The following is a 144,179-nucleotide window of genomic DNA, read 5'->3' as shown; positions in this document are numbered from 1 at the left end:
GACATACTGGAGGGATCTACAATTCTGGAATTTAATTAAAAAGAGAGAATTTCTTTGGCTTTCAAGAGAGAAAATGTTGTTTGTCTTTAATGGTTTGTTATTAAAGATGTGGTTTGGAAAGGGTGTGCATGTTGAATGGGGGGACAGGAAAAGCCAGTTATTGAAATTAGATATTGGAGAAAGGAGAAGAATGAAAAATATCTCTAGAGGCATGAAGCATTCATACAATCATTTTTTAGGGATTATCATCTTACTCAAACAGGGAATTGTATTTGATTAGATTTCTTATATTTGGTGATAAATTACATGGATATTTTTTAAAAAAAAGATTTTGCTTTTCCTGTTCTCTTGATAATATTCCTCACCCCATTGTTGTCTCTTCTTCTACCCTTTTCAACAGGGCAATTGTACTGATGTATTCTTTATTTTATCTTTTTTTCTTAGAAAATAAAAAGAGCTTGATAGAGAAACAATAAAATTAACTATTTTAGATTCAGAATTGAATATGATCATGTCATACCCTTGTTCTAAAACCTTCTGTAGCTCTCTATACAAAATATTAAAATATACTAAAATACAAATGGTTCAGAATGGCATTGAAGATTCTTATCTACCTGGGTAAATCATCGTGCAAGAATCCTTCCTTTAATTCTATAGACTTCAAAAGGTCTCTTCCTCCTCAGATTTTCTTAAGGATCCTCTATCTGAATTTTTCCTTAGTCCTTGTCTCATTCACATTTTTTTTCTATATTGGTGTTACATCCATCATTATATTGCAATCAAGAATGGTGGTATCAAATTCATGTAGAAAGAAGGTCACTAACCTGGTAGACCAGAATCCCTGCAGGCAGCATATTTATTTAGTTTTAAAATGTGATATCTATATTTTATTGTATTTTCACTTATTTTGTTAAATATTTCCTCTTTCTATTTTTTATTTGGTTTGGCCACACATGAGGAGCATTTTGTTAGTCATATGTTTTACTCCTGAGGGATATCAAAGATAGGAATTTATGCTTCCCTTTTTATGTCCTGAGTGCCTGGCACAGGACCTTACATTCAGGAGGCATTTAATAAATGATACGTGAAATTTGAATTTGAAGGATGGGACTGAAACTTACCTTGGGGAGAAGCCAGAGTAAGAGCTTAAAGGAGTAATCATGTCAGAAGAACTGAAAAGATTCCTCAGTAGAATAGCTGGTGATCTGATGAGATCCTGGTTCATAGAACTCTTCTACTCAAGGGCTGGTTTGTCTTGTTGATCAGTTTTACTTCTATTTTAGATCTTACAAACGTAAGTATTAGCTATTTGTAGATAGGACTGAGAAATCAGTTTCATAGATCAAGAGCTGGAAAGGATCTGAGAGCTCATTGAGTCCAACACATTTATTTTACAGATAAGAAAATGTAGGCTGAGAAGACATATTACTTTCTTGCTGTCTTCTTCATTCATTCCTTGAGGGCAAGAATTGTCTTCCTTTTTTGTGTCCCCAGTATTTAACTATATCAGTATCATAACTATATCATACTGACACACAGTAGGTACTTACAAAAACTTATTGAAACTTGATTGACTGATGTCCCATAATCCCACAAATAGTCAATATCAGACCATAGTACAGCTGACATGGTGTTTGCCTCCCCACAACTCCAGGAGAAAAGCCAGAAGCAGAACTTTTGTATTCACTGTTTGTTGATCTAATCAAGACCTTTATCAATCATGAAGGATTGTAGAACATCATAGTGAAATCAGCTCACCTAAAAAAGATTGTCAGTGTGCTACTCACATGTGTTCTGGATGAAGGAAAATGATACTGTGTTTTTCTACTTAACAATGGCATGAAGCAATGCTGGGTGCTTCTGAATGCTTCTGAATGCTGCAGGTAAGTTTGCTTTCCTTGACAATACACACTCCAAGGCTGTTTGTATAGATGATGAGGTTGATTCATATTGCCAGAGCTAGTTTAGGATTTGGGAGGCTCCAAAAGAAAGTGTGGTGGTGACGAGATATCAGGCTTTATAGTAAATTCTACAGAGCTTTTGTGTTGACTTCATTGTTGTATGCCTAGGAAGCCTGAACAGTCTATCTGTGCCATGCCAGGAAACTGAACTACTTGATTTATCTCAGGAAGATCTTGAAGATTCCCCGGCAAGGTAAGATACCAAACACTGAGTTCCTTCCTAGGATTCAAGCTCTGATGCAGAGAGAATAATAACTTTGATGGGATGATCACATAGCCCAAATTCTAAATGCTCACTTATCTAATAATAGATTATTTTATGGAAAATTCATGCAAGATAGGTGCTCACATAGTGATCAAAAGAAGCTGTAGCAGGATATTCTAAAAGAATTCTGAAGAATCTTAATATTGACTATGAGATATGGGAAATGCTGCCATCAAACCATCCATCATGGTTTACCCACATCAAATAAGGTGCTATGTTTTATGAGCAAAACAGAATCATAAAAAATGACCTGTGCAAAACCAAAGCTATTTCCATCATAAATGTCCTAAACAGACCATTTGTTCCCAATATGTGGTAGTATTTTCAGAACTTGCCAAACACATGGCACCCTGACTCCAAAACTGGGGTGTGATAGGTCTTTGAAAATGAAGGATGACCAAAACAAAAATATCAGAGATGAGGTTTGATGTGACAACCTTTGACTCCAAAGCCATTGCTTTCTTTATGTTGCAGTGTCATACAAGTTCTCTATCATTCATTTGTTATTTCTTTCATTATCTTTTTTAATAACTCAGCTCCAACCTCAGACTTCAGCTAAGCATCAGCTGCTCTCCAACCCTGAAAAAATGTCCATCCTACTTCTCAATCTGATTGATGAATCACTGTCCCTGTCTCAGCCATGCTCACCTGCACAGGGAACATAGGGAACAATTCTATTAAGTGTTCTAATTATCTATCATCTCTCTATCTGTCTTTCTGTCCCCCTGCCTGTTTGTCTGCTCAGCTGCATATATAGATGTCTTAACCTATCTGGGAGTTGTCTTTGAATTCTGGAAGACTAAGCCAGTAGTACACAAACTCTGACAAAATAATAGAACAATGAGCTTTGAGTTAAAAGTCCTAACATAAACTTAAAAGTTTCTAAAACAAAAAGAAAAGAAAAAGGATTTTTAAAGTACTTTTTAAATTCCTAGAAGAGAATTGAAGAAATTTCAGAAGAAATCCTCAAGTAGGAAGATAGCTTTAAAAATTAAACTGAATTTGGTAAATGTTTAAAAACAAAGGCAAATTCAACATAACAGAGATTCATAATTTCATGTGGAAACTACTTTTTCTGTTCTACTGCATCTATGGAAGTGCTTACTTAATACTTATTAACAGCAATTTAAAAAAAATAAAAAAGTAGATTACTGCCCAGTAAGTTACCTGTTTCTTTCTTCCCATGTTTTCACTTAGTTCTTTTCAGATCCTTTTGTAGGGGATCCAAAAATGTGGATTGCATTTATTCCATCAAATAAATTTCATATATGTTCAGTCAGAAATAAAATAAGGAGAAAATGTTGGATCTAGAACCAGAGGATTTTCTTTCAAATGTTTCCTTTTTCAATTACCACTGTAAGTCTTTGGGTACATTTCTTAATTTCTCTTGAATTTAGCTTTCTCATCTACAAAATAAAAGAGGTAGACTAGAGTTCTAGACTAGAGTTCCTCTAGTGCAGGGTTTCTCAAAAGCGAATTGTACTTATTCCATCAAATAAATTTCATACAAGTTCAGTCAGAAATAAAATAAAATAAGAAGGAGAAAGAGTCAGATTTTTGCTTGAGAAATTTTGACATCACTCTAAGTATTTAAGTATACAAACCTAACATTTACTGATAATAAATCATAAAATTGCAATCCTTACTTTCAGTTATGAGACCTTGTATTAGATAATAAACCACAGTTTAAAAAGTTGGCCCTAAATCTACTATAGTGTGATTTAGAAAGCTGCTAGAATTTTCTCTTTGAAAATAAAAAGCACAGAAGCTAAAGTTTCTTAGGGTTGTCATTAATGATTTTATCCTTCAAAAAGTGGATAATTGTGAGGAAAATATGGTAAAATTAATTGCTGAACATTTTTAAAATGGGAATTGTAGACAGATAAAAATATGAAATACAAAAATGGAAATTACCTGATAGCCAATCTAGATTTAGGAAGAATATAGTTTAAAAGCTTCAGAGAAGGGAATGGTAAAACCACTGGTGCTTTAAAGTTCTACAGAGGAATTTAGGCCAAGAAGGATGAGACACACAAGAAGGAAATTAGGAAAATACAAAGAGAAAAAATTCCAACAAAGTGGAATGAAAAGAGTTGTCTAATGAAAGCACTGTGAATATCTCAGCGCCTTACCAATCAACCTAGATATTTAAAATATGTAGACAAAAGATAGAAGCAAAGGCACTTAACAAAGAATGAATATATTAGCATGGTGCAGTTCTATGAAAATAATATAGGAAGAGCTAAAGCTCACAATAAGCTAAGGGTGCAGAGAAAGCAAAAAACAGCAAAGTAGTTTTGCTTGTTTTGGTTTTTGGTTTTTGGGGTTTTTTTGTTGTTTTGTTTTTTTATCATATGCCCAACCCTGACTTCCAAAATGTTATAAAGAGAGCATTTCAATCATATTTCAATAAAACCTCAGCAATACTAAATTAATTATTTATTTAATTTTTAAAAACTAAATTAGTCAGATATTTTGATATCATAGAGACAATCTAAAATCATCTGGTAGGAAGAAATATTTATTAAGTAGCTACTATTAATGACATTGCCTTTGGTAGGGATTTTTTTAGGCAGAGGGGCTTACTTCCCTGTTTCCATCTAGAAACCATTTTAAGCATTGTAGGTAAGATCTTATGGAGGATGGATATATTTTTGGACTTTGAATCAGGAAGAAGTGTTCAAATGCTGCCTTGTTTAAATGCTAGCTGCAAGATATTGGACAAATAAATTAATTTTTCTTAGCCTTAATTTCTTTACCTGTAAAATGAGAATGATAATAGCATCTACCTTAAAGGGTTATTGTGAGAATCAAATGAGATTATCATTTTAAAGAGCTTCACAAAATTTTAAAAGTACTAAAAAAATTATTTCCAAAGTTTTAGTGCAAACTTGCAATATAAATATGAATAAAAGCTAGCTAGTATTAGTAATGGTTCAAAGCCACTCAAAAAATAGACCATTTCAAAAACACAGAGAGAGACACACAGAAAGGAAGAAGAAAGAAGAAGGAGGAAGGAAGAAAGAGAAGGAGGAGAAAGAGGAGGAGAAGGAAAAGGAAGAGGAAGAAAAGTAGGAAAAGGAGGAGAAAGAAGAGGAGGAGGAGGAAAAGGAAGAGGAGAAGGAAAAGGAGGAGAAAGAGGAGGAGGAGGAGGAAAAGGAGGAGGAGAAGGGAAGAAGGGGAAGGGAGAAGAGGAGAGGGAGGAGATGAGAGAAGAAGAAAATTTATTATGACCATAAATTTTATGGAACATTCTGGATCTATGTGAGCATGACAATCTGTCAAAATTGAACACTTCAATCTGTCAAAATTGAACACTTACCAGGAATATTACATAAGCAATTCCTCCTGTTCAGATGTCTTCTTCTAACTGGGAAATTGTGCAATTCTGTTTCACCTATAAATTGAGAATACAAAATTTTATCAATAATCTTAAAGTACTGATACATGAGCATTCCTGCAGATAGAATAGAATTATATAGTGCTGCAGCTCTTAGAATTGCCTAAGCCCTGAAAGGCTCAGAGGGAAGATTTCTTAAAGCACCTGCTGTAAATGAGATTGCCTCTGACATGTTCATGACAAGTGGCTGTGGGACAGCAAAATCCCCCTCTGACTTTCTTTTTTATGAGCTCTGGGTGTGTGTTCTTGGCAGCTTTTCCCATCTGTATAGAAGATCTGGGGAAAAGTAGGCATGAAAGGGAAAAAGATTGTTAGCAATGATTTTCTCTACATGGGTGGAGGTGAGTTTTGCCTGTTTGGGATTCATTTTACTTCCATGCACAATAAAACTGTCAGGATCACATACTGAATGACTAAAACTATGGGCACCTGGGGAAGAGACTGAAAGTATAAACTATATCAAGAGTGGGGGCTGGGCCAAATGGTAATTTCCATAACCTAGTATTTCATTTCATCCCTAGCATTGGGACCCCAATGTGAGGGAACAGTGTCATGAGTGAGACCATTTGGCAAGCAAAGAGGTTTGCTCAGGCTGAAGGTTTATTAGATTGGGAAACTAACTAAGGCTTTGAACATTCCGTGGCAGCCGATGAATAACTGAGATATCCTCCGAGTTCAGACAAACCCCTTTGTTGCTTTTTGCTAATGTGAAGTCCCACATAAGTCAAGATGCTACAATGCACTGAAATTTTTTTGGTACTCCCTGTGAAGCAGCTAGATGACATAATGAATAGACTAGTGGACCTGCAATCAGGAAAACCTGAGTTCCATATGACCTCGTACACTAAATAGTTGTATGACTGAGTAAATCACTTAATCTCTATTTGCTTCAGTTCTTTCAACTGTAAAATTGGGATAATGATAGTGTTTACCTCACATCAATTGAGACAATGCTTGTAAAGCACTTAGGATAGTGCTTTAACATATACTGGTTTCTTAATAGTTTGTTTCCTCACATGTTAGCCAGAGGAACTGATAGCTTCACTCTTCCAAGCCTTGGTTTTGTCACTCAGTGCTGGTCAGCTTATTCACACCAAGCTCTAGTTAGAACTGGCTGCTCAAATTATTCCACAAGATTGTTAATATTCCAATTGCCATGTCTAGTCCATGGCCCAGTTAGAATATGCGTTCCTGGTTCCTTATTAAGTGATTTTCAAAGAACTTCTGTTCCTTGAGCACAAGACACTTCCAGCAAAATGGCAGTTGCTACATGCTACATCAAGCCTTTGTCTGAAAACTATATATATATATATATATATATATATATATATATATATATATCAGAGTGAAATCTCAGAGATTTGGGTATAGATATAGATATAAATATAGATATTTATATCTATACCGAAATCTCTGAGATTTCACTGGAAGTACATGCTCCACTTCAGGTCTGGGCAACCATCCTGTATGTAGTCTCCTGGGTTTTATCAAATGACAGACCAAAGAAGACATTTTTGCCTTCTGTTACTTACTACCACAGGGGTATTTTTTTTCTCTTCTTAATCTTATTTTTGGAAAGATAAACTCTGGAGAAACACACACACACACGCACACACACACATGCACACATACACACACACACATATACAGTGGCATGGGGAAGGGGCAGGGAGGCTTGAGCTGGTGTTGATCTGAGGAATACCAGGAAGAGCTCAGATAAAGACCTTTCTACTCTATGATCTTGGCTCTGCCCCTCCCCTCCTAATCTCATATTCTCAAGAAAAATTGAGGATGTTCCCTGGAACATCAAATGAATCCCTATAGTGAAATATCAGGAAGGAAGGAAGGAAGGAAGGAAGGAAGGAAGGAAGGAAGGAAGGAAGGAAGGAAGGAAAAAAGAAAGAAAGAAAGAAAGAAAGAAAGAAAGAAAGAAAGAAAGAAAGAAAGAAAGAAAGAAAGAAAGAAAGAAAGAAAGAAAGAAAGAAAGAAAAAAGAAATGACAAGAAGGCCACAGGATAATGAGACATAATGGCTCACAATCTTCATGCTTGGAGAGAACATCCATATTTATAACATCACAGATCCACTTGAGTATTTAGTATTTATTGAATACACTTAATTACTTGCTGTCTATTTGATATATGGCTCTTCCAGTGAGATTCAGGCTCTATAAAGTTGTATTCTCTACCTGAAATGGACTTTTGAAAGTCTCCTTGTGGGAGCTGAAGAGAAAGATGATGATATTATCTGGTACTTTCAGTCTTTAAAAACTAAAGAAAAACAAAGTTAAAAAAAAAAAAAACTCAGTCCCTAAAGAGTCACAGCTTAGAGGTAGCTAGGCGGAAGATGAATAGAGTATAACTTTGGAGATAAGATGATTTGAGTTAAATAAACATATAGTCCCAGTTATTTACTAGTTGTGTGGCCCTGGACAAGGCACTTAACCTCTGTCAGTCTGTTTCCTCAGCTGTAAAAATGGTGCTAATAAGAGAATTACTTCCCAAGGATATTGGGAATATCAAATGAGATAATATTTTTAAAACACTTAGTACAGTGCCTGACAAAAAATAGGAGCCTCATAAATGCTTGTTTCCTTTCTTACTTATATGTTGTAAAGAATGTAGAGATTTAGGGAATGTGGTTTTACTGCCTTCTAGATATTTCTACCATTATAATATGGTAGTGCAAATTCACTAAAGACAATTAATTTCAGACTTCATCAAGTAATTTATATGTCCGAGTCATAATTCACTTTGAGGAATCTCCATGAAAATAGCTATACTTGCCATGAGCAAATGCATGCTATTATTTTCAAAGAGACTGAATCTAATACTATAACTGTTGTTCAGGTCCTTAAATACCTTACAGTGAGGCTTTTGTCTCAAAGGAGCAGGGATCTGAATATTGGGGTTTTATTGAATAATTTTCTACATTCTTGAAATGCTGAAGATGTGTAATTAGTGTAGTTTGACAAAGAACTTTTTGACAGTCATGGAGATTAAATCTTTTACTTGCTCCACATCTTCATTGTTAATTTATTTGAATATTATATAATATCATTCAGAAATGCAACTGGGTAAAATTCTCCTAAATTGGCAAAGATCAAACATAGATGAATTACTAGACTCAGACATGAAAAAATGGTTTTAAAACACCCTAAATAGGTAAGCATATGCCCATGCAAAAGCCAGTTTTCTCCAGGTTGCTAGATCAGATCCCTGAAAAAAGTATCAAAATTTTCATGCATACACACATAAAAAAGCTGAGGTTTCTGGTTCCTAATCTAATTCTTAACATTATCATCATTATTATCACCATCACCATCATCATCAAAGCATTTACACAAGGCTTTTAGATTTGCAAAATGTTTTAGAAATGTTATTTCACATAATTATTGCAACTATAGGTAACCTAAAGAAATATAAAGATCAAAATCCCACCAAAAATTTTTACTCATGATATCCATTCTCATCTGCTTTTGCTGCTGACTTCAGTAAAGCTACTGGCCCATTTTTCTTACCAAGCATACAAGAAGAGCATCAGTTGTCAACAATGCAATTTCTTTTTGTTTGTGTGTGGAACCTTTTCAAAGTGTCTAGGATCATCATTTTAACTTCCTTTAAGATTGTTCTTTTTTTTTTCCTGAAGAGTCAAGTCTAATAATTCTTGTCACACTGAGATCAACAGATGTCACTGTGACAAGTATCAGTTAAATATAGTGTGTCATTGAAATCTAGGCTTTTATCTATATTGAGACTAAGAAACCTGGAAGAAAGCATACTATTCTGATGTTTTCTGAGATATCTGATGCTATTGACACGATTAAATAAAATAGAGAGCATTTTCTTCACCTAATTTTTAAGCTTATTTTTATCAAGAAGTGAAGTTGGGCAGGGTTTTGTCTTAAAACATTCTTAAAATGAATTTGATTAATTTGATTTTGTATGTGTAATTTTGTGAAATGTGTGATTTTTTTGGCTTGTTTGAATACATAAATAAATTACAGAGTGAATGAATATAAAAGTATGTATTATGTATGTACTATGAGCCAAGCATTGTACTGACCACCAGTTACAAATAAAAAAGCAAGACAGTTCTTGTTCTCAAGGAGATCTTCTTGTATTTAGAGAGTTGAGACAGAAAGGCAAATTCAGCTGCAATGCAAAGATTCAGGAGTTTCTCTCTCCTTGGTCTGGCTTCATTCATCCTGTGTTTTATTAAATACCTTTATGCTACTTTGATGCATTTCATCTTATTACTTTTGCATATTCTTGTTCCCCAAGCTCCATATTTTACAGTTGTTCTTTTTTCAGCTTGAGTCTCAAATCTGGTCTGATTCATGGGCCTCAACTTGTTCTGGAATTGGAATTCCCATGGTATAATGCCCAAGGATTAACTCTGAAAAGCCCAGAGTCTAAAAGGAAAGCTGCCACAAGGGTTGAGTGACTGGTTAGGCCAACATGTGACCTATGGAAAAAGAGAAAGACCAAGCACAAGACTTGTATGGCAGTTTCCAGTTTAGGCTAGTGAATTGGTTATCACTTATTTTTCTGAATGAATATCTTGTGACAAATTCTTTCACTTCTTTTCTTCTTGTAATTGCTGAGTTTTGAAGTAATGTCTATCCATAGTATCCTTCTTCCTCTACCACCTTCCTAGGACTTTCTTCTCCCTTCCTTTTCATTGCCACTACTACCGCCAGAATCCAAGCCAGCATCACATCAAGTCTGACCATCAAACACTCTCTAATTTTCTATCTCCCATGTTCTAATTCATTCTGCATACTATCACCTCCAAAAACCTTTTAGTGATTATCTAAATCCCAGAATTTTAATTATCCCTTAGCATTTGCTTCCTCCTATCCTTGGTTGTCTTCTGTGACATATAAAAAGCTCAAGAGATATAATTTCTGGTTAATTAATCATTTTATTAATCATGCTAGCATATAATTGCCAAAATACCCATCATGGAACCCATTGAACACTCATCTGTCCTTGAAAAGGTAGGTCTTCTTAAGAGTAGCAGGACAAGATCTGCTTGGGTCTTGAGACCTCCCTAAAGATTGACATGAACATTAGTGACTTTTTTAGGTCTGCTTATTCATCCAAGTCTACTCAGAATCATCTAATCCACACCTCTCTATCTTATCTATCAGTGTATTATCAAAGATTTTGTCAAAATGGCTTGCCAAAATCTAATATACTAACTTTATTGTATTCCCCTTGTCTAGCAATAAACATGCCCTTGACGATGATGATGACAACGACAAAGATGAAGAAGAATGAAAAAATAAAAAGAAAAAATTAATTAATTTAGTCTGGCCCAAACTTCTTGAGATAATAATAATTTAGTTGAACCTTGTCATTACATAGCAGAGAAAACTAGGCCAAGGAATTTAAATAATCTTTCCAAAGTCACACACAGATGAAGGCTGAACCAAGATGGCAGAGTTAAAGCAGAAACTCACCCAACTTCTCTCCCAAACCGCTCCAAACTCATTTAAATAATGACTCTAAACAAATTTTATTGCATTAGAATATCCCAAAATATGGACTAGAACAGCCCCAGTCCAAGCCCACCGTCTGAATCAGTAGCAGTGCTTGCAGCTTCCAGACCCCTTAACCCAGAAACACCCAAGAGGACTTGGAAGGTCAGGAGAAATGGTCTGTGGAACCAGGGTGGGAGTCTAGCATGGAATACCAGCATAGGCTATGCTAGCCCCTGGCCCCAGCCTCAGCCTCAGCTGGATCCCAGCATCAGCCAGACAGAACCTGTCAATCAGCAGTACTTGAGGAGACTTCTGGACTTCTCATCCTGAAAACACCAGGGAGAACTCAGAAGATCAGTGGAAAGAGTCTGTGGCAATAGGGTGGTCCAGTGTGCAATCCCAGTACAGGCTGCTCTAGCACAGCCCTGCCCTCACCCAGTGACCTCAGTATCAGCAAAGAAAAAGTTTGTTGATTTAACACCTTAGCTCTTATTCAGTGGAGCTGGAACACTCCTAACAGCTCCAGGGAAGAAAAGAGTACTTGTGGTTAGGTCTCTAGAAGGATCTCTAAAACAGCTGCACAAAACCCCTGAAACTTGAATCAGTACATCCTCCACCCTGGAAATAGAGTTTTATTTTAACAAACAGTTAAAAGCAGAATAATGAGCAGACAACAGAAAAAGTTTCTAACCACTGAAAGTTATGATGACAAGGAAGATCAAAACACACATTCGGAAGATGATAAAATTAAAGCTCCTACATCTGAAGCCTCCAAGAAAAATAAGAATTGGGCTCAGGCCATGAAAGAGCTCAAAAGGGATTTTGATGTCCTTTGACCTAACAGCATCACTATTTGGCATTAATACCAAAAAGATTTAAAAAAAAAAAAAAAAAAAGGAAAATGACCTTTATGTACAAAACATAGAAATCTATCTTACCCTGTAGGAAAATAAGAAGGGGGTGGGATATGTGAAAGGGGAAATGGTGATAAAAGAGAGGGGATTTTGGGGGAGGGAGTGGTCATTAACCAAAATACTTTTGAGAAGGGACAAGGTGAAAGGAAAGATAGAATAAATGGAGGGAAATTCAGTTAGCCATAGTAATTGTAAAAAGAATTTCAAATCAAGTTTCTCTGATAAGGCCTCATTTCTCAAACACTGAGAGAATTGAGTCAAATTTATAAAAAATAAGAGCCATATCCTGATTGATAAAAGATCAAATGATTTGATCTATGCCCAAAGGCCTATGCATATCCTTTGAACTAACAACATCACTATTTGGCATGAATACTAAAAGAGATTCGGAAAAAAAAAAAAAAAAAAAAAAAAGGAAAATGGCCTACATATACCAAAAATATTCACAGTAACTCTCTTCTCAGGCCAAAAAAAAAAGTTAGAAATTGAGGGGATGTCCATCAATTGGAAAATAGCCCAATAAACCGTACTGTGTTTATGACAGAATATTATTGTGCTATGGGAAATGATGAGCAGGATGCTCTCAGGAGGGGAAAAAAATTGGAAAGTCCTCCATGAATTCAAGCAAAGTGAATACTAAAAGTGAAAGTGTAAACAAAGCAACAGCAATCTTTCAGGATGACCAGCTATGAATTATGTTTCTATTCTCAGTAATACAATTATCCACATCTACTCTGAAGGACTTATGATGAAAAATCTTATCCATACCCAGAAAAAGAACTGATTATGTCTGAATACATATTAAGCATCTCTCTCTCTCTCTCTCTCTCTCTCTCTCTCTCTCTCTCTCTCTGTCTCCACTTAATTTTTCTTGAGGGTTTTTATTTTCATTAGGGTGAGAGGTTTTTTTTTTTAAACGACTTTTATGAAAATGTTTTACATAATTTCACAGGTGGTTTCTTAATTGTGGATGGGAATAAAGGAGAGAACCTAGAACTCAAAAATAGAATCAATTGTAAAAATTGTTTTGAATGTAACTGGGGGAAATATGAAATAAATAAAACAAAAAAAAAGAAAAGAAAATGTAGGAAAATATTTTTAAAGTCACACAGATAGTAAAAACAGCAAGATTTTAACCCAGGTTCTCTGACTTCAAAGCAAACATTCTTCCCTCTGTGATCAAGGTACCTAACTTAAAATCCCTGCTTTTGGGGGAGATCCCTAAACTGGAGCAAATTTTATGAGCCATCACAAAAAATCAGAAGATGTGGAATACTTATTTTAAAAAATCGTCATTCATTGTTTAATTAATTTGCCAGTATTATAAGAAGATGGATACTCTTCCAAGTGATCCCAAGATTTATCCTCCCTTTCACCAGTCTCTTTTATTCTGAATAAGTGCTTGTTCCTAGGATGCCCAGGAATCTTTGGTGGGAAGGTGGGGGGGCGGGGAGGAAAATAAACAGAGACAGAAGTAGACAGAAAAATACTCAAAGTGTAGAAATAGATAAAAGCCCTGGGGAAATGAAAGATGTAAGATTAGGTGTGTATGAGAAAGATAAAGAATTCTAGTCTCAACAACCACAGGTTTCAGTCAGGCAAGCAGGGAGGAGTGTTCTTAACCCATTGTTCATATTTTCATTGGTTTTTGTGCTATAAGAAAGCTAGTATTTATAATGTTTTTTTTTTCTCCTCCTAGTCCTTTCCTTCTCCTTTGATAGGCAAAGGATGGAATCAATAAGCAAGGAGACAATTCAATTTAATTAAATTCAATGTTTAGTGCTTCTTGTCTCCAGAGTATTATATCAGGAAATGGGAAAGATAAAAAGTTCAAAGAAGTTATATTACCAGCCTTCATGAAACTTATAGACTTACACAGCATTTTGTCCTTGTAAAGGAACCACTCCAAGATTGTAGGCTTCACTAAACATAGTCCATCAGTCTTATGGGATTTAGGCCCATAGAAGGCCATTCAAGATTTAGGGTTCAAGAATTTTGCTCCAGAGTTTTGTCCTGTAATTGTTTTCTAAAACTTCCCTGTTCATTAAAATCCAATTAGAGATACTAAATCCTCTGACATTATGGGGTCCTTCTACTAGTTGGGGTCATAAGGTATTATCTATCTTGCTCATAATTATTTGTCCCCATTCTTCAACCTCTCTAACCATAATTGATCTGCTTTCTGTAGGCTATTAACATTTTCACTACATGAAGCAATCTGGTATGGTGTATTTTTCAGCATTGATTTATAAGGGGGAAGAAAGAATCTAGGAAATCATTCAATATGATAAAGTGATCCAAAAAGTACATAAAAAGTATTCTGTCCAGACCAAGATCTATTGGCATCTAAGTTTTATAACTAAGGTTCCTCATTTTTTTTTTTTATGAATGCTAAAAATTTACTTTATGTGTAATTGGGAAGAAGTGAAATCTTATATAAACAAACAAAAATTTAAGTATACCTTGGTCTGGCTTAACCTATTATGATTCCCTTCAGAATTCCAAAATCTTCATGAAATCCATAAATTAAAAGGGAGTTGAGTAGTTATTCCCTTAGAACACCTACTGAGATTATTTTTGAATTTACCCACCTAGCTCCATTAAATATCTAAAACCTTCTAATTCATCTATTTTATAATCCTAAATTTTACCATATGAGAAACTTCTAAATTACCAGGGTTGAAATTACCCATAATTTTCTACCTATATTACTAATAAGGCTCTTCTTTCTTTGATATTTGTTAGACAATAGTTTTCATTTATGAATTAATTTCAATTCAATAAATATTAATTAAGTATATACTGGGTACTGAGGATGGTGCTAAGTGCTGGGGATGAAAATAAGAAAAAGAAAAAGTTTTCATCTTGAGAATTGAAATCTAATGAGAGAAGACAATGAATGAAAAAAGTATTTTACTTTATGTCAATCATTAAGTAGTAAGAATATAATTACAAAAATAAAAATAGTCTCTGCCCCCCCAAATTAATCCCTTGAGTAGAATAGGGGAACAACATAGAACTATGGGAAGGAAATATATTTGTGCCACCTCCCAGAAGAGAAGCACATTATCTTATTTCCAAAGTCAGCACTTGAATCAAATCCCAATAACCCCATCATAGATCTTTTTCTTTTTTGTATATCATATTATTTTTCTCTCAAGATGTCTAATACATTACAATTTAACCAGCATTTCTAAGTGACCAGGAGTGTCCATCTATATCCATAGTATTTTAGGTCCCTAATAAACAACAATATTATTTATATTCCTCAAAAAAATACCTTAGGTAATTCAAATTACACTTTAAAAAATGTAACACAATCATTTAAATAACATCACTATGACGTTCTTAAGAGTCAAAAGTTCATCACAAATGTGAGACTGCAGTCTAAATGCATCACAATGATGTCAGTAAACAACGTTAAAGTAAAATCTGCCTTCAATATTGTAATGCTGGAGAAACTGAGACAAGATAGAGATTAGAGAGTTTTTAATATTTTATTTGAGAGAGAGAAATTGTCTGGGGTCAAAGCAGGATCCATATTGCCCCCAGAACTGAATTGGACTCTTATCTCAAAGTATTCAACAAGGAATAAAGAATTCCAAGGATTTTATAGGACTCCAGCTATCAGGGAAACAAAGGCAGGGGTGGAGTGAGCACTAGTGAGTAGGAATTTCCAGGAACCGACCATAAATACAGTTCTAACAGGTTAGGAATATAGAAGGACTATAAATTCTTGATAAGAAGGAGCGAAAAAGGTAGTCAAGCTAGAGACAGGAAGTCTAGAAAAAGAAAGATAGAGGATGTCAGCATATAGCTGAAATGAGCCATCTGCTCTTATGGAATGCTAAAGATCAGGACTCCCAGCCCTAATTTATATCAGTCCTAACAGTCAGGAAGGGGGCATTGAAACCAGGGGGATTGAGGCAGGACAATTCAGGAAAATTGAAGTAGAGCAATTCAGGGAAACTGAGGTAGAACAATTAAAGGAAATTGTGATATAACAATACTATCACCACCATCTCCAGGAGAAATCAAATAGGACTAACCTGAATTCAGAAGAATATGATAATTTCCATGTGTGTGGAAACAAAAACCCTAAACCCCTCTATTGAAATGATATCACTGACTGTCGTAAAATACCCCATTCTTTCACTTTTTAAGTCCATTAGAGTTTATCTATGCAGTGTGGCTTTCAAGATGTGATTCATAGAGACAATGCATAGATAAAATGCTCTGTCTTCAGCCTTAGTTACATTTAACAGCTGAATTCATCTTTATATTGAGCTATTTGGTTGTTGTTTTCTAAATGAGAAAGAAGGTAAGCCTCAGCTGGATAACAATTGCCACTTAGAGATGTAAATAGCTAGCTGAAGCTTAATAGCTCTATTTTGAATAGGATTTCTTTACATCATTTGCCTTTTTTTCTCCATTTTTGTTCTTCCCCATCTGTGAGTTTCATGCTTTTTAATCTTTTAAAAGTGTTCATATAACTAGTGTCTTCAAGCATCTCAAAACACTTTACTAACTCATTTTCCACAGATTGTTTGAATATCACAACACATTTGAAATTTGCTTTGGTAGTTATGTAAAATGGAAATAAAAAACCTGGCTTTCTAGATGAAAAAGGTAAAATAAAAATAAAAAATAAAGAAATGGATCCTCTGAGCTGATGCCTAAATAGTAGCTGGATTCCAAATAGATTCTACTCTGGGAGAAGTCAGTATTTGTAGAGAGAGTTAAGATATAAAGAGTCAAGATGAAACTAGAAGTCTGGGAATCCCTAGTCTGATACCTTATTAGAAAAACTATAATTAACAATAGCAGTCGGTAAGGACAAGACAATCTGTTAATAAAATATTTATAGTAGCCAGAGAATGTTGTGATTAGAATGACCAGAGGTACCACATAACAGCCAAACTCATTGACTGAGAATGGATTAAATGGGATTGAAAAATACAAGTTAGTGAGAGAAAAAATTACATACACACACACACACACACACACATACAGATAGATATACAATTCATACATATATATTCAATTTTTATATATATGCACAATTTATATGTATAAATTATATGTGTGTGTGAATGGATAGATATACACATATACATATTAAATATTTGATACACACACACATACACACACATACACACACATAAAATCACATCATTCCGGAACATATACCCATATGCATAGATCTTTCCTCTAAAGATCTGAATAACTGGAAAACACCCATGATGAGAAATTATAAAAGGAAAGCTAGGAGATTCCATGTTATGTCAAGTACAGAAACTATGAGTCTTCTGAATTTTATTATTTGTATTTATCTTTGGTTTATACTGTGACCAGTTCACTTACAAATGATAATTTCTACATTGAGCAATCCAGAAAAAAAGTGTATAAATGTGGTGGTGAAATTTGGAGCCAAAAGAAGCATGATCCCACCCCACTCCTTCCTTGAAAATTTATCTAATATGGTCTCATGAAACTGTTTGTTCTGGAATATTAAAGATAACAGAACTTTTATGTCCTCAAATTATTCCTCATGCTTCTTTCCTATCACTCATCTACTCTCAATTATTTCTTAGCCAGCAATTTTTATAATCTTCAAAGCAAGTTTCTCTCTTTGCCAAAGCATTTCCATCATTCCATGCTTTGATTTTTAGAATCTTTCATCCCCTCCCTCCATTACTGCCAGTTTTGATAAATAACATAAGTATCTTTAAATACTTCTTTTTTTATTATCTCAAATCAGAGTCTACAGAAAGAATATATTTTTCAAACATTTGGTTCCAAAATTGCCACTATCTCTCCCCACATCCCTATCATACCCCAATTGTTGTCTATGTATTTAGGTACTAGGTGGCCCAAATAGCTAATACTGGGGAATTCTACAAACACTCTCGTAATTTATCAATGACATCTCCAATGATGGCTGAAATGTCTTCTAGGCCTAATTCAGACTCTATAGAGTCTTATCATTCATTGTCTAGGAGTGTGTGCATTTCTGGATTTGCTGATCAGAAATTAACTCTGTGCCACCAACCATGAGCTTATTGCTCACTCTTTTTAATCACATTGTTTTGGGATGGGGCTTTTTTGCTTTTAATTTTCATGATATGACCCAATGTTTCTTGAAAAGAAAGTGAAGAATAACTGGTGATCTGATAGTTCCTGGATAGGTTTAGGTACCTTTGAGAAAAAAAGCATCTCTAAATACCTAATGTATGTGTGTGTGGGGGGGGGGGGGTGAGACAACACGTGATATTGGAAAAAGAGATGACAGAGGAAGAGAAGAACAGATAGTGTCATAGAAATAAGAAACATGAGCTTGGACAGACTTTGAGAGATAATGGAGGATAGAAGAGCCTGGTGTGCCACAGGCCATGGGATTATAAAGACACAGAAATGAGTAATGATTGAACAACAGCAAAATATGACAGACACTAAATTAATTATAGGGAATATATAAATAAATGGGAAAAATAGAGAAAAAAGAAATCCTATAAAATTCTTTTTATGACACAAACATGGTTCTGATATCTAAACTAGGTATGGTCAAAGCTGTAATGTTCTCGGTTCAGTTTTCTGGAAGTTGGGAGCAGCCTTCTTTTCAGTTCAGGAATCACCACAAGAATAGCCAGGTGTTAAAGTCCAAATCCTTTATTGCCACCTCACCTGGGGCTGGGCAGCTTTCTAGAGAGCCTTTCAAGAGTCTTGATTTCAGTGGAGAAGTGATGGAGGCCAGGCCAGCCACCAAGAGCCTGACCAAAGATGGAACTGAATCTCTCTTAGTGTCGCCGATCTGTTTCCATTCCTTTGTCTTCTCTGCCCTCTGAATCTGGCTGAGACTCCCAGCTTATATGCTCTACACTGAGTATAAACCAATCATTATAACATTAAGAAACCATTATTTGTTGTAAGTTAAATCAATCATACTGAGTTTAGAGAACTATTAATCACCATGCTAAAATAGATAACCATTGTCTCATCAATTCCACTGAATTAGCACCTTATAAGAATCCTTGTTTCAAGTTCAGAGTTCTGGCCCATAACACAAAACAAATAAAAAAAAAAACTATAGACCAATTTCCTAATGAATATTGATGCAAAAATCTTAACTAAAATATTAGCAAAGAGATTACAGAAAGTTATCCCCAGGATAATACATCATGACTAAGTAGGATTTATACCAGAAATGCAGGGCTAATTCAACATTAGGAAAACTATTAGCATAATTGACTATATCAATAACCAAACTAATAAAAATCATGTGATTATCTCAATAGATACAGAAAAAGCATTTGATAAAATCCAACACCCATGCCTATTAAAAACACTAGAGAGTATAGGAATAAAGATAGTATTTTTTTATTCTATTTAATCTATTTAAAGCCATCAGCAAACATCAGATGTAATGAGGATATACTAGAACCATTCCCAATAAGATCATCATTACTATTCAATATTGTATTAGAAATGCTAGCTTTGGCAATAAGAGAAGTTAAAGAGATTAAAGAAATTAGTGTAGGTAATGAGGAAACCAAATTATCACTCTTTGCAGATGATACGATGGTATCCTTAGAAAATCTGAGAAAATTGGTTAAAAAACTATTAGAAAGCATTCACAACTTTAGCAAAGTTGCATGATACAAAATAAATCCACAGAAATCATCAGCATTTTTATATATTACCAACAAAGTCCAGCAGCAAGAGATTCAAAAAGAAATTCCATTTAAAATAACAGTAGATAATGTAACATATTTAGGAGTCTACTTGCCAAAACAAAGTCAGGAACTATATGAACACAATTACAAAACACTTTCCACACAGATAAAATCAGATCTAATCGATTGGGAAAAATAACAAATGCTCATAGTTAGACCAAGCTAATATAATAATAATGACAATACTACCTAAATTAATCTATTTATTTAGTGTCATACCAATCGACCTCCCAAGAAATTACTTCACGGAGCTAGAAAAAATAATAACAAAACTTGTCTAGAAGAACAAATGAATGAAAAAATGCAATGAAATGTAAAAATAATAAAAAAAAGCAAATGAAAGTGGCCTAGCTATACTAGACCTAAAACTATATTATAAAGCAGCAGTCATCAAAACCATTTGGTACTGGCTAAGAAACAGAGTCATTGGAATGGGTTAGGTTCACAGGACAAAATAATCAATAATGATAGTAATCTAATGTTTAACAAACTCAAAAGACCCCAGCTTTTGGGATAAGAACTCATTATTTGACAAAAACTTCTGGGAAAATTGGAAATTAGTATGGCAGAAACTAGGCATTAACCCCACACCTAACACCCTATACCAAGATAAGATTGAAGTGAATTCATGGTTTAAACATAAAGAATGTTATACACAAATTAGAAAAACATAAGATAGTTTACCTCTCAGATCTGTGGAGATGAAGCAAATTTGTGGCCAAAGAAGAACTCAAGTATATTATTGAATGCAGAACAGATAATTTTGATTATATTAAATTGAAAAGGTTGTGTACAAAAAAAATTGAAAATAAAAAGCTTTATAAATGGTCAAAGGATATGAACAGACAATTCTCAGATGAAGAAATTGAAACTATGTCTAGCCATATGAAAAGATGCTCCAAGTCATTATTAATCAGAGAAATGCAAATTAAGACAACTTTGAGATACTACCACACTCCTGTCAGACTGCCTAGAATGACAGGGAAAGATAATGCGGAATGTTGGAGGGGATGTGGGAAAACAGGGACACTAATACATTGTTGGTGGAATTGTGAATACATCCAACCATTCTGGAGAACAATCTGGAACTATGCTCAAAAAATTATCAAACTGTGCATACCCTTTGATCCAGCAGTGTTACTACTGGGCTTATATCCCAAAGAGATCTTAAAGAAGGGAAAGGGACCTGTATGTGCACGAATGTTTGTGGCAGCCCTCTTTGTAGTGACTAGAAACTGGAAACTGAGTGGATGTCCATCAATTGGAGAATGGCTGAATAAATTGTGGTATATGAATATTATGGAATATTATTGACATATAAGAAATGACCAACAGGATGATTTCAGAAAGGCCTGGAGAGACTTACACGAACTGATACTGAGTGAAACAAGCAGGGCCAGCAGATCATTATATACTTCAACAACAATACTATATGATGACCAATTCTGATGGACCTGGCCATCCTCAGCAATGAGATGAACCAAATCAGTTCCAATGGAGCAGTAATGAACTGAACCAGCTACGCCCAGAGAAAGAACTCTGGGAGATGACTAAGAGTCATTACATTGAATTCCCAATTCCTATATTTTTGCCCACCTGCATTTTTGATTTCCTTCACAGGCTAATTGTACAATATTTTGGAGTCCAATTCTTTTTGTACAGCAAAATAACGGTTTGGTCATGTATACTTATTGTGTATCTAATTTATATTTTAATATATTTAACATCTACTGGTCATCCTGCTATCTGGGGGAGGGAGTGGGGGGAAGGAGGGGAAAAATTGGAACAAGAGGTTTGACAAATGTCAATGCTGTAAAGTTACCCATACATATAACTTGTAAATAAAAGGCTATTAAAATAAAAATAAATAAATAAATTAAAAGAAAATAAAAAGCTTTAATTAACAAAAAAGAGACTATATAGATAAATAGAAAATAATCTCTGTTCTCATAGAACTTACTTTCTAAAAGGGGAGAGAACATGCACCAATATAGATATATAAAAAACATGTAAAGTAGATACAAAGTAACCTTTAGGGAAAAGCACCTGCAGCAGGTTAGGTTATCCCCAATACATATTACAGACCACTTCATACCTATCAGATTAGCTAACAAAATAGAAAAGGGAAATTATTAATGCTGGATGAACATGTAAAAGCAGGGACATTACTACAGTGTTGGGAGAGTTGTGAGTTGTTTCAACCATTATGGAGAATAATTTGGAACTAGGCCCAAAGGGCTATAAAATTGTATATGCCCTTTGACCCAACAATACCACTCCTGGGTTTCTATCCTAAAGAGAACAGAGAAAAAGGAAATGGATCTATATGTACAAAAAATATTGATAATAGCTCTTTTTGTATGATGAAGAATTAGAAATTGAACTGATACCCACCAATTAGAGAATGATTGAACAAGTAGAGAATGACTGAACAAGTGGTAGTATATGACTGCAATGGAATATTATTGTGCTATAAGACATAATGAGCAAGATAATTTTATAAAAAATCTGAGAAAATTTATATGAACTGATACAAAGTAAAGTGATTGAGCCAACGAGAACATTGTATGCAATAACAGAATATTGCAATGATAATCAGTTGGGAATGATTTTACTACTCTTATCAAAACAATGATCTAGGACAATTCCAAAGAATCCAGTATAAAAATGTATCTCTATATCTAGAGAGCAAACTGATGAACCTAGTACAGATTAAAGCACATTTTTTTTCACTTTTTTTATTGTCATTATTTATTTTGTTTCTGTGTGTGTGTGTGTGTGTGTGTGTGTGTGTGTCTGTGTGTGTGTGTGTGTGTGTATGTGCAACATGGCTAATGTGGAAATGTTTTACATAACTTACTACATATAATTTTATATTGCTTTCCTTCTCAATGGGATGGAGAACAGCAGGACAGAAAGAAAGAATTCGGATTTTCTCTTTTAAAAAACTAAATAGTAAAAATAAATAGAAGAAAATTTTATGGAATCTAGAATTTCAAGAGGTAGAAAGGAAGGAGAACATTTGAGATATGAGAAACAATCAGTGGAAAAGTATAGAGATAGAATGGTGTGTGCAAAAAATAGCAAGAAGGCAAAAAGCAAATGTGGCAGGAATGTAGAGTGTATGGAGTATAATATTTTATATAAAGGTTTAACATATAGATTGATTTGAGATTCAACTAACTGAAAAAACATGAATTTATATTTTATCCTAGAGTCAATTTGGAGTTACTAGGGTAGGTTAAGGTGACATGGTCTGATCTGCACTTTAGGAAAATCCCATTGGTTGTTTGTAAAGGATCAGTTATACGTAACTGATATAGTGTTTTGAAGCACTAGGCCTGGAGTTAGGAAGGTCCTTTCAAATCCAGCCTTAGACATACTCTATGTTTGTGGACAAATCATTTTACTTCTGTCATTCCATTTTCCTCATCTGTAAAACAAGGATAGTACCTACTTCTGAAGGAGATAATGAGGATCAACTGAGATAATATTTATAAAGTGCTTAGCATAGTGTCTGCACATAGTAACTGCTTAATAATTTATTGTTTCCCTTATAGGGGAGTAAGTCATGTTGCAGGAAGAATAATAGAGGTAATGAGACACTAGACTAGAATGACAGCTATGTAAATTAAGAAAAGATAACATCAAAGACATGCTATAGAGGTTTTAAAAATCACAAGATTTGGTGCTTGCTGTGATATTTGGGCTATGAAAAAGTGAGGAGTCAAGCATGAGCTAGATTTCAAACCTGAGTGACACAAAGAATGTGGTACTCTCTATTAGAAGTAGAGAAAATGGGAAGAGAAAATGGGTTCAGGGGGAATAATAATAAGTACTATTTTGAACATAAATCTGGGTTCTTGATAGGGCATCAAATTCAAAATGTTTAAAGTCAATTGGTGATTCAACATCAGAATTCAATTGACAGAGTAGAATTGGAAATATAGATTAGAAAACATCTGCTTCAAGATGATCACTGAACCTGTGAGAACAAATGAGATCACCAAGTGAAAGAATCTGGAGAGAAAAGAGATGAATGCCAAGAACACAAATGAGAGTTACATCTATAATTAAGTCCCACAACATATATGACATCCTAGCAAAGAAGATTGACAAGTAGGAGTCAAGTAGTTTGAAGAAGAACAAAGATATCATAATATTCTGAGCTAAAGTGTTTACAGTGTCAAGAATTCAGAAGTGATAGGAATTAAGATAAGACCATTCATTACAGTTGTCAATTAAGAGATGAGTGGTAACTTTGGACAGAACAAATCAGGTTGAAATAGGATATAGAAAGCTAGATTATGGAATTTAGAAAAACATGAGAGGAGAGAAGCTGACAAATGAATATAAATGGTTTTTGCAAAGAGCAAAGGATTGAGGTAGAAGGTTTTACCTCATCAGGTCTCTCCTTTAGGTTTTTGGTTCTTATTTTTCCCATCTTTCTTTTTTTATATAGAACACTAAATGATTTTGTGATAGCTTAAAAAATGCTACTTGGCACTTGTTGAAATGCATCTTGTTGTCTTTTACTTTCAAAGAGGATTAATGACATCACAGGTAATTTCTTGATTTGACATAAATTGGATTTAAGTAAAGCAGAGTTGCACAGTCACCAGTCTCACTTTCTCTTCCAGAGTCATCAAAATCTAGTGGCAAGATAAGTCAAGACAACTGGCAATGATCCAGAATGCAGTGGATGACCTTGCATCTTCACTGTTTGACCAACCTTTAAATGCTCCTGTTTCAGTCACCTTCATGGTCATTGGAACAAATTATTCACCTCTATCCATTTCACCAAATGAAGTCTTTACATGTATGATAGACATTCCCCTAACTCACCTACAAATTTGGAGCTTGTTTAGTCTGGTTTAGCCCATTGCAAATTGTGTGACAGTATGACCACTGTTCATGCTATAGTTTTATGGAGCCACAGATGAGAGTTTGGTAAAAGGTGGACACCAAAGATAAATGAGAAGCACTGGAAAAGGCTAAAGCTCACACCAAGGGTGTTAGTACTTCCTTATAGTATGATTTTGAAGACATGTAAGGTTGGCAACCCAGAATTTGTTAAAGGGAATTTTCCAACCCAGTATTAGTAGATGTTTGGGACACAAGCATTTCTATTGGTAAGTATGAGATAGTAATCAAAGAAAAATCAAATGCCTACAAGCTTTACTTATCTGGCTGACTTCTTTGTACCAGAAAAACTTAATCTCTAATTAGAAGATAAATCCATACAACCAAGACTCTTGGAAATGATATCTTCTTCTTCCCAATCCTATGACTACATGTGAAAGGACTTTCACTACATGTGAAAGAGCTCAAGTTTAAGCCTTTGAGCAGAATAAAAGAGAAAATCAAAAAGTTCACTCCTCCTTTTGTGGGAGAGAGATAGCACTAGATAACAAATAAAAAGGAGTTGAAATGTAGGAGAAGGAAGGAAAACATAGGAGAAAGGTCAGAGAAAAGGCATTTACCCAAAACCATCATGGAGAAAGTCTGTAAAGCAGCACAGGGAAGAAAGAAGGTATGACTGGTCTGGGCACCTTCCTCAAAAATGAAAGTTCTGAGCAAAAGTGTCTAATCAGAAGAAACTACATAAGTGTGATGTGAGCAGGCCAGACAAAAATAAACTTCTAGACTGAGGAGGCTGCTGTGGCAAAGTGGAAGAAGTCTGGAGAATTGAAGGGACACTATAGAAGCAAGCAAAAACTTACAAAAACTAGGACCAAATGAAATAAGGGGAACTAGTATCATGAATGATTAAAACCATAGAAAAAGTACAACATAAGATAAAGTGAACAAATCAAATATCACATAACTAAATGATCAAGGTTGGTACCAAAGGAAAAAAAAATGATACAATGTGCCTCCTTCATTTCTCTGGAGAATATGGCATTTATTAATTGCCTACTATGTGTCAAGAACTCTGCTAAACACTGAGGATACAAAGACAAAAGTTGCAAATCCAGTCTCAGACACTTACTGTGTAACCTTGGGCAAATAAGTCACTTAATAACTGTTTGCTTTAGTTCCCTCATTAATAAAGAAAATGATAATAATAGCATCTGCTTCCCAGAGTTATTGTAAGGATGAAAAGAGATATTTGTAAAATCCTTAGCATTGGCATAAAGTAGGAACATAGTAGGAGTTCCAAAAATGCTAGTCATTATTGCTATTATTGACTGTATCTGCTTTTAAGGAGCTCATAGTCTGAAGACAAAATTCAAGGAACTATATACAAAAATAAAATAGATAAAAGAAGATAGATAGATGATAAATTAATAAATATGAGATAGATAATTAAATTGGACTCATTTTATCCTAACACTATTAATCAGTTTGATATGATTCCATAAGAGTGGTGATTATAAATTCTGTATATGAGTTCCTGGAATTATGAACTGCAGACAATAAATTCACTAGCTTTATCATTAGAAGGTTATGATGACCAACAGCATGGCAGGTGACTCAATTACATGAAAAGCTCCATAGCTATTTTTGCTGTTCTTCTGTCCCTTATCATCCCTTTATTGCTCAACTTGGGGAAATGACTGTGAACATGTAGCCAATGAGTAACCCTGGTTGCTGATCATTAGCCTGCCTTTCTACCAGCTCATGGGTGTACTCATTCACTTGGTAGGATCTCTGAAAGGTCAAGATAGGTCTAAGATCTGCTCACTAGCCTGTTTATCAATCAATGGAATTCTGTATTTTGTATAAACCCTCCTGGAGGGTCAAAGTCAAAGTCTAATTACCAATCATATTCTATATTTTTGGTCTTTGTTATCTATATTGTCCAGTTATTAAGCACTATTAAATAAAGAGAGAAAGAAAGAAAGAAATATTTACAGGATAAATCTGGGGGAATTAGGTATAAAAATTAGGAAGTAAGGAAGGAGCCAGGTTGTGAATGGGGGAATAAGGGGTTAGCCGTTTTTGTGAATCATAGAGCCTATTTGGTAGTCCAATGAAGTCTATGGGCCCTTAAGAATAATTTTCTCCAATAAATGAAAAAACTGATAGTTTTCAGTTAGAGCTTAGTGAAAAAAATTTCTCTTCATTCAAGTTCACAGATCCCCTAAAATCTATCTGTAGATCCTTTAGCTCCCAATCTAAAGGAATTCTTTAGAAGCTTTGCTCCAAATGAAGTCAAAAACTGTTAATAAAAAGAAGCTCTTAAACCATGAAACTAATATACTAATACCTAAGACTAAGAATACCAGAACACTTCTTGTTAGAATGTGGATGAAAATAGCAGGAAGGAGGCCCAACAATAGCATACATATAAAGAAAATTTTGCCCATCTAGGAATTTTGGAGGTGAGTAGCCCCTTCATTTATGTACACTGGCCAGATGTATTCCCTATAAATGGTCCTTTCACAAGTGTTTCTTGGGTGTATCTACTCTTCCCTCCAATTGTATAGGTATTTTGTTATAGATTTGCTGGAATTTTATGAGGGAAAATCTTTTACTGTTACTTTTTGTTTCTGTGCCATTTCATTAAATTCCTTTCCTTTAAATTAAGTATGTATTCTGACTAACTAACAAAAGAAAACATATTGCTGGAAGCTCATGAGCTAGGCCTATTGAGTAAATAAAGATCTGCAGAATGCCTTGAAAATGGAACAATTTTTTTCTGGGGACCCCACAAGAGAAAGAGGCTAATGCCTTATGTACTACATTTTATACATTAAAATGATCTAGAGAGAGAGCTTTGCATGGGAAAAACAGCACTGAATCTGTAAGGTTTGAATTCAAACTCTGCTTAAGAAATTACTAACTCTGTAAAAAAAAAAATAAGTCCTCAAAATTATCTGTTAAAGTGTTATGGAATATTAAATTCTTTTTGAATCTTTCATCCATTTATTTTTTTCATTCAACTTGTGTTAAAAATATATTGTATTAAAGCAAATCATATCTTGAATTTTACAAACACTGGAAAACTAATCTTTTCTCTCCCTTCTTTTAACATATAGTCAGAATTATGTCTGCCTTTTTTTAAAAGGCCTTTATTTTACACCAATTATTACCTAAAAATGTTTCACACTACAGAATTGCTGTTACTTTGCATTGAAATTTCCAATGGAAGATTACTAAATTTCAAAAGTCTATCACTTTCAGAAATGATTCAAAACTACTATAGAGAAGGATAAATGAAAAAATAAGATAATGCTTCTTCAAGAGTCTTCCTTCTTCTTGTGTTCTTCATTCACATTCTCCTTATCTCAGAATTCCCTTGTCTTCTTTATGGAACTACAAGCTCTACCTTTTAGAGAAAAGTAATTTGAGTATATAATAAAATACATGAATATGTATGAACATTTTCCAGCTGCTAGAAATGTAATTAGATTAACCAAGTAAAATCTTCTGAAAAGAAGGATTCAGACAAGTTCTAAAATGTTACCATGTATACAAAGGCCTTAATTCCAAATGCCTAATTCTCAAACTGCAGGTGGGGATTCATTTTCTTCCACTGAAAAGTGTTAATGCCAACTTTATGATGAATTAATAATCCTTCAAAAAATTATAGTGAAAATAGAACTGAACTGTAAAAAAAATAACCACAGCTGAAAATGATAAAATTTGAATTGGAACAGAGCTACTTTCTTTGAGATAGAGGTCAAGAATTACCACCACAATGACATGGCCACCAAAAATTGTAGAGCTAGACAAGTTTGATTGCTCTGATCTAGGATTCTTAACCCTGTGGAGTCAGAGAAGAGGGAAGAGAGAGAGGATATAAAGTATAGATAACTTTGTTTCTACGCTGGTCTCTGTAGAAAATTTTGGAGCATAACCTTTGCCCTATCTATTAGTAATACCAAGCAAAAGATCTTAATGCAACTTACAGAAGACCATTACAATCAGTTCTTGGTTCTCCTACTGGTACAGGTCCTTTAAATGTCAAAAATTGGGCTCTTTCCATGAAAAGTAAACAATGCTGTCTACTGGAAGTACTACCACTAAATAATGGTGGCCGGAAAAAAAATTATAAATCTAAATACACATCAGGGTTCCCATTACCTCAAAAGCATGGCCTCCAGATAAGTATATCTCAGAGACTTTTCGCTGGAATGAAGAATGAGCCATTTATTTACATCATAAGCATTCCTTTTAGGTGGACACATGCCTGCTAGCTAGTATGCACATAATATTTTAAGAATGAAAATTACTTTTTAATCTTATCTTATCATCTTATCTTCTCTGCACAACAATCCTGGAAGTTAGTTGCTATTATTAATTCCAGGATGAGGAAATAGGAAAAATAGAAGTTAAATGATTTGTTTAGAATCACACACAGGTGAAGTATCTGAAGATCAATCTGAACACAGATCTTCTGACTTGTGGTTCAGTTGCAGTGACTCTATCCACTGCATCACTTTGTAAGCTTCCTTATCTTCTATGTTGTTCAAGACATTTTAGTTAGTCATGGAATGAATTTTTTTAAATTACCTTTTAATTCAGTCATTCTGTGAAGATGGAAAGCAAACTAGAAAGAAAGAATGGGTCTCATAGAATCATAGACCTGGAAGGGACATCAGAAACCATATTGCTCAACCACTCATTTTATAGATGAGGAAACTTAGGCCCAAAAATGTTAAATAGCTTGCCCAAGATTACAACTTTAGCTAATAATTACCAGAGGACAAATTTGAACTCAAATTCTCTGATTCCATAGTCAATGTTCTTTCCATTGGTAGTACAATAACACTACAATATAAAGAGTGCATTAGAGAAGTCCAAACAACAATCTGAGCAGGGAAAAGACTTAGCTCAAAAGATCATGAGAAGTTTCACAGAGGAGGAACCACAAGACCTGAATGTGAATGAAGAAACAGATTTTGCTAAGCCCAAATAAAATAAATTCCAAGGATTCATCAGAACTGAAAGGTATGATTATTAAAACATTATCAGTAATTTTTATAAGTTCACAAAGAATTGAGAAGTACCACAAAAGTGTAATGAGCCAGCATGGTACCATTCCTTCCATTCTAAAAACACCTAATTAGCTTTTTTGCACCTATATGTCAAAGGAAAAATTGGAGTTCGTAATTGCCTTAACTTCTTTATTTGTCCTTTGGAATTTATCCTGAGGACCAAATGGGATTAGAAGGGAGGAAAGTAATATATCTCTGTTTAGTGATAGGAAGGTTCTTTTTCCCAGTGTGCCTATTACAGACAATTTAAGTCTGTAATATGACCACTAGGTGGCAGAGTGATTCTAAAACCAGCCAATATCTCAAAATTAGCAAAGAAAAAATTACTACTTAGGAGATATTAATTTGGGTTTTATTTTTGAAGTTGTTTCTTCATTTTATTATTTGTCCTGAACTTAACCAAAAAAAGAAACAACAATTCCATATACACAGCAGAACCCAAAATAAGAATTGCGTATAAGAATATGAATCTGTTTCATTCATTGATACAAATAAAAATGTCATAATTTCACATTCTTTTCAAAACTGTGTTGCTTTTCTGTACTACTATCTGAAATCCTTTATACTTATTCCTATGATTTTTTAAATGTTTAAATGGTGCTCTTGATTTTCTCTGTCTGTATCATTCTTGCTAAACCATCTCTCTCCCACCAATTCCCCTCAATTAAAAACTGAAAGAAAGAAAAAGATAATCCTTGTAAGAGATAAGCATGGTCAAACAAAACAAATCCAAAAAGTGGTCATGACCAAAAATATGTCTTTTGTTCCATGAGTCCATCATGTCTTTGATAGGATATGTGTAATGTGCTTCATCATTGTTCATTTGGTGACATAGTTACCTCAATGATCAGATTTCTTAATCTTTTAAAATTATTAGTTTTTTCAATATCTTTTTCCTTGTTAAACAGGTACTGCTCATTTCACTCTAGAACTCATGTTCTTCAAAATCTCTTTCCTTATTTTTGTGACATAATAATATTCTATTACATTAATTCATCAAAATTTATTGTTATAACCTCAATTGATGAGAGTTTCCTAATATTCTGTCTTTTTTATTTCCTTTGTCCCTTTTAGTCTTTTAAGAATTAGAAATTTTGCTTTCCTTGTGCTACTCCTTCATCATTATCCATCCACTTAATGCCCCTACTTCCAAACCTACTGGTCTTTCTGATGAATCTAACTATATATTTCTACACCAAACTATGCACACCTAACTCTTTTTTTATCTTTTCAGATAAGAGTAAAGTTTATCTGATGCCTTCTATGATCTCTTTGGCATTTAGACCTAATAGTGTGTATATTGCTGGATCAAAGGGTATGCGCAATTTGGTTGCCCTAGACATAGTTCCAAATTGCTCTCCAGAATGGCTGGATTAGTTTACAATTCCATCAACAATGTATTAATTCCCCAATTTTCCTATTTATCATTTCCCTTTTTGTCATATTAGCCAACTTGATAGATGTAAGAGGTACCTCAAAGTTGTTTTCATTTGTATTTCTCAAATCAATAGTGATTTAGAGCACTTCCTAATGTGAATATAGATAGCTTTGATTTCTTTACTTCAAAATTGCCTGTTCCTATCCTTTGACTATTTATCAATCGAGAAATGGCTTCTATTCTTATAAATTTGACTCAATTCTCTATGTATTTGAGAAATGAGGTCTTTATCACTGACATTTGGTGTAAAGATTGCTTCACAATTTCCATTTTCCTTCTAATTTTGGTTGCATTGGTTTTGTTTGTACAAAAGTTTCTAATTTAATATAATCAAAATTACTTAGTTTACATTTCATAATGATTTCAATCTCTTGTTTGGTCATGAATCCTTATTTTTTTTCATAGATCTGACATGTAGACTATTCCTTCTAATTTGTTTATGGTATTCCCTTTTAAATCATGTATCCATTTTGACTTTATCTTGGTATACAGTGTGATATGTTAGTCCATACTTAGTTTATGCCCTGTTATTTTCCAATTTTCTCTGGAGGTTTTGTCAAATAATGAATTCTGATCCCAAAGGCAATCTTTGGATTTATCAGACACTAGGTTCCTGTGGTCATTTACTACTGTATCTTGTGTACATAAACAATTCCACTGATCCATCGCTCTATTTCTTAGCCAGTAGCAAATAGTTTTGATGATTGTTATTTTATAATGTAGTGTGAGATTTGGTATTGCTAGGTCACATTTTTTGTATTTTTCATAAATTCCCTTAATAATAATTAACAATAATTAATTAACAATTAATAATAATAATTAATTCCCTTTTTTTCTTCACAAAATTCTTGATGAATTTTGCTGTTATTTTTTCTAGCACTATAAATTTGGCAAGTTGATCAATATGTCACTAAATCAGTAAATTAACTTGGGTGGAATTGTCTTTTTTGTTATATTGACTCAACCAACCAGCAATTGAATTTTTTCCAACTGTTTAGATCTGACTTTATTTGTGTGAAGCATTTTGTGATTGTCTTCATATTGTTCCTATAAATTTCTAAATACATTATGTAATTTACAGGTATTTTAAATAGAAATTTTCTATCTCTTGCTGGTGGACTTTGTTGGTCATAAAAAGAAATGGTGATAGTTTATGTGGGTTTATCTTACATGCTGCAATTTATTGCTAATTATTTGCTAATAAATGTGAGAATTATTTCATTCAGTTTTTTAGCTGATTCTCTAGGCTTCTCTAATATTGGAATACACAGGAGAGCTGCTGAAATACATGGGAGCCATCTGACAGTGGTTGCTTGGAGGTCCAACCCAGAATGGATCTCCTCTTGTGAGAAAATGATACAAGGAGACTGAGAAGCAGTGGCTGTTCTTTGACCTCTCTGACTGAGAGGTGGTTGGGTTGTCTGACCTCTCTCCTCTTCCCTCTGCCTCCAATTTATCTCATTCCATAACACCTGTGTCAGCAAAGGCTGCCTTTGCAAACCCTTCCAATGTTATGATCCACAGTTATGGAGGCTCTCGGAGAATTGTCCTGTCCCTTAACACTCTAAGCATGTCATCATATCTTCTGCAAAGAGTGATAGTTTTGCTTGCATATTACCTATTCTCATTTCTTCCATTTCTTTTTCTTCCCTTCTTGCTATAGCTAATTTCTAATACTATATTGAACATTAATGGTGATAATAGGTAAGTATCCTTGCTTCACTCCTGATCTTACTTAGAGGGCTTCTAGCTTATCCCCACTACAAATAATGCTTACTGATGTTTTTAGATGTATTCTGTTTATCATTTTAAGCAATGTTCCCTTTTACTCTTTTGCTTTCATCTGTTTTTAATAGGAATGGGTACTGTATTCTGTCAAAAGTTTTTCAGTATTTATTGAGATTATATGATTCCAGTTGGTTTTGTTATTAATATGGTCAATTATGTCAGTAGTTTTCCTGATATTGAACCAATATTCCTGGTATTAATGCTACCTGATCATAACATATAGTCCTTGTGATATATTACTATAATCACCTTGCTAATTTTTTTGTTAAAAAAATTTTGGCATTGTTATTCATAAGGAAGTAGGTCTATAAAGTTCTTCTAGTTTAGTTTTTTGTGTTTTAGGTATCATCACCCTATCTGTGTCATAAAAGTAGTTTGGTAGGACTCCTTCTCTGCCTATTTTTATACAGTTTGGGAATTAATTATTCTTTAACTATTTGATAGAATTCATTTGTGATCCCATCTAACCCTTGGAATTTATTCTTATGGAGTTCATTATTCAATTTCTTTTTTTAAAAGATGGGATTATTGAGGTACTCTATTTCCTGATCTGCTAATCTAGGTAACTTATATTTTCAAAAATATTCATTGATTTCACTCAGATTGTCAGATTTATTGGTATATAATTGGGTAAAATATTTCCTAATGATTATTTTACTTTCTTTTCCATTGGTAGTGATTTCACCTTTTTCATTTTAATATTAGATATTTGGTTTTCTTTCTTTTTTATTGATTGATGATGATTTATCTATTTTGTTATTGTTAGGTTTTTTCCATAAAACCAACTTCTAGTTTCATTATCTCTTTTTTTTAATTTTCATCTTTTATTAATCTCACCTTTGAATTTCAACATTTTCAATTGAGAGTAAATCCGATCTTTTTTTAGTTGCATGCCCAATTTATTGATCTGCTTTCCCTTTGTTTTCTTGATATAAGAATTTAAAGGAATAAAATTCACTCTAAGTACTAGTTGACAATTTTGGTATGTTGTCTCATTGCTGTCATTCTCCTTAAATGAAAGTATTGGTTGTTCTTTGTTCTTTGACCCACTTAGTCTTTAGGATTAGGTTATTTAGTTTTCAATTACTTTTTAATCTATCTTTCCACTGTGCATTGTTGGATCTGATTTTTATTGATATGATGATATGAAAAGAATACATTTAATATTTTGCCTTTCTACATTTAATTTTGAAGTTTTTATACCCAAATACATGGTTAATTTTTGTATAAGGGCATGTGCTATGTTCCTTTTGATTCCCCTTCATTTTTCTTCAAAGGTTTTCATAACTAACTTTTCTAATAGTCTATTCACATCCTTAGTTTCTGTTTTATTTTTTGGTTGGATTTAATGCATTCTTAGAGCAGACAGTTGAGATTCCTCCACTAAAATTTTCTTTTTTTCCCCATTTTTTCCCATAACTATTTCTTCCCATAACTCACAACTTCTTATCTAAGTATACTACTTGGTGCATATATGTTTAGTGTTGATATTACTTCATTGTCTTGACACCTTTTAACAACACATATTGTCTTTCCTCATCTCTTTTAATTAGGTTTATTTTTGCTTTTGTTTTGTCTGAGATCAGGACCACTACTGCTGCTTTTTTAAAAAACTTCAGGAGAAGCATAATAGATTCTACTCCAGCCCCTCATCTTTACTCTGTATGGGTCTCTCTGCTTCAAGTGTGTTTCTTGTAAACAATATATTGTAGTATTCTGATTTTTTAACCATTCTGCTATTCATTTCCATTTTATAGGAGAGTTCATCACATTCATATTCACAGTTATGATTGCTAATTATATATTTCCATCCATCTTATTTTTCCTCTTGTTTGTCCTCTTTTCTTTCACCCTTTTCCTCTTCAACTATGTTTTGCTTCTGTCTAATACCTTCTCTGATCTATTCTCTCTCCTGTCTCCCCCATCTCCTTACTTAACTTCCTCCTTTCTTCCTTCCTTGTTGGGCAAGATAAATTTCTATATTCAACTAATTGTGTGTATTATTCCCTCACTGAGCCAATACTGATGAGAGTAAGGTTCAAGTACTGCTCATTACCCTCCTTCCCCTCTTTTTCTCCATTGTAATAAACTTTTGTGCTTCTTCATGTAAAATAATTTATTTCATTCTACCTCTCCCTTTATTTTTCACCCAATGTACTCTTCTTTCTCATTTCAATTATTTTAACAATGTTCCTTTAAATTCACCTTATACCTATATTCTCTATGTATATTCCTTCTAGCTATACTATCAGTGGTAAAATTTTTGAGAATTACAAATATCATCTTTTCATATAGGGATGTAAATAGTCCAGATCCATTGAATCCCTTATGTTTTTTTAATCCTTTTTTATGCTTGGGTCTTGAAATTTGATCTTCTCCTTATGAAACTCTAAAAAGTTTATACTAATATTTACAAAAACATGAACACACTGTGATAAAATTGAATTCACACCAAGCATATAAGCATTTTTTCAATATAAGCACCAGAATAAACTAAACATATAAAAAAGTATCATGAACTATATTATTTTATAAATAGATGAAGGAAAAAGAACTTTTCAAAGAACATTTATTTATTTGAGAAACTTAAAATCTTGGCATAGAAAGAAAACTTTAAAATTAAAGCTAGAACTCTCTGTAATGGGAGAACACTAGAAGCTTTCCCAATAAATAAAGGAATAAATTGAGAATGGTCTTTTTTCTTACTCTTATTTGATGTGATTATCAATATGCCTAAGAATAAGACAATATAGGTAACATAATGAAATTTAAAAGTATAAATACTGACAAAAATGAAATAAGCATCACTATTTTTTGATGACAAGAAATTTTTCTTATAAAAGCCCAAAGAATCAGCAAAGAAACTAAGTGAAGCAATTTATAGTTTTTATAAATTAACAGAATACACAGAACCGATCATATTTCAAAAAATAAAAACAAAATTCAGGAGAAAATAATAGAAAGATGATAGATATTCAAAATAAATATTAAAATGTATAAAATACTTTGAAATCACTATACCAAGAATATTTAATATAAATAAACTAACAATACATTTTTTCAAGAAATAGGGAATGATTTAAATAAATGGAAAAATGTTTATTGTTTAGTATTGGGCTATGCTAATAAAATATAAAACAGACTATCTAAATTGGTTATATATTTGGTACTATAAAAGGCTCACCTTAAATACCTACAAAATATAATAAAATCTATTTAATGAAACATTCACATTTTAAATTTTAAAGAGAGATAGAAAATGAGAAATAGGATTTGCAGATCTTAATTTATATTAAAAAGCAGTAATAATCAAAACTATGAAACATTGGGTTTTTAAAAAGGAAAAAAAAAGTAGGTTCATAGAACAAACTTGATAGCTAAAGGTTTAATAAATAAAAAAAAGTTACTTGGAGAATTTCTTAATTGACAAAACTTCTGGGAAAACTGGAAAGCAGTTGAAGAAATTAGGTTTAGAACAAAAATTTACAGCAGTAAAGTAAAAAAGAATAATAAAGAAAAACAGCAAGGGAAAATCTAGTAAGTTTGCTGTCTTGAAACAGAAAAAAAAAAAAGAAAGGAAAAAACTCTTCAGAGTTTTCAGGACCTGCCCTTAAATCTCATCAGATATTTGTATCTATGCTCCTTCACCAAGGTCTCCTATTGCATTATAATGAACATGGATATTACCTCAGGGTTTGAAGGCTAAACATAGAAGTAAACGCTAGCAAATCCAACAAAACTAGAAAGATTTGAAGTGTGGGCTTCGTAATATGACATATGTCTATAATCTGAAAAGTGCCCTAGTTAAATTTAGAGTTTATCATTAGGTAGAATGCTGAAGAATAAGTCTGAGTTAAGCATCATAAATTGAAAGTGTCAAGAATTAGAGACAATATCAATAAAAATTATAATAGATTATGTATTTGTAGTTTTCAATATATTAATTTTCTTTATTCTAGTAAGATCTTTTAGGAGGAGAAATTAATAAAATTGAAAGTAAAAAAACTATTGAATGAATATTTTTATGAAAAAAACCAACAAAATGGATAAACTTTTGGTAAATTTGATTGGAAAAAGGAAAGAGGAAAATCAAATGGTTAATCTTAAAAATGAAAAGGGAGAACTCTCCACTAATGAAGAGGAAACTAGAGAAATAATTAGGAATTACTTTGCCCAACTTTATGCCAATAAATTTGATAACTCAAGTGAAAAGGAGGAATACCTACAAAAATATAGATTGCCCAGATTAACAAAGGAGGAAGTAGATTGCTTAAATAGTCCCATTTTAGAAAAAGAAATAGAACAAGCTATTTTAATCAACTATCTAAGAAAAAATCCCCAGGACCAGATGGATTTACATGTGAATTCTATCAAACATTCAAAGAGCAATTAACTCCAATACTATATAAATTATTTGAAAAAATAGGAATTGAAGGACTCCTACCAAATTCCTTTTATGACACAGACATGGTACTGATACCTAAACCAGGTAGAATGAAAACAGAGAAAGAACATTATAGACCAATCTCCCTAATGAATATTGATGCAAAAATCTTAAATAAATACTAGCAAAGACATTACAGAAAGTTATCCCCTAGATAATACACCATGACCAAGTAGGATTTATACCAGGAATGCAGAGCTGATTCAATATTAGGAAAACTGTTAGCATAATTGAATATATCAATAACCAAATGAACAAAAAAAAATATGATCATCTCAATAGATGCAGAAAAGGCATTTGATAAAATCCAACATCCATTCGTATTAAAAACACTAGAGAGTATAGGAATAAATGGACTTTTCCTTAAAATAGTCAGTAGCATCTATTTAAAAGTATCAACAAGCATCATATGTAATGGGGATAAACTGGAACCATTCCCAATAAGATCAGGAGTGAAACAAGATTGTCCACTATCACCATTACTATTCAATATTGTATTACAAATACTAGTTTTGGAAATAAGAGGTGAAAAAGAGATTAAAAGAATTAAAATAGATATATAAGGAAACCAAACTATCACTCTTTGCAAATGATATGATGCTATACTTAGAGAATCCCAGAGAATCTACTAAAAAGTTATTCAAAATAATCCATCTTTAACAAAGTTGCAGGATACAAAATAAACCCACATAAATCATCAGCATTTTTATACATTACTAACAAAATCCAACAGCAATAGATACAAAGAGAAATTCCATTTAAAATAACTGTCAATACTAAAAATATTAGCGAATCTATCTGCCAAGGGAAAATCAGGAACTATATGAGGAAAACTACAAAACATTTTCCACACAAATAAAGTCAGATCTAAACAACTGGAAAAATATCAAGTACTTTTAAATAGGACGAGCAAATATAATAAAGATAGCAATACTACCTAAACTATTTTATTTATTTAGTGCTATACCAATCAAACTCCCAAGAAACTGTTTTACTGACCTAGAAAAAATAATAGCAAAATTCATCTGGAAGAACAAATAGTCAAGAATTTCAAGGGAACTAATGGAAAAAATCAAATTAAGATGGCCTAGCTGTACCAGATCTAAATATTATTATATTATATTAAAACTATATCATATATTTCATATGTAATATATTATACAGCAATCATCAAAAACATTTGGTACTAGTTAAGAAAAAGAGTAGTTGATCATTGGAATAGGTTAGGTTCACAGGAGAAAATAGTCACTAACTATAGCAATCTAGTATTTGACAAACCCAAAGACCCCAGATTTGGGGATAAGAATTCACTATTTAACAAAAACTGCTGGGCAAATTGGAAACTAGTATGGCAGAAACTAGGCATTGACCCACACTTAACACCATATACCAAGATAAGGTCAAAAAATAAATAAATTAGAAGAACATAAGATAGTTTACCTCTCAGACCTGTGGAGGAGGAAGGAATTTGTGACCAAAGAAGAACTAGAGATCATTATTGATCACAAAATAGATAATTTTGATTATATTAAGTTAAAAAGTCTTATACAAACAAAACTAATGCAGACAAGATTAGAAAGGAAGCAATAAACTGGGAAAACATTTTTACATTCAAAAGTTCTGATAAAGGTCTCATTTCCAAAATATATAGAGAAAAGTCGCATTTCATGTCTTGGAAAATGTTACAGGCCATAGATATGTAAGACTTTGTTAGATCTAACATTTCAGACTTCATCATTGCCTAGCTAATGCTCCTACTTCCAATAAAAAGGCATATTTTAATTTAAATATGTAGTCATGTATTCAAATGCACTATTTAACATATTAACCATAAATGTGCCTGAAAAAATGTAACTATTTCATTCTTTGGCAATGACTATATGTTTAATAAAATATTTATTACCTATACGACCAAACCAAGAGGAACTTATTTTGGTAGAATTTTACCTAGTAAAATCGGCTAAGCTATATCTTCAAGTTAGACTATACCATGGATTTTACTGTTAAACTGATATAGATTTTCAATGGATAACCATAGGCTATTTTAGTCACAGGATGAAAGAATTAAAGTTCAGAGCTGGAAAGGACCTGAGAAGTCATCTAGTCATTCTCCCTCATTTTAAAGACACAGAAAAAGAGGTCCAAAGAGGTTGTTACTTTGCTATGTTCACACAAGTTGTATATATAGAGAGCTGATATTTAATTTAATTCCAGAAATCTTCTCTCTATACAAAAAGCATTATTAAAAGTATTTCTAAGGCAACAATGATTAAAATTTAACAATTAATAAGCACTTATTAACTCATTACTTTGTGTTTAGATTGTGATAATAAAATTCATCATTTTATTAAGTTTGGAGGCAGAAAACTTGAGTTAAAATAATAATTCCATAACCTATTGCCTGAGTAACTTTGGACAAATCACTTAAACCTACTAAAATCTCAAATATGTAAAATGAGGAAATAAGGTTATATAATTCTGTCTTTTTCTCTGTCTTTCCCTCTTTGTTTATGTCTATCTCTTTGTCTTCCTTCCCACCTCTTCTTTTTTTTTTCCATCAAACCTGGAAGAAAATCTGGAATTTGGATCTGGAGTGATAACACAAAAGTGTTATCACTCTTTGTGATGCATTCATTTCAAGAAATCAAATAAATAGATACAGTGATATAGAATTATGAGTACCCTATTCAAAATTATTATCATGATCCAATTGACTGAGAGAAAAGAGAATAGCAGGAGCAGTGGAGCACTATAATGTACTTGCAACACAAAAAAATATAAATGCCAGAATGACCCCATTGACTGGAACATGTGACTTAAGGCAAATGGCACTATCCACTAAGAAAATATTAAATGGCCTAAATATAAGAACATTGCCATTTCATTGTCAGTCCTTGAACAATAATAATAATAATAATAATAATAATAATAATAGCCAATATTTATATAGTACTTACTGTGTGCAGGCACTATGTTAAACACTTTGCAATTATTACCTTATAACATCTCTGAGAAGTATATGTTGTTGTTTTTTTTTTTTTTTTTTTTACTGAAATTAAAAAAGATTAAGTAACTTGCCAGCAGTCATGGTGAATAAGTGTGAGAGTGGATTTAAATTTAGATTCTCCTGACTCCACCCACTGCACTAACTAGATACTAGTTAAGGACTTGCTTCCTACCCATTGTACTGAAGACCAATAGAGATCAATTGTAAGACCTGATTATATCCCTAAACCCAAATTGGATTAAATAAGAGCTACAATAAAATAACTAATAAATGTTAAAAAGAAAAGGTTGAAGAACCTAAAGTAGCTGAAAGTATTTACTTGAAGCAAAATCTAAACTCTCTACCTAATGACAAAATAGATGGCAACACAATAATAATGCCACAAATTATTCTGAAGAAAAGATAGGGATACTTAGATTGGAATTTCCATAAATCCTTGCTGAGTTTGATAACATGAGCTCAAGAGTAGAGTAACTGTACCAAAACATAATAGTTTTTAAAAGCTGGTAATTGTCATGACCAGAATGAATGGATATTCTTCCACAATGTCTTTTTTCCAAAAAAAGTTTTTTATTTTAAAAATATATGCAAAGATAATTTTCAATATTCACTCTTGCAAAATTTTGTGTATCAATTTTTTCCTCCCTTCTTCCCACCATTCCCTTAGACAGGATGTAATTCAATATAGTTGAATATGTGTAATTCTTTTATACATATTTCCACAATTATCACACTGCACAAGAAAAATCAGATCAAAAAGGGAAAAAATTAGAATGAAAACAAAAAGCAATCAAATAACAAAAAGGTGAAAGGTACACATAGTCCTCTTTATGGAGGCAGATAGTTTTTTCCATTACAAATCTATTGGAACTATCGTGAATTATTTCATTGTTGAAAAGAACCACATCCATCAGAATTTAATCATGCTGCTGTGTGCAATGATCTCTTAGCTCTACTAACTTCACTTAATATCAATTCATGTAAGTCTCTCCAGTCCTTTCTGAAATCATCCTACTGGTCATTTTCTTTTTTTTTTTTTCTTTTTTTGTTTTTATGGTAGTCTTTAAGAGATGATAGTATATTAGACAAACATCCAGGCTTAGAGTGAAGAAATCGTTGTTACTGAGTAATTTAAGTCGTCTGATTCTTCATGACCTCCTTTTGGGGGGGGGGGCTTTCTTTTTTATTGAATTTTTTTTTATTTTCAAAACATATTCAAGGATAAGTTTTAAACATCGAGCCTGGAAAAACCTTGTGTTTGAATTTTCCCCTCCTTCCCCAACCCCCTTCCCTAAATGACATGTAATTCAATATATTTTAAACGTGGTAAAAAAAAAATGTCAAATCCAATATAGGTATATATATTGATACAATTATCTTGCTGTACAAGAAAAATCAGATCCAAAAGTAAAAAAGAAAAAAGAAAACAAAATTCAAGCAAACCAAAACAAAAAAAAAAGTGAAAATGCTAGGTTGTGATCTACCCTTAGGTCCAATATTACTCTCTTTGGGTATAAATGGCTCTCATCACTATGAGATCATTGGAACTGGCCTGAATCATCTCATTGTTGGAAAGAGCCACATCTATCAGAATTGATCATCATATAATTGTGTTATTGCCATGTATAATGGTCTCCTGATTCTGCTCATTTTACTTAGCATCAGTTCATGTAAGTCTGTCCAGGCCTCTCCAAATTCATCTTGCTGTTCATTTCTTATAGAACAATAATATTCCATAATATTCATATGCCATAACTTATTCAGCCATTCTCCAATTAATAGACATCCACTCACTGTCCAGTTTCTTGCCACTACAAAAAGGGCTACTACAAAATATTTTTGCATATGTGGGTCCCTTTCCCTCCTTTAAGGTCTTTTTGGGCTGAATTAAAGGCTATGTACAATTAGATAACCCTTTGGGTATGGTTTCAAATTGCTCTTCAGAATGGTTGGATCTGTTCACAATTCCACCAACAATGTATCAGCATCCCACTTTTCCTACATTGCCTTCAACTAAGATGACATTTCCTGTCATCTTAGTCAATCTGAGAAGTATGTAGTGGTATCTCAGAGTTATCTTAATTTGCATTTCTCTGATCAATAATGATTTGGGACTTTTCATATGACTAGAAATAGTTTCAATTTCTTCATCTGAAAATTGTCTGTTCATATACTTTGACCATTTATCAATTGCAGAATGGCTTAAATTCTTATAAATTTGAGTCAATTCTCTGTTTTAAAAATGAGGCCTTTATTAGAACCCTTGAATGTAAAAATGATTTACCAATTTATTGCTTTCCTTCTAATCTTATCTGCTTGTAGTGGAATGCATAATCTGTGAAAATGCCAGAAATCAGACTAACTGCTCTGGCTCTCACAGAGATCATGAAAAAGCAAAAGAAAGACCAATAGACACTGGCATTTTTCCAAGTGAAGAAAAAATAAAGAAAAAAGAAGATTTTTATTATCATTAACTCTATCCTTAATTGCTTTCTAACTACAATGTTGCTAAGGAAACACAAATGAAAAAAAAAAAAAAGTAGATAAATCAGTCAGTGTATGAAGGGACTATATGAAAGTTGGGTTCAAGGAGAAATGTTAGCATTCTCAGACAAACTGTCTCTCCTTCTATCCAGGCAGGTGGCTTATCACTCCTGTAGATCTGTTCCCATCTGTTTCAAGCATATCTGCTCCCAAAGTTTCCTTGCTTCCATCGGTCAATGAGCATACTGAAATGGGGGTTTAGTATCAGGTCAGAATGACATGAATTATTATGAGTACACATTAAGCAGATAAGAATGCCTGGGAAAGTACAGCATGGAATATAGTAAGCTAGTCAGGCTAGGCAGCTATGATTATATTACCAAGCATGTGTGATTACTGGCCACATTTGTACAACAAATTTATTTACATTATTGTACAACAAATTTTTATTTAATATAACTAAAATTATCTATTTTGTGTTCAGTAATGATCTCCAGTTCTTCTTTGGTCACAAATTCCTTCCTTTCTTCTCCATAGATCTGAGAAGTAAACTATCTTATGTTCTTTTAATTTGCTTATAATCTCATTATTTGTGTCTAAATCATGAATCCATTTCGACCTTATCTTGGTATAGGGTCAATGACTAGTTTCTGCCATACTAGTTTCCAAATTTTTTAGTTTTTGTCAAATAGTGAATTCTTATCCCAAAAGCTGGGGTCTTTGGGTTTGTCAAACACTAGATTATTATAGTCATTGACTATTTTGTCCTGTAAACCTAACCTATTCCACTGATCAACTACTCTATTTCTTAGCCAGTACCAAATGATTTTGATATATCCAAAATCATTATAATATAGTTTTAGGTCTGGCACAGCTAGGCTATCTTCACTGGCAATTTTTTTTTTCATTGATTCCCTTGAAATTATTGACCTGTTGTTCTTCCATATGAACTTTGCTAATTTTTTTTAGATCTGTAAAATAATTTCTTGGGAATTTGACTGATATGGCACCAAATAAGTAGATTAATTTAGATTTAAGTTGTATTGTCATTTTTATTATATTCTCTCAGCCTACCCATAAGCACCTACCCATAAGCACTTGATATTTTTCCAATTGATTAGATCTGACTTTATTTGTGTGGTTAAGTGTTTTGTAATTGTGTTCATATAGTTCCTGACTTTGCCTTAGAATATAGACTCCCAAATATTTTATATTATCAACAGTTATTTTAAATGGAATTTCTCTTTGTATCTCTTGTTGCTAGATTTTGTTGGTAATATATAAAAATGCTTATGATTTCTGTGAATTTATTTTGTATCCTGCAACTTTGCTAAAGTTGTGAATTGTTTCTAATAGTTTTTAGTTGATTCTCTAGAGTTCTCTAAATATGCCATCATATCATCTGCAAAGAGTAATAATTTGGCTTCCTTGTGACCTACTCTAATTCTTTTAATCTCTTTTTCTTCTCTTATTGCCAAAGATAACATTTCTAAAACAATATTGAATAGGAATGGCGATAGTGGACAACCATGTTTCATCACTGATCTTATTGAGAATTATTCTAAGTTTGTCCCCATTACAGATGATGCTTGCTGATGGTTTTAAATAGATATTAAAGATCATTTTAAGGAAAACTCCATTTATTCCTCTCAAGAATTTTTAATAGGAATGGGTGTTGGATTTTATCAAATGCTTTTTCTGTATCTATTGAGAGAATCATATGATTTTTGTTAGTTTGTTTATTGTTATAGTCGATTATGTGAACAGTTTCCTAATATTGAACCATCCATGCATTCCAGACATAAATCCTACTTGGCATGGTGTGTTATTCTGAGGATGACTTTATGTAATCTATTTGTTAATTTTTTATGATTTTTTTCATCGATATTCATTAGGGAAATTCATTAGGTCCATAACTTTTTTCTCTATTTTCATACTACCTACTTTAGGTATCATCAATATTTCTATGTCATAAAAGGAATTTGGTAGATCTCCTTCTTTCCCCTTTTTAAAAAGTTTGCATAGTATTGGAATTAATTGTACTTTAAATATTTGGTAGAATTCACATGTAAATCCACCTGCCCTTGGGGATTTTTCCTTGGGGAGTTGATTAATAGTTTGTTCTATTTCTTTTTCTAAAATGGGACTATTTAAATAATTTATTTTTTCTTCTGTTAATCTGGGCAATCTATATTTATGTAGGAATTCTTCCCTTTCACTTAGATTATCAAATTTATTGATATAAAGTTGGGCAAAATGACTTAATTATGGCTCTAATTTTCTTTTTATTGGTGGAAAGTTCTCCCTTTTCATTTTTGAGACTAACAATTTGATTTTCTTTCCTTTTTCTAATCAAATTAATTAAAGGTTTATCTATGTTGTTTTTTTCTGAAAACCAACTCTAAGTTTTATTTATTAATTCAATAGTTTTCTTACTTTCAATTTTATTAATCTCCCCTTTTCAGAATTTCAAGTTTGATATGTTAATGGGGGGGGGCTTAATTTGTTCTTTTTCTAGCTTTTTTAGTTGCAAGCCCAGTTTACTAATCTTCCCTTTCTCTATTTTATGCAAGTAAGTCTTTAGAGATATAAAATTTCCCTAATAACCACTTTGGCTGCATCCCAGAAGTTTTAGTATGTTGCCTCATTATTGTCATTCCCTTGGATGAAATTATTGATTGTGTCCATGCTTTGTTGTTTTACCCGTTTATTCTTTAGAATTATATTATTTAGTTTTCAATTAATTTTTGGTCTATTTTCCCCTAGCCTTTTTATTACATGTAATTTTTTTGTATCATGATCTGAAAAAATACATTTACTATTTCTGCCTTTCTGCATTTAATTTTGAGGTTTTTATTCCCCAATATATGGTCAATTTTTGTATAGGTTCCAGCAACTGCTGAGAAAAAGGTATACTCCTTTTGGTTTCCATTCAAGTTTCTCCAAAGATCTGTCATACCTAACTTTTCTAAAATTCTATTTACCTCCTTAACTTCTTTCTTATCTATTTTGTGGTTTGATTTATCTAGTTCTAAGAGAGCAAGGTTGAGATCCCCTACTAGTATAATTGTGCTGTCTATTTCTTCTTGCAGCTCTCTTAACTTCTCCTCTAGGAACTGGAAAGCTATATCAGTTGGTGCATATATGTTTAGTATTGATATTCCTTCATTACTTACGGTACCCTTTAGCAAGATATAGGTTCCTTCCTTATCTCTTTTAATTAAATCTATTTTTACTTTTATTTGAACTGAGATCAGGATCACTACCCCTGTTTTGTTTTGTTTTGTTTTTTACTTCACAAGAAGCCTAATAGATTCTGCTCCAGCCTTTTACTTTTACTTTGTATGTATCACTCTGCTTTAAATGAACTTCTTGTAAACAACATATTGTAGGATTCTGCCTTTTTATCCAGTCTAATATATGCTTCTGTTTTATGGGAGTGTTCATCCCATTGATATTCACAGTTAAAGTAATTAATTCTGTATTTCCTGCCAAGTTTATCCTAAGTTTATCCAAGTTTACCCAAGTTATGCTTTTCTCTTTCCTTTCTGCCTTTTCCTCCTCCTCAGTATTTTGCTTCTGATCACCACCTCCCTCAAACAGTCCTCCTCCTTTACAGCCCCTCCTCCTTTTTTATACCTTTCCCCTATTACTTATGTTTTCCCTTCTATTAGCCTCTGCCTTTCTTTCTGCCTTTCCTCTTCCACTTCCCTATAAGGTGAGAAAAGTTTCTCTGTGAAACCAAATATGTCTGATATTTTTGTTTGAGCCAAATCTGATGAAAGTAAGATTCACACAATGTTCATCCCCTCCCTTCTTTCCCTCAATTATAATAGGTCTTCTGTGCCTCTTCATAACATGTAATTTCCCTCATTTTATCTCCATTTTCCTCTTTTTCCAGTACAATCCCCTTTCCACCTCTTGTTTCTTTTTCATATTATTACAATAAAATCAAATTATACTTGCATTCTCTAAGTATACCATAACAGAAATATAGTTCACAAGAGTTCTTTCCTTTTTTACTTTTTTATCCTTTTCTTAAGTTCTGTATTCAAAGATCATTTTTTTTTTGTTCAGCTTGATCTTTTCATCAGAAAAAATGAAATATCACCTGTATCACTATATCCATCTTCTTCCCTGAAAGATAATGCTCAATTTAACTGGACAGTTGATTCTTGGCTACAATCCAAGTTTCTTTGCCTTTTGGAATATCAGATTCCAGGCCTTTCCATTCTTTAAAATGGAAGCTGCTAAGTCCTGGGTAATCCTGATTGTGGTTCCCGATATTTGAATTGTTTCTTTCTGACTGCTTGCAATATTTTTTCTTTGATCTGATAATTCTGAAATTTAGCTAAGATATTTCTTTGAGTTTTCATTTTGGGAATTCAGTCAGGAGGTGATTGGTGAATTCTTTCAATGTCTATTTTACCTTCTGTTTTTAGGACATCATGGCAGTTTTCCTTGAAGATTTCCTGAAAGATGATGTCTGGGCTTCACCATGATGTTCAGGAAGTTCAAAAATCCTTAGATTGTCTCATCTAGATCTATTTTGCAGGTCAATTGTTTTTCTGATGAGGTATTTTACATTTTCTTCTATTTTTTTTTCATTTTTTTGGTTTTGTTTGACTAATTCTTGATGACTCATTGAGTTATTCATTTCCATTTTGTTCAATTCTAATTTTTTTATTGTAGTTTTTTTATTGGCAGAACATATGCATGGGTAATTTTTCAACATTCTCCCTTTTCCCTTGCAATCACTTCTGTTCCAGCTTTTCCCTTCCCTCCCTCCATCCCCTCCACTAGATGGCAGGCAGTGTCATACATGTGAAACATGTTAAAGTATATCTTAAATACAATATATGTATATACATCCGTACAGTTCTCTTTTTGCACAAGAAAAATCAGATTCAGAAAGGTAAAAATAACCTGGGAAGAAAAACAAAAATGCAAGTAGTACACATTTGTAATGGGCTGAGGTTTGAGCTGATGCACTGAGGTCCCAAGTACGTGAGGCTAGATAGTAATTGGGCTATACTCTATTAATATACATGATTGGATAAAGAATGGTCCCTGCCCACTCTCTGTGAAAGTCCTGATGTGTTGTATAGGAAATGACGATTTTGGTGGGTGGAGGCAAAGAGAGGGAGAGGAAAAGAAGCTGGGGGAGATTGGGCCTGGGTTCGAGACTCCGAGCTGCTGGTTGTGTGGCTGCTGGTCGAGGCTAGCTTTGACTCAGCTGCACACATTGCTATCGCCGATTCTCTTCACCTCGATCTTTCTTCACTGAAATAAGACTGCGATTTTCCCTAACCTGAATTCCTGACTTGTGCTGATTTTAAAATACGTGATCTTCACATTTGGAGCCAGTGGGGAACCAAGGACGAAGAAGTCTCCGGTGACCAGGAACTTGGGTAAGTATTGTTAATAGACAAATAAGGAACTTATTTTCTTAAAAACTAAACCAGTAATCCTTTTTTTGGCTAAAATGGGACAAATGCTAGCTAAAGACTCTCCATCCCCGCCCCCAACCCCACCCAAGAGTGGTGCTATGGAAAGCATGATTAAGCTGATAGAAATACATGGGTTACTTATAACTTGGGAACAGATAGCGAGATTTGTGGGTATATTAAACTGCATCTCCCCTTGGTTCCTAGAGGAGGAGCAGATCTCTCGAGATAACTGGTCCCGGGTTGGACAAGAGATGTCCATGCATTTCAGAGAATGTGGTCCTCATTCAATTTCCATGGAGGCATTTTATTTATACAATGTATTTCAGTTAGCACTAAGAATCCCTAGAAGAAAGAAAAAACCCATGGTTCCTTCCACTCCTCCTCAAATTAGCCATGATATTAAGGAGGAAGACAATGAAGAGATTAATGACCATATCCCCACAGGGCATGGAGACATGGGGGGTGATAGTCACCCATATTCCGATTCCAGATCACAAAATCCAGCAATTTACTGGACAGCAGCTGTAACGACTGACCGACCTATGCTCACGATCTATATAAATGGCCTTCCATTGGAAGGATTGGTAGACACTGGTGCAGATTGGACGGTCATTAGAGGTCCAACTGGCCCAGTCACTAGCCAAAAGATTAAAGCAGACACCTACATGTCTGGTGTAGGAGGATCAATAGTAGCTGAAGTTAGTGCTGCCCCTATGAGATGGACTTTTGAAGGCAAAACAGGAGTTTTTACTCCTTTTATAGTTGAAAAAATCCCCATCAATCTGTGGGGAAGAGATGTTTTACAGCAATTAGGGTTAAAAATGGGTACTTCGGTTTTTTAAGCAGGGCTGCTGTTGAAGGCCTGCCAACACTTTCACCTGTTCCTATCCAATGGAAAACTGATACACCAGTGTGGATAGAACAGTGGCCCTTAAGGAAAGATGAAATTCAGGCCTAATTAGATATAGTACAGGAGCAGCTTGACCAAGGACACTTAAAACCTTCTCTAAGTCCTTGGAATTCCCCAGTGTTTGTTGTGAAAAAGAAATCTGGAAAATGGAGGATGTTAACGGATTTAAGAAAAGTGAATGAACAGATGGAAACTATGGGAACTCTTCAGCCTGGACTTCCATCTCCTACTCAGTTGCCTAGAGAATGGCCTCTTTGGGTCATAGATATTAAGGATTGTTTCTATTCTATCCCTCTGGATAAGAAGGATATGAAAAGATTTGCCTTTTCAGTGCCCAGCGTTAACTTAGCTGAGCCTTATAAAAGATATGAATGGACAGTTTTGCCATAGGGAATGAAAAACAGCCCTACTATGTGTCAAATGTATGTTGCTGCTGCTCTTGCTCCAGTAAGAAAAGCATTCCAGAAAGTTATGCTATTACATTACATGGATGACATTTTGGGATGTGCACCTGAGGAACAAATGTTAGAGGCATGTCTACAAAAGACCATAGAAACACTAAGGAATTACAAATTATACATAGCACCAGAAAAAATTCAAAGACATGCTCCTTTTCAATATTTAAGATATGAAGTATACCCTAAAGTGCTTACAGTTCAAAAACTCTCCTTAAGAACAGAAAAGCTAAACACATTGAATGATTTTCAGAAATTGATAGGAGATATCCAATGGATGCGACCAGTGTTAGGTTTGACTAACGGTTGTAACCGTTATATGACATTTTAAGGGGAGGCAGTGCTTTAAATTCACCACGCCAGCTTACAAAAGAAGCTCAAGAGGCTTTGAGAGAAGTTGAACTGGCTTTATCCAATGTGGTTGAAAGAGTCACTCAAAACCCTTGGAGATATCAGTTTTTGCCACACAAGAGGCACCACAGCAGTCCTTCATCAAGGAGACAGTGTGATAGAGTGGGTGAACCTCCCGGCACAACCAGAACAAAGCCTTACACCCTACCCAGTGCTTGTGGCTAGAATTTTATTAAAGGCCACTAAGCAAGCAGTACAATTATCTGGGACAAGACCTGACAAGATATACACCTTTTATACCAATACACAAATTAATGTGTGTTGTGAGACCATCCCAGAGTGGCAAATTTTATTAGCCATGGCTCCAAATTTTTTACATGGGTCTCCATTAAAGATAACTAGACTATTACATAATTGGCGATGGACTCTTGAAGAAAAAGTTTCTAAAGTTCCTCTTCAAGGACCAACTATCTTCACGGATGCATCCAAACATAATATTTGTGCTGTGTACTCTCATGATCTAACTATAAAGAGAGTAGTCAGAACTCCTTTTCAGTCCACTCAGCAGAATGAATTGTACGTGATCATTCTAGCTCTTACTTATTATTCAGGAGACATAAATATAATATCTGATTTGGCCTATTCAGTAGATGTGGTACAAAGAATTGCCACAGCCAAATAAAATTTGCAGCCTCTAATATATCAGCTCTTAAGAAACTTCAAGAGCAAGTGAAAAAGCATCCAGGTAAGATCTATATATTACATGTCCATTCTCATAGTGGACTTCCAGGTCCCATATTTGATGGCAATTCAAAGGCAGATAGCCTTCTAACTATGTTGGTCAATACCCCTTTGTTCCAAGAATCTCAGGCATCTCATTCTAAATATCATCAGGCTGCTTGAGCTTTACGTTTACAATTTGGAATAACAGGAGAGGAAGCTAGGAGCATAGTAAAAGCCTGTACGGCTTGCCTTCCTTTCCACACTCCTACACTGCCTCCAGGGAAGAACCCTCGTGGTTTGAGACCCAGTGAAATCTGGCAAATGGATGTGACCCATTATAAATCTTTTGGTCATCTGTCTTTCATCCATGTTGTGGTAGACACCTTTTTGGGATTCACTTTTGCAATGCCAGCAGCAAAAGAGACAGCCCGAGTGGTCACTGAATTCCTCATACAAGCATTTGCCATTATGGGTGTGCCACAAGCAATAAAAACAGACAATGGTCCTGCTTATACTTCAAAACATTTTGCACACTTTTGTGCACAGTATAGAATTTTACACACCCGGGCATACCTTTTAATCCTCAAGGACAGGCAATAGTGGAGGAGGAAACAGAGATATTAAGGCGCTCCTCAAAAACAAAAGAAAGGGAGCCACAGGTAATCCTAGAGAATTTCTAAATCTAGCTCTTTATACTATTAACTTCTTGATTTTTGACAAAGATGCACTGGCTCTGGCAGACAGGTTTTATAACCCACCGGAAGGTCAGTGTCCAGTGTGAGCAGCTCCACTATCTTTAGACCCAGAAAGTGGTGAATGGAAAGGACCAGATAGGCTAACTGCTTTGGGGAGAGGGTTTGCTTGTATCTCTACAGGTGGAGAAGGAATCAGATGGGTGCCAACGAGCCATATTCGCCTTGTCCATGCAGAGGAGGCAGCAGACCTTTGAAACAAAGGAAGACCAAGAAATATTGGGTGGTGCTGTTGCTGATTGTGCTCACCATTGAAAGAGCGTGGCAGTTATGGCGTTTGACTCATGGACATCAAAAATTGTTGGACTTCAAAACCCTCAGGAATCATTGAATTCTCTGAGCCATAGGACTCAAAAACCCTCAGGAATCATTGGATTCTCTGAGACATAGGACTCGAAAACTCTCAGGAATCATTGGATTCTCTGAGAAATGATAAGACTGTTACAGGACTTCAAAATCTGCTGGAATCATTGGATTCCCTAACACATAAAAAGACTTTTGCAGGACTTCAAAAACTCAGGGGGATCATTGGATTCCCTGACATGTGAAACAATGGACAATAGATTGGTTTTGGACTATCTCTTGGCTGCTGAAGAAGGTGTATGTGTGACTGTTGTTTACATACCCACCTTCTAGGACTTCTGGTGATCTTTTCCAACACCATGTTGATTTATATTGTTTGCTATTCTGCTCTTGTGTACAATTCATGTTTGTTACACCACATCGAGCCTGCACTGACTGAGGGAGGGTCATCCCTAATAACCTCTGCGTTATTGCTATGTGCTTGTGTAATACCTCCCATGCTGATGGGTTTGTGCATAATAAGACCCTTCAGCCCAGAAACCTCTAGCAACCCCATTTCCCTTTGGTGCTTTTCATCTCCCTTCCTGAGATGTCAGGTAGGGCGTGATCATCTCCTTTTTAGTGCTTTCACCGCCTTTTCTGAGAAGTCAGGGAGGCTGTGATCACCTCCTTTTCGGTGCTTTCACCTCCTTCCCTGAGAAGTTAGGGAGGCTGTGATCACCTCCCCTTGGGGGCTCTGACCTCCCTGAGGAGTCAGGGATGGCATGACCACCTGTGTTCTAAAATAAAAGAAAGCGGGAGATGTAATGGGCTGAGGTTTGAGCTGATGCACTGAGGTCCCAAGTACGTGAGGCTAGATAGTAAGTGGGCTATACTCTATTAATATACATGATTGGATAAAGAATGGTCCCTGCCCACTCTCTGTGCAAGTCCTGATGTGTTGTATAGGAAATGACGATTTTGGTGGGTGGAGGCAGAGAGAGGGAGAGGAAGAGAAGCTGGGGGAGATTGGGCCTGGGTTCGAGACTCCGAGCTGCTGGTTGTGTGGCTGCTAGTCGAGCTAGCTTCTTGACTCAGCTGCACACATTGCTATCGCCGATTCTCTTCCACCTCCGATCTTTCTTCACTGAGAATAAAGACTGACGATTTTCCCCTAACCTGAATTCCTGACTTGTGCTGATTTTAAAATACGCGATCTTCACACACATTCACTTCCTAGTATTCTTTCTTTGGGTGTAGCTGATTCTGCCTATCTCAGTTCTAATTTTTAGTGAATTATTTTCTTCAGTTACCTTTTTTAGCTCCTTTTGTATTTGGCCAATTTAATTTTTAAATGAGTTGTTTTGTCCATTGCATTGTTTTTCCATTTCATAAATTCTATTTTTGAACAAATTGGTTTCTTTTTCACATCTATTTTGTAAGAAGTTATATGCTTTTTCCATTTCATCAAATCTATTTTATAGGGAGCTACATGCTTTCTCCATTTCATCATATCTATTTTTAAGGAGTTTTCTTCAGATAATTTCTGTTTTTCTTTTCCCATACCCTCTTGCAAAGATCTCATTTCCTTTGTCCATTTTCTTCTAACTCTCTTTTAAGATCTGTTTTGCATTCTTCCAAGGTGAATGGGGCCCAACTCATATCATTCTTTCAAGCTTCATCTGGAGCTGATTTGCCTTTAAGAACCTTAGGATTTGAGGTCTGTTTTTCTCTCTCTCTCTCTATAAAAGCCATCAATGGTCAGAGTTTGTTTTGCTTTTTTGTTCATTTTTTAAAAACTCTTGAAGTCTGCTCTTAAGGCAAAGGAGTGACAGCCTCTTTAGTTTGCTGTGAGGCTGATGTTTTTATTGACTTCCAGTGGTAGGTAAGTGTGGCCAAGTCCCACATTCTGAGGTTCAGGAGCTCACAATTTGCCTTTTGTATTTGCTTTGGAGATCTCACAGCAAATTTGCTGAACTACTGACTTCTAACCAGGATAGAGTAGCCTAAGAACTTTGCAGTAGATTCCCCAGTACATAGATGCCCCAATATCCTGGCTCCCTGCCCCACCCTTCCTCCCTTGCCCCAGGCTCTCTTCACTGAGGTCTGGACTCAGAAGCCTCTCTCCCTCCCTGATAGAAACAGACCTTTTCTAAAGTTCTTCCAAAGTGTAATGTTCTTCTCTAAAATATATTGTTCTCTGGGAGCAGGTTTCTTGGGGGACTTCTGGAGGCAGCCTTAGTTTCAATTCAGAGTAATCACCCCAAATGCAACCAGGGATTAAAGTCCAAATCCTTTATTGTCTCCTCTGTAGTCTTGTCTCTTTTCCTGGGGCCCGGTTGGCTTTCTTAGAGTTCTATCTCTCTCCTTGGTTCTGAGAGCTTCTGCTGCTAGTCCTTTGCCTCTCCCAGCCTCCAGTCAGCACAAAAGGTGGAAGATGGAATGAATCTGTCTCCTCTTCTGAGACCTTCTACTGGGCTTGTGTTCTAGTGGGCTTGTTTTTTGGTGGGCTTGTCTTCTAGTGTGCTTGTCCTCCTTGTACTTGTACTCCGAATATTTGTGAGTTCTATCACTTGAAAATCAGTTCAGAGGCTTAATCTGCTTTTGATTTGAGTAAAGTTTGGAGGAGGTCACATAGAAATGCTTGTACTCTCTTCCATCTTGGCTCTGCCTCCCTGGTCATTTTTTTAGAATAATAATATTCCATCACGTTCATATACCATAACTTATTCAACCATTCTCAAACTGACAGGCATCCACTCAGTTTTCAATTCCTTGTCACTACAAAAAAGGCTGCTACAACCATTTTTGCAAATTTAGGTGATTTCTTTCTTTTTTATGATCTCTTTGGGATAGAGGTCCAGTACAGACATTGCTAGATTAAAAAACATGCAGTTTGATAGTTTTTTGGATAGTTTCACATTGTTCTTCAGAATGACTGGATCACTTCACAACTTCACCAACAATGTATTATATGTCCCAGTTTTCCCACATCCTCTCCAACATTTACCGTTATCTTTTCCTGTCATCTTAGCCAATCTTACAGGTGTGTAATGGTAGCTCAGAGATGTCCTGATTTGCATTTCTCTGATCAATAGTGACTTAGAGTATCTTTTCATTTACTAGAAATTTTAATTTCTTTATCTGAAAATTGTCTGTTCATGTCCTATGACTATATATAAATTGAAGAATAGCTTGATTCTTATAAATTTGAGTCAATTCTCTATATATTTTAGAAATGAGGCCCTTATAAGAAACCCTGGATGTAAAATTTGCCCCCAGTTTTCTGCTTCCCTTCTAATCTTTTCTGCATTTGGTTTTGCTTTTACAAAAACTTTTTTAACTTTATATAATTGAAATTATCAGTTTTATATTTCATAATATATTCTAATTCCTTTTTATCTAAAAAGTCCTTCCTCTTCCCAGATCTGAGAGGTAGACTATCCTTTGTTTTTTTTTAATTTGCTTATAGTATCACTCTTTATGTCTAAATCATGAACCCATTTCAACCTTATTTTGATACAGGTGTTAGGTGATGGTCAATGCCTAGTTTCTGCCATACAATTTTTCAATTTTTCCAGTAATTTATGTCAAATAGTGAGTTCTTATCCCAGAAGCTGGAGTCTTTGGGTTTATCAAACACTAGATTACTGTCTATAGTCATTGACTATTATTTCTCTCTATTTCTCAGGCAGTACAAAATAATTTTGATGACTGTTGCTTTATAATATATCTTTAAGTCTGGTACAGCTAGACCAACTGTACTTGCATTTTTTCCCTTCATTCCCTTGAAATTTTTGACTGGCATAAAACAGAACATGCCACATCTGATCCTGGTAAATAAACTATAGAAAGAAATGCAGTTCTATTAAGAAATTCTTCTAAAGACAGAAGTCAAATAATATCATGCATAAACAATTTGTAAAAGCTAATGGAAACTTGTATTACAAGGTTATGCAAATATCTAGTTGGTATATATTAAAAAATTGAATGTCATATTACCAAATTATAAACAGTCAAAAAAAGGAAAATGGGTGGATTAGAATCTAGAAAATAAACATATGGACTTCTCTTAATCGGTAATTGAAAGAGAAAGTGAAAAAGTTGATCTTTTCAAGGAATCAAAGCAGTGTAAAGAATGAAATAATTCAACGTCAAGGAAAAAAAAACATTACAGAGGCTTGAGAAGAAAAAATAATGAGAACTGTTCAAAAAGAAAATATTAAAAATTATTAGATATCTCTACCTGAATTCAGCAAGTTTGAAGGTGGTAGCCCTTTGCAAGTCTATATCATGGCCCTCTGGATACCCAGAGGGTAAAAAGATAACTAATTGTGGAGCTTCTCTCCAAGAGAATATTTCATAGCTTTCAGGCACTTGGGCCCCAAATTCCCCATTCCATAAACTAAGATGATCCAGGTGAGTGCTATACCACAAAGACAAGAACATATTGAGGATAACATGACTTGGGGCCCTAATTGTGGCTTAAGAGAAGAGTCCCTGAGGTTGCAGCCCCCCAGAGAGAATTCAGAAAATAACCATAAGAAGGACCTGAAGCCACAATTGAGGATTAAAACTTTATTGTAATAATAAACTTCTAAAAACAAAACAAAAAAATGTGAGCAAGCCAAGGAAAAAGAACTTGACCATAGATAACACTTTGGTATAAAAAATAAGGGTTCATACTGAAAGAAAGGTAGGTTGAAAAAAAACTACCCCTACCCCAAAGAGTAAGATCAAACACAAAAAGAGCTCTTGAAAGAATTTAAAAAGAAATTTAAAAGTCAAATAAGAGAGATTGAAAAAAATTAGGGGAGGGAAACAATCTTTTAAAAATGTAAAAAAAGTTAACCAATTATTTAAAAAGATCCAAAATCTTAAGAAAATAACTACTTGAAAACTAGAATTGGGCAAGAGGAATTGAATGATAATTTAAGACTAGAAGAAATAATAAAATTAGAAAAAAGAGAGTATAAGCTAATACAAAAAGTTTTAACCTGCCTCCTTTTCTAGGTTTTGGCCTTACAGGGAAGTTCATTGGTTGCACAGGTGCCAATGGGGAAAATTTTTCCCTCTTTCCCAGTATCTAAAATCATACCAGAGATGTTGCAGGTGCCTCTAAAAAAAACAAGCTCTGACATCTGGGGATTGGTGGTGTATAACAACTTCTGCACTCCCCTTTCCTTTTAATGGTACATAAGTAACATAGAATAAGTAGGCATAGATGGATGTCATCTTCACTGCTTGTCTCATTACATTATCTTCCCTCCAAAACCAAATATGTAAAATAGACCTAAGTATAGTGAGAATGATGGAATTTGTGATGTCCACATTGAAATCTAAACTTTATTTTAAAAGATGCTACCCATCCCAGTGAAACACATGATCAAATAGAAACCCTTTGTGATTCAGAATAATCTCAAATCCATTATTATCTCTGCTAAGTTGTTCAGAGTATGGCTTCTAAGTTAAAGAATCTTATAGAAAAATATCCTATTAATCATTGAGTGCAAAAATATTCTATTTCCTGCCTGACTTTCCCCAGTGCTGTTGAACTTATAATAAACCACAAAAATGCTAATATGTCACTATTAAAAATATTAATAAGTCAACATAAACCTATAGGAATACTTGTGTCCTGTTTAGTGGTCCTCATTTTTATTTTAGTTCAACATCACTGACAATATGTATGTATATGACTTCAGTGAGAAACAAATTCAAAAGTTTTTCTGATGGATCTTTCTCCAATGTCATTCAAACTCAGTAAGTGTAAGATTCTGTGTGTGTGTGTGTGTGTGTGTGTGTGTGTGTGTGGCAAAGACAGGCTTTGAATTTGAATTTAGAGGTCAAATTGAAAAAATGAATAAAGGTAACTGTAATGTTCTGGTTAGCTTTCTGGAGGTCTTTGGACCAGCCTTCGTTTCAGCTGAGTAATTACCATGAGAATAGCCAGAGATAAAGTCCAAAAGTCTTTATTGTCTCCTTCACAGTCTGTCTCCTTGCCTGGGGCTCGACTAGCTTTCTGGAGGCCAAGGCCTGGGTGGGGGAAGCAGGAAGACAGGCCAGCCACCGTGAAGCTGATGAAGATGAAATGTCTCTCTGAGTCCAAGAACTTGAGTTCCAGCCTCCAGTTCTCTGTCTTCTCTGAGTTTGACTCTGGTTGAGTTTGTCCTAGTTTATATGTTCTATTACAATTACATCATTTAAACAAATTTAAAGCATTTAGTAGCCACATAGTACCAGTCTTTACAGTTTTGAAACAATAAAATGAACCATAACAGATCTAAAAGTTTTCCTTATAAAAATACATATAACATCATTATAACAGCCCTGATCACTCAAAGACAACTGGAAGAAGATTAAATGTCCTCATCAAAAATGGAGACATAGAATGAATAATATTCTTAAAAACATTATTATGAGATTTAAAAATTAGAGAAATACTTTTTTAAAGTTTATTTATTTTTTTCTGGTTATATATGTATGCTAACTTTTTAAATCCACATTTCTTTATGAATCATGTTGGGAGAGAAAAATCAAAACAAAAAGGAAAAACCACAAGAAAGGAAAAAAAAAACAGAAAAAAGAAGTGAACATAGCATGCATTGATTTACATTCAATTTCCATACTTCTCTTTCTGGATGCAGATGGCATCCAGAACTTCTGTTCAATAAACTTCTATACAAAGTTTATTGAGATTGCCTTGATCACTGAACCACTGACAAAAACCAAGTCTTTCATAGTTGATCATTGCACCATCTTGTCATTACTGTGTACAGTGTATTCCTGGTTCTGCTTGTTTCACTCAGCATCAGTTCAAGCCTTTTTGAGGCTTTTCTAAAATCAGCTTATTTATCATTTTTATACAACAATAATATTTCATTACCTTCATATACCAAAACTTTTTCAGCCATTCCCCAATTGATGGGCATCTACTCATTTTCTAATTCTTTGCTACCACAAAAAGAGCTGATATAAACACTTTTGCACATGGGAATTATTTTACTTCCTTTATGATTTCCTTGGGATACAGATCCAGCAGGGGCACTACTGGGTCAAAGGGTATGCACAATTTGATAGCCATTTGAGCATAGTTCCAAATTGTTCTCCAGAATAGTTGGATCAGTTCACCACTCCACCAACAATGCATTAGTTTTCCCACATTCCTTACAACATTTATCATTATCTTTTCCTGTAGTCTTAGCCAATCTAAAAAGTGTAAGGTGGTACTCAGAGTTGTTTTAATGTGCATTTCTATAATCAATAGTGATTTAGAGCATATTATATGACTATACATGGCTTTAATTTTGCATCTGAAAATTGTCTATTCATATCTTTTGACCATTTATCAATTGGGGAAAGACTTGTATTCTTATAAATTTATTAACATTCTTTATATATTTTAGAAATGTGACCTTTATCAGAAACACTGGCTGTAAAAATCTTTTCCCAACTTTATATTTCTCTTTTAATCTTGTTTTTGTTTTGTTAGTGCAAAAACTTTTTAATTTAATGTAATCAAAATTGTCCATTTTGCATCTCATAATGTTCCTTACTTCTTTGGTCTTATATTCCTCCCTTCTCCAAAGATTTGATAGGAAAATTATCCCTTGCTCTCCTAATTTGTTCATAATATCATCCTATATGCCCCAATTATGTACACATTTTGACCTTATTTTAGTACGGGGTGTGAGATGTAAGTCTATACTGAGTTTTTTTCCAGTTTTTCTAAAAATTTTGTGAAATAGTGAGTTCTTATCTGGAGGAGAAATACTTTTCAATAAGTATACATCACTTCAGCAATGTAAAGGTATGTGCCATTGAATTTGTCAAATATAACTGGAAACAATTTACTTTAAAGCCCTGATAAATTCTGAGCATTATATTTATTCAATAAAGATTTTTTAATGACTGATGTGTACTTTCTCATAATATGCTTGGGGATATATTTGTGACTTTGGGTTTTTGAAACTTCAATATTCTCCTTTTCCTTTAAATATAAATCAGTACTTCATGTGTGATATATGTATACTTGCATACATGTATATCTGTGTAGTCCTATGAACACCAGCTTAGTTCTTTGCTGCCTTGGTGTTCTTTCATTTAGATCTAGGAGGTTAATCCTCAAGCTACAATCTTGTGTACTTATGAAAGTCTGAAAAATAGGTCTTCTGGCTGTCTAGGAGTATGGAAAGCACTGGGAGTATAGATGCCTAGTACATGTCGGATTTTACATCTGCCCTACACTGATGCTTTGTGAAGTGACCTGGGAACCCTGCCCAGGGTTATCAGAATGAAGGACTCATTCAGTATTATTGCCACATATAGACATAAAAATGATGGGAACAGTGCTATGTAGAAAGTGTGCTAAGTCTGAACCCATTCTCCCCAGAAAATGAGATGGTATAGAAGAAGTTTTAGGGAAATAGTGTTTAAATTTATGTTCCTGATATAGAAAGAAACATCCCTTCATGAAAGTTTTTAAAAATATGATTTCATCAGCCAAAAGTATTGCCATTGAGAAGCCACATGAAATAGTGGGTAAGAGCTGGATTTAGAATTAGAAAGAGCTGGATTCAACAATATACTATCAAGAGAAGTCACTTAATATCTTAATATCACCAGGAAATCCCCCAAAAGCCTAAATTGTGGAGGAGATATTGATATATATATATATATATTACATAAATTTCTTACCTGGAGCTCACTAAACAAATAAAATCCAGTCTAGCAAAAAAAAAGAAGATTGCTACTCAAACATTTCAACCACAACTATGGATTTATTCTTAAACTGGCTGTGCATGAAACTACAACTAAGGGCCACAAAGGCACAATCATGAGCCACAATTAGAGCCAATCATGGCCCAAAGAATAAGGTGTGATGAAATGATTTGGCATTAATTCCAGAAAAGAGGTTTTTAAAATACTATGGACCTTTCTTCATCAGAAAAAAAAAAAGGCTGATAGAGTTGGATACTTAGAAAGCCCTCCCTTCTCCCAAAGAACAGTGTGGATTTATTTAATTTGAGAAACAAATGATCTATTGGGCTTGTTGAGTCTAGCCAATAACAAAACCGTGAAAACACACAGGATAAATGAGCAAAACTCCAAAGAGGAGGATGTTGAATTTAACCTTCTGTTCCTTGTTTTGCCATTTAATTCTTGTACTGAGTTCCTGAGCTCAGGGCAGGAATTTAGCTGGACTCTTTGAGACCTGAACAACCTTTTTAGGTGAATGTCTGCTCCTCAGATGAGGTTCATGGAAAGCCACGAGTAATTACAGGATATGTCTCTAGACAGTCAACAGGATAAAAAAGTGAAATCTTCCATTGGCACAAGATGAAACAGGAGCCAAAGCCTCACATGACTAATATATTTTGACTCTTGCTTCTATGGAATGGTGATTTACTGAAGCTGACTCCAGGAGCTGAGGGAGACGGGCCAACCCAGAGAGGCAAAGGCAAATGTATCTTGCTGGTGAATCACCCTTTGCAGAGTTCTCTCAAATAATAAAAGTGAACATCAATCAAGCTTTAGGGTGTGTGAACCAAAGCCAAAGTCCCTTAGTTTTTCGATGTGGACATCTCCCCCCATCTAGAAGGAAAGGGCAGCAAAGGTGGCAGCTGTTTGCATTTCCTTCAGACATGAACCTTGGAGTCAGTGTGTCACATCTTAGAGCAGCACTGTCTAAATAGCCTAGACAGCTGTGGATCTGCATATAACTGAGCTGGTGCACTTGGGGTGGGAGCAATGACTGATCTTGATATTTTCCAGAAAACAAAATTGGAGCTCCCTTCTACTCCTAGCTATGTCACTAGGAGGCTGGAACATTTAGTGTTTTTTATTGATAATAATAGTGATTTATAACCTCCTCTCACCCCTCTGTTCAAAAGAAAAGAAAGGATCTCTTTCCATTCGGGTTATATTTCTTATTTATAGGTCAATAGAAAAGCTTTCCTCTCTCACTTTCTTTTTCTCCTGTTTGTTTTCAAAATCTTCCTCTATCTCAGGATCAGATACTATTTATTAAGTACAACAATTACCACCTCTATGGATGAGTGGTATTGGATAATTAGGGGCATAGAAAAGGAGAAAGTGATGGGAGTTTAGTGGACATACAAATGGGGAAGCAGTCCCTATTTCAGAAACATAAGGAAATTAAACTTGCACAATAGAACTTTCCCATATAAATAGCCCAAAGATATTTTGTCCCTGAATAAATCACTTAAATTTTTGGCCTTAGTGTTCCAATTTGTAAAATAACTGAAATCTAAGATCCCTTTTAGTTCAAAATCTATGATTCTATGAAATTAAAAGAATAACCGATAAAACATTTGCGTGCAACAAAAGAATATGAACTATTCTTATTCCATGTCTTGAAATCTGTTTAATGGCATTTGACCTGTATCACCCTCTTAAGAGGAATTTCTATTATCTTTTCCATAACTATTCAAAAATAAATCTTTAATTGTCTTACAAATCCTAGGAATGCGAAACAAAAGGAGACAAACAATGAAAACATAGCATTTCATACAAAGAAACCTTCATTTTTTTCATTCACTTATTCAACAAAAGTTTTATTAACTATTTTATACATCCAAAGCATTGCTTTCACAGCTTCAAGAGGCCCAAAGTACCATAAAATATAGTCTCTGTTCTCAGGGAATTTAAAACATATTAAGGATACAAAACATGTACACATAGGAACTCAGCGGTAGTAACTCTCTGTTATTCTGAATGTCTCAAAAATATCATTTTTTTATACCAGACCTACAATTTTATTGGTATTAGAAATTCTTAGTGAGAAAACTCCCTCTACCAAAGCAGGTTTCTATCTTCTCTGCAACTTATAATCAAATATCTGCTGATGTTAGGTATTCTTTCTAGGCAAAGGCCAGATCTGAATCAATGTTTTCTAACTTTCAGACCAGCACTATAGTAACAGGCCATGCTGCCTTTATTATACAATAATACTATAAGATAACATATATATACAGTGCTTTGCAAACTCCAAAGTACTGTATAAATGCTAACAATTTTTTTAATTTTGTTTTCAGTTCCAAATTTTCTCTCCCTTTTTCCATCCCCACACTAATTTATTATTTTTTTCTTGGTAATGATGCGGGAAAGATTCCAATCTTTGATTCCCAACCCCCCTAGCTAATGTAAATTACCCTTTGACTCACAAATCCTGGTCCCTTTGAATTCCAATAGAAGGTCCGGACCTGTCCCAGCCCCACCCGGATCTGAGCCAACTTTGGGGCTACACTCCAAAGCCCCTCGAGCTAAGTCTCTGACTTAAAAGGAGCACACTGGGAACCCCTCTTTGCAGAGATTCCAAACATGGTCACCATGTGAGGACCCTCTGTCCACTGGACCCTCTGTCCAGTGCCCTCCTTATCTCTACCTTCACCTATCTCCTACTTCTAAACTCAATAATAAACCTCTTTTATTAATCTAGCTCTCTGGGCCAATAAATGCTTTTATTGGGAATCCGCGCCGCTACTAGACCTCATATACTGCCGTATCCTTGTGCCGAATCTAAGGGGGTTGCAGGGGAACTCTGTTTGACTCCCTGTACCCCAAACCTGCCACCAGACCTTAACTAAACCCTAATTTCATTTAGGTACCCCAAATGTAGACCTCAACACGTGGTCTATACCTCAACAGTAATGTACAAAATAAGACAAATAGCATTTTCCAAAAGAGAATGTTCTTCCACTAAAGTGAAAGCAATTATATTTTCACAATTAAGAAGGTAAACCAAAAATAGCAATAGAAAGATTGTCTTTATTGAAGCTTCAGAGACCTTTATCCAATGAAATAAGTGGTAGATGGGGGGCAGGGAGGATACAATGTATGAAGTTGAAGACAAAAGAAAAAGTGGTCCATGTGGATTAAACAGCTCTGGACTTCATCTTGTACTGTCTAGGAGTTGAACCAAAAACTTATGTCCTCAACTAAAGGGCATCATGGTACTACAAAAGGCCTTTCAACTTTAGTGTAATATTACCCTTAAAGTATTGTAATTAGTATTTATTTAAGAAAAAGCAACATTAACTGAGAGATTAAGCTGATAGAAAATAAGAAGCAAAGATGATCTGAATTTACACCACATCTGAAAGATCTGTTTTCCAAGGGGAAGTTTCATGTAGCATTAGAAACAGAGCAGAGGCATGAATGTGTGGGTGCAATCAAGAGTGAAATATAGAGTGAATGACTAAGTACAGCCTAAGGGGAAAATTTGTTGTGGGCAGAATGTCAGCCATTGTGAGTAACTCAGAAAGCAGCCACTGAGTAAAGAGAAATTTAACTAGTTTAATTCCTTTCAATCCATCCATGAGAAACAACACACATTGTCACAAACATATACTTTTAAAACTATTTTATATTTATTTATTTTTAACATTCTTTTTAAATTTTGAGTTCCAGATTTTTCTCCTTCCCTTACATCCTCTCCCAACCCACAGAGAGTAATATGATATTAGTTATACACATGAAATCATGCAAAACTTATTTCAGTATTAGCCATATAATAAAACAAGGCAGAAAAGAAAAAATAATACTTTGATTTGCACTCAGAGTTCACTAATTCTCTCTTTCAAGATAGATAGCATTTGTGTTGGATCATTGCATTGATCAGAATAGCCAAGTCTTTCACAACTGATCAACATTACAACATTGCTGTTACTATGTATAATGATCTCCCAGGCCTTCTCATTTCACTTTGCACTAGTTCATATAGGTCCTGTCATATTTTTTTTTTGTTTTTGTTGTATGTTTTTCTGAAATCACCCCCATTATCGTTTCTTTTAGCACAATAGTTTTTCATCACAATCATATGCCACAACTTGTTTAGCCATTCCCCAATTGATGAATTCTCAATTTCCAATTTTTTGCCACCACAAAAAGAGCTACTATAAAATTTTTGGACATGTGGGTCCATTTAGTTTTTCTTTGATCTCTTTGGGGTACAAATATATATTTGGACCTTAGAGATTAAAGATTGATGAAACATCATGAGAATCATTCATTGGTCTCCCAAAAAAAGTAAGATGAAACAAAAAATCCTGACTATCAAATTTCAGTGAATCATATTAGGGCATTGCCCAGAAGAAGAGAGGTGAAGTGCATCAGGGGAAACAAAGTACAAAAAGCTCTCTTTTGCATACTCCCAATTCCCAAGGCATGGTGGGAGAAAATAATAATAAAAACAGAGATGCAAATCCTTTTCAAAAAGGCAATTGAAACAAGGTCAAGTAAGAAGTTGGGGAAAACAAGATATTTCTGAAAACCTCAAGGAGCAACTTGGAAAATGTAAAGTGAGTGATTCAGCAATATGTTTTAGAAAATGTATACAAAATCCCTTTTGGAGACACAAGGGAGATTACAAATAAAAGTGAAATGTCAAAACTGGAGATAGATTTATTTCATATCTCCTTTGCTTTATAAAATAAGCTAGCTCTCCAGGCTCTAGAATGAAATACCACACATTTTAAATAATGATGGTGATTATTCCTCAGCTCTCTCAGCCAAGTCCCACAATAGTTTTTTAATGGTGTAGATGAATAGGCTGTCCTTTATATTCAGCTTGAAGAATAAATCCTAGGCTCAAGGCCAAAAAACAAGTTCAAAGACACATTTTGAGGGCGGAGGAAATTCTCCATTCTCCTCAGCAAAATAGGAATTAGAAAGCAGGTTGAAGAAGTTGAGAGTATACAGAGAGAACATACAGAAAATATGCAAAGTCCAACTCTGCTTTCTAATGTTGATTGACTAATGCTTAGAAACCCATTTTTCAGACTTTACCTAGCAACTGAGAAGAAGAGGAAGGGATGATAAAAGCAAAAGCATCATTCTAAGGAGAGAATGGCAAAGTTTGATGATAAAATGTGAAGCATAAAATCACTTTCTCAAAAATAGTATATCATCTCTTGACAGATAAAGATTTTCTAAATAGTATACAATTCTGCTAATTTACCACGTGTTTCAAAAGCTGATTGAAAATTTGCAGTGTTTGGTTTTTTTTTTTCTTTTGTGTGTGTGTGTTTTCTGTGGGTTTAAAGAACTGCATGAAACTTGGACTCATTTTCTTAAATGCTAAGTGATTCCACTTAATGATTGGAAAACTCCCACAGCTGGCCATTTCAATTTACAGGGCACTTCAATGAGGACTTGAGAAGAACATATATTACTTACATACCACATTTTGTAGAATCAGTATATAGCACTGGATTAAAAGCTGAAGGATCAAGTCCCAACCTATGACTTACTACCTGTGGTGATCTTACTTCAATTTTCTCTGGCCTCTGTTTCCTCATTTGTAAAATGGAGGAGTTGGATCAAATATTGGATCAGAAGATATGGTTTAGAAAATGTATACAAAATCCATTTGTATAGGAAATTACAAATAAAGGTGAAATGTCAAAACTAGAGATAGATTTATTTCATACCTGCTTTATAAAATAATCTTCTGAAGTATCTCCTAATTCTTTTTGAATGCAATTGATCTTGCCTGATTCTAGACACATATTATGATTATCAAAACTAATTAAAAGAGAACTATCAAAACCATCCCCTAGTCTTCATTAAGGATTTTTGACTGTTAATGCAAAATAACTTGCATAACAGCTTTTTGAGGCTGTGCCTCCCATGATACATCTTTCCCCCACTGAAATGTATTTAATTCTGCCCCCCTCTGTCTCTCTTGTGCACTCCTATACTTTGGTGCCATATGGTAACACCAAATTGCAATTCTTTTGCCTCATTTAAAGATCCTAATGCTTACTAGTTTGGTAATCTTCTTTATTTCAAGTTAACAGTATAAATCCTATAAATCTATGTTCAAAACAGATGAAGGAAACACAAAATCCTTACCATAATATTGTATATCTTGACTATGTATGTCCTGTTGAGTTTATTGGTTCAGTCATCAACTCAAAATGGATATTGGATGGATAAAGGAGAATAGATGGTTGTCTTTCATGCTTGAAGAGAGTTAAAATAGCATCACTACATGACAGATCAGACCAATATGAGCTCAGCAAGCTCTACGACTGATCAAGTACAAAAAATACATAGGCACATTTGGAGTGAAGACGTCACTAAATATGTGCATCTCAAAATTTTTTGAGTCACTACAATTCTCTTTGCTTATAAAGTACAACACCTCTCTTTTATGTGAGCACTTTATGCTGGATGTCCAGAGCAGTGTTTCCCATGTCTCACAATTGATTTCAATATTCTTAAAAGAGACCTTTAAAGTGTCCTTGCATCTCTTCATCTAACCACCATGTCAGTGCTTGCCTTTTTTGAGTTCTCCATAAAATAGTCCTTTAAACAAACATCCTTCGGGCATTTGAACAACATGACCAGCCCACCAGAGTTGCACTCTTTGGAATAGAGCTTGAATGTTCAGTAGTTCGGCTTGAGAAAGACCTCATTGTTTGATAACTTATCTTGCCAGGTGATCTTCAGAACCTTCCTAAGACAATTCAGTTTCCTTGCAAGTCACTGATATACTATCCAGGTTTCACAGGCAACAATAAGTCTGTGCTTCAGATCTTCAATTTTGTAGGAAGTCTAATACCTCTTTTCTCTCATACTTTCCTTTGGAACCTCCCAAAGACTGAATTAGCTCTAGCAATTTGTATGTCAACTTCATCATCAATGATGACATACCATGAACATATACTGCCAAAGTATACTTGCCAATCAATAGTGAAATATAGAGTGAATGACAGCCTTAGGGGAAAATTTGTTGTAGGCAGAATGTCAGCCATTGTGAGTAACTCAGAAAGCAACCACTGAGTAAAGAGAAATTTAACTAGTTTCATTCCTTTCAATTCATCCATGAAAAATAACACACAGATTATCAAAACATACACTTTTAAAACTTTTTGTACTTATATTTATTTATTTTTAACATTCTTTTTAAATTTTGAGTTCCAGATTTTTCTCCTTCCCTTATGTCCTTCCTCCCACCCACAGAGAAAGAGAATGATATGAAATATAAACAATACATATGAAATCATGCAAAATTTATTTTAATATTAGCCATGTCATAAGTGAACTTTTCCACAGCATTCAAAATTTCTCCATTTGCTGTAAGCAATGATTCCACATAAGGATGGCTTGGTGGAGGACTGTGTTTCCTTAATATCAATTGTTAGGTCAAAATTATCATAAGCAGCAAAAAAGTCAATTCTGTTGCATCTCAGCCTTAGAGGCTACACTGAGTGCACAGTCATTTGCACACAAAAAAAGTCATATACTAATACTACCTCCACTTTAATCTTGGCTTGAGTCCTTTTCAAGTCAAATAATTTACTTTAAGTGTATAGTTGATCTTGATGCTGTTTTTGTCCTTAATGAATGTGTCTAACAACATCACAGAAAATATCATACTAAAAAGTGTGGGTGGAAGTATGCAACCCTGCTTCACTCCATTAGTCACTGGGAAAGCTCAAGAGCAATTTCCATCATCCAGAACCTGTGCAAGCATGTGATCATGAACTGACATTAACAATGATGAACTTCTGTGGACAGCCAATTTTTGCAATATTTTTTATAAGCCCTCACAATTAACAGTATCAAAAGAGAATAGGAATGAATGAGGCAGAGCCCAGAGAAGTACAACTGGTTGTACCAGGAAGAATATAACAGGATTAGAAAAGGACACCCAGGAAAGGAAGAAGACTTGCAGAGATCCTTAGGGGAAGAAGACATATGGTTGAGGATAGAAGAAAAAGAGATGTCATTGAAATAACATTTAAAGATTTTAACAAGTATACACATATGGATTATATTATCAAAATCTTGATTATTAACTTTCTGAGGATGACTCTGGAGACATTTTAGGAGTAATTTAAGTTGGGCAACTAAAATATACCAGGATATAAAGAGAAAGTTGTCAAAAGCTATATTTATTATAATGCTAAAACACCAATTTGAACTTTTTAAAAAGGCTATTTAATCCAAACCAGTTGTTGCTTTTATATCAGGGATCCCCTACATTTTTCAAAGAGGAATATAATTTTTGTTTCCCCAAAGTAGTAGAGGAAAAAGAAAAGAGAAAGTGAACTAATCATGTATCAATAAAGTAATTAAAAGGCAATGTTTATGAATAGTCTGAGTACTATATTACATTAAGTTAAAGGAACTGGAATGAATGGCCACTTTTAAGCATTTACTTTGTGACAAACACTATATAAGTTCTGAGGATATAAATGCGAATATAAAATAGTCCTTCCCCTCAAGAAACTTATGTTCTACTGGGGGAGACAATACATATGAGAAAATAGTAACCAGGAGAAAGTTATAGTCTGGGAAATCACAGACATATTATGTGAAATAATATTCTTTAACACTCCTGCTCTAGAACACAGTCAATATCAAAAGGACTTAATTCCTAAAGTCCCTTTCAACTACCACCAAGTCTCTTATTCAGATTCTGTGATTAATGGGAAGACATGTTCAAGAATAGTATAAGATGAGATAATGTATAGGAGCTACCATCAATAGGAGTAGAGATAGCACCCTTACTGATAAACCATAATGGGGATAGAAAAAAAGAAGTTTGAGAATTCAAGCTCCTGAGCGGGGAAGAGAATAAGGAAAAGGGAGGTAGTATTGGAAATAGTGGTTATTAGCAAGGTCTTCATGTACTAAGAGGAGTTATGACAGATGGGAATGATTTTAGACTATTCCTGTCTTCTTGTTGAAAATGGCAAAAACTCCCCAGGAGATATTACCATAAAAGCTGCCTAAAAAATTAGGAGCTTCAATATCAACTGGTCCTTCATAATCAACCTGTTGGAAATGTCTGGTTTATACAATACCCAATAATCACTAATGTTATTTTTTCCTACTAAAATGACTAAACTAGTAGTTTTTGAACAATATATAACCATAGAGATAACATTTGGAGATTTTTACTTATTTGCTTTTTTGGTTCAAAGCTGATACAATTAGATAGGGAAACTCTCTACTTCTACCTAGATCAGCAATTCATCTGTAATTTATAGCCTTAACAAGACTCCTGGGACACTGATCAGCCCATAGTTACATAGGCAGTATGCTTCAGAAGGAAAAACTTGAACATATAACACACTGTCTCTCTGTCTATAGTGTAAAGAAAAGAAAAATTATAGCAAAAATCCTGTAAAGTTGGAGGCAGAAATGATATTAAGCAATTGATTGGACCCTGAGTTATTGAGGCAGTCACTTTTGACTTGGGCCTTTTCTCCAGAGGACAAAGAGACACATAAAAAGAAATAACTAGAGTAAATGATGAATTCATAGGTTCAGCCACCAAGCAGAAAAGGAATTATACCATCCATCCCCTCTGTGCAGTCTTGTCTGCCTTAGTTATGATTGGTGTATTCAAAATTGCCTGGAGTTTGCTTATTTTGTTTTTAACTCAGAGTTGTTTCATTCATAAAGGGCCCTAGGTCCCTTTGTTTATTCCAGAGTATTAAAGTCAGTGTAAATCCCATTGTTTAGGGGCCATTCATAGTCAATCTAATGTCAAGGTATACCTGGTATACTCAGGCAAAAAGATCCAGGTGGTTATTTCACAAGATACCCTATGTCCTTGTTTTACCTTATTTATTTTTTCCTATCAACACATTAAACTAGATAAATTCCCTATTTTAAAAAAAGTTTGTCTCTTTCCCTTAAATATGAAATAGAGTTGTATAGATATTTAAAAGCAATAATAGCTGCTCAAGAGCCAGGAAGCAAAATAAACCACATGGGAAGAGTTCCCCATAACAGATGGGCTCAATTCTGAATTTTATAAATAATACGCAACTACATAAAATCCTTTATCAGAGATTTTAATGCAATTCAACAGAAAAGAGAAAACATTCAAGAAGCATGACTTTATTTAAGATAAGGGAGGAAGCAAGACGTTTTCAGCAGGTGGTAAGGAAGAGTATTTAGGTTGGAAACAAATTTTAATTGGATACTCTCAAATCAAATAGACTCCAAAGTCAAAAGATATCATCTTATAACATATAATTGTCTTTCTAATCAATAGTTAGTTACCTCTAATTAGGAAGCCTTGCTTTGTTATCATAGTAAGAAGGTACCTTTTATTCTTGGAGTTTCTATCAGCATGGCACAATCTATGGCTGCTTCTCCTAAGCTAGGACAACTCTGTTCATGGACTTGCTCAGAGCCTAGCTAAGGATGGAGAAACTTCTTACCAAAACCTCCAGCTGATGAATGACTTTTTTGCTACAACGGTGTATAAAGGCAGCCTATTAAAATAACATAAATAAATAAAAATGAAGAGTTGTGATGTGATCTATGCTGTGGAGTTCTTCACCAAAAAATGGCAGGCACCAAAAGTTGGGGTTCGATCATGTGAAGAATTCACAATGGCCATTCTCTTTGGTAAAAGGTAGGTTTCTTTAGGGGAATAGGTTACAGAAAAAATAAGGAGATACAATACACACTGGGAATGATAAATATGAAACAGAGTGGGAGAGCATATGAAAGACAAGTTCCTTAGTGAAACTCACAATTACCAAGTAGAAAGGAAATATCCCATGAAACTGGGGCATGCCCTTAACATGTAGGCTAAATTTTGAAAGGGACTTAGCACCCTAAAAGAGTTATTTAGCTGTAGGGAGGAGAAGAGGGGTTGAGAAGCTTGGTGGAATTAGGGGAGATACCATGTGACATGGGGAAAGGGAAAAGATACCACAAGGCAGAATGCCATGGTGGACCAACCCAAAGGAAGGTAACAGCCATGGGATGGCCCACAAGTAGGTTTTATAGGGAAAATTTAACCTCAGGAACTTGACTGGGATTTCTACAGAGATCTCAGGGGTTTGACATAACTTGGATTTCAGACTGGACCACCTCCCCAAAGGATGGGACCGTGGAGCTAAACTGATCTCTTTCAGAGCCTTCTGCCTGCTGCTTGCTGCAGGGATCAATTCTTTTAGTTTTTCTTGGTCCAAAACAATATTCAGGGTCTCATTAGTTGTAATCTGCACTAATAGAGGAAATATATCTACTGATGAAATCACAGGTCACTAAAACATAATAGTACCAAAGGGTAATAGAAAAACACATGGTGGGTAAAAGGAGATCATAGAAAGTTGATAATTTGTAAGGACCTCAAGGATAGAAATTCTCATTTTGTATTTGCATCCATAATGTCTCCCTCAATGCCTTCCATGTACTAGGCATTTAAGTACCTATTGACTGACCAATTGATTGTGAGAAGCTGTGTCATAGGCATTGAGGACATGAATGATCAAAATGAGAGAAAATAGATGGATGACCACAATGATATATTTGCACTCTTGGTATATAAGAAGAACAAGCAAGTGATCTCTGGCAAGTGAAGTAGAATTCCTCTGGAGAATGTACAGGAAACCATGCATAAGAATCTTCTGACTGAGGAGGCTTGGAGGAGTTGCAATCTAAACCAGTGGAACATGTACTCACGTAAATGAAATCCTGGATGCACCGAAATGCCAGAATCAAACTTGTTTCTTGGAGTTGCAACTAAGTGCTTCTATTTGCCAGCCCAAAAGCATTCATCTCTTTTAGTCTTGTAGAAACCCTGGCAAGCACATAGCTTCCACAGAGAATTGATGGTAAAATTCAGTCTCAAGCCACAAGTAGTTAATCAGCTTAACAGAAGCTATCTCTCTTCTTTCTTGCATGGTAGGATACTTCCAATTTAGTTGCATTCATATTGATCTTACTCTTCAAATAAGCAGCATACAATATTCTTAACTGCATTTAACATCTTTACAATTTCCCCAAAGACACTATTCAAGTGAGTTATTCCAGACAAAAGTTTATTTAATCATGCTTTAAGGAAGATTAGAATGAAAAGAGGGGAGGGCAGGGAATACCCAATCTTTTAAATGATTAAATTTCCATTGCTCAGTGAAAATATGTATTGTATATATGCAAACCCAAAAGACATTTGTTTTGACAGGATTTTTTTTAATAAAACCAAACTTTAAATTATATATTTTGATAAATGACAGTTTCATTTATCAGATTTCATTCTTATGAATGAAAAAACTATTGTGAGTACTTACTATAGATTTTTTAAAAGTACTTTAAGAAGAAAAAAATCCTTGAAGAAGATCTGCTTAGAATGTTTGGCAAATATTCAATCAAACCAATTCATGTTGTGTAGATATTTGTCACATTCAGAATATCCTGAATGTCCATTTTTTAAAACATGCTTATGATCCAATAAAAAAGGAGTCTACCATTGTTTTTTGAAACACTTTATCACTTTCAAAGTCAAGACTCATGATATTTGTTGAAGAATGAACAATGCTAGCCATGGTTATTTTATTTATTGTTTTAAATGGAGGGAAATAATCACTTATTTCTAAGTGTGATATATTAGAGAGAACAGAAGACTTAGATTAAAAAGACTTGTGTACCCACTCAACCATTTACCAGCTGGGTAACTGTATCCATAGCACCACCTCTCTATTCATTTTCCTCATCTATAAAATGTTGATTATATAATATTTGATAAGGGGCATGGCTCAAAGCCTGAGGCATCAAAGTAACTATATCTACATGTTGGAAAAAAGCCAGGAATTAAACTGAAGGAACAATTATCTTACTCTGTAGGCTTATTTTGCCTCCATATCTTGTTCTCACCCCACTCATCCATTACTTTGGATTAAAAACTGTAGAACAGTGGTTCCCAAAGTATGGTCTAGAGAATCCTGGAGATCTCTGAAATCCTTTTAGAGGGTCTACAAATTCAAAAATAGTTTTTATTTCCAATATGGTAAATGTCTATAAATATAACCCAGATAAACAAAAACGCTTTGGAGAGATCCTCAATAATTTTTAATAGGATAAAGATACTGAAAACAAAAGTTTGAGAACCACTGCTGTAGAATTTCAATTACAGAGAAGTTTGAGAAATACCATTATCTCTTTGATAGTCACTTCAGTGATTAAAATGGAGAAGCAGATGGAATGCTTACCATAAACTAATTGCAAAATGCTAGGTAGTATTAACTGAATCTAAGGCCCTTAACCAATAAGAGGTACCCAAAGAAAAGGCTAAGCCTAAAGCTATTAGCTTTCTGAGAAGACATTGCTTTTTGTTCTAATAACTTGGTGTTGGAGACTGAGAACCACCTTCAGGACAGGTGAGAGACTTCAATTCCCAAGGTTCTGTGAGGCTTTTTGTTATCTCCCAGACAAGGGTTTTTGCCTTTCCTAGAACAATTCAGAAAAGTCAATAAAGTTTAAAATAACAACAAATAAGACAAAAAAACATGACAAAACCTGTTCTTCCCTTAGAAAGAGATTGTCAAGAACTTCTAAGCTAGAAGCTAGAATTGGCAGAGACTATAGCTGCACAGCATTCAACAGAGCTGTCTTAAACAGGTCCATGTCCACAGGAATTTTAAGCAAAACACCATCTGAGTGAACAATATCTAACTGTTCTGAAAACTGCATGAAATGACTGAGGAAACAAAGGTTTGAGCTTCTGAACATACCAATTTATTAAGCAACACATGACAATTGTTCAATCAACCAAGACCATACTTTCTCAGCTTTGGCATTGGATTCTGAATCCAGAGGGAGACAGATTTTTATGCATTCAAAACAATCAATCAAATGAGGCAAATTAATTAAAAGAAAAAGATTAACCAATTTACAAAATTAGGTATTTTTATTTCTAATTGGATGAAAGATTGGTGACTTTCCAAGTTGGGCATGAGAGAGATAACAGGTGCAATTCCCTAAAATAAAAAAAAAAAGTGTCCCACTGTCCCCCAAGTGTCTGTATTCAATAAAGGGAACATGGAAAAATAAATGATTGACTAGTATGGGACCAATTTTCAGATAAGACATATGGATTTCTTGAGATGTATAACTGTGAGAAAAGTATATCAATCATATTGTGTTTCTGTTCAGTATAACCACTGGTGTAGGAATTAAGGGAACCCTACTGATTCCATCTTTTGATTCTTCTCTTGATCTAACTCCGTGCCCTTTCTATTGAACTATTGGTCTAGTCTAATTTCTGTCTTATCAGAAATCTTTACTCAGCTGTGGGAATTATTTAAACCTAGCTGGAAAGTTGAACCACTTCTTCCTGCTACATAGAGACCCTTAATTGACTAGCTAAAACATTCAGTGAGAATTTGTTGTAAAGTGATATTATGAGCTACAGGTGAATAAAATAGTCTTTTAATCTAATTGGATTGTAAAAGGGGTACACACAAACTTTGAAATATCAATTGTCAAATTTGATAGTTACCTCAGGACAAAGGCTATCACATTCTGAACCATCTTACCACTGAACTACTTAACCAAGCTCAAAATCAGCTTATTTTCTTGAGTATAGCTACAGTTGTTATATATGTACCTATAATTTGTGCATATTTGTAATAAATTCAGAAAAGCACTCCTTTTACCCAACAAATTGGCAACATATCTGGTTCCTTTCACAAATAATATTTAAAAATAAAATAAATAAGACAAAAATTTAGAAATGACTTTCATTTAATTAGTATCATATCTTATGAGCATGAAAGCATTTTTTAAATGTGAGATCAACAGTCATAGTTTACTGCCTCATTTTTTCTATTTTGCAATATAAACTTAATTCTTCTTTCTCAAAGGAAGTCTCTGAACATACAATGAATAAGTCTTGCAAATACAAGCTTTGTTTTTAATTTAAAGGAACCTTCTTGGCTTGCACATTTCTAATAGTTTATAGGTCATTGTGAATTTACATATTTTAAATTAAATATTATTACATCATAGTTTTTTTTTTCCAGTATACACATTTGAATGCATTGATAGAGACATGGAAAAAGAGAGAGAGAGAAAATTGAGAATGGATTATCAAACAATGTGAGGGGGAAATTTTGTTTTTTTAAGCAATCAAAGAAATGTATATGAGATTGAAACTATCAATCAACCACAATAAGAAAAACTAAACAACCCATAACTGGTATCAAAACTAAAGTAAGCTATTTGGTTATCATATTTGAACTTGATTTTAAATCAAGATCAAAGACCATCCTTCAACTATAGGAAGAGGTCTTTCTTTACGCTATTCTTCCAGTGAAAACACAGAGTATTCATGATGGTTTCAAAGACTAATAGAAAATATGTGTCTTTTTTTTTCTTTTATGGAAATTGAAATCCTTTCATATTAGGTTATCCTGTAGACCAAGTAACCTTCCTACTTAGGATAAAAACCTTCCTCCTCAGGCCTTCACAGCATGAAGGAAAGGGAATTAAATTAGAACACTAGAGGGCAACATTGTCACTCAAATGAATGAATGTTAAGAGACCCTGGGGATGTAAAAAATTCCTCCAGACTCTTTCATTTAGGAAAACTGACATTCTGTGAGATAATTAACATTTTATTAACATTTTCCTTCATTTCTCCAATGTCTTGAAGAGGAACCATGTACATGAATATATAAAACATCTATGACATTATGTCTTTATTTTGTATCCTCCTTTGCTGGACTTAAAAAAAAAAAAAAGACCTTAATAACAAAAATGAAAAGTTTCATTTCAAAACTAGATAAATCTTTTTGTAAGGCAATTGTAGAGGAAAGGTAAAACTCACCAGATATAGTGACTTAATTTTTAAATATTTTACTAGATGAAGCATTGCCCTGATTTCTTTCCATGGTTGAAAGTTTGACTCATTTTCTATTTTTTTTTTTTTTTTTTTGGCAGTGAAGTGGCAGGGTCATAGTTAACACCAGGACTTAGAAGCCTGGTAAATAGTGTGTTCTCTTCCAAGGAAATTTCCATCAGGTACCCCAAAAAAATGCCACCTGAGCTCTTATGTCATAGTGGAAAGAGTTCTAGATTGGGAATTAGAAAATGTCAGTTATAGTCTTTCCTCTGTCTTTAACTATATAACTTTGAGTGAGTCACAAATTCTCTCATTCTCAATTTTCAAGTCTGCAAAATGAGGGGAATTAGACCAGATGATATTCTAATTTAGAAATTCTGTGATTTTCCAGATACTTATTTTTTTCTTAGAATTTGCAGAAGTCCATGATTATTCTACATGAAGTATATAAGACTGGAGTAATCAAAGAATTCCTGTAAAATTGAATTTAATAAATTTTCTATATGTTACTAATTGTACAGGCTGATCCATAAGTTATAGTGGAGTTTTAAGTTTAGTAAAGTTTCAAAGTACACTAAGACTTGAAATATCTGGAACTGATACTGGTTACTTTGTTCATTTTAATTGAAACCTAGTTATTTTACCTAATATGTGACTTCCTTAAAAAGCAAAAATTACATTCAGACAAAAATATATAGTGATATTCTAGCTTCTTAATATGTTTCAATCTTTTTTAAATACATGTGGGTGCACATGAGAAATATCTTATTAAAAGGTAATAATAAATTTTAAAATGTTGTTTTCCCCCTTCTTACATTCTTTAATTACAAATGAATCAAAATATAAAATCCAGGTGAAGATAAAGGTTTATGGATCCTGTTATTTATTATTCATTCAACAAATATTTATTTGAAATCTATTCATAACCTAGTTAGCTTAGAATAGTCTCATGGAGGATGTTTTATTTGATCTGGGTCTTTACCGATGTAAGGATTTGAGCAGTCAAAAATGAAAAGTATTCCAATGATAGTAATATAAGCAAAGGCAGAGACAAGAATATTGAATTGTGTAATTGGGTTAAAAGTAAAGTGAGATAATATTGGAAAGGTAGATAAAGGAGGGGTGGATTTTTGTGCCAAATTGAGTATTTGGGGCTTTGTTTCATAGATAATGAATAGTTATTGCTTCTCAGAAACTGAACTACAAGATATTTATAAGAAAGTTTAATAGAGTGAATTTGAAAATGAAAAGACGAGAGAGGATTCTGGAAAGATGGCAGAGTAGGTCTGTAAATCTCAAACTCTCCAGATTTTCCCACAAACAAAGCAAATTTGAGCCTCGTGGCAAACATAGACTAGTGAAAGATCAAGAAAACTTGGGTCAGAACAGAGGTTCTCCTAATACAGCCCAGGAAAATAAGATGAAAGACCTCAGAGGAGAGATCAACTCGTGTGAAGTGCAAACACCTTTAGGCTAGCTCCATAGAAACATCAAGCGGGGACCCCAGAGGTTAGCTGGGTTTAACTGGACCCTCAGTAGGAACTCCTGGACTGCAAGTGGAATCAGGGGTCTGAGACCTAGGAGACTGAGTGAACCTTGATGATTAGGAAAACCAGCTGTGCTGCAGATCCAGCCCTGGGCGAGAAGGAATCAGAATACATATTGAGTACAGAACCTGTGGGATAGAGACTCTGCTATCTATGGTCACTTGCTTAAGCTTTTCATTTTGGGGTTCCTAGTCAAAAGGGAGAGCTGAAATAAAGCTAGAGACATCGTCCCCCCACCTCATGATTAGAAGTATTTACACTAATATTTCTTTTTTTTTTTAATGAACTGGCAAAGAAGAAAGAATACAACCCAAGAAACTTACTATGGGAAAAGGGAAGATCAGGATTCTTCTTCACAGGACACTTCTATCCCAAAGAGTAACAGTATATGGCTCCCTACCTAGAGAGAGTTTATAGAAGAACTCAAAAAAGAATTTAAAAATCAAATGAGAGACATTGAGGAAAAACTAAAAAATAAAAGCCATCCATGAAATACAAAAAGATTATTTTTTTAAGTTAACCAACTAGAAAAAGAAGTATAGAGACTTAAAGATGAAACTAACTCCTTGGAAATTAGAGATGGGCAAAGGGAAGCCAATGAATCTATAAGATATAAAGAAATAATAGAATATAAAGAATAATAAAATAGAACAAAATGTGAAATATCTTACAAGAAAAATAACATATCTGGAAAACAGATTGAGAGGAAAATATAAGAATAATTAGACTACCATAAAGTTGTGACCAAAAAAGGATCCTTAAGATAATAATTCAAGAAATAATCTAAGAAAATTGTGGATCGATAGAACATGAAGAAAAAGTAGAAACAGAAAAAAACCACTGATCACCACCTCAAAGAAATCCTTTGTAGAAGTCACATAGGAATATTATTGCTAAATTTCAAAAACCCCAGATCAAAGAGAAATCTTTGTAAGAAACAAGATAAAAACAATTCAAATATGCTAGAGCTACAATCAGAATTGAACAGGACTTATCAGCAGCCACAATAAAAAATGACAGGTTCTGGAATCCTATACACCAACAACATTATCCATAATACTGAATGGAAAAAAATGACATTCAACCAATTTGCAGATTTTCAGGACTTTCTTTCAACCAAACCCTAACTCAATAAAAAATGTAACCTATAAGATCCAATATAAAAGATCAATTTCAAGGAACTTAACATGGACAAATTGTTTGTCTTTTACATGGAAATGTATACCATATATTTAAGACTGACATCGGCAACTGGGTAGCTTCAAAAGAAAGACTGAGGCAGAATTGAATGGACGCTAAACAAAACCAAACCACCTAGAAAAAAAAATAGTAATTATGTGATACAAAGAGGCGCAGAGGAAGAATAGACACAGATGCTAATAGACATAGAGGGAGAGAAGGACTTACAGTTCTGAAAATCTACTCACATTGGGAAGGGATTAAATAGGCAAGAGTACTACATGCTATGAAAGGTATAGTATCCTCCAAAATCTATAGAGAAATAAGGGGAGAGGAATGGGTGAAGGGAGAAGCAAAGGTTGAGGAAAGAAGATAAGGGAGGGATCTGTGAGTAGGAGTGGAGGGTGGGGATGGGGAAGTTGGGGAGGGGGGGCTTAAGTAATAGCAAGGCAAGGTAAGGAGCAGATTTATAGCAGAAAGTTAGCAGGGATAGGAAAGAAGAGATAAGTCAAACTTAAAGATTCAATTAACAGAAAAATCTACATTATATGACAGCTATATTGATATTATTTTGGTTGCATGTAGGTGGATGCATGTGTGTATATATATACACACAATTATGTGTCTAAGAATATATAGATATATATGCATGTTGCTCTATGTATATGTGTGTATAGATGTAAGTATGAATGGGTTTGTAAGTGGGTGTAAATATATATGTATGCATGTATGTATGTATCTGTGATACATACATATGTATGCGGGGAGTGTGAATGAGTGTATGGGTGGAGTGTGTGTATGTATATATGTGTATCTATATCTATGTATACATAGATATAGATATATATATGTATATATGGTGTGTACATATATGGTATGTATATGTGTGTGTGTGTGTGTATAACATATCTGTGCTTAATTATAGCCTGCTTGGAGGAGGTGAGGGGGATGAAAGAGGAAAAAAGAATAAAGCAAAAAATATGAACAGCAGAGAACAAAAGAATAACCTACAAGGAAGTAAAAAAAAAAAAGATGAGACACTCGTGAATATAATTTTTCTGCTATTATATATCCTTTCTTGAATTGGTAATTTATTATTCTATATTTTGAATTCTCCCTGATGTTTTGCTGAGTACATAACAATGTTCTATTTTGTTTTGTTTTGTTTTGTTTTTTTGTTTTTTCTTTTTTCTATTCTGTTTTTTTAAAAGCAAAAAACAAAAAACATAAAATAAAAAATTTTAAAGAAATTAAAAATATATATAAAAAAAAAGAAAGTGAAGAGACTAGATATTGGGAGCCAGTTACAAATTTTTTGTAATAGTTTAGATAAGAAGTAACAAGGATCTAGAGTCATGGCAGGGAAAATGGAAAGAAAACAACTGATGAAAGAGACATCATGGAAAGTAAATAAACAGGATTTGGCAACTGATTGGATAAAGGAGATGGAGGACACAAAAAATTCAAAGATGGCAGATTTCAAGCCTCATTGAGCAGAGAATGGTGACATTACTGATGGCAATGAATAGAAGTAATGTAGAAGGCAGAATGCTAGGTGGCACAGTGAACAGAGCTCAGGGCTTAGAATCAAAATGACCTAAGTACAGATCCAGCTTTAGATACCATCTATATGACTCTGAGCAAGTCACTTAACTCTGTTAATGAACAGTTTCCTCATCTGTAAGAGAAGGAAATGTCACACCACTCCAGGATCTTTGCTAAGAAAACTCCAGATGGAGACACAATTGAGGATTAATCAAATGACAAGACAACATAACAGAGTACATAGTGGACAAATAGCTGGCTTGGAGTCAGAAACTTTTGTGTGTGACTTTGGACCAGGTACTTAAGCTTCCATTCCCTGAGATAAATATCTAAAACAAATAATTTGCAGAGGAGGTGTCAATCTGCATTGACAGAGTTTCTTTCTTGGGAACTCCTTATTCCAATGAAATCAAAGCTCCAACTCAAAAATTCCAAAAGATAGTTGTAGGTTGAGCTGCAGGTGACAGGGAGAAGTAGAGATCACTCAGTTTCAGACATGCTAAATTGAAGTTGTCTAGTGTCACCGCAAGCTGTTATTCTGTTTAAAACAAATTTTGATCATAAATAATTAAGAGAAAAATTAAATTCCTGGATCATAAAATATTAAATAAAGAAAGGTTTTGGATATCAATTAATTCATAGGAATGCCTACTTATTGAAGAGCTCTTTAGTCAGGAGATTTGGTACAATGGTATAATAAATACCAGTGAAAATGGATGATGGGAATTTCAAATAGCAATATCTAGGCCACTTTCTGCTTTCACTAAAAAAAAAAAAAAAAAAAAAAAAGGAAATTGAATATTTATCATGAGTGATTCAATGCAACTTAACATGACCATATTTTTATATTTTATTCCAACCTTAAATAAAATAAGCACTTTCATAACATAGTAGAATAGGGGAAAAAAGATTGTATGTAAAAATGCAAATCTATTATGTACAACTTGCTATTCTTTTAAAATATATAATAAAGTTAGGATGTAAATTTTTTTTTCCTTTTTTTCCCTCCCCTCCTCTAAAAATGGCTCCCATTAGATACAAATATGTAAATATGTATGGGTCTAAACACACACACATATATACAAATATATGTAAAATCATTCTCTATAAGGTTTTTTATTGCCTCAAAATCAGTGGTAAACTAGAATAAAAGATAAAATTACATTTAACAAGTATATATTGAGCACTTACTCTATGTTCAACATTGTCAAGGTAGGTAATTATCAGCCTTATTTTAAAGATAAGAAAATAGTCACAGAGAGGTCATGACTTGCCTAATATTTTGCAGTTGATACTCAAATTTGAACTCAAATCAGGTCTTCTGACTCTCAAAAATTTATCTTCTATATTTTGCTACTTCTGATAGCATTATCTAGAATAATCTGCAACTTCAATTATAGAGAATATCCAGAAGAAAACTTCCTTTATCGATATAGAGTTTTTCCACAGTAATTTTAGAAAATTGCCTGGGGTACGGAAAAACTCTAGGTGAGTTATCCAGGTCACACAAATTGCCTAAGAGGAAGAAGGTGAATCATATTTCCCATAGACTAGTTCTCTCCATTCATGATCTAGTAATATCAGTCACAAATTGAAATGTGTGCCTGATATAGACTTAGTGACTTAGAAAACCATAAATAAACATTATATATATTTTATTGTATATTTGTTTATTTTGTTAAACACTTCCAATTGCATTTTAATCTGGTTCCCACGGTGCTAGGCAGTTAGCATGTTGACTCTCTGGAAAGTTATTTGTCAGGAAACTCTAAAATGAAAGACTTGGATCTTTTCAGTTGTCCCTTGTTTACATATCATGAATACAAGTCCTAGTGGACAGAAGTATATGACTTATTGAGAATAAATTTTTCTGTCTTTAGGGAACAACAGATATAGCAGTAACAATGTAAATGAATTAGAGAAAGAAAAATTAAAAATTATTTTCATTATATATTCATATGTGTTAGCAAATCAATAGGTCCAATTCCCATTATCTATCACATCCATATATCAGACAATTCTTAGGAAAAATATTAACCTGTAAAAGTGACTATCTAAAGGGGCTTATGATCTATAAAAAGCACATTATCAGATCTTAGCATCTTTATAGAGACTCTTCTTACTAGGAGTTCTTAACCAGAGGTCATAGATTTCAGAAGGTCATCGAACATGAATGGGAAAATATTTACAGTTTTTAATATAATTGGTTTCTTTTGCAATGCTAGATATTTTATGTTAAACATTGTTCTAAGAAGAGGGTCATAAGTTTCATCTGACTGTTTAAGTGATGTATGACACAAAAAAAAGATTAAGAATATCTGCTTTGGCATGATAAATGTAGAAATAAATATAGAAGAATTGTGCATATTTAATATATATTGGATTACTTGCTGTCTAGTGGAAAGAGTGGGAGAAGGGAGACAGTGAGGGAAAGAATGGGAGAAAAAATTGAACACAAGGTTTTTCAAGGGTGAATGTTGAAAATATTTTTGCACATATTTTGAAAATAAAATGTTATTTTAAAAAGAATATCTGCTTTAAGTTATCAAATGAGTATGACTATTTGGCTACTGACAATATCTCTATAGTTCTCCCATCAAACATCAAGAATAGTTTATAGAAATGCTTAATGGGCATTGAAATAAAAACATCATATTAGATCTCCCTAGCTGGTTTCCCTGGTCTTAAGAGAAATGTGGACCTGGTTTCCAAAGGGTAATTATAAGTCAATCTTGGCAGGAACATTTCAGTTCATCAGAAGAATCCTGGGACTAACCAAAAGAGGCTTTAAATATTATCAGGCTATAGTTTAAGCTCAGATAATAAGACCACTTATGGGAGGCAGGAACTACATCAAGATAACTACTTGGAAGAAATATTTATTTTTTTCTTTCCTGATTTTGTTGTGTGATTGCTGTTTTTAAGCAACTCTTAAAAGCTAAGTCAAGAGACTAACGTGATGTAACAAATGGAACCCAGCTTTGAAGTATGAAATACCCACATTTAAATTCTATCTTGATATATGAAAACTGTGTAACTATGGGCAAGTCCTATAACTTTCTATTAAAAAGAAGACTTTCTAAGACTCCTATGCAGGAGAGTTTCTATTTGCATTGATAAAGGGAATTTCCTCACTGGGGTTTCCCTAAATTGATCAAATCCCTGGTCTTAATAATAAAAAACAAAAAGACCTCACCAAATCCAATTATTTCATTATCTTTTGTGTATATCCCTAGAAACCAAGAACATATTTTGTCCTCATAGACATCAGTCCCTAAGCAGAGCTAATTAACTCACTTTTCTTGGGTTTGTTCTCTGCCAAGTATGATGATCTGGAAAGGATACAATAAAAATCTGCTAATAGGGAATTGATAGCCAAGATAAGTAAGGAGGTAATAATAGGGAACTGAGTCTTTGATGAGACCAAGTACCTGACCCAGATAAACTACAGTCTACTGTACTCAAAGGACTCACAGGGATGATTGTTTAGCCATTTGTTGTCAGTAGTACACAGTTCATGCTAGCCTTGATGTCAGAAAGACGATTTTAAATCTTGCTCCAGACTAGAAGTGTGACTCTAGACAAGTCACCTAACCTCTCTCAGCCTCAGTTTCTTCATCTGTAAAATGGAAATAATTGTAATACTTACTTTACAAGGATCAAATTTTTAAAAAGGATAAAAAGCATTTTCCAAATCTTAAATATTAATTGCCATTATTATTACAGGGAAAAGGTAATACTATCAATTTTCATAAAAAGAGAATTAAGTCTAAGACCAGTACAAGACACTATAGGCCAATAAGATCGATTTTAATGCTTGGTAAAATTTATAAATATATAATTCCTAAAGGATGCACTCCTATGACACAACTATATGGTGAAGTAAAGAGAGCACTGGCCTGGAATCAAAAAGGATCTTAATTTTCAATCTACCCTAAGACACTGTTTTTTTCCTTTGTTTTCCTCAATAGTATTTTATTTTTCCAATTATATGTAAAGATAGTTTTTAATATTCACTTTTGTAAGACTTGGAGTTCCAAAATGTTTCTCCTTCCCTCTGTTACCTCTCCCTTTCCCAAGATAGTAAGATATCTGATGTAGATCATAAATATACAATCATTTAAAACATATTCACATATTTGTTATGTTGTGAAAGAAAAATCAGTACAGAAGGGAAAAAACACAAGAAAGAAAAAAAAGTGAAAACAATATATTTTGATCTGTATTCAGTTTCCATAGCTGTCCCTCAGATTGCAGAAGGTATTTTCCATTCCAAGGCTATTGAAATTAAACACTAGGTTGTGATCTTGAGTAAGTCACTTAACTCTATTTGTCCAGTTCTTCATCTATAAAATGATCTGAAGAATGGTATAGTAAACCATTCCAGTATCTTTGCCAAGAAAACCCACAAATGGGGACATGACTGAAACAAGTGAACAATAAAAGACACACTCCTTGTGTGGAAGGCAATCAAAAAAGAAAGAAATGATCCCCCAAAGCCAGAATGGTTTCATCAAAAAAAAAAGGTCATGACAAACTAACTGAATTTTCTGACAAGCTAATGAGACTGGTGCATAAGGAAAGCAATATATATATATATATATATATATATATATATATATATATATGTAGTATAGAAGTTTAAAATTGCAGCAAGGTATGTGACAAATGTTCCCTTTTTTTGTAAAACATATAGAGTGATGATGGCTAGGTAATGGTAATACAATAACATATTCAGGCCTAAAAAAATAGTTAAGAGTACAATAACAGCTTTGTGGAGAATGCCTTTGGAGTACTCCAGGGGTCCAGGCTTAGACCTTGCTGCTTGTCATTGTCAAGCAGCTACTATAGACAACAAAATACTGGGAGGGATAGCTAACATATTGGAAGGCAGAGTTAGGATCTAAAGACAACTGGAGTTTAATAGAGCTAATTATGAATGTGTATATTTGAGTTAAAAATAATTTACTTCAGAAGTGTGAAATGAGATATGACCTAATTAGCTAGCAGTTGATCTGAAAAAAAAAATCTAGTGGTTTTCATGGATTAAAAGGTCAATATGAGTCAACAATGTGATATGGACTTTTAAAAAATCAATATGATCTTGGGCTTTGTTAAGAGATCATGTCTAGGGAAGTGATAGTTATGCTAAATTCTTCTCGGGTCAGGTCACATTTTAATTAAATTGTAAGCATCTATGAGATGATTCAGGGAAGTTCCAATGATCATGTGATGAAAAGAGCCATCTACACCCAGACTGTGGGAACTGAGTGTGGTTCATAACATAGTATTTTCATTCTTTTTATTGTTTGCTTGCATTTTATTTTCTCTCACATTTTTTCCTGTCTGATTTGATTTTTCTTGTGCAGCAAGAAATTGCATAAATATGTATGCATATATTGGATTTAACATATATTTCTGCCATGTTTAACATATATTGGACTACCTGCCATCTAGAGAAGGGGTTGGGAGAAAGGACAGTAAAATTGGAACACAAGATTTTTCAAGGGTTAATACTGAAAAATTATCCATGTATATGTTTTGAAAATAAAAAGCTTTAATAAAAAAAAAAAGAATTGTAAGCATCTTATGTCAGGAAGGAAGGGAGGGAGGGAGAAAGAAAGGGGGAGGTTTGGAGAGAGAGAAGAAAAAACTTTCAATCAATTATAACTACCCAAAAGTATTGCCTCCAAGGGTGATAGGAAGCCCTTTTTTATATGTTTTGAAGTTAAAACTGCATAACAACTTGTCAGGTACATTGGTGAGGGGATTCTTACTCCCATAGAAGTTGTACTAAATAGTCGCTTTCAACTCAGAGTTTGTGTGATTTTATTAAGCCTCTACCTCCAACATATGGCACAGTTGACTACAGGAATATTAAAGATTCATTTTAAAATAATATGGAAGTCAAAATGACACATGTTTAGAAGTTTAAAAGATAAAGAAAATGTGGAGCAGGTAGACTGAAACAATGGGAAGAATCTGAGATTGTAATTCAGAGACATTCCAGCTTCTAATCAAAGTCCTGTCAGAAACTACCTGTGTTACTTTGAACAGATACCTTAAAATAGGTATATAGATATCAAATACATATTAAGGTCTCCTTATGTGCCAGAACCTGTCCTAAGTTTTGGGAATACAAAAGCAAGCCCTTCCCACCCCAGCCCCCCAAAAAAGAAAAAGAAAAAAAGAGAGAGAGAGATAGGCATTTTGGAGAGCAATTTGGAACTGCCTCAAGAGCTATAAAACCAAATATACTTTGATCCAGCAGTATCACTACGGGGTCTGTATCCCAAAGAGATCATAAAGGAGGGAAAAGGACCCATATGTACAAAAATGTTTGTAGCAGCCCTTTTAGTAGTGGCAAGAAACTGGAAATGAGTGGATGCCCATCGATTGGGGAAGGCTAAATAAGTTACAGTATAAAGCCTGGAAAGACATACCAACTGATGCCTGAGTGAAATGAGCAGAATCAAGAGAACATTATACACAAGCAACAAGATTATGTGATTATCAATTGTGATAGAGTTGGCTCTTCTCAACAATGTGGTATTCCACAATTCCATTACTCTTGGGAGGGAAAATGCCATCCACATCCAGGGAGAGAACCATGGAGATTAAATACAGATTGAAGCATAATATTTTCTTTTTTTTTGCTTCTTTTTTTCCTTTTGTTTTGATTTTTCTTTTACAAAATGACTAACATGGAAATATGTTTAAAATGATTGTCCATGTACAACCTATTTCAGATAGCATGTTGTCTTGGAAAGAAAAGAGGTAAGGAAGAGAGGGAGGAAAATTGGAACTCAAAATTTTAGAAAAATGAATGTTAAAAATTATCTTTACATGTAATTGGAAAAATAAAATGCTATTGAATTAAAAAAAAAACAAAGAATGACAAAGTCTAGATGGGATGAGTTGTGATCTCTACTAATGAAGGGATTATACAAACAAAGGAGACCATGATGCCTTAGAAGGGCAGGCAGCTGGGAGCACAGTAGACAGAGTGCAAGACCTGGAATATGGAAGTTTCATCTTCCTTAAGTTCAAATCTGACCCAGACATTTATTATGTGTGTGACCCTGAGCAAGTCACTTCCTGTTTAGCTCAGTTTTTTCATCTATAAAATGAGTTCAAGAAGGAAATTATTCCTTCTTGAATGGATGGGCAAACCATCCAATATCTTTGTCAAGAGTGCCCCAAATGGAGTCAAGAAGAGTTAGACATAACTGAAAAACATCTGAACAACAACTTCTTGACTCCAGATCTAGCTTTCTATCCATTGGTTCCCCAAGCTGCCTTTCCTAAGTCAGGATATGAACCAGAATTTCCTAATTCCAATTCCAGTGTTCTCTTAATATATCAGGATATCCTTGTAAACATTGAGTCCTATTTGTTCTGTGAGGAATTAGTCTCCCCTTCTTAAGAATGATAGAGAGAGCAGTAGCACTGGGAGAAAAAGGGAAGATTCCACCTTATCAGTCATTTTCCTCTCTCTAGGGCTACAGATTCTCATGCTTGCCTGGCCTGAAATAGCCTCAGCAGTCTCACACATGCATGCCAGAAGCTTACCAGTCCAAATAATGGTTACAAGAAGTTGAAAAACTTGAAGGGATTTGAGTGTTACATAAGGGGCATGTTATAAGATCTTAATGTCTCCCTCTGGGAGATTATCCTGATTATAAAATTTTGACCAGCAAAGATTGCAGACAGGGCTACTGCAAACATGGCCTCGGGGCAAACAGACCTTTGCTGGTGGCAAGGACCCAGGCAGGGCAACTGCTCAAAAACAACGAAACTCTTAAGCAATCCAGCCCAGCTGTCTCAATAGCTATGTCATTCCTGGGAATCAAGAGTGGTTAAGGGAAAAAAAATGGAATTGGCTGGTGTGAGTGCAGGAGTGTGCTGTTCTTTTCTTCCTTTTCTTTTCCCCCTCCTAATTAATAGTCTTTTTTTTCTCTTCATTTTACCTCTCTCCCATTGAAAAAAAGAAAAGAAAACTCTTGTAATAAATAAGTATAGCCAAGAGAAACAAATTCCCACATTGGACATATCTAAAAATGTATGTCACACTCTCTGACCTAAGTCTGCCATCTCTCTGTCAGAAATGGGTCGAGTTCCTCATCATTAGTTCTCGTCATGTTTGGTGAAGTCAGAAGTATTGATATTTTTCCTTCCTCCCATTATTTCCTATACAGAAAACAAGAGATTTAACTATGTACTTTCCTACCTTAATATCATATTTCTCAGTTACCAACTAATGAGAAAGACATTATATATAACAATCCTGTGCCAGGAATGGATTAAAAAGCCCAAAAATAGATTCTAAAAGAAATCTAATTGCTTTCTTATGAGCCTATCTTTCCCATATTTGTCACAGGCAAATTTATTTCCAACATTTATTAAGTGGCAACTATCTGCCAGGCAATGTGAATGTGGATGGGAAGAAAATAGTAAAGCATTTTCTGTCCTCAAGAAACTTATATTCTATCAAAGGAGACAAAACACACATGTGTAGATTATTTATATAGAGATAACTGGTGATTGGAGGTAGGGAGGCTGTCCTAGTAACTAGAAGGACCAAGAAGAGCTTCCCATGGTATTTAAGCTGAATCTTGAAGGGAAGTAGGAGTTGTATGAGGCAAAGATGAAGAAAGAACACTCCAGGCACATGGGATTACCAGTATGAGACATAGAATGGAAAACAAAGTATATAAGGAAAAGTAAGAAGGCAAGTTAACTAGATTATAAACACTGTGAAGGGGAGCAATATGTCATCAGATTGCAAAGTAAATTTAGGACCAGGTTGTGAAAGACTTCATATGACAAAACAGCATTTTATTTACCCCTAGAAAAAATGGGTAGCCCCTTAAGTTTATTTATAGGATAATGACATGACTCAAGGAAAATCAGTTAAATTGCTCTATAGAGGCTACCTTAGAAATATGTGAGTCTTGTGGCAAGGTGTTCAATTAAAAGGCTATGGTAATAATTAAGGGCCCCCCAAAAATGATGAGCATTTGAACTAGGTTTGTGACCGAGTCATAATTCCAGGATGGGTTTGGTTTTAAATAAACCTATTGCCTAATTTCTGCAACTGAGAGGGGTGTACTTTAGTGTGGATGAAAAGCTCCATGAGCTTTTATTTTCCTCACCACTTACCAAAATCAGTTACGCTAAGGACTAATTTTTCAATCCCCATGACCCAAAAGATTCAATAGATTCAAAAAATGCAGAAAGATGACCACTTGAGGGATCTAAATAGTCCAATTCTTTGCCAAAATCAGTGGGCTATTCAAATTAATGGGTAGCTTTGCTTTACACTCAGTATTAATGGCTTATGTTAGTTGAGACATAAAGCAATTTGGTTGACCAGTCAAAGGCCTTAGAGGTCATTTGAAATGACCATGAATTCATGAATACTAAATCAAAGTGATTTTAATTGGCAGCCTCAGATTGTGAGTCAAAGTAATATGTTCCAGTATCAGCTTCTTAGCCTAGTATATTGTATTTGTCCTCCTTAAGTAGCAGAAATCCCATGTCCCTATGCTGCTTCAAAGTGATCTGGGTAAAGTGTCATTTCCATGGTTAATGGTGTCTCTTTTGGTGAGAGGAGAGGTGGTTAGGATAATGTAAGTGTCAGAGATCACATTTGAATGTAGGTTCTCCTGAATCAGGAGAACTCCAGGGCCCATGCTCTGCACCACTGCACCACTTAGTTACACCAAATGATGTCTCTTTTGACAGGCTTTTCTCACTATTTACAAGGTTTTCTCACTATTTACAGATTATCTTCCCAGTATTGTGTGAGGTATCACATAATCTTTTTCCCTATATTTAGGAACTGGAAGAATAGAACCACCATTGTTTAGTAAATTCTTTCCTTTCTGGTAGGTCTGCTATTCAAATAGTCTCTAGATATTGCCCCAGACTACAGAGAGGGAGGGGAGGGGATACTTCTAGTCATTCTTTACATGGTTCCATAGAAAATTCATGGTTTTTTTGTTTATTTTCAGAGAGGATTCCTGGTTCATTGCTTTGGCTTTGATTAGGGAATTTTATCTATCATAGGGAACAAGGTTTATCTGTTGCTACACTCTCCTTAACTAAAGTTATCCCAATGGCTATAATGCTTACTATAAGAGATAGACCAAAGACCCAAAGTTTAAAATATAACAAGAGCATCAGTGCTAATGTTTTCTATTATTTTAAAAAAATCTTTCCATCTGCCAGTTTGTTCACTGTTATATCTTTGTATACATTGTATTTCAGACAAACCATGCTGCTCTCCAAGATCTAATTTTATATTTTCTTTACTATTGTCAGAATATTTGTTCATGCCAGCCCTTCCCATGCCTGCAATGACTTCTCCACTTTACCTCATCCCATCTCAGTCTACTGAAGCTCTTTCTTTCCTTCAAAGCCCAATTCAGGTGCTACTGCATCTATAGGGTCTTCCCAAAACACATAAAATAAAAGTTATAATTTCCTGTTCCAAATATCTTCCAGAATTGCATTTATTTCACACTTCATTTGTTTTCCCTGAGGCAATTAGGGTTAAGTGACTTGCCCAGGGTCACAGAGCTAGGAATGTTAAATGTCTGAGACCAGATTTGAACTCAGGTCCTCCTGACTTCAAGGCTGGTGTTCTATCCACCGTGCCCCCACACTTCATTTTTCATGAGGTATTTATGGGTTTGGAAGGGGGCATATGTGTATCTTTTCCCTCTTATTAGAATGAAAATATTTTGAGTAAAAAGCCTATGCCTCATACATACAAACATACATACAGATATAAAATATTTAATGCCTAACACAATGCTGTGAACATAACAAGCATTTTATTGATTGAATGAATGAATCTCTCCAGCTCATTTCTGAGAGATTTTACCTTCAAAGATTGATTCACTTTCCCTGCTGCTTTGTTCCTTGAATTTTCTACAAAACTTTGGATTTTCATATTAGGCCACTGGAAGAACTAAATTTAAAAGAGTACAATCTATATTTGAATAGTATTTTCGCTTTTTTGTAGTTTGCTTGCATTTTATTTTCTTTATCATTTTTTCCCTTTTTGATCTAATTTTTCTTGTGCAGCATGTTAATTGTGGAAATTTGTATAGAAGAATTGCCCATGTTTAACATTCATTGGATTACTTAGTATCCAAGGGAGGGAATGGGGGGAAGGGAGAAAAAAATTTGGAACACAAAGTTTTGCAAGGGTGAATGTTGGAAATTATGATTATAATTTGAAAATAAAAAGGTTTGGGTTGTTTTTTTTTTTAAGAAAAATGGATTCTTCCCCAAAAATCCTGTTTTTCTAGAATCTTAAATTTCTCTTTTCCAGCCATCTCTTTATATTTGGCTTTTTAAATTGCTGTTTAGATCTGATGCTATTAGATCTTCTCTTATTATTTAAGAGGGGGTAGGAGAGGGAAAGAGATGAGGAGAAAAAAGGAAAAAGAGTTGGGGAGAAAAGGGGGAAAGAGAAAGAGAGACAAAGACAGAGAGACAGAAAAAGTTCTTCATTTAACCCCACTGCCTCTTTTACCTACTATTCTATTGTTGATCTTTTTTTAATGAATAATTATTTAAACAAACAAGTTATACACAATCACACACAAATATACCAATTACATATTCTCTTCTAAATCCTCTGGAATCTGTCCTCCTCAATACTACAAAGAAACTTCTCTTGCCCAGGTCACAACAATCCTCTTTACAAATCAGCTGGATTCTTTTCTATTCTCATTCTCCTCAATTTTCCTACATTGACATTACAACTACTGCCCACCTTTTGTAGTTCTCTTCCCCTGTACCCAGCTTTAGAGTAATTAAAATAGCACATAATAGATGATAAAATGCTCAGCTGTTCATCCCTTTAGGATTTTATAAGGAAGAGACAGAGGACATTGGAATTCTTCTAGGATAAAAGAATCAATAGAATTAGGATAGATGTAGAGGAAGGAGAAGGTCATATGAATCCCTCTTCAAGTCCTATTCCTCCTTGAAATTTTTCTATTATTTGACTTCCTTCACATTTTACTTTTCTGGTTTTCTTCCTCCTCTCTTTTTCTTTCTGTTTTTTATTTTTTGCCATATGAATGAATGACTAAAGGATTATTTATTAACTTACTTTCTGCAAAATACTATGTTTACACATTTAGAAAAGTCAGAAAGTCCCTATTCTGAAGGATCTCACATCAGGGTAGATTACAGATAGAGAAGGTTTCAGGCACAAATAAGATAGAAAGGTCCCATTGTCATTAGTGGAAGGTGAAAAGGCAGGTGTTAATGACTCTTCTTTAATGTCATTTCCACTGACAAAGTCATCAGTTTCTGCTGTTAAAGCATTTGACAGTGCCAAGGTCTTTGGTGTTGGGAACTTGCCCCTCTGGGTGTTCAATAGCTGCATCAGAAGCACCCACAGAAGCAGCTGCTCGGTCACATCTCTACAAAAATTGCTTCATTGGGTGATGGCTGAGGGGGCTGTACTAGAAGCTCTAATATTCATAGGCGTCTTGGGTTCAGGATTCTGGATTATCTACATCCTGGTCTGAGAAGAGATAGTGGTTTGAATTGTCTAGCACATGCTGCCTTCTGCCTCTCCCTCAGGGTACACTGCTTCAGTCAGCCTGGTTTACTGCCTCAAAGGCAGCAGTTTGTGGGGCTGACCTTTTTTTCCACAGGAATTCCTTCACCTGACTGCAAGAGATAAGATGGAAGCAATGCTGGAAGTGCTGCCATTCCTGAGGTCTTCTGTTAGGATAGAAAGACACTGAACTCAATTTCACAATTCCAGATAAGCTCCTAGAGGACATAAATATAGCCCTGACGGCAAGAAATATGGGGAAGTGTCTGATTTTCCCTCCAACTCCCTAACAGAGGTATTCCTCCAGAGTCTTATCTCTGCCTTTTATTTTTGTCTTTTTCTTCAGTAAATATACTCATTCTCCTATTCTCTCTTATCAATTCTATGCAGATAGACCCCCCAAAATCTATATCTCTAGCCCTATTTTCCAGATTCTGTTCAAATTCTGATTTTACAGTTTCAGTAACCTGTATAGTCACCTAATTATCCTATTGCTAATTTGTTACACATTAAATGCTGAATTTCCTCTTCCCCAACTTGTTCCTGTTCCCAGTTACCCATATTATTTATTAGCAGTGTGTGAAAAAAAATTACTTTATGTTTTAAAACATATATCTGTGTTAAAATTGATTTCTTTTTTCATTTAAATGTGTTACAAATGTATTTGCTGAAGATAAACAACAAATAAGGAAGGAAAGAAACAGAATGTAAAGAAAGAGTCAAAAAAAAAAAAGAAAGAAAGAAAAGGTAAGGCATGGAAAACAAGGACACAAGTAAAATTCTGCAAAGAAGTCAAGGATAATGAGACAAACAAAAATGCCCTTGGATTAGACAATAAGGTTACCATTGATTTTGGAGAAGCAATGAAATCAGGCTGCAAGAAATTGAAAGATATGAGTAAAAGCTACCCTTTCTAAGAAGTGTAGCATTTGAGAACAAGGGAGAAACTAGATAATGAGATAATAGATTCTAGGGAAGGATTATATTATATGATAAAGAGTTCTTGGCATGTTTGTAGGCAAAGGAGAAAGAGCCATTAAAAAGATACAGGTTTGAAGGAGAAAGCCCTCTAGATCAGAGCTTCTTAAACCTTTTCCACTTGTGACCCCATTTTGCCTGAGAAATTTTAATAGAACTTCGGGTATTTGGGAAGATAAAAAAGGTATACAAATCAAACATTTACTAACAATAAATCATAATTTTTGACCCTGTACATTCAGTTACATGACTGCACCCAGTGTTTAAGAAGCTTTGCTCTACATTAGTCTTTCCCATACATTATGTAATCTGGTCCCAAATAAGGCTTCCTATAGTGTTGCATAAAAAGTACTGGGCTGGGATTTAGGTCAAATTTAATTTTCTCTGCCTGACAGAATGAGGGATTACATTCTCTTAGGTTCCTTCCAGTTGTCACCTTCTTTGATTCTATCATGCCCTTCCATTGGCCAAGAATTTACAATGGCTTCATATTTCTTAGTATTTCCTATCCCTTTGGTATCCAAAATCCCCTGCTCAAGTCAAGCAGTTTTTTTTTTGTTTGTTTGTCTCATTCTCCCTCTATCCCATAAACTACTCACACTCTCTACCATTCCTTTCTTTGATCTTGCTCTCTCCCTCCCTTAATCAGAATGTTTCATTTATCTATGTCCTATCCATTCTTCAAGATCCAGTTTATTGTAATGTTCTTCTCTAAAAATATAATGTTCTCTGGGAACAGGTTTCTTGGGGGGCTCTGGAAGCAGCCTTAGTTTCAGTTCAGTGTAATCATAAGTGCAGCCAGGTATTAAAGGTCCAAATCCTTTATTGTCTCCTCAAACTCTTGTCTCCTTCACTTGGGGCTTGGCTAGTTTTTCTTAGAGGCCTTCTATAAGTCTTGGTTCCGAGAGCTTAAGCTGCCTTCTCTGGCTTGTGAATCTCCTCAACTGAATCCTGGCTGAGGTTCAGAGAGCTTCTAGTGGGCTTCTGTGTCTGGTCCTGAGAGCTTCTTGCTTATATGCTGCACACTGAGTATACACCAATCATTATATCACTAGGAAGCCATTATTTGTTGTAGTATTAAATCAATTCTAAACTAGATTTAATCACTGTCTCCTCAATTCTACTTAGTATCTTGTTTCAAGTTCTGGCCCATAACATCTCCTTGTAGGATCAGATCAATCATACTAAATATGCTAAATTAGATAATTATTGTCTCTATCAATTCCACTGACTTAATACCTTGAAAGAATCCTAACAGCTTATGGTCCATCTTATCTTTGAAAAAGTGTGAAGGGAAAGGTAGAGGTATGAATATCTTCCATTCACATTCTAGCATAACAGAGATTCTTGGGGGATTAACTAGATTTTTTTTGACAAATACTTTGGCCTGGGTATTAATTGTGGATAGTTGAAGATTTCCTATTTAGTGAGGGACTTCTAGAACTTACTCCTAAAGGCCTAATACAATACTATCTTGTTGATAAAGTCTTTCTTGTTTAAAATTGTCTCCCCAACTAAATTGCAATTTCTTTATGGGAACACATTACATTTAATCTCATTTTTAAAAATCCAGCATCTCATCTGAAGGGAGTTAAAGCTTTCATACTGATTAATAATAATAATAATATCTAATGTTTATATAGCACTTTAAGATTTGCAAGATTTACAAATATTATCTCATTGAACCTCATAATAAGTCTGTGCTATTATTAGCCTCATCTTTCAATTGAGGAAATTGAGGCAGATGAAAGTAAAATGATTTGCCCAATATCACACAAAATTAGAATTCAGGCTTTCCTGATTCCAAGTCCAGCATTCTATTTACTGCGACTCCCTAAATACCTGTCTGCTAAATCATGTAGATCTATGTGTTTTGTCCTACCCTTCACTAGGGGTATTGGCAAAAATGAAGCAAAAACAAAAACATTTATTTGCAACAAGGACAAAAAAGTCATTTTGGTTTTGCCTGAAAGAAATAATAACTACAACTTTATTTTTTACACATAGCAGTTGGGCTATTTTTACTACTGTTCTCCTCCTTAGGTGGTTTTTATTGGTGTTGCCTCTTATTTTGGTTTTATCAACTCAGTAAAAGTCACTAAGTTTGGAATGTTAAAACAATAAAGAGAGCTGAGAGTCATAAACTGTTTCTCTACTAGTCTGAGAGCTGAGGAGAGTCAAATTAGTCAGATGATACCACAAGTGCAAATAGACAGGTAGGCCTGTGGATTTACTACTGGAATTTGTTCTTTCTTTCACAGAGTGTATTTAACTTCCTTTCTATTATGTGCTTTCTTAACTCCATCAATAAATAATTTCACAAGAAAGACAGGATCCCTTCAAAATATTGTTCTCCACATGAAGTCATCTTTTTTTAAAAAGTCCAATTATTTTATCCTACTTTATACTCTAAATCAGCCATGTTAATTAGTAAACTTAAAAGGTGACTTCTGAGCTCTGTCCTGCTCAGAAATTCTGTGGGCTAGTAAATATATTCATTAAAGAAACTCCTCACCCATAGTACTCAATTTTCATTTTCTACCTTTTTCCTTTACCTATATCATCCTCTTTTTTCGATCCCTCACCTGGTTTGTAATGATAAAGCTCCTTAACTCTGTTTCACATACAGTTACCTTGGACTATTTCATATTCATTTGTTCACTCATTCCTTCAGGAAACTTGTATAAAATGAGTACAATGTAGGTCTAGGTTCTGTGGAGATGGGGAGAACATTGAAGTTATGAGGAGTTGGAAGATTCCAATTCTGTTGACAAGTCACTTAATCTCCCTACAACTCAGTTTCCTTATCTTATCAAATAAAGTGAAATAAAAAACATTGCGTATTTGTTTAAAGGAAGAAATATATGCAAAATTATTTCTTAAAGTCTATGAAGCCAAAATTCAACTATCAGGTATTATTATTATTATCATAGTAGTTCTAGTCATAATTGCCACCAGTTGGTCACTAACCTACAACACCATCTCAGGCTCATTTACAAAAAGCTCCCATTGATTCTATGATATCACTCACTTACCCTCTTCTGCAGCTTCCCTTACACTGTATCTGAGCAAGTCAATAACAACCTAGAGAATGGATAATAGAAACCTTCCTTTCTTGAACCACACTATTATCCAAAGACTTTTTCATTTTGCTTATATTTAGCTTAACAACAAAAATAATAATAAAAGAAATAGGAATTAAATCTCCAAGTAAAACCCTAAAATCCTATCTACAATGTGATAAGTATACTGACAACAAAACTAGAATTAGTATGTACTTGCACAGATTTTTTTGTTATGTTGGTTTGTTTGTTTTTTTAGTTATGTGTAACAGGAAATACAAAACTACCTTCTCTCTCTACCTGGTCCAGGAAAGTAGGGACAGGAGAACAGGTAGATGTCACTTATCAAACTCTTAAAGTTTTCATGACAAAACTTCTAGGCAATTTGAAGCAATTAGTCAAACAAGCATTTTGGAAGAAGAAGATTAGAGCTAAAATAAGGGAGAAGAGTTGTCTCTGTTTACTGCTCTCTACAATTCCAAAAAATAAAAAAAAATAAATCAGTGTGGTATTGGAAAAAATATTAAACTTGAGTCAGGAATTTGCTAGGATGAAATTGTGTTTTTGATAATTATTAGCTATGTTATGGTTAAATCACTCAAATCTCTTTAAATCTCAGTTTACTCACTTATAAAACTAATATTTCACAGAGAGGTTGTTAGAATAAAATTAGATCACTTGTAAGATGCTTTACCAACCTATGTGACTATCACTTATTGTTATTATTCTGCTCTCCTCTAAAACAGAACACTTTTTCTCAGGGGATCAGCTCATTAAATTGATCAGCTAGAACCAGTCTGAGAAAGGAAATTTAATAATTCAGAAACCATATCTCTGTTAGGCTTAGTCTTGGGTCTAAGCTTGCATTTAAGACCCATATCTCCAATAGTTTTTTTAGGAGACTTACTGTTGATTTATTCTTGCTTTGTGGGCCCCATGTGCTTTGTAAGGCAACCTGGTGGATGTTATTGAAGAATGACTGGCATTTCTAGGTAGGCGCAATGATCCCAGATATGTGAAAAGACTTCTAAGCTAGACTTGGGCCCTTTTTTTCTCCTAAGGGATTAGTTTATTAATCTGGCCGAGTTTTTTTTTCCTTTCTCAAAGATGCTTTTATATGATTCAAAAAGAGTATCTCCTTTACCTTTGTAATTTCTTTTATATAGTCCCTGTAGCATATATGGCTCACACAGGTTTACTGTTTTAAAAGAAGGGAATTCCTCTTTCTTGTACTATTCAACAAGTCTATCTTCAATCTCTTAATTGTGGTAAACAATAAGAATGACTGAATATTAGAGCCAGAATAGAGATCATCTAGTCTAACCCCTTCATTTTACAAATGAAGAAACTGAAGTTTGGGAAAGTCAAATTATTTGCCCAAAATCACAGAGGGTTTACTTCCTCCTTCCTCTATCATCCATATTTCCTGCTGCATAAATGAAAGTTTCTCTGATTCTTCTTCAATCCTCTCATTTTCCTCAAAGGCAAGAGGGCCATATTAGCTAAACACACAGGTGATACTTCAAAGAAATGTCTGAGAAAGATGTGTGCTACTCCCCTTTTGCACACAAGTGTCTGCACTGAGGAGAGGAAAAATCAAGATCCTTACTAAACATGCAATAACTATTTACACTGAGGCAGCTGGGTAGTGCAGTGAACTAGGTAGTGGACAGAACACTGGGCCTGGAATGAAAAAGACCTCAGTTCAAATCTGACCTCAGACCTTACCAGTGGTGTGGCTTTAGGCAAGTCACTTAACCTCTGTTTTAATAATATAAATGGCCTGACTCTACCCCCAACAAACTGAACCTGGTTGAGGGTCTGCGTGGAATGAATCTATAGAAAGGGTGTCTTTTCTCTTAGATTACAAGGACATTCCTCCCTTTTAGCCCTGGGTACACATGCATATCCTATTTGTATTGCAGAATAGTTATTTATTTTCAGAATTAAGTTTGTTTCTCCTTTACTGCCATTTCCTCTTCTAAACATTAAGACACAAATCCCACTCATAAAAATAAATACTCCTTTCCTTTCAGAACTTGGGTAAGGAAGACATCCATTTCCTGTTCAGATAAATTCATTTCTTTCTGGGAGTTTGGTTTTTACCCTGCTGCCAAAGCCATTATACATGTGTGGGTTGTGGTATAGGGCATGCTTTAAATAGAGGCCTTACTAATTAAAGGGTGTGTCCTCATGTGAACATTGCATCTGGGACATTGTAAGTGGGGCATTATAAGTGGCTTTTTAGTCCACATTGGGAGACATACATGTTCAGAAGGCATTTTTCATGTCATAGGAATCATTTCAAAAAATAAGCATATTGTGGATTACTCATATAATTCTTTGCATAAACTAAATCAAACTTACTTTCAAATATGTCCATTGGGATCACCTTCAAGAATAAGGGCAAACCAGGAATGGTTGTGCATGCCTAAAATCCCTACTGATGGAGAAACTTCCAATTGATGGATTGCTAAATTCAGGAGGTCTGAGCTGCAGTAGTCAAAATTCATCATATCTGCACTAAGTCAGATACAAACATGACCAGGAGTGGAGGGCCACTGGGCTCCCTGGAAAGAGCAAACCAGCCCAGGTGGGTGACATGGAGCAGCTTAAAACTGAAGTGCATCTCAGTGGTCGCTGCACTTCCAGACAGTATAAGAAAGGGAAACACAGGATAGGAAGGAATGTAATATTCTTCTCTAAAATGTAATTTTCTCTGGGAACAGGTTTCCTGGGGGGTTTCTGGGAGCAGCCTTAGTTTCAATTCAGAGTAATCACAAGTGCAGCCAGGTATTAAAGTCCAAATCCTTTAATGTCTCCTTCAAAGTCTTATCTCCTTCACTTGGGGCTTGGCTAGTTATTCTTAAAGACCTTCTGTAGTCTTGGTTCCAAGAGCTTAAGCTGCCTTCTCTGGCTTCTGAATCTCTTCGACTGAATCTTAGCTGAAGCTCTGAGAGCTTCTAGTGGGTTTGTTCTTTCTGGCTCTGAGACCTCCTCCTTATATGCCCCACACTGCATATACATAAATCATTATATCACTAGGAAACCATTATTTGTTATAGGATTAAATCAATGCTAAACTAGATTTAACTACTGTCTCCTCAATTCTACTTACTTAGCACCTTGTAAGAATGCTAACAAAGGAGAGGAGGAAGAGGAGGAGAAGGAGGAAAAAGAGGAAGAGAGGGAGGAAGAAGAGAGGGAAGAGGAGAAAGGAGGAAAAGGAGAAGGTGGAGAACAAGGAGGAGGAGAAGGAAGAGGAGGTGGAAGAGGAAGAGAAGGAAGGAAGAAGAGGAGGAAGGAAGTTGAGGAAAGGGGAATAGGAGGAAGGGGGAGTACAATGTTCCAGCTAGCTTTCTGGAGGTCATTTGGACAGGCCTTGGTCTCAGCAGGATAGTCACCATGAGGATACACAGGAATAGTCTAAAGTCTTTATTGTCTCCTTCACAGTCTGACCCAGTCTTGATCTTAGTGGAGGAGTGCAGGAGTCAGGGGAGCCACCAGGAGGATGGTCAATAATGGAATGTCATTTTCAGTCCTCTCAGCCCTTAAATACTCCATTACAATTACATCATTATAGCATACTGCAATATGTGTGAACTGGAGAACCATTATATCACCATACTAGACATATGTAAACTAAAGAACCATCAATTCCACTAAGTTAACACCTTGTTGTAAGTATCCTTGTTTCAAGTATGCTTCTCCAAAGTTCTGACCCTCGTCAGAGGAGGAATAGGAGGGAGGGGGAGGAGGAGGAGGAAGAGGAAGAGGGAAGAGGAGGCAAGAGGAGGGAGGAAGAAGGAGGAAGAGAAAGAAGGAGGAGAGGAACAAGAGGAGGAGGAGATGGGGGAGATCCTTAATTACAGACAAATGATATTGTGATGGTTCCTCTGTGGCAAATTTATGGGAGGTTATAGAAAAGAGCTGCATAAGCAGACAGACTTAGATTCTTGAAGAAAGTAGCTCTGCTATATCCTTGAAGTAAATAGCCACTTAAGTCTGATCACAATAATAGTCTAGGGATCAATAAACTGGATTATGAAGATTAAATGAATCATCCAAAATTATAGAAGTGTTTGGAAGGAGAACCTACAGTAAAGGTCAGTTCAGAGTTCTATTGATTAGGTTATACGAGACTCAAATAGTTTGTAAAGGATTTCTGGATGAAATCTTTTAAAAGGGGGGATTGTAAAGGTTTGCCCCTAATGCCAACAGAATCTCCAATTGACTTCAGTTCCAAAGACATTTACTGAATGTTTACAACATGAAACACAATATACCCATTGTGCTGAGGAGAATACAAAGATGAATTAAACACCATTTCTGCCATCAAGGTACTTATTCAGGAGACAGAAAACATATACATGAACAAATGTAACTGAAATAATGAATCATATAAATGAGAACTCAGACATACTATGTGAGTGACCTTGACTAGATCATTTACCTCCTGTGGAACTCAGTTTCTTTATCAGCAAAACTGAGAAATTGGATTAGTTGACCTCTAAGGTCCTTCTACCTCTAAATCTATGATTCTTTGATTCTCACTTGGTCATTAGAAGAATGACATATATAAGATTCATGTCCAATACAAAAAGACTATTTCTCCACAAATACATGCTTCACCCAGGATAAGCTCATCACCAAAAATATCACCATCCTGGAAATTGTTTCAACTATGTACTCACTTCCTCAAGACCCTCAATTGCTTTTTTTACTCTGATTGAACAGCTGGAATGCAGAGCAAAAAGCTTTCTTTACAAACAACTCATACTATTCAACTATTCATTTACTATCAGCTTTTCTACTTAGTTTGAACAACACATATATCATTACCTGCTTTTCCCTTTGATAGTCCCACTCTGTCACATCCTTCTTTCCAGTTTCCTTTTCTATATTATCCTTCCCCATTGGGTTGTAAACTCCTTGAAGGAAGGGATTTTTTTCCTTTTTTTATTTGTATTTCAATACTTAGTACATAGTACCTAGCAATAATAGGTGCCTAATCACCTATTATTGTCCATGATTATTGAGATGGGGCTAAATATTATTGGTGATGGCCTATCATCCATAGTGTTCCTACTGACATTGGTTCATTATTGGAAAAAAAAATTACCCCTCCCCTTCTCTTAGCTCTGCCTCCCTTTTTTTTTTTTAGTCTTGATATGTTCAAATTGGAATCTTGGAGTTCAGATGGGCTTCTGTTTAACATTTGGCAACTGTGAAAACCTGGATAAGTCATTTAACCTTCATAAATCAATTTTTTCCCTCGAAGATAATAGCATTTCCACCTCTTACCACTCCATAAGTAGAATCTTTATACATCCATTTCTGTATTCACATACATACATACACAAATAGTTATACACACCTATTAAGTGCCTAAGCACTTAATAATCTTCATTTAATAAACTGAAACTATCTATCTTGTTATTTCTTCTTATTCTAGCCCCAGAGCACTCTGGTCCTTAAGAGCAGGGACTTTCTCTTTCATTGAATCTCTGGTACTTACTTAGCACAGTGTTTAATAAATACTTCTAGCTTATTTTTTTTTATTCATCTGATTATATTTCCTCACTGGAGGTAGTCCATTATGGTAATTATCACTTGTAAGTTTTTGTTGTTTTTTGCATTAAATTTATTAACCCTTTAAATAATTTTTACTCTATACAGACTTGAAAAGAGTGATGGAAACAATCAGTTATCAAAAGGAACATTGACAGAGAAATGTGAATTATTAGATAATGAGTACATCTATACAATAGCCATAAAATTGCTAAAGCTCTACTCTCCAAGACTGGGAAAGTTCCCATTGGACAAAAGGTGCTTTGAATCCTTGCCACAAGGATCTGTAATTTATATGTTATATGGCAGCTCAATGGTGAAGTAGATTGAGTGCTGCACTTGGGGTTGGAACGATTTAATTTCAAATAGAACTTCTTTGTAGAACTAGTTCTTCATATTAGTTGTGTGATACTAGGCAAGTCATTTCACTCTAAACTCAGTTTCTCACCTATAAAATGGAGATAATATCTATCTCCTAGTGTTGTTATGGGAAAAAAGGGATAATATATGATAAAGCATTTTGCAGATCTTAAATTTTTTTCAATGTCTCAACAGGCAAAAATCTCTTACCCCAAATAAAAAGTTGAAAATATATATTAATAGGATAATTATGTGCTTACTGTGTGTACTAGAAGAGAATAAAGGTTAGATAAGGTATAGTACCTAGCCTTACTGAACTTATAGTCTAGAGATGGCATAAGATACATACTCATATTTTATTAAATATAATAAAATTATATATGTCACATACAAGATATAGAAATAATGCTTTGTGAAGTTCAAAGTGAGCAGATGAGTGGTGAATCTATCATCCCCTGAAAGGATCAGTGAAGATACCATCAAAGACTCAATCTTATTTTAAAGGATAATATGCTGATTTGTGAAAGAATAAAGGGGATTCCAGGAACAGGAAAAAAGTATGAACAAAATGACAATGAGAGCATTATAGGGTGTCTTTTGGGGGGCAGTAATTCAGGGAAGTTGGGTCAGTAGGTAGCACAGTGCCTGATGTATCTACTTGGTGATTAATTGATGGATTGAAGAACATAATAAAAGTAGAGTTGAGAGATTTAACAAAAACCATGCAATAAGCTACTGGCACAAGCCAACTAAAATCCTATTCTCCAAATCCCAATTTCAGTTTATGGAGTACAACAGCAGGTGGGTGGTGGGGAACAATGTTTTATACCTGTGGAGATGGCATATCATTATTAGTATAAAACCTGACCTTTTATTTTTTAACACTTTAAGGGTGACTTATAAACATTAATCTATGTATTAACCACCACATTTGCACATAACAATCCTGTGAAGTTAAATACTACACAAATTTATTATCCATATTTTACAAATAATGCAAATGAGATTCAGAAAGCTTAAGGGATTTTCTTGTGGGCCACATAAATAGTATGCAAGATAGGCTATAATAATATGTTTCTCCTGATTTCAAGTCCAGGCTTTTTTCCTACTATACCATGCTGTTTCTTTTATTATTACTATGATTGTCATGGATAATATTTATATTATTATTATTACATATGATATTATTACATATCACCTTTCTTTGCCTAATTCAGGTTTTATTAAGTGGACTGCTGATTTCTTTTGAATGACCATGGATCTCACTGACAAAAAAAATCCTATGGGATTTTAGGATATGATAAAATTAGTGTGTTATTCAGAAATAACACTATGGGGGATCTTTACAGATATGGAAAATTCTTCCATTTGTCCCACGCATGGGATATCTTCCATGATGCAAGTGACAAATACTTTTAGTTGAACATATAATTCCCTCTATTCTACCTCTCTTGATATTGATAACCAGAGAATCACAAGTGGACATTGAGTTAGATCCAGAATTGAATTATTGAAAGAAAGGAGGTTGGCTTGCATTTGGGAAATCATTCAGTGAATTTCCCTTACACACATTTTTAAATGTCTTTTCAAAACCAATATTCTCCCAGTGATGCTATGATACTGAATCATAAAACATATAGATCTTTAAAGAAACCAAATTATGAATGAACTAAGGGCAACACAGAAATGTCTAGTAAGCATAATTAGGCTGGGGCATACAACCAATCCAGGAGATGCCTGATTGGAAAAGGAAATAGATTATTCATGCAGCAAGAGCAAGTTTATATTAATATATATGAGATGTTAAGAAATCTAGAGGAGAATCTATGGAAAGACATGAATAAGAATTATTAGCATCATTGTAAGACTATGGGTTCATTTTAGTATTGAAGACAAAGATATTCTACCAACTTTTCCCTTATGTTAAAAAAAAAAATGGGGATTTTACAGTCCTAAAGGATGAATGCCAGGGAGTGATATTTCCATTCATAGCCTCATTATTATTTCAGAAAATCTCAAAGATCATTTAATTTCTATCCCAGTTCCTTCTACCAAAAAACAACAGCAACAATAAAAATGGGTAATTCACTAGGCAAAGAGCTTTAAATCCTTAAAGGAATTCCTGCTATAATTTTATTTTCACACAGAACTGGGTTCAAATAGAATTGTTCCAGCATTTTACCAATTAACAAAATGTTTTCTAGGCTTCCCTCCATTCAGCAGTCTGAGCTTGTTTGATGACAACAGAAATATCAGGTCAATGAGTTTGGGTCCTATTTCCAAATTAAGCTGAAGTCCCTTAATTCTCCTTAAATAGAAGGTGTAATAATCATGGCCAAGCAAGCACTTTTTTTTATCCCTGTCATGTAACATCTTGCAATTCAAAGTGATCTTCTACATGCATATTTATAATATTGGAGACCAGGATTTATGCTGAGCTTTGTCTCCAAGAACTCAGCTTTGTCCTTCACCACTAGGTGGTGCTGGTATATTACAACCCACCCCAAAGGGTTGTTTATTGATTTAGAGGTGTTGAAGATGGTTTTTTTCAGTCTTGCAAGATAAAGGAGCTTTGTTCCCTAGATGTTAACTACTGTTCGCCTCTGGGTAGAAGCACTACAATTTTAGTGAAATTGGTAAGCTCAATATTACACTGAAAGAGGGGAAAATCTTTTTCCATTTGTAATTTTTAAGACAAAGAAAAAAATTATTTTCTAAATATTCATCATTTCACAAAATATTTAGGATCCCTCAACCAACAGTAAAGAATCTGAATTTATGCTGAGTTATTATGTATTATATATGAAATGGGGAAATCATTGTCATATATAATGGCTTAATGAGAAAAGAAAAAAAAAATTGTGACAGGAGACAATACAAAAGTTTAACCATGAGGCCAATTAAGAGTCTTTAGGGATCTATTGGAGTAATTTTCAAAATTTCTAGGAAATATGATACAACATAAATCATTGTAATTACTTCCCCCTCCCCCAACCCTACTTCATAAAGTTTCTCATACCAGCAATTCCAAATTCAACCCACAAATGGAGGCCTGGGATATAATTTCAAACTTGTTTGCACAAGAAGGTCATTTAGGGATACTTTTTAGGTTGCCATATTAACTCAGCAGTGAAAATTTGTTCTCAATTTCCACCTCCCTGTTGTGAACCACAGGTGGGCCAGTATTTTTGCTTATCTTTGTGTATGGAAGAAAAGGCCTCAGCATACTCAAAGTTTATTCCATGACCTTTGAATCCGCAAAAAAACTTCCTTCTGACCACAGCAAATTATTTTCTTTCCTTACTGTTATTATTATAAGATTTCAGGCAAGATATTTATTTATTAAAACTGTTTCTTTTCACGTATTCAAGAGATAAATGAGTGGAGCTATTTGTAATGGGGGAAAAAAAATAGAAGTTAGGAACTGGATCTTTAATTTCATTAATTCAGGGAACTTCCTGAAGGAATTCCTTCTACCAAGGAAAGTTAATTCCATTCTCTTTTCTTAGTCTTAGAGTTGGCTAGATCATAAGAATTAGATGATTTGTATTGGTCCATATTTGTATTAGAAACAGCACTTGAAACTTCAAAGTAAACTTCCTATTCACTATGCAGTACTACCTCAGTGAAAATAATAATAATAAATTGTTTTCTTACTGAATAGCCAATATCCATCCCTCTATAAATTACAAGATAGACAAAGCATACCTGTTATAATGTCATATAGATTTCTTTGATAGAAACTTCACAGTAGATTCTGAGTATAAAAAAATAAGAAATGTCACCATCCCTAATCCTTCTTGGAATTCCCCACTTCCTTGTGTTGATTCAAATTCTACCTATATAGGAAAACTTAGCTCAAGTTCCATTGTTGTTGTTGAGTCATTCATTTGGGATTTTCTTGACAAAAATATTGGGAGTAGTTTGCCATTTCCTTCTCCAGCTTATTTTTACAGATGAGGAAACTAAGGCAAACAGGGATAAATGTCTTATCCAGGGTCACATATGTGTCTGAGGCTGAATCTGAATTCAAGAAAATGAGTCATCCTGATCCCATGTCAGTCCTTCACCACCAACCTGTCCTTCTATCAAGCTTTCTTTGACCTTCAAAGCAAACAATAGTCTCCTTTCTCTGAACTTAATAACAGCCTTATTATTTGTTAAACTAAATTATTAAATCCCTAGAGGAAGAAATGGTTTATATCCACCCTCAATCCTACCTCTGCTGTGTCCTGAATAATGCTTTGCACCAGTGGTGGCAAACTTAAATTGAAAAGGAGACCACTAAACCACACATAAGGATTTTTGGAGACTGCATATTGACTTAGTTGGGTTTTTTATTTTATTTTTCCAAATACAAGCAAAGATAATTTTCAACATTCACCTTTGCAAAACCTTATATTGCAAATTTTTCTCCTTCTTCTTTCCTCCCCAAGACAGCAAGCAATCCTATATAAACTCATACTATTCTTCTAAATATATTTTCATATCTGTCATGCTAGGCAAAAAAAGAATCAGATCAAAAGGAAATAAAAATATGAGAAAGAAAAACAAACAAACAACAAAAGTTGAAAATGGTATGCTTTGATCCACATTCAGTCTTCAGTCTCTACTATTTTCTGGATGCACATGATACCTTCATCCATTTTTCCATCACAAATCTATTGGAATTGCTTTGAATCGTTTCATTGTTGAAAAGAGATTGACTTAGTTTAAGCCCATAATATTATCTATGTTTTGTTGTATTCTTATTTATTTTATTAAATATTTCCCACTTGGAAGGAGGTAAAACAAGATAGGAGAAAAAAAGGCAATAACTTCCCTGAGCTTTCCCCCAAATGCCTCTAAATATCTTTAAATAATGCCATAAAAGATTTCCTGGAATAATAGAACTCAAGATAGGGTAAAATAATTTTCCAGTCAAAGACAACTTAAAAGATCAGCAGGAAAGGTCTGCCACATCAGGGTGAGAGTGGAACACAGTTCAGCAGGAGCCACACCAGCATACCTTTGGCTCCAGCAAACCAAGAGCAGTCTTGGGAACTCATTGAATCTCTAATGATAGCAGCTGCTTCCAGAGTCCTCCACTCACAGACACAAATGGGTCATACAACTGATCAAAAGGAGATTACAGGGCTTTTCTCCATGGCATTGGATGCAAGATTCTGTTGCTTTATCCATGGGGAGCAGCCCTGGGTGGCGGTCCCAGGACAAGGAGGAGGCCTGGCACAACAGAGCTTGTGGCACCCTACTCACAATTTCAGAACAGAAAAGAATTATTGTGGTCACTCACAGAGCACAGTTCATGAGAAGGGTAAACATCTCTTCTTAGATCATACCACCTTGGAAGAACTAAAAACTTACAGGATCTCAGAAGGATTTCTGAAAACAACTGCACAAAACCCCTGAAGCTTGAGCCAGTACATCCTCCACCCTGAAAGCAGTATCCTACTTTAACAAAGACTTAAAAGTCATGAAATAGGTTGGGAAAATGAGCAAAAAATAGAAAAAAAAATCCTGACCATAGAAAGTTATTATGGTGATAAAGAAGATTAAAACACACACTCGGTAGAAGATAATAAATCCAGTACATGAAAGTACTCAAGAAAGGATTTCAAAAATCAAGAGAGATAGAGGAAAAATTGGCAAGAGAAATGGGAGCTATGGAAGAAAATCATGAAAAATGAGTCAACTTGGTAAAAGACATACACACACACACACACACACACACCACACCACACACACACACACACACACACACGCACACGAATACTGAAGAAAATAACTCCTTAAAATGGCAAATGGTAAAAGAGGTACAAAAAAACAATAAGAAGACTACATTGAAAAGAAAAAACCTGCCAAATAGAAAAAAACACACAAATTCACTGAAGGAGGGGGGAATAAAGAAAAACTCTTTAAAAGTAGAAATTGCTAAATAAAAAAAGAGGTACAAAAGCTCACTGAAGAAAGTTATTCCCTAAAAAATTATAATTGAGAAAATGGAAGCAAATGACTTAAGGAGAAACAATAAAACAAAATGAAAGGAATAAAAAAAAAAAATAGAAGACAATGTGAAATATCTCATTGCAAAAACAAATGACCTGAAAAGTAGAAGAGATAATTTTAAAATTATTGTACTACCTGAAAGCCATGATCAAAAAAGAACCTAAATATCACCTTTTGTGAAATTATCAGGGAAGATAATCTGATATTCTAGAACCAGAGGGTAAAATAGAAATTGAAAGAATATGCTTATTACCTCCTGAAAGAGATCCCACAATGAAAACTCCCAGAAATATAGCCAAATTCCAGAGCTCCCAAGTCAAGGAGAAAATAATACAATTAGCCAGAAAGAAACAATTCAAGTACAAGGGAGCCACAGTTGGGATGACACAAGATTTACCAAATTCGATAATAAAGGATCAGAGGACTTGGGACATAATATTCCAGAGAACAAAGAAGTAGGATTATTACCAAGGATCACATACCTAGCAAACAGTACAATCATTCGGGGGGAAAATAGATATTCAGTGAAATAGAGAACTTTCAAGCATTCTTGATGGAAAGATAAGAGCTAAATACAAAATTTGACTTTCAAATACAAGACTCAAGGGAAACATAAAAAGGTAAAAGAAAATGGAAATCATAAAACACTTAATGTTGTTGCTTACATTTCTATATTGAAAGATATTTGTTCCTTTTACAAACTTCTCATTACTAGGGCAATTATATATAATTATAATATAATTAATAATTATATTATTATACAATAATAATTATAATATGATAATTGTATATAATTGCTCTAGTAATGTGAATGTTCGTAAAAGGAACAAATATATATATAAAAGAAAATTACATTAAGGAATGAGAGAAGAAATGCATTGGGAGAAAGAGAAAGCACATAAAAGAGGCAAGAAAAAGCTTTTATCATGGAGGGAAGATTGGGAAGGTGAAAGTAAGCAAGTTAACTTTTCATCAGATTGGTTCAAAGAGAGAATGACATACACACTCAACTGGGTATATAAATTTATCTTACCCTACAGGAATGTAGGACAGAAAGAGGGGTGACAGAAGGGAGAGCAAATTGAAAGAGGAGAGAGTTAGAAGCAAAACACTCCTGAGGAAGGACAGGGTGAAAGGAGAATGAGAACAGAATAAACAAAGGAGGAAATAGTAACAGTGCTAACTGTAGAAAAAAATCTGAAGCAAGTTTTTCTGATAAAGGCTTCACTTCTCAAGCATATAGAGAACTGAGTCAAATTTATAAAAAATAAGAGTCGTTCCATAATTCATAAATGATTAAAAAGGTATAAATAGTTTTTTTGGATAAAGTAATCAAACCTCTCTATAATAATATGAAAAAATATTCTAAGTCACTATTAATTGGAGAAATGAAAATAAAAACAATTCTGAGGTACTCTTTCATATTCATTAGATTGGCTAAATGACAAATGATGGGGAAAATAAAATACTTTTGCATTGTTGACGGAGTTGTGACCTTCTTCAACCATTCTGGAGAGCAATTTGGAACTATGTCCAAAGAGCTATAAAGCCATGCATACCTTTGATCTAGCAATCACTTACTAGGTGGTAAAAGATCTTTAAAAATAAAAAGTAAAATGCTCTATATGTGCAAAAATATTTATAACAGCTCTTTTCTGGTGTCAAAGAATTGGAGATTGAGGAGGTACCCATCAATTGGGAAATGGCTGAATAAATTGTGGTATGTAATTGTGATTATAATGTAATAATATTGTGCTATGAAAATTGATAAGCACAATGCTCTCAGAAAAACCTCAAAAGACTTCCTTGAGCTGATTCAAAGTGACTTGTGCTGTGTCCCAAATAATAGCAATATTGTAAAATGATCAGCTGTGAATGACTTGGATATTCTCATAATATAATGATCCAAGACAACTCTGAAGGACTTTTGGTGAAAAAGTGTTATTCATCCCCAGAGAAAGAACTTATGATGTCTAAATACAAATTGAAGCACACTTTTTTTTACTTTCTTTATTTTTCTTGAGTTTTTTTATCTATGTTTTCTTTCACAACATGTGGAATTATGTTTTGCATGATTACACATGTATAAACTATATCAAATTACTTGATTTCCCAACGAAGGGACTTGAAGGAGAAAGGAAAGGAAAGAATTTGAAATTCAAAGTTTTTTAAATGAATATTAAAAATTGTTTTTACATGTAATCAGGGAAAAATAAAATACTAAAGATAATTAGATAGGTACATAGGAAAAAAGTAAAGGATGAACATTATTTCCTGATTAGAATTTAAACTGGTTTATCACTGGGCATGAATTTAACACCTCTGTTCTACACACAGTAAGTACTCAATTAAGATTTATATACCAATCATGAGACTGATCCAAAATCGGCTAAATATCTTGAGAAAGCAGCCTACTCGTGGTATCTCCACTTCTGTTTCTAAAGACCTTATAGTCTGACTTCTGTTCTCATCATTCCCCAAAAGCTGTTCTTCCCCAATGTTAATATACAACTCTCAACTGTAGAATTAAATAGTCTTTTCTCAGTTCTCATCCTTTTTGAAGTCTGCAGCATTTGACAGCATATACCTTCCTCTCTTCCATAGATTTTCTTCTCTTCTTACTTGTCCATAATTTGCTTCTAGATATCCAATCTTACACTACCAACTGCCTATTAAATATTTAAAAGTTGATGTTCAGTAGGTATCTCAAACTCAACGTGTCCAGTACACCATGTTCATTGTCTTTTCCCCAAATCCACTACTCTTCCAAACTTTCAGTCATACAAGTTCACACCCCCAGTGTCATCCCCTATATTTAACCTTCACTCATCCCATATATTTAATCCATTATAATTTTTTTATTCTTATCATCACATTTCTGACTTACCTGCCTCCCTCAGTCATTACCATATTTTAGACCCTCATCTAGACAACTGCATTAATTTTCTAAATGGTTTTCTCTCAAGTCTCTACTTCAATCCAACCTGAATATAGTCACAAAATTACTATTCTAAACAATAGATCTGACCATATTATACCATATACAAATCAACTTCAATAACTCATCATTTCTTCTATAATCAAGTAAAAAGGCCTTTGTCACTTAAGTTCTTCATGATATGATCTCTTCCAATGTTTCTAATCTTCTTATACATTATTCCCCTCTTCATACTCCAAGGTCCAGATGTACTATCCTACTTGCAATTGTTCATACATGAAGCTACTTTTCTATCTCATGCCTTTTTACTAGTTTATCCACCATGCCTGGAACATCTTTTTCCCTAACCTCTTCCTCTTGGAATCCATGATTTTCTCTAAGACTTAGCTCTGCACTACTTTCTGCAGGATACCTATCTAATCTATTTTACCCCAACCCCTAACTGGTAGTTGCTAAGTACCTTCTAAGCTGCTAGTACCTTTCCATGTAAGGTTACCTAGTAATTATTTGACAAATAGGTTGGATATATCTATATCAGAAAATAGCAATAATACTTAACACATAGTAAGTAGTTCATAAATTCTTGTTGATTGATTTATTGACTATAGAATAGAGGAAAACCAGTATAGCATAAAATGTCTCATTTATTTCTATATTTTTCCTCCTTTAATCTGAATACTATATGCCTAACAGATTCTTAAAATCATATTTTACCCTTTTTATACAAACAAAACTACATCAGTCTTAATAAATTAACAAAATTCAATTCATTTCAAGTTCATTTTAACCAAAAAGAAAGTTATGTTAAGTCAGGATAGATTCACTTCCTATAACATTCATTGTGGATTTAGGTTAACAAACCATTTTTGATGATAGAAGACAGATCGAGGGTATTTCTCTGTTTTCTCTTTCTTAATGACATGATTTTGGTACAAGTAAAATGGTGTTTTTGTGGCTTAGCCTCCATATTTACTTTTGCCTGACTCCCTTTTTCCAGTTTTTCATAGTCTGGAGAGGAAGTGTGGTCTGGTGGTCAGAGCAGCAGCCCAGGAAACAGAAGTCTTGGCTTCTATTTCTGTCTCTATGACTAACTCATTGTATGATGAGAGAGTCAGTTTGCCTCTTTCTTACCTCAGTTTCTCCATTTTCCTCCTACATATATCCTTATACTAATTAGGTCATTATACAGACTATTTAAAAAAAAAAACCCAACACTTTTAGTACTTCTAGAAAGATCACTGTGTAAATGCAAGATGTTTCAGAATCATAGAATCTCAGTGTTCACATCGACTAGACAGGGCATTTAATCCTTTCCTTAACGGAATAAAAATGCTCTAAATTGTATGTGACAAGAAATATCCCATTAGAGCCTTGCTTACAGGCCTCTAATGAGAAAATTCTTGTCCCTTCTCAGGAAGCCCATTCCATTTGGGAAAACTCTAATTTTTAGGAAGATTTTTTTTTTTTGGTTTTTGCATTTTTTTCTCTTACTGACGTCAATTGTGAATTTGCTTTGTTGTCTAAAACAGAACTCATTATCTTTCTCCCATACCGCCCCCCTCTTCCAAACTTCCCTATTAGTATTGAGGACAGTACCATCCCCTCATAGTCAACTAGACTAACAATCTGGTTGCCATCTTCAGCTCATTCTCACTCATCTTATGTCCAAATTCATTGCCACATCTTGTTTCTATTTTCAGAAGATTTCTTGTATCTGTCTTCTTTGCTCAAAAACCTGCCACTTATCAGACCCTCATCAGCTTTTGCCTAACCTATGATAATAGCCTGGTAATTGTTCCAGTCAGCTGCCAAAGTAGCTTCCTAAAGAATAGGTCTATGTCTCTCACTACTCAATATACTTCAATGGCTCCCTATTACTTCCAAGACCAAATAGAAAATCCTCTGTCATTTAAAAACTCTTTAAAACCAGGCCTCTTCCGAACTGACTCTAATTTATAAGAAATCAAGTCATGGTCCAATTGATAAATGGTCAAAGGATATGAACAGAAAATTTTCAGATGATGAAATTGAAACTATTTCTAGTCATATGAAAAGGTGTTCCAAATCACTATTGATCAGAGAAATGCAAATTAAGACAACTCTGAGATACCCCTACACACCTGTCAGATTGGCTAAGATGACAGGAAAAGATAATGATGAATGTTGGAGGGGATGTGGGAAAACTGGCACACTGATCATTGTTGGTGGAGCTGTGAACGAATCCAACCATTCTGGAGAGCAATCTGGAACTATGCCCAAAAAGTTATCAAACTGTGCATACCCTTTGATCCAGCAGTATTTCTACTGAGCTTATATCCCAAAGAGATCTTAAAGGAGGGAAAGGGGCCTGTATGTGCCAAAATGTTTGTGGCAGCCCTGTTTGTAGTGGCCAGAAGCTGGAAAATGAATGGATGCCCACCAATTGGAGAATGGTTGGGTAAATTGTGGTATATGAATGTTATGGAATATTATTGTTCTGTAAGAAATGACAGCAGGATGAATACAGAGAGGATTGGAAAGACTTATATGAACAATGCTAAGAGAAATGAGCAGAACCTGGAAACTGGACTAATATGCAATCTTCTCAGAGATAAAACAGGAGATCATCATACACTTCAACAATGATACTGTATAAGGATGTATTCTGATGGAAATGGATCTCTTCGACAAAGAGAAGATCTAACTCAGTTCCAATTGATCAGTGATGTATAAAAGCAGCTACAACCAGAGAAGGAACACTGGGAAATGAGTCTAAACTTTTTTCATTTTTGTTTTTCTTCCCGGGTTATTTTTACCTTCTGAATCCAATTCTCCCTGTTCAACAAGAGAACTGTTCGGTTCTGCACACATATATTGTATCTAGGATATGTTGTGACATATTTAACATGTATAGCACTGCTTGCCATCTGGGGGAGGGGGTGGAGGGAGGGAAGGGGAAAGTCAGAACAGAAGTGAGTGCAAGGGATAATGTAAAAAATTACCCAGGCATGGGCTCTGTAAATATAAAGTTATAATTAAAAAAAAACAGGCCTCTTTCTACCTTTTGGGGTTTTCTTACATTTTCTTCTCCTTCAACATCCTTCTAGCTATTCCTTCTACAGAGACTCCATTTCCCATAGATCCCACCTGCTTGAAATATTCTGCCCTCCACCTCTACCTGTCAGTTTTCCTGGCTTCCTTCAAAATTCAGTTTAAATTCCACCTTCTCCAGGGGGCCTTTCCCAGCACATTCACATCCACCCATCCACAAACATTGTTTTTCTCTCTCTCTCTCTGTCTCTCTCTCTCTCTCTTCTCTCTGCTGGTATTTCCTTATGGAAATTATTTTTTTATCTACTCTGTATGTCCCTTGAATGTACAGTTATTTTCATGTTTGATTCGTTGTATCATGATTGATTCATTACAACTACAAATTATTACTGCTCCTAGTTCTGCCATCTACTGCCTAACAGAGAACAAAGTTAATCCTTCAAAAATGTGATAACATTATCATATGCTTAAAGACACATATGTTCCCCCCATTCCAGTCTTTTCTTTTCCAAGCTAAACATCCCTACTTCCTTCGACAGACTTATAGGTAACATATGAACTTAACCATCCTGATTATCCTCTCTGAATATTCTCCACTTGTAATGTCCTTACCAAAACATTGCACCCAGAAAAGTGGAAAGGACTGTAGGTATGCTCTGCACAGGGCTACATACAGCCAAGTTAGCACCTCCACTAGAGTGGGAGTACACACATCTTAAGACAGTATAAAATTGAATTAGTTTCCTTGTGTGTCAAATCAGACAGTTAACTTGTATTGAACTTTCCATCTGATAAAAAAGAAGAGAAGAAAAATGAATGGTTAAAAGGGAAAAAGGAGGAAAAAGAGCTCAACAAGAAGAAAACACCAATTTTGTTTTCATGTGAACTGCTTACTTACTAGCCATCACCCACCTATCTACCTGTTGTGTACTTAAAAGGTTGATTTTTTTTTTATGCATGTAAAACATAATACTGATTCTAAAGAAGTTTCATACTGTTGATATGATTTTTGCATTCTACCTCTGACATCTAGAATAAAATGTTTGTTATTGCTCTCAAGTTAATATCATCTTCATATCTTATAAGAATGCCATCCATATTTTCCTCCACCAGAATACCCCTTCCCCACTAGAATTCACCTTTCCAAGCAGGAAATAAGAGTGAAGAGAGCCTCAGGAAGCATCAAGATTGGAATGGTGTAGAAGAGCTCTGGTCAATCATTCCCCCAAAATCAAAAGAGATCATACCTCTCAGCTGTATATTTCAATTTAAGGTCAGGGACAAGAGGATTACCTCATAGCACATACTCTGCCTGGCCCTGACTTGGAGTCCATTATGTGTGCTCCATGAGCAATAGGCAAGCTGTGCAAAATGTAGCTAGAGGTCTTTGGGACATCAAATGAAGAGGCATTCATTGACTGTAGGATTATTTGTCTGTACCAGGGTTCTCCCAAGTCCCTGTCTTATTCACATATCCATAGTTCCTGAGTTTTTCATCTAATTAATCATTCTGACTGCTGTTCATGAGGCAAACATCAGAAATAATAAAAATACTAATTTTAATCTAATTGTTCACAAGTAGAACAGCTATTAGAAGGAAGAATGGGTAAAGTATGTCATACTTAGAACTATACAAGAAATTAGTATGACTTAGAATTATTGAATTTGGTGAATTTTATATATTGTCTGGGGAGTCCTGGCCAAGGAGAAGCCATTGGTGCACAACACCATAGTAGATGTCCTAATGTGTGTGTGTGTGTGTGTGTGTATACATATATATTTCTTTTATTGTTTTTGAAAAAAAAGAGTAAACACTACAAAACAATATGCAAGAAAGTGTCCAATCTTATCACTCGTGACAAACTTCATTATGCCACATTCTCTTCACTAGGGATCTATGAATTATACTAGATCCAAGGAAGAGGCAGGGGTTTCCAGCAAGTAAGGACTGTCATTTTGACTGTGTAAATCTACATTAACCACATTCCCTGAGACTAACAAGATAAGCATTGCCACCAAGAAAGATGCAAGTAAGGGACAGAAAGTTATACACTCTCTGAGATTTATAGAAAATTATAGAGAATATTATTTCCAAAAGCCCCCTCAATGGAGTAAGGTGAATAGCCACCAGGATGAGTGTGGAACTTGCCAGGACCATGTCCTTTTTAGTAACTAAAATCAGTTTAGATACTAGCAAAGACACCTAGTAGTCAAAATAAAAATTCATAATGTTACAGTCAAGTTATCATTGTTATCTATGAGTAAATGTGGAAAGGGTCATTGAGTATAAAAGAAAACCAGTTAGAAGGTAATAGTATATAATCATATCTATTTTGGGGTTGCTATCTTGTAGATATATGACTGTGGCTAAAGGGATTATGAAAGCTTAAAACAAGGTTAGAGGTAGATCCACATCCCAACAGGAAGACAATGACCAAAGAAGGCATGATAATGATAAAAAATTCCTACTCTTCATGCTATACATTCCAGGAGTTTCTTTGAGTGGTGGAAGGCAGGAACTTTTCAATACCTGTTACCAGATTGTCATGAGGAAAGTGAATCACAAACTTTGAAGGATTTTCTAAATGTGAGTTATTTCCAAATTCTCTTGGAGAGAACATGACTTATTTTTTATTTTCTTTACCATAAGCACAATGCATTTCACATAAAAGATTTTTAATTTTATACAAATGAATGAACATTCCAGGGATAGAATGATAAGAATTAAATTCTATTCTATGACTATTGAAATAAATAAATGGAGAAAAAAATAAAAAATTTTATGAAAACAAAATGCTTAGCTTTGTTTCTAAGCAACTGTAGGAAAATATGATGGTGCCATTTTTAATCTTCAGGAGTTTTTTTTAAGAGTTATGAAAAATGCCTAAATTAATAATAGGGAAATAATTTTTAAAATAAGTTAATATTTTTTAAAAATTAGGATAACATTAATCTGCTTGTTGAAAAATAACAATTTGTAAAATATTTAATTCATATCTTTCTGCTTGTATAAAGACATTATTATTGACCTTGTCAAGTGTTAGTTTTCAGCCTTGTCATCTAAAAATGAATAAAAGGGTTGTAACAACAATTCACATTTATATAGAACCATAAAGTATACAAGACCTTTTCCCTGCAACAATCTTGGGAGGTAAATAAAGAAACTATCATTACCCACATTTTATAGATACTGGGAATCAAGAGAAGTTAAGTAATTCACTCAGAGTAAGGACTCATTAACCTCTAGCCCAAGACTTTAAGTCTTTTGACCCCAAGCCCTCTGCTCTTTCCACTGAATCATGAAGACGTGGCTCTGTAGAGGTAGCTCAATGTGAAAGAAGATGAAATGGTTCAATGGGAGGGTGGGGGTGAGGGAAGCATAGTGAGACAGAGAATATGGATAAAGTACAAATGAAAGACTATTATTACAAATAGAAAACATTTGAGATATCTAGGTGCTTTTCCCCTTTATGTATTAATTCTTTTTTGTTTGATGGGGGGCTAAAGGGAAATAAATCTAAAAAGACCTTGGTATGGGAAAATTCCTCTTTGAAATCTTCTATCCACATAGAGTAATACTTCTTTTACAGCTTAGACTTAGAAATTTCTCTAGAAGTTAATGGTAAATTCCAAGCACAAGAAAAAAATATTTGAATTGCATCATAATGAGATTTTATCTGTGTCACTTAAAATCAATCAGATTACCTTGTTTAGTTTAGTTTTTCCCCGAGGCAATTGGGATTAAGTGACTCTTGCCCAGGGTCACACAGCTAGGAAGTGGTAAGTGTCTGGGGCTGAATTTGAACTCAGGTCCTCCTGACTTCAGGGTTGGCACTCTATTCCCTGTATCATCTAACTGCCCATTGGTTTTATGATGATTTGGTATGTATTTTCACCTTGCCATTCCCCATTGCTAACCCCAAACTTCAAGTCCACAGCATTTACTACTAGACACTTTAGGGTGAATCATTGGATATATTTGGGTGGATCTTTCAAACAAAACAGAAATTATCCCTTACTTAAAAATACTATGCTATTGATAATTCAGGATTTAATGGTATTTACCTATAGCTTGCATAACTGAAATTTTAGTCAACTCAGTCATAGAAAACTTATGTTTCTTTGGTCCATATGAACTAGATTAGAAGTCAAGTGACCTAGATTGCAGATTTGAAAATTTTTATGACCTGCCATTTATCAATGATTCTTATTCCAACCAGGCACTAAATAGTTATGTGGCTTTGGACAAATCATTTAAGCTTCAGTTTCCTCATCTGTAAAATGGAAGTTTAAATGGATATCTAAGATATTTTATGAAAATTGTATAGCATTTGTGATATGGAGTTTAAAATATGAGTTAAACTTTATAAATATGGTGAGAATTCATTTTTAAATGCTGTTTAAAGCTCTAAAGAAGGAATTCATCGGGCACTTTCCAAATTTATGAACCAACCAACTATATCCCGAAAGTGAAGTTTTAAGTCAATTCAACTCAATTTAGTAAGCCTTTGGCAATTATAACACCCACTATTCCCATCAAAATGATTATATAAATGATGAATCAGGTTGCCAGACTAACCCACAAAAGTCCATTCTAACTCGTAATGTTTATGAACTATAGCACTAGCTATAGTACTGGAAATAGAGAACAATTATATACAAGAGGAGAAGAAAAGCTTTCTTTCCTTTTCCACTAACCAGACTAACTTGACATAAAATTTTGAAATATGCAACTTGTCTTTAAATCTTTCTCTGTTTTTCATGTGCCTTTCTTCCTTTACTCTTCATGTGACTTCCTAATACCTAAATGCTGCCCATCACAATGGCATTCTAACTAGATTTTGCCCTGTAAAGTATTCCATACTATGAAATTTCCTTTGTTCCTTTTTCTAATCCCCAAAGACCTCTATTACTTTAATGTAGTTGATCTCAGCTTTCTTAAGAAAACTTCTTAGTAAACTGATTAAACCTGAATTCAAATCTGAACTCAAATATTTACTGGTTATGTGACCTTAATCTCTATTTGTTTCAGTTTCCTCACCTATGAAATGAGGATAATAATAGTACCTGTCTCCCAAGGTTGTTGTGAGGATCAAGTGAGATAATAATTGTAAAGTGCTCAGCACAGTGCCTTGCACATAGAAATTAATATTTAAATATTAGTTATGATCCTAGAAACAGCTGCATTTTAAAAGGATAGTTATTAATCCAAATCAAACTCAAAAGGGTAGATGAGCAAAATGATTTCAGGCAGTATGGGTGAGGTGGAGAAGGAGTTTAAGCAAACAAGGGTAATTAGGATGATGAAAGACCTCAAAATCATGTCCTTTGAGGATAAATAGTTGAAACTAAGAATGTGTTGCCTGGATAAAGAAAGACTAAGACAGGACACAATAGCCAGTTTTCAGCTGTCATGTGGAAGAAGGTTTAGATTTCTTTTGCCAAGCCTTAAAAAAAGGGATAAATGGCAGAGAGGCAAGTTCCAACCCAAAATAAGGAGGAAAACCTTCCTAACCATTATGAATTCCCCAGGGTAGAATAATTTTTCTTGGAAAAGAATACTCTGTCACTAGAAGTCTTCAAACAAAAGCTAGATAACCACTCCTTGGATGTATTATAGAACAGGTTCTGCTTCATGTACCTAGAGGACCTCTAAGCTCTCTTCTAATTCTAATATCTTATGATTTAAAAAGTGATCTCCCATGTGAAACAGCATCAGGGAGTTGAAAGATAAGATCTAGATTTGTTATTTATTACTTCTGAGATCTTGGGCTAGTGACTTTTATTTTTTGAATTTCCATTTTCTCATCTGCAAAATAATGGGTCCACTATCTACATCAAAGAGTTGTGAAGAAAACACTTTGTAAATCATAATGTAAGTGTAACTTTTTAAATGTGACTGATTACTTTTGTAGCCTTCTGCCTGAACTTATACTCAAATTTGATCTTCCTCAGGAGTGACTCAGCCAGACTCAAGTTCTCTTTTGGTTCTTACTCCTGAAACTATGGCTTATGTAATTGTACTGATGGATTTATTTTCAAAAGTCAGCCAGGGGACAATTGGCTCAAAAGAAAAGGGCATAATAGGAAAGCAAACTCATCAATGCTGGTCATGCTCTCCACAAAATCATGTAGAATCTGCAGAAACAGTGGACCTCAATAGAGATAATATGTTTATTGAGAGCTATATATGTAGGGGACACATAGCCAAGGCATATACACTTACCTTCAATGATAGAAGGTTGAAAGGCTGCCCAAGTGCTTGCACTGTCAGCCAATAAGCATTTATTAAGCCTACTATGTATTATCCTTGTGATAAGTGCTAGAAATACAAAGAAAGTCAAAATAGAGTACTTATTCACAGGGAACTTACAGCCTGATGGAGGATATGACATGAAAACAACTTTACAAACAAGACACAACTAAATTGTGCTTTAGGAAGATCAGTTTTACAGTTGAATGGCAGATGGACTGGACTATGGGGAAACTTGATATATAGAGACTAAGCAGAAATAGCAGCAGTATCAGATGAGACACACACACATACATACTCACATATATAATATTGCTAAGGTAGAATCAATAGGATTTTGCTACATATTAGATATAGGTGGGGGATGAGAGATAGGGAGGAGCTGAGGATGACATCTGTGTTGTGAGTCTGGGTTACTGGGAGGATGGTAGTACCCTCCACAGTAATAGAAAAGTTAGGAGGGCTTTGGGGGAGAAATAATAACGAGTTAAGTTTAGGATATGTTGACTTTATGATGTCTACTAGACATCCAGTAAAGATGTCCAATAAGCAGAGAGTTTAGGAATGGATAAGTACATTTGAAAATCATCAACTTGAAATGGTAATCGAATCCATAGGACATAATGAGATTCCCTAGTGAAATAGTATAGAGGAAGATGAGAATAAGGTCCAGGGTAGAGTCCTTTGGGATATCCATGATTAGCAAGTGAATCCTAGTTAAAGATCCAGCAAAGAAGACTAGGAAGGAATATTTAGACAGGAAAGGGAAGAATCAAGAGAGAGCATTGTGAGAAAATCTCTAGGGAGAAAAGTGGCAAAAACCTAGAGAGAAGAAGGTTGTGTCAAAAGGCAAGAAAATGAGGATTCAGAAAGGGCCATTTAGTGTATCTATTAAGAGATTGCTGATAACTTTAGAGAGAGCAGTTTCCCTTGAATGATCAAGTCAGAAGCCAGAATGTTAAAAAGAGTTAAAAAGAGAATGAGAGGAGAGAAAGTGGAGGTTTTGATTGTAGGCAACTCTCTCAAGAAATCTTTCTCCAAAAAAATGAAGAGCTATAGGATGATAGGTCATGGGGATGAAAGGATCAAATTACTTTTTTTGAAAATATGGAGATATGATCTTGTTTGTAGGCAGCAAAGAAGCTAATAGAGAGGGAGACTGAAGATTGGTAAAAGATAGGTGGCTATCTGCTAGAGAATATAAACTAGGATCATTTGTGCAAGTAGAGCAGTTTGCCTTGCTAAGAAGGGCCATGTCTTTATGTGAAATAGTGTGAAGAACAGAGAATATAGAGAATATGGATACTCTTCACTCTAGAGATTTTGCCACACTGCTCTCTCCTGGTTCTCTTCCTCCCTGAATGAACCTTCCTTGCCACACTTTTTTGCTTAATCTTCATCCAGGATATATCTGCTAACCATGCATGTCCCACAGAGCTATGTCCTGGATGCTGTTTCTCCCTCTTTTCTCCCTCTATTGTTTTTGTTGGAGATTTCATTAGCTCCTACAAATTCAATGATCATTTCTTTCTTTGATAATTCTTATGTCTATTTATGAAGGAGATTATAGTGGCAAAAGACCAGTGTGTGTGTGTGTGTGTGTGTGTGTGTGTGTGTGCGCGCGATAAGGAAGTGGAGAGAAGAGAGAGTTCTCAGTGAATGGCCTCAATTTTTTCAGTGAAAAATGAGCAAATGTTCTCAGACTGAGAAAGTGTGGGAAGCAGAGCAATCAGAGACTCAAGAACAGATAAAAAGGTATTATGATGAGTGGGATAATGAATTGATTATTAAAGTATAAAATTACTATGACACAGTAAGGGCCCAGTTTTGATTATATAACATATTTTTACAGTGAACCTAAACCACAAATAAAGTAGCTAGATATAAAATAAAATCTTTAGCATTTTTTAAACCCTACATGTTCAAAATGGGTATTTAATTTGAAGATAAAAGATTGCATCATTAAAAAAAACAAGGTTCAAATTTTCACATATATAATTTAAAAGAGAATCCAGAATCCTGAATGTAAAAAAAAAAAAAAGTTAAAAAAGGTCATATAAAATCAAACAAACAATTTTAATTACACAGAATTAATTTTTTGCTCTAAGTCAACAAAAATGGAAGACAAAATGTAGTGGGGAAAATATTCCTATCAGTTATCATTGATAAAATATTTCTATCAGTTATCATCTGATAACCAAGAAGCAAAAGGAATTGATGCATAATATTAAGTTCTATTCTCTATTAGAAAATGATCATTTGAGATTTTTTTCAAAAGAAGAGTTGCAAGCAATAAATGATCATTTGAAAATGTGTTCCAATTCACTGATAAGAGAAATAACAATGAAAACAACTCTAAAGTTTTACTTCACACTCTAAAAATTGGCAAAAAGGACCCCAAAAATGTGGAGGGAAAGCAATCTGTTGGAGGAGTTAGGCAGGTCAGCCTCATTCAAAATCTATTTGTTGGTTTGGGTTTTTTGTGTGTTTTTTTTGTGGGTGGGTGATGAATTAGATCAACTATTTTATCAATTTGGAATTATACAAGAAAACAAACTAAGTTCCTGAAATTTTGGTTCAGTGATCTACATGCTGACCACAGATGCCAAAGAAAGAAAAGATACAAATTGATGTTTAATATGCATATAATAGGACTCTATGTTAGTAGTAGAAACAAAATTCCCCATCAATTGTAAAATGGCTGGAAAATCTATAGTTCTCTACATGAAGGTAGCAAAATAGTATTGTCTAGTAAGAGGGTGAAGAGTAAAAGGAATTTAGAGAAATGTGGAGGGGGGAATTATATAAATAATAAAAAATGAAAAAAAAAATAGGCCCAAAAGAAGAAAACTAATCTAGACTCTACCTTACAGTAAAAGTAATTATAGTTCCTGAGAACCAATAATGAAACATACATCTGCCTCCTTTCAGCTGAGAAAAAAGGTACATCTAGAGTAACTTGCCTATATCTTGCCTGTATATGTCAGATGTGATCATGGATATATAGATACATATAGAAACCCATACATATGTGGGTATATATGTGTATATATATGTGTGTGTATACATATATACATATATAAGTACATGTACGTATATAATACAAATATATGTACATATCTGGTTGTTTTTCTTTGTTAGATGAGAGAGTTCAATTTTCAAGTGGCAGAAGAGGATTTTTTTTTTCCACAAATAATTGTTAAATAAGACAAAAGGCATCAGTGGTTTTTTGTATAGCTATTTTAAAATAGATAACTTCCAGATCAAAAAACCTCCACTATTTTCCAGAAAATAACACAGCCTGGTGGAGATTATAATATAGTACATATAAAACAAATTTTTGAGTTAGGAAAAATCTGAATTTAAGCCTTAAATCTTAAATAAACTGTGTGATCCTAGGTAAATAACAACTTCTCAGTCTCTCTCTCTCTCTCTCTCTCTCTCTCTCTCTCTCTCTCTCTTTCTCTCTCTCTCTCTCTGTGTGTGTGTGTGTGTGTGTGTGTGTGTGTGTGTTTATCTATTTTAGAGAAGCCTGGAATTTGCCTTCCAGCTTCACTATTACTAAGTCTTATTTTTGATGGGAGCTCAATGTAAAATTTTCTATTCCTCTTCTCTCCAAACAGAAATAAGCTCTAAGAGAGACTAGAGGAATTAACTGACTTAAAAAATGAGAAATCAGTCTTTTCATATATCTGTTTAATCAAGTGACTATAACCAGTGCTTGGATGTTGTTATTTAAATTACAAATATCACAGACTTGATTCAGGTTCTTCATGAAGGAAGGGAAAATTCAGAGTTATCTGACTTTCAGATGGCTATCACTAAGCCTTCCTAAATATCTGCTTCTCCATACTATGGAGCACCAAAAAATGAAAAGCCTACTAATAAAAAATGGGAAAATTATCTTTCCACAGTTTCAATTTATCCCACACTACAATGACTTGATGGTCATTAGAGAGTAATAAATTGCTTCTAACAAACTGTTTCTATACAGAAGGATTGAATTGAAAAATACAATTGTCTTGCTTCAAGAAACTGATCTCTCTTGAAATCCCTCCCCATTAAGACCTGGAATTTTTCATAATAATATTAAAGGTTATACAGTTCTAGGAATATTATTAATTCATGTATTATTTCTATAGTTTGCCACTGACAACAGATTATTCTTTTTAATTCTACTGGAGAATAGTTTATTGGTAACTAGAATGATCTAATTATAGATTGAAAATCTGAATTTTTGCCCCCAACTTTGAAATAGTGTTCTTCATTGCTTTCTGCTCTCATCCAAGAAGCCAAGCAGGAACTTTAGGCATTAGGCAAGCACCCTAAGAATTGAAGTTAATAATGCAGTTTATGAGATCATAAATCTAGAACCAGAAAGAAACTTTAAATTCCTTTAATCCATCCCCTTCATTTTAGAAATCCTAGTCAAAGAGGTTAAATGATTTATGGTGTTACATAATTAATATTACAGAGTATATTTGGACCCAGTTCTCCTGGCTTCAGAGTCCATGACCACATCTTGTAATCCTCAGTCAGAATAGGATGGAGAAGTTCACAGGAGAGTGAGCACATACTTTTATGTCTGAAAAATAGCTAAAATACACAACATAAAAGTAAAGATTTTATTTATTTATTAAAGTTTTTTATTTTCAAAATATATGAATGGATAATTTTTCAACATTGACCTCTGCAAAACCTTGTGTTCCAAATTTTCCTTTCTTTCCTCCCACTCCCCTCCTAGATGGCAAGAAATCCATCTGTTAAATGTTAATCTGTAACATGTTAAACATGTTAAAATATATGTTAAATCCAATATATGTGCACATATTTGTACAATTATCTTGCTGCACAAGAAAAATCAGATCAAAAAGGGAAAAAAATTTAGAAAGAAAACAAAATGCAAGCAAACAACAACAAAAAGAGTGGAAACACTATATTGTGATCCTCACTTAATTCCCACAGTTCTTTCTCTGGGTATAGATGGCTTTCTTCATCACAAGATCATTGGAACTGGCCTCAATCATCTTATTGTTGAAGAGACTCATGTCCATCAGAATTTATCATCATATAATATTGTTGTTGCTGTGTACAATGATCTCCTGGTTCTATTCATCTCACTTAGCATCAGTTCATATAACTTTCTCCAGGCCTCTCTAAAATCATCCTGCTGGTCATTTCTTACAGAACAATAATATTCCATAACATTCATATACCATAACTTATTCAGCCATTCTCTAATTGATGGGCATCGACTCAGCAGTTTCCAGTTTCTTGCCACTACAGAGAGGGCTGCCACAAACATTTTTGCACATATGGGTCCTTTTCTCTCCTTTAAGATCTCTTTCAGATATAAGCCCAGTAATAACACTGCTGGATTAAATGGTATACACAGTTTTATAGCCCTTTGAGCATAGTTCCAAATTGCTCTCCAGAATGGTTGGATCTGTTCACATTTCCACCAACAATGTATTAGTGCCCCAGTTTTTCCACATCTCCTCCCACATTCATAATTATCTTTTCCTGTATCTTAGCCAACCTGAGAGATGTGTAGTGGTATCTCAGAGTTGTCTTAATTTGCATTTCTCTGATCAATAATGACTTAGAGCACCTATATGACTAAAAATGGTTTTAATTTCTTCATCTGAAAATTGTCTGTTCATATCTTTTGACCATTTATCAATTGGAGAATGGCTTGAATTGTAAATATTTAATTTTAAAAATGAATTATATATAAAATGTGAGTGGGATTTCAAATATTAAGGTTTTTTTAATCATGACAACAGATAATATATATATATATATATATATATATATATATATATATATATTGACAGATGTGAGGAAGGTTGAGAAAGAAAGAGAGGAAGGGAAGAAAGAGAGATTTTACATTATTTGGGGGGAATTAAGTTGACTTGTTGTGATGGCTATTAATTTCTCAATAGAAATCTCATTTACTATGTAGTACTCAATGTTATAAACACAGAGACTCAAATAATGTTCTAGGTGTAAGGGAATATTATTGATACCACCTGTAGAATCAAGATCAATCAAGAAATATTTTCTTAATTTATTCTTATCATAACAGAGCACAAATTGAAAAATAAGGCCTGAGAGAAATTAGGCAAACTCAGAACTAAGGATAATAGACTTTGAGCTAGAACTTGAAAGAAGTCATTTAATCCAACCTCCTGGTTTTACATAAAAGGAAAATGATACCCAGGGCCATTTTAAGAATGAAGTTAAGGGACTTAAATGAAGTTAAAATGAAGTTAAGGGACTTGCCCAAAGCCACCCAGATAGCAGAGTCAGGACTTGAATCCAGGTCATCTGGCACCAAATTCAGTGTTCCTTTCTCACACAAGTCACTTAGCTTCTCTTGGGCTTCAATTTATTCAGCTATAAAATGAAAGGATTAGGCTAAATGGCCTCTTTTATATCTATCTCATGTTTCATCAAGCCTCATATTATTTATTTACTTTAACATTGTAATATATCCTTCAGGATGAAAATAAAAAGGTTTTGCATTTTCGTTCTTATAACTATTCAACCAAATCCACCTAACCATATGTCATTTGGTTTTGGCCCAAATCTATCACATACTGTGTTTCTTTTACCAAATATTTCACCTTGAAGTAAACAAATAAATTAAATATTCAACCTTAACAATACATATGTATGTGTATGAACACCTATGAGTAGTTACATATATGAAATCATCTCTCTTTTAATTCTATTCAAAGGTTTGTTTTCCAACATTTTTGTCACACATGTATAGTCATACTATAACTCATAAAAACTAAGTCTGTTCTCTAAACTTCACCCTGTTCTACCTCTGACTACCTCTGACCTCAGTATGTCATCATAAATAGGAATGCACACTGCTCTAAGAAAAACATTTGGATGAAAATCCAAGGAGATAAATGATCCACATTGCAAAACCACCTGTATGTCAAATACAAAGGTATTTTAGAACCTTTAAATATTTACAGATCATTAACTACTTGACAGTTAAGTTAGAAGCCAAAAAAAAAAAAAAAAAAAAAAGTGAAGCTGAAATCTGAGAAATAACCCCTTTTAAGTAAAGATGGGTTAGGAAAGATTATCAATGACATAGGCTTCAATTTGCACAGATTTTTTTTTTTTTTAAAGAAACATCCACATGTCTTAAACTATCAGGCCATGACTATTAACTATAAAAATCTTTCACATTCTAATTCTTCAAACTTCAAAGTTATTTTCAAGGGTAACTGCTATTGGCCTTATAGCAAGGAAAAATCATCAACAGTAACAGCTCTCAGGATTGCAATGAATTAATTAATGAATTACCTAAGCACAAAGATTTTCTGCATTCATATGTCTATCTTATCAGATTATATACGTTTGTGCCCATTTGATACAATAGTCTAAATGTTTTTATGGAAAAGTGTGGTCTAGATCCATGTAAAGTAACTTTCCATGATTGGGTTCCTTCTCCTTTGCCTGCTAATTTAAAAAAATATATATATATAGAAGATTGTTAGTATAAACTCCTTTAGTCCTGGGAAATGGAGGATGGTGCCTCTGGTCTTCCTTCTGGCCTAGAAACTGAAACCAAGAACTGCCCTTCTGTAAGTGCCCACATCTAGCATGAATCTGGTCTATTGCCGTTCTTTCCTTAATGAAGACTATATAGTATCTTCCCAAAAGTTTGCTCCTTGTAATCATCTGCATTTCATATTCCAAAAATATTTGTATTTTTAAGGCATTTTAAAGGGGAATAACAGTTCCTTTTATTTAATCAAGTCTGTAGAGCTAAGGGTTGTGCTATTTTAAACTATTTATATAGTTGTTAAGTTTATTATATCTAACACCAAAAAAAGAGACTCTTAAGTAAGACCTGAATTATGAATGGCTAGTTGGGAGAGAATGAGGAGAATCCATGCTGCTACAAACTTAAGTTAAACTGGGAACTCTCAATTCTTATATTCTCTTTCATCTAAGTGAAGAATGTTCCATTTGTTCTCTATTTGCAAGAAAAGGGACAAAATGAGTTAGCATGCTTAGTTTCTTGTGTCATGCATTTATTTATTCAACTAATATCAAGTGTCTTCTATTTTAATAACCTTCTATTTAATAACCAAATAATAATTTGACACTATGGAAACTCAAAAGAGTCACCTCTTAGTTCTTGATGCTTGTAGTTTTTAATGGATACAGAAGGATCCTAATATGATCAGCATACAAGATATAGGTTTAAGGTCTCAAAACTGATCTAGTCTAGTATGAATTCAAATGGTTTGGGTTGATTGAAATAGAAAATATTTCAAAATAAGATGAAGGACTTAATCTGAGTCTTGCAGAATAGTAAGATTTAGATGGACAGAAAATAGTTGGGAGAGAAGAAATAGTATGAAAAAGACTTGGAAGGAAAAATATAATGGTGTGTTCCAGAAACAGTGACTAGACACTGGACCATTCTGGTTAGTCCATAACCAGTTTAGAGTAAGAAGGTAAGTTTAAAAAGTTACTAAAGCCTGTCTGTAGAGGGTTTTGATTATGAAACTAATGAGTTTGGACTTTACCCTATCAGTAACAGGAATTTTCTTAAGCTTTCTAAGGAATGACATAATGAAAAGGGTATGTGAGGGAGATTAAGGTCATAGTAGTATAAAGAATAAATGGTATTGAGTGTAGTTAATAAGTAGGTCCAATTAGAAGTCTACTGTAAAAATTAAAGGGGTGTATATGTATTTATGCATTTATATTTATTTTTATAAATATATTTTAGCATATATAGAAAAAGGATATATGAGTTATAGATATAAATTTATACATAAATATTCATGTATTTCAACATACTATAGACCAGATTTTATATATTTAACTCTTTCTTTCTATACCATATATATAAATATATTAGCATATATTTAGTATATATGTATATATATTAGAATGTTTTAGTATATGTATATATAGTATATGTTAGTATATGTTTAGTATATATATGTTTTATATATATATATATATATATATATATATATATGAGGGAAAATATGATGTAAATATATATATGTACTTCAACAAATATACCATAGGTCAGATTTTTCATGGAAACTAAGATACAAGTTTCCCTTAAAAAACAAGAACTAATTCTCCAAAATAACCTGAACCCTTGAACTTGGCTATCTGATCTTAAGAATGTCTTTATATACCCTAAGAACCAATAGCCCTTCAGGAAGAGGCCATATTAGAGCAGTGGATTCAACTGTACCCAGCTGTAGATAATATATGGTAGCAAACTGGTGAGTGGAAAACCACTAGCAGGAAGCAACCTCTGTCTTTATGCCCTTCTGGGATATTTATATACTCTACTGTGGCCAGTCAACATAGCTAGTATGACTTGGATGAAATTTTAATTATATGGGATCTTAATGATTTAATTTGCTGTGGGAAGAGAGAAAAGGGGCCATACTGAAGGAGTAAAGGTTCAACCAAGTGCATCTCTTTTTTTTCTAGGGTCCCCAAAGAAAATTTAGCATTCCAAAACAAGATCTTTGGGTTCAGTGCTTAAGGTAGAAGATAAGTATATAATTTTAGCTATCATATATGGACACAGGCTTTGTGAGTATTAAAACTTGTCACTGTGTCAAAAAATCCGCTTAAACACCTGAAAATGGTGATTTTTGCCTTATTACATAATTCAGTTACTGGCAAAGTTCTCCTTTCCTCTCTGACTCCTAATTCTCTATCTTGCATTTTCCTTTGGTAAATGTGCTATAAACGATCCTAGCTATTGAGGATTGAAAGATGTGTGGAGTTTGAAACACATTTCATCTTCATGGAAGACTAAGGGGTCCTGAAGATTCTTATGAGAGAAATTAAGCCTGTCAGACATCAAAAACAATACTTTCCAAGAGATCAATATAGAGATGAAGCCAGGAAAAAGGTCAAGAGACAGGAAGAGATTTTTCTTATGGGTCATTTCTCTTTGGTTGTTCTTGAGACTCATTCTGGAAAGAGATTCCTGTTCTATCATCCCAAGTCATTATTTCCATGTGGGGCAAAGTCCTTCATTCATCACTTGCTGCTTGCTATGTCTTCGCATTATGAAGGTAGCTTGAATTGGGTACAATAACAGATTAGTAGGGGTAGATTTTAGAGCAGAGAGGTGACCATATGAAGGAATGGAGTAGAAATCAGGATAACATATGAATGATGTGAGATAGACCAGAGACAAGAAGCAAAAATAGGTAAGATTGAACTGAAATGGCAGCTTCTAAAATTATCAATGGAGGGTGAGATGGAAGGATAATCATTCTTATTCCTTCATTTTCCTTTAGGGCAGTCCTGCCCTTTCCGCTCCCTCAATAGAACTTAGAAGAGCTTGCTCTACTTTTAATCCATTCATGACTTTCAGATATTAAAATAGGTGAGAATGGTCAAAATGATCACCAGAAGTCCATGGAGTAGCTCTTAATAAATATCATTCATTTCTTGGTACAATAAAATATATATATGTGTGTGTGTTTGTTTATGTATATAATATGAATTGTCCATGTTCAATGGCATGTACGTATTGTAAAAAAGTTGTGAATGAGAAGAGATTCCCAAAATCAGGAATAAGGATGAACATGCATGAAAGATATACTATGTTATTATTTTTGTGCATATTCTATGTAATAACTCTAATTCTATATTGATCCTGGGGTCAGCACCATACCCCAAGCCCTGAAACTTGGTGTAGCATGAAGGGAATTAGACTAAAAAGTTCTAGGCTGAGTATCTTCCCATGAGTTAGTGAGTATGCTATGGGCTTAGGAAGAGTCAGCCACAGGCACATTTAATACCCTTTGACATATAATCACAGAAAGGAATAATATATGCTCATTAAAGAATTCCAAATAGAGTAAATGAGGAAGAAGATACCATTTTTATATAGGGGATAAAAAGACTGGGGAAAGGAATAGGACAATTATGAAATCTTCATTTAAATAAGATAATAAAAGACCAAATAAGCTATGTTAGTTATATAAATGTGCTATATAAATGTAAAACTGCATGAACAATATCAATACAGCAAGAATAAGAAGAAAAAAGACAGATTAAAAATATTGTGGATAACTACTAGGGAATTCAAGAAAAATTGTGATACACAAATGTCAGAATAGGGATTGGACCTGTGATTTCCTTGGAATAGAGAACTGGGTGAGTAAGGTCATTCCACTACTATAGGCTTGCACTCTCTCTCCAATTTAAAGAAGAGGGAGCCAACAGAGCCACATTTATGAACATCCTAAGATAATCATCACTGTCACATGTTGGCCAAATTATATACTATGCTTCTTTTTTGTTAATTAATTGATTAATGGATAGCCCATTGTTCTGTAGGTTTCAGAAAGCAAGGAAATAATCCTAATTGTCAAACACAATAATAAAATTTGTTCCAAATTATTAAAATTTCAGTGCTCCTTTACACAAACATGATGGAGAGAACTGTGAACCTGTGTTGACTGGATCTATGTTATCTCAATTAGACCCTCATTGTCACAGGGATATCCTTTTACAGCTCCCTAATTCACTACCCAAAGTTCTTCCAAAACCTTTTCAACCTTTTTTAAACCACCTGTAGTTAATCCTCCCCTCTTCTCTCAACTGAAAATGTTGCCTCATATTCCACTAAAAAAAAAAAAAAAAGTCATTATTTGAGAGCTTTTTCTTATCCCCTTCTCCTCCTCAACTCACATATCTTATCTCACCCTTCTCCTTGCCAAGGAAAAATCCTCTATATGCTCAAGTTATTTCATTCTATTCCGTTTTCTCCACTAGATTGCTGTTTCCCTTCTACTTAAAAATGCCCATATGAACTCCTTAAAATCCTAATTTAATCCACCCATCACCAATAACTATTTTCCCATATTTTTCTTATCTTCTGTGGCTAACCTCCTTGAAAAGGCCTTCTGAATAGATGCCTCTACTTCTTTCCTCTAAACCTCTTTTTTAAATCTACATCCTGGCTTTGGCCTTCATTATTCAAACAAAACTGCTTTCTCCAAAGTAATAATGCTCTCTTAATTGCCAAACCTAATGGCTTGTTCTCAGTTGTTATCCTTCTTTGATCCTGTCAATCATTCCAAAAACAAAAAAAATAAAAATAAAAAATAAGAAAAATCAATCATTCCTTTCTCCTTGATATTGTCTTCTAAAGGTTTTCACCATACCATTCTCTCCTGTTTCTCCATTTACTACCTGATGCTCTCCTTCATTGGATCTTCATCTAGCTCATATCTGCTAGTTTCATAGGGTTCTGTCCTAGAATTTCTCTTCTCCTTCTATACTCTTTCATTTGGTGTTCTCCTCAGCTGTCATGTACTCAGTTATCATCTCTACGCTGATGATTCCTAAATCTACTCTTTCAGTTCTAACCTCTCTGCTGATCTCCAGTCCCACATCTTCAAGTGCCTATTAAATGTTTCAAACTGGACATTTCAATATGTGCAAAACAAAACTCATGCTACTTTCCCTAATGCTTCCTTTCTCCCTAATTTTCCCATTAGTGTGGCGAGTACTTGCATCTTCCCAAGCTCCTCTATTTGTCATTGCTGAGCTCTGCTCTTTCTCACTTCTGTATCCAATCAATTGCCAAAGCCTGATAATTATACCTTTTTTAAATTTCTTCAATATATCCACTTCCTTCCTTTTTCACTGCCACCACTCTGGTACAGGCCCTCAGCACTTCATACCTGAACTATTGTCATAGGCTGATAGTTGGTCTTCCTTTTACAATTCTCTTCCCATTCCAGCCACGTCTCCATTCAACTGCCAAAATAATCTTCCTAATGCTCAGGTATAACCAGAGCAACCCCCAACTCAATAAAGTCTAGTGCATCATTATCACTTCCAGGATTTAACACAAAACTCTCTTGCATCCAAAATCATTTCCTTTCCCCCTCCTATTCGTCCAGTCTTCCTTATACCTTACATATCTTCATCTAGGACAATGGTCACCTTGCTGTTCCTCACACACAGAACTTTATATCTCCAGACTCTGCACATTTTCACTAGCTATCCTTCATACTTACCTCACCTCTACCTCCTGATTCCCTGACTTCCTTTAAGTCCCACCTAGTATTTCACTTTCTGTGGGAAGCTTATGTTGAGCCCACATAATTCCAGTGCCTCCCCTCTATTTATTACCTCTAATAGTCCTATATATTGCTTATTTGTACATAATTTTTTCCCTTATTTTCTTCCCATTGGACTGTGAGCTCCTTAAGAACAGGGAGTCTTTTTCTTTTCTTCACATTGCCAATAATTAGCACAGTGCCCATAGTAGGCAATTAATAAATGTTTGTTGATTGACTAATGTCCCTTTTTTCTGTCAACAAATAGCAAAACCCAAAGAATAGAATGTGATATGTATCATTAGACATAATTAATTTTTATGAGGAGACATAATAGGGATTGTTTATTAGTAAGTAATATATCAAAATAATTATTTTCTTTAAGCAAGGTTACATAGTGGGCACAGGTGGGTGGGAGGGAAGAGGATAAAAGATTTTATGAAGGAATTAGCACCTTAAAAGAAAAAGAAGACTTCAACAGGAAAGCATATAAAGAGCATCCCAGGCAACTGAGACATCATACCCCAAAATTTATCTTTGTTCTCTAAATTCCACGAAACCTAGCAAGATCACAAGTGTTCAGCAAAATACATAAATGAATCTCAACCTGTGACACACAGACTTCTAAAGAGTTACAAAAAGTTTTCAGGAGTGATGTGAACTAGAAAATGATGGAATAAAAGCAGGGAACAATGAGACATTCACTGTATATCCAATATACTATGTGATTAAGCTTAAAAACTAGGTTGAAGCCAGATGATGAAGTGCTTTAATTATCAGGCTGTCTTTTTTGTTGTTTTTGTTCTCGTTCTCTTCTGTTCTTTTTCACCTGTCTACTTTCACCTCCATTGTCAGGGAACTAGATGAGTCTGCAGGAAGTAGGAGCTCAGTATTGAGTGATTGATTGGTTGATAGTAAGGAGCCAGGCCAATGACACAAGGCACTGGATGACAGGAACAGCATGTCTCAGTGATGCATCAGCTCAGCATTCACATCCGTTTCATACACCAGGCTGAGATATCACTGATGTCAGCACTTGCTACAGAGCTATTCATCCAGTTATCACAAGGCCCTTCGATGGGACCTTTAGACTATGTAACTGTGCCCAGGAGACACATCATTTACATTAGCTTCATTGCTATGACCACACAAAGTGTAGGACAGAGGTGCCCTAACCTTTCTGGTGTCATAAATCTCTTTAGCACACTGTTAGAGCCTCTGGTCCCCTTTTCAAAACAAAGTTGTTTTTTATTATAATGGAAGGAAATGTTGTTTCACTTAGAAATTAATAAATATAAATATGTAATTTTTCCATTCTGGATCACATCACTCTTGAAAACTTTCCACAATTTTTTAGGAGTCTGTGGGTCCCAGGCTGAAACCCATTTATGTAGTATTTTCATTAAGTTGTTTGCTAAACACTCATAATCTTGCTAGGTTCCATGGCAGTTAGAGAACAAAGATACATAGTCTGTGTTATTGAAGGGTATATAATCAAAAAGGGAAGAAAAATACACACAAATAATTTTTATACCATATTAAAATGTGATAAATGCTATGCGAAAAGTCTAGAATGATATAGGAAGAAGATATTTCTACCTGGGATAATTAGAGAAAACTTATTAGAGTAGATGGCATTTGAGATAGAATTTGAAGAATGGACTTTCTCATCTGCAAAATGAAGTAATATTGCTTCTATCATCTATCATTCAGGATAAGAAAGGACTATATAAATTATAAATCACTATATAAATGAGAATTATTTTTTAAAGTGTGAATAAATTGAATGGATCCATCCCTTCTGCCTACAAATATGCCCAGATTTCTAACATCCTCAAAAATGTTCACTTGATTTTTGCCCTTTTGGAGTACCTGCCTTACTCTAAGATCTTTAGGTCAAAGGATATGGACATTTTAGTCACTCTACCATAATTTCAAGTTGCTTTCCAGAGACCATCCAACATTGATTATTCTCATATTTTTTTCCTTCTTTGTCAATTTTTGGATGTGAAATGAATATCAGGGTTGTTTTGATTTTTATTACTCTAATCATTAGTGATTTGAAGAAGTCTTTCACACTGTTAATAGTTTTCAATTCTTTTGAAAACTGACCATTCATTCCCTTGAAGAATAATGGGAAATGGATAATAAGCCAAGCCTAGAATTTAAATTCAAAAACTGCTACAGACTGCTAACTTCCTCAAGTTAACAAGGAAATTTGTTAACAAGAAAAAAAATTCCATTTTGTTTTGGTGTACTTAGCACCTAGTATAGCCTCCTGCAAGGTACATGTATTTACTAAGTGCTATGAGGATTTGAATGGATTGGGTTGCTGTGGTAAAGGAAGTGGGGAATGGAGAGAGGCCAATAATGTATTTTTCTAGGTACAAGAATTTATCCTTCAAAGTATCTTTTGGCTTTTTTTTTTTTTTTTTTTTTTTTTTTTTTTTTTATTTTAATAGCCTTTAATTTACAGGATATATATACATGGGTAACTTTACAGCATTAACAATTGCCAAACCTCTTGTTCCAATTTTTCACCTCTTACCCCACCCCCCCCACCCCCTCCCCTAAATGGCAGGATGACCAGTAGATGTTAAATATATTAAAATATAACTTAGATACACAATAAGTATACATGACCAAAACATTATTTTGCTGTACAAAAAGAATCAGACTCTGAATTATTGTACAATTAGCTTGTGAAGGAAATCAAAAATGCAGGTGTGCATAAATATAGGGATTGGGAATTCAATGTAATGGTTTTTAGTCATCTCCCAGAGTTCTTTTTCTGGGTATAGCTAGTTCAGTTCATTACTGCTCCATTAGAAATGATTTGGTTGATCTCGTTGCTGAGGATGGCCTGATCCATCAGAACTGGTCATCATCTAGTATTGTTGTTGAAGTATATAATGATCTCCTGGTCCTGCTCATTTCACTCAGCATCAGTTCGTGTAAGTCTCTCCAGGCCTTTCTGAAATCATCCTGTTGGTCATTTCTTACAGAACAGTAATATTCCATAATTTTCATATACCACAATTTATTCAGCCATTCTCCAACTGATGGACATCCATTCAGTTTCCAGTTTCTAGCCACTACAAAAAGGGCTGCCACAAACATTCGTGCACATACAGGTCCCTTTCCCTTCTTTATAATCTCTTTGGGATATAATCCCAGTAGTAACACTGCTGGATCAAAGGGTATGCACAGTTTGATAACTTTTTGAGCATAGTTCCAAACTACTCTCCAAAATGGTTGGATTCGTTCACAACTCCACCAACAATGCATCAATGTCCCAGTTTTCCCGCATCCCCTCCAACAATCATCATTATTTTTTCCTGTCATCTTAGCCAATCTGACAGGTGTGTAGTGGTATCTTAGAGTTGTCTTAATTTGCATTTCTCTGATTAATAATGACTTGGAGCATCTTTTCATATGACTAGAAATAGTTTCAATTTCTTCATCTGAGAATTGTCTGTTCATATCCTTTCCATTTTTCAATTGGAGAATGGCTTGATTTTTTATAAATTAGAGTTAATTCTCTATATATTTTGGAAATGAGGCCTTTATCAGAACCTTTGACTGTAAAAATATTTTCCCAGTTTATTGCTTCCCTTCTAATCTTGTCTGCATTAGTTTTGTTTGTACAAAAACTTTTCAGTTTGGTATAATCGAAATTTTCTATTTTGTGATCAGTAATGATCTCTAGTTCTGCTTTGGTCATAAAAACCTTCCCCTTCCACAGGTCTGAGAGGTAAACTATCCTATGTTCCTCTAATTTATTAATAATTTCATTCTTTATGCCTAGGTCATGAACCCATTTTGACCTTATCTTGGTGTACGGCGTTAAGTATGGATCAATGCCTAGTTTCTGCCATATTAGTTTCCAATTTTCCCAGCAATTTATCAAACAGTAAGTTCTTATCCCAAAAGCTGGGATCTTTGGGTTTGTCAAAGACTAGGTTGCTATATTTGTTGACTGTTTTATCCCTTGAACCTAATCTATTCCACTATCTTTTGGCTTTTGATTGAAAGGACTCAGAGGATTAGAGAAGAAGAAATCCAGTTTTTGGTCTCTGAAAATTCAATATCAATTTTGATAGAAAATAATGATTGAAGAGATCAGGGAAACCATCTCTGCAAAGAAGTTGGTAAACAAGTCTCTACAGGTCAATCCAACAGAAAGAATTTCTAAGAGTGTTGCCTTCCAACCACGAAAAGATATAAGGAGAACAAATACCAAATAGAGCACCTACTCCTACTTCCTAATTGCCATCTGTACTATTCCATCCTTGCAGTGACATATTGACCATTTTCCGATTGATTTTGACCAATGTAAGCAGAAACAACAGAGACTGTTGGTATTCTTCAACTTATTTCCACACTGAAGAAAGGAAGTATGGATAGATAGCCAGGTTCCTTTGTAATAACTACTAAAAAAATCAAATATCCTTTTATTATATTACTAACCTTGGGGGAAAAAAAAGGTTCACATAGGTGACTAAAAGAAGACAAGTTCAGGAAAAATCCATGGGTTTTTATGAAAGGGTGAGTCTAAAGCCTCAAAAGAATTTGCTTGCTATGTGTGCATAATAAAAACAGGGATGTAATATTGTATTTAACATATACTTTAACATATTTAACATGTATTGGTCTACCTGCCATCTAGGGGAGGGGATGGGGAGAAGGAGGAGAAAAGTTGGAACAGAGGGTTTTGCAAGGATCAATGCTGAAAAATTACCCATGCATATGTCTTGTAAATAAAAAGCTAAAATAAATTTTTTAAAAAGGAAAAAAAAACCAAACAGGGATGTAGTTAAGCGAAAGATACCTGTGCTAAAGTATGTTTCCAAGGTCTTTCCCCTTTCCTACTCATTTGAATGACAGAGAAATAGTTTTGAAATTGAAAAACTGGGAGATCCTGAATCTCTGACCCCTCAGCAGTTTTCTGAAAGTCTACTAAACATAGTTTTAGCTGATAGAAACTAAGTAAGGAGCTACAAAGATGTTACCCCTAAGCTAGAGTATAGTCTCTTATGGAAACTGAAGTTTAAATGACCACAAAATGTTGCTCAAAGTATAGAATTAAACTTAAGGGTACTAGCTAGCTGATTGTAAGCCAGCTAATGTGTTTCAAAAAATGTGATTCCTAGTTGAAGATCTTGCCTTCTGAAGAGTAGGCCTCTTCTGATCAATGTTCTGAAACAAACAGAAAGACTAATAGGGGGAAAATCATAGAAGTGATGGGGTACAGGGTTTGAACCTAAAAAATATTGGGGGTCCAAGCCAGCATTGCCAGGTATCTAAAAGAATTTGCATACTTAGACCATCTCCAAATCAAGAGGCAAAGCTTTTATTCCACAATTGACAGTGAGTTAAGTTCCAAAAAGGAATTAGCCTCACTATTACCATGGGGAAATATGGGAATAATCTGACACCATTAGGTAGGCAAAGTTCCTAAAGAACTCATGCTATAAGGCAGTTAAAGTTCCTAGTGAACTTGCAATTAACAACAGGGAAGGTAAGGTGTTATATAGTAAAGGAATGATCTTGGGGGTTGACAACTATACCTTGGTCTCTTGGTTACATTCAGTAACTGAGGGAATTTAATTAGAGCCACTGTAACAAATCCCCACTTAAATTCAGTAAAGATCCTCTTCAGTCAATGCCCTTCCCTATGGTCCACCAGGACCTGGTCTTTTGCTAAAGTTTTATTCACCCCATTAGAAAGATTGTTTTGATTTGTTTTTGTTTGCTCTATTTTGTTCCTGATACGTTTGTTGTTGTTGTTGTTGTTGCTGTTGTTTTCTTATTTTTATTTTTGTTTTGTTTTGGTTTGGTTTTTTTTTTTGGGGGGGGGGGTTCCTTCCTAATCAAAAAAGCTGTAGGGTTTTAAACTAAAAGATCATGGTAGAATCAATTCTTCCTATGATGGAAAAATAGAACCCCAGCTCAGGACTCTAGCTAAAGTCAGAATCTAGAAGTAGAAGTAAGCTCTAAAAATGTATGTCAAGTGAAGCCATCTCTTGCTCACAATGATCATAGGGCTAACTATACGAGAAAACAAGGAACAGAGTCCCAGAGAGATTATATATCCAGTATATATGTATGTGTATATACATATATATACATATTTAATAAGAACAATATAACATGCAAAATCAGTGAGAGCAAGACCAATGGAAACAGCATAATAATAACTCCAGAATACATGTTCCAATCACATAAATTTTCTACATATGTGCTTACACTCTGTATGTCTAATCTTTTCCTTATTGAGAATTTTGAAAAGAGTGTACCTCTGCCTTAAAATTTGCTACTACTTTTCTTATGTTATTTCATCAAATTCTTTTGCATTAAACTGATTGTATCCTCTGAATGACTAATAGCTGACTAAATAAAAATGTTGATGAGGCTTATTTTAAGTGATTTCAGATACACTGAAAAACTTGGGGTAGCCATGTGGAGATGGGTTTTGCCTCATATATGAATTGGAAGCAAGGGACTATTAAATTTTCAGTGTAAGCAGTTAAACTTCAGAAATCTGCATCTTTACATCAGGGATTTATTTATTATTTAGCTGATTGCCTAGACTTAAGGAAGTGATGGAGAAAATGTCAATAATGCAGATTATACTTAAACATACCTCATGCCTACTGAATTTTTTCTCCTGGAGAGCTGGTTGTTAAATATTTATTAGAATACTTCTGGTTAAGTGCCATATTTATATAAAACATGTTTTATAAATTCATGTTACAGACTTCGAGGCAGTAAAAAAAAAAGTTTCCCACTTATAATGATCACAAGTGGTAAATAGAAGGAAAATGCTTTAGTTTCCTTTCTCTACAATAAATTCCTGATCAGAACTGAGACATTGAGATTAACCCTATTTCACCTTTGGGAAACATTGTTCAATAGGAATCAAAGCCAAGCTTTCTAGTACATTTCATCATCTGGTCACTCAGTCATGCTCACCTTTAAAATCTCAAGAACTCTTTGACTTCAAACTCAGTGACTGAGTCCCCTAAAGCAAACTATCTTGTTCAAACATGAAGACTCTAAGCCAAGGACTAGATTTTCAATTTGAAGCAAAAACATTAAGCCAATAACCTACACTTTGAGAAGGGCATGAAACCTGCATTCTGATCAATAGAAACTACTTATGCATTTCTGGGCATTGATTCACCCTATGCCAATTTAATATATTATATTCAATGTCTCAGGAGAGAAGGATTGTATTAAAGTGTATCAAGTAAATTATTGGATGTTAAATACAAATGCAATAAGGAAAACTGGAAACCAAATTCTTAGGAGAAGCATTTCTATATGACAAACATATTACCCCAGCCAAATTTAAATTCATTTATTGTTGTCCCTGAAAAAGCTAACATATAACACAAAGCACATGATAATTCTGTCCTGGAAAGTTCTCTATTATATTAGAAGTCTTGGACAGGGCAAATAGTATGAGAGTTGGGAGGGAGAATGGGAAGTGGAGGTGGAAAATGAGCATCAACAGACTGCCTGAATATTTTTCAAATAAGATGTTCAATGATGTCTTCAAGACCCCATTTAGGGTTCTCTTGGCAAAGATACTGAAGTGCTTTGTCATTTCTTTCTCTAACTCACAAGGAAACTGAGGCTTACAGGGTTAAGTGACTTGCCTAGGATCATACAACTAATAAGTGTCTGTGGCCATATTTAAACTCATGTCTTTCTGACAATAGGCTGGACATTCTATCCACTGCACTATTTGACTGTCCATTTTTTTTCAAATAGATCAAGGAATATATTGGAGGAGTGCTTAAATCACTCACACAGTTTAAGATATACCCATTTTCAAGCAGCTAAATATTTCTATTGGCTTTTTCATCCTTTTCAGATAGACAAGATAAATAAAGGCTTCACTAGAAGCTTGTTTCATTTTTTTTTAATTGTTTTAAGGCTTGTTTCATTTAACAGAGGAAATTAAGAGAGATATTTTTACTTTCATTCAGGCAAATTATTCCTCTTCTTAATGAAAAAGATTCAAGCATTGCATTCTCCTTAAAGTGCTACCTCAGGGAATTTCAATGGTGAATTCAAGGGATCTGTGATTATATCTATCAAGACCAGAACTTCTGTGGTTCTCAAAATATGGATCTTGTATTTGTGAGGGAAGGGATCCCAAGACCCTTTAAAGACATTTCTCAGGAATTTTTCCATATGTATATGAGATTGGATCTTTTGTCATATACTTCAACCAAAGCACTGTATCACAACAGATTGGATGCAGCATATAATAAAAATTCAACTGTCCTCTATAAAATCTGCCATCAGAAATTTGAAATATATGTACATGTGTATATATATGTATATATTTGTGTGTAACATGCACATACACTTTGACATATACCCAAAAAAGCCATTCAGCTCACTAATTTTTTGTTTTGAAAAAATATTGTTACTTTTCAGTAAAATATATAATGTGTAATGGGTTTGGGTTTTTTTGTAAATGAATATTTAAAGATATCATTGAATTTATAATATAGTAAATATTAATAAAAATGACACATAAACAAAGCTCCTTGGTATACACAATAATTTTTGAAAAGTTCAAAGGAACCCTAAGATCAAAAAGTTTGAGATCTATTGTTTCATGGGAGAGTTTGCAACATATCCCTTTTTTTTTTTAATCCAATGATTTTTTTACCTATAACTTCCAGAAAAAGAATTTGTGCTGGAGGCTTCTCTATGCCTTGTACAATTTCACAGGCATCAGTGTACTATATAGATTGTCTATATGGCATCTCTCATTCTTGCTACATGGTTGGCCTATTTCCTTTCATAAATTTCTGATTTCCTATATAATTTTTCTTGTACCACTTTGTGTGTGCAACTTCATGCATAACTCATTTCCTTCAGCTTAAGTATAACCACTACTTATCTTCATTTTGAACCTTACATCACTTGCAATTCTAATTCTTCAGAAATTGTGGTAAAGATCCACAATCACTGGAAAAATGTTGGATTAAAAATATCAGGTTTTGTGTCAGGTTGGCTTTTTTGAGAAGGTTGGCAATTTCTCATAATTCCAGTTCATCATCCATCCATTTGAATGGGTTACCTATTTGAATGTATATGATAATCTGCAAACATATATATATATATATATATTATTCATTTGTTTTTCATGTTTATATTGTAAGATCAAATTCTTTTTAGCTGATGTGGAATCTCCTTTAAGAGACTCTTCAGTCAGTGAGGATTCTGGAAGATGGCAGAGCAGGTTGGTAAATTTCAAGCTCCCCTGATTTCCCAAAAAAATAAAACAAATTTGTGCCTGGGGACAAACATAGACACTTGAAAAGTCAAGAAGACCTGGGGCAGAATGAGATCCTCTTAATTCAACCCAAGATCCAAAGAAAGATCCAGAGCTGGGAATTAAGTAAAAACACCTTTGGGATAGCTCCATAGAAAGACCAAGTGAGGTCCCCTGGGGCTAGCTGGATTTGGCAGGAGCCTTGGCAAGAACCATGGAGACTTTCTCCTTCTGGACAGTGTGGGGTCTGAGTCCAGGAAAAATGAGAGTTCCCCTGCTGATTAGGGACACCAGGCCCAG

The sequence above is a fragment of the Sarcophilus harrisii genome, chromosome 1 (assembly GCF_902635505.1).
Source record: "Sarcophilus harrisii chromosome 1, mSarHar1.11, whole genome shotgun sequence".
NCBI lineage: Eukaryota > Metazoa > Chordata > Mammalia > Dasyuromorphia > Dasyuridae > Sarcophilus > Sarcophilus harrisii.
This window is presented reverse-complemented; position numbering follows the sequence as displayed.